General features: G+C 39.0%; 2 protein-coding genes across 2 annotated transcripts; both read right to left on the reverse strand.

The window, feature by feature from the left end:
• Nucleotides 1-35,166: 35,166 nt before the first annotated feature.
• LOC134363757 (zinc finger protein 420-like) lies at nt 35,167-36,978 on the reverse strand (the record flags this gene model as incomplete). Its single annotated transcript, XM_063079305.1, is given in 2 exon segments — nt 35,167-35,813; nt 35,898-36,978. Coding segments are annotated over 2 exon segments (1,728 nt in total), but the record flags the coding sequence as incomplete, so codon positions are not given.
• Nucleotides 36,979-72,596: 35,618 nt separating this feature from the next.
• On the reverse strand, nt 72,597-101,430 carry LOC134363811 (zinc finger protein 717-like). The gene is made up of 4 exons (XM_063079496.1): nt 101,356-101,430; nt 77,104-77,230; nt 76,766-76,858; nt 72,597-75,056 (listed from the first exon to the last, which is right to left on the reverse strand). The coding sequence occupies exons 1-4, from the start codon at nt 101,380-101,382 to the stop codon at nt 73,363-73,365; spliced, it is 1,941 nt and encodes a 646-aa protein (XP_062935566.1). The 5' UTR covers nt 101,383-101,430; the 3' UTR covers nt 72,597-73,362.
• Between the last annotated feature and the right edge of the window lie 42,749 nt (nt 101,431-144,179).

Here is a 144,179-nt window from a genome sequence, read left to right on the forward strand (position 1 = left end):
ATGCTTACCACAGCCTATACTCCTGTGTGGCCATATGGAAGGAGAGAGGATACATAACTACTCAGGGAGGGCCCATACTTCTTGAGGCTGCACAACTCCCAAAGGCAGTTGGGGTACAAACAGCAGAGGACATCAAACCTCCAATGACCCCATAGCCCAGGGAAACAAACTGGCAGATCTAACTGCAAAATAGGCTGCTCAATCACCAGGCCCCCACTCTTCCTCTCCTGCTCAGGTCCTTCTCATGGCCCCTATGCCCTTACCCCAATACAAACCTCATAAAAATACACCTCCCCAAACCGTCCATGGAACTTCACCTCTCTTGGACCCGACTTCTCTAGCACTTGCTCACTTTTGAGCTGCCCCCTGCAAACCCACTGGCCTCAGCTCCTTCGAACTTATGTACAGTAGACCCTTCACTCTCACACCTCTCTCTTCCAGCTCATCACCTTTAGGCCAGTATCTCCCTACTCTTTTGCTCATTGGGGATCTTCTTTGGGAACAGGACAACCTTCTATTACCTCATCCTTTCCCCACCACCCCCTCAAATTTTAAACTGAGCCCAGGACAGCAAGTGTATATTAAAACCCGAATCACAAAGCCCCTCTCACCATGCTGAGAAGGGCCTTATACAGTAATTCTCACCACCCTCAAGGCAGTAAAGGTACTAGGAAAGGCCCTTTGGTATCACTTATCCTTGGTAAAACTAGCACCTAAGACTTTAACCCAAAGAATCTGTTAATGCCAAGCCAGAGGGGTCCCTCTACTTAACCCCAACCCAACATCTCCTTGCACTTTGTCCATTTTAGGACCCACAAAACTGAAAATCTCCAGGACCTCTGCTCTTCCCCCAATATCAGATGAAGGACAATATTTCCCCCAGCGATTATCCTCTCACTCCTGCAGGCCTGCTTCATGTCCTTCACACAGGAAGGGCTCCAAGACTGGTCCTGACCCACCACCTCCAGTGTTGAAGCCATCCTTGAGAGGGTAACTTAACTAGCCTGGCAAGGTGCCCTCTGTGATTACACCTCCAATGAGGTTACCCTCGACTCCTTTATCCTACTATGCACCTGCTCAACCTCTCAGCCCCTGAACACTTGCCTTTTCTCTTCATCTTGTTTCTTTTCCTAACAGAGACATATGCCACACCCTGTTCACAATCTATAACCAAGGTCTTGGTGGATGGAATGACACTTTCCAAACTTCTGGGTCTGCCACCCAGAATCTTCAGGGGAACCCTACAGGACACATTCACATCCCTGGCATATGTTCCCACAGCATGCTATGACTAGACAATTGCCACATCATGGTCTTACGGGTGTAAAAACTACTGGATAGCTCTTGCCAAAGGGGATTCTACTGGAGTCCAGTGCCCTCCCCAACAGAAACATTTCTGCTTTATCCAAATCACTACCCTAGGCTATAGTGATGGGGGGACTTCAGGACACAACCAGTCAGACCCCTGACCATGATGGGACTTGTCCTTCTTCTTGGTCCCTGCCTCTTTTGGTGTTTCTCTAATTTCTTACAGGAATGTATGCAGGCTTTCACTAACCAGAAGGTCACCAAATTGTTCCTGGGAGGAGGATATCAGCCCCTGGGAATCGTCGACCCTTCCACAGAGGAATACAGCCTCCCCACATGAAACCAACACCCTGCCACCTAATTGTTTTACCTGCCAACATAAATCTTTTATTTTTTTCATATCTTCACCAATCTCCAGCAGGAAGTAGCTTCAGAAGAATGAAACCTTCGCCCCATCACCCCCTCCCTATACTTAAAAGGTGGGAAAGAAAGGTTATGAACATAACTGGCACCATTTTAGGCAAGTCCAAGCACAAAATGGCTGCAACCCCCCTTTCCCTTTATGAGAAGCCTTGTGACTTCTGTGAAATAGAAACCTTTTTGCTTCCACATGGGTACAATTTTCCACCCCGGTTGTATCAGTCAGGCGGAGCTTCTGCATTAACATAGTGCCCCTCCTTGATTGTATCAGCCAGCCCTTGGTGCTCTACAACCTGTATAAGCTCTCTCACCCCGACACCCAAGGCTGTTCTCCATTTTGAGGGCAGCTATGACTGTTGCTCTCCATTTTGAGTGCAGCTCAGCAGATTCTTTTCCTTTAATAAAGCTTGATTGGTACCCGGCATTTTGGCTCACTTTCTTTCAGAGAGAGAGAGTTTGAGGGCAGGCAGTGGTGGGGATGAAGGACTGCTCAGGATCTGGGAGGAAGTGTGAGATGAGCTGCTGCTGCCCATCACTTCCCATGTTTCAAGAGAAAGTCCTTTGTCAGAGTCTCAGACCCCATTCTGGGGGAGTGGGGGAGAGAGAGAGAGAGAGAATGAGAGAGAGAGAGAGAGAGACAGAGAGAGACAGAGAGAGACACAGAGAGAGAGAGAGAAAGAGAACGCCTCACCAGGTTCTTGGCTGGGGTGGCTTGAAGCCAAACTACCCACCCCACTGTTGGGCACCAATAAATGTTAGGTTTAACAAGATGGAGAAAAGAGAGAGAAACCCAAATTAGGAGCCATTTCAGCCAAAAGATTTATTCCAGTGGAGGGGAGACTGAACCAGGTCAGTTCCCCCAAACCAAGGAAAGCATGGGGTTTATAAGTCCTTTAGGGAGGGTTCTGACAGAGTAATGGACAATTTTGAAATGAGTGGTATGCAAGGTGACACAGCCCCTGTGGCCCAATGACATCTGGTTGGTTAGGGCATGTGCTCTTGATTAGCCACTATCTCAGTCCAGAGCATTCCAGCCCAAAGCCTGCTAAAGGCAGCCCACAAGATGTTCCTTTGATGATAAAGTTCATAGTCATGTTTACCCCTTCCTAGGAGAGGAACCACAGGCCCTGGAGCAGAAATAGGAAAGAGTGATGAGGAGAAGGGGAAAGTTACTTAACCTGGCTGTGAGCCTAGAGGGGATGGTGGGGGCCACAGCATAATGGTGGCTAGAGGGGCATAAGGTGGGTATAGAGGGATTGTGGGGAATGTAGGGGGATGGTAGGGCCTAGAAAAGATGGGTGGCCTAGGGGGATGGAGTTGGGTTATGTGGGGTGATGATGGTTGTGGGGGATGGAGGTGGGTTATGGGGTGTGAAGTATACTAACATTTATGAAGCAAATGTATTTCACAGGGCCTAGTCTCCAAAGCCCTGTAGTCTCAGGTTTAGCCTAACCTTTTAAAATTTCATATAGAGATGTTAACCTTCCAAAAGACAGGAAACTTTCCCCAGGCTAAAGTCTCTGATATAGATAAAGAATTGTAACACAGCAAAGTTGCTGGCTCAAGTACAGACAAGTTACTTGATTATTATGTAAACATACTAAGGAAACTGCTGTAGGGAAAAATGTTCGCTAAGATCAAGCTTTTGTTGGTGGATCAACTTAACCTTTTGTAAACTGCGTTATGGAATGTCACTTTGTTATTTCACTGATGTTACCAGCTTCTATTGTTAAACTATACTTAGCCATAACTCCACTTATGTTCCATCTCTGTAACTTCCTGGTCTGGAGAATAAATATGGGGAGAGAACCCCAGTTCATGGTTTATTTCCCAAAGGAGGAATGCCTCTCTCTTGAGGTTTCTGGGAAGTTAGCCCCTTCAGGGTGTCTCACTGCTCAGAATAAGTGAGCTTTGAGTAACCCTTTTTGCATCTCCATCATCATGTGTGAGGCAAAGCAACAATGGGGGTGATGATGGTTATAGGGGTATGGAGGTTGGTTATGGGGGTGATGATGATTATAGGGGATGCTGGGGGTACACAGGGATGGGGTGGAGTGAGCCTCACTATTTCTCTCAGGACTGTCTCCATTCACCTTCTCTTCCAGCTGTAATTCCTGAGTCCTCTATGTGTTTCAAAGAGCAAAGAAAATGAATATGTCTCTGGTAAGCTATTTATTGTATTTTAGGAGCTTCACGAAGGTTCATTAAAACAGTGAAATAAAAACAAACAAAACTCAGCATCAGAGAAATATATACATAAACAAGAAAAAGTTGGCATGTTGATACAGGCATGTTATAATACCTTACAGCCATCTAAGTTGAGTGCAAGTTGGTCTTTCTGATACCATGGCAAAAAGACACATTGCTACATGCTTCCAATTGACCCTAAGAGGTCAATGTGCTAAATTATCATGAGATATGAAGTGTTGTGAGAAATGCCCTCACCTGTCCAAGGCCAAAGGATGGACACGGAGACACAGGGTACAGCAATTATGGCCTTGAAAGTTTTGGGTGTCTGATGGGCAGGCACACAGTAAAAGGCTGTAGCAATTTATTCTCTAGTGCCCAAGTCCCTGCCCCCCACCTCCTCATTAGTCAGGGTGTACAATCTTCCTGGATGATGTCTAAATTTACCCCGATTTACTACCCGCTTGTAAAAAATTTCTTTTTCTGCATGCTCAGAACAAGTCCATGAAAAAGGCCTCCTGAAACCCTGTGAAAGGAGAAACACTAGGGAATAAAGAGAACAATAAAGGGATATTAACTCATTGCCATTTCAAGGAGAACTTTATCCATCTGAAGTGAATGTTTAAGGGCTAGTAACTCATTACCATCTCAAGGAGAACTTTATCTATTCAGACACCCCAGAAATGGGCTTGACCAGTCAGAGAACTTTTGGGATGGGCCTGAATTATTCCTGAAAATGAATCACTTAGATTGTTTTATCACAAGTGTGAAGCAGTCTTTATTGGTCACATAGATGATGGCATGGACAGTGTTTCACTACCAACCTGGAAGTAAACACTCAGCATTTTGTAGTGGTCATGGTTACCTAATGCTAAAGCACAAATCGGGTATTAAGAGGTTTTTCTGGAATTACTGAGATAGTGTGGTCCCAGCCAGCCTTTGAAAGTCCCCACTTCCCCTCCCACAACCAGGCACACCTCACCAGCACCTTGGGGCCTACCTGGGGACCTGGAGCATGGAGAAGAGGACTGGAACCCCCCTCCCACAACCAGGCACACCTCACCAGTGCCTTGGGGCCTGCCTGGGGTCCCCGGGTATGAAGCCAAGGACCAGACACTCTCCACAACTAGGCACACTGCCAGCACCAAGGAGCATGCCAAAATCATCTCCTCAATGTGGGTTGCCCATCACAGCCACCATGATAACCATGGATGACACAAAGGTGGCTAGATGCCACAACCACCACGCAGATGGTCGTCCAGCCACTGAAGTGTGTTGACACAAGAAGAGTTAGCAGCAGAGATAAAGAAAGGAGGAGGATGTCTCTCTCCACAGAGCCCATTTCAGAGTGATGGAAGAGGCATCTGCTCTATGATTGTATTGGGGACCTGATCATGCCTCTCAGTGTTGGACAGATCACTTAGGCAGCAAATCAACAGAGTAACCATTATTATTTCAGAGGGAGAGAAGAAATATAGGGTAATTAGAGGTGGGAAGGGGAGGGAAAGAGGGATGGGAAGGGATTGGACAAGGGGCATAAAGAATAATTACAATTTGTAACTATATACAAGTAATATTGATTTGATCAACATATCTCAATGAGCAACATATCTCAATGTTGAACCACCAAAATATGTATAAACAATTTTGATTCAATAAAAATTATAAATCTAAAAAAAAAAAGAAAGAAAGTCCCCACTTGATGCATGGATACAAGCTGGGATGTGTGGAGGACAGAATCTACTGCAGGTTTTTAGATAACTCTCCATACCTTTCTCTCAGCTGTTCTGTATGTGTGGGTTGTAACAGACAGTGCAAAGTTATACTTTCTGATGGATATTTTCATTCTCATTTGAACTTTGCCCTCCTCAATGGAATCTTAGTTCACTTCTTCAAAAGTTTACCAACAACTAAATTATCACCCAAAGGCTTATGTGCATTACCTTCCTTGAATCTTCTGCTCTATTTGAAACTACTATTCACGATTTTCCCCTGGAAATTGTTCTCTGTTAGTTTAATCTTGCTGATGGTTTCTTCTCCTTATCTCCTGAATTCTACTTTATTTTTCTTCTTAACACATCTCATCCACGTGTTCCCTCCTGTTCCCCATTTGTTCCACTCTGAAGTTCTCCTTGATTGATTTGACTTTCTGTGCTTTGACTCTCATAAGTATCTCTCCAGCTTTCAGTTCTTTCCCAGCCTTTACAACATACGTTCAGTTCGATGTTTAATGCTTCTTTGTATCTCTCCAAAAGCCATCTTATGTTCCACAAACCCAAAATGAAACCACACTGTTCATTCTTTCCCCATAATAAGGGTACTTCTAAAAGTTTAGGGAAAGATTTCTATTATCTTCTACTTATATTTTTCCATGAACTTTTAAAAATATGCTCATATATGGTATTACTACCAAGTAGTCTTGGCCCAAACAACCAAAAGGGGATCGTAGTGGATTGAATTATGCCCCCCCAAAACTCATTGAAGCCTGAATTGTGTCCCCCTTGTTTTATGTATTAGAAGTTTACTCCCCACTGTGACTGTTAAGAGGGTGGGAAATCCTATTATGGTAATTGAAAGGTGGAGCCTTGAAGAGGTGATTGGATTGTAGGAATGTGCAGTACGGAATGTATAAAAAATGGTGATTAGGGGTGTGGTTCTGAGGGATTTAAAAGAAGAGGAGAATCTGTCTCTCTGTCTCTCTTTGCTTCTCCTTGCCATGTGATCTGCTTGTACCCACCAGCTGCCTGCCACTTTCCACCATGAGTAGGAGCCTGAGGCCCATGCCAGAAGCAGCTGTCCCAGAATCATAAGCCAAATAGACTTCTTTTCTTTATAAATTACCCTGTCTCAAGTATTTCTGTTATAGCAACACAAAATGGACTAATAAAGAAAATTGGTACCAGAGAAGTGGGCTGTTCCTTATAATAAATACTTGAAAATGTGGAAGCAGCTTTGGAACTGGGTGTTAGGCAAAGGTTGGAGGAGTTTGGAGGACTCAGAAGAAGACAAAAGACAAGGGAAAGTTTTGAATGTCTTACAGATTGGTTACATGGTGGTAAAAATATGGATTGTAAAGACCATTCTAAGTTGGTTTCAGGTAGAAATAAGGAGTATTTCAGAAACTTGAGCAAAGATCACGCTTGCTGTGAACTAGTAAGGAGCTTGGCTGCATTGTGTCCATGTCTTAAGAATTTGTGGAAGGTGGGACTTAAAAGTTGTGAACCAGAATGTTTGGCAGAAGAAATTTCCAAGCATCAAAGCATTCAGGAAGCTGCATGGCTACTTGCAACAGCCCATGCTGAGTTATGGTGGCAAAGGCATGATGTAAAGCCAGAATTTAAAAGGGAAGCAGAGTGTAAAGATTTGGAAAATTTGCAGCCTGGAGAAGTGGTAGAGAAGCAGCAAGCATTTTGGAAGAAAAATTCAATGGTGTTAAGAAGATTAACACAAAAGTACGGGATTATCAAGAGAAGGGGAAATGGGCCCTGAAGGCATTGCAGAAGGCTCTGGGGCCAACCCTTCCACTATGGCCCAGAGGCCTAGAGAGACAAAATTGTCTTGGGGAAAAGGCCCGAGGTTCCCTCCACGGGCTTGCTGCTCAGGACCACCTTGGGAAGCTGCTTCTAGTGCCAGTACCCCAGCTTCTTTGGCTGCTCCAGCTGTGGCCAAATTGGCCCCAGGTGTGGCTAGACCCACAATTTTGGTGAATACAAGCTGGAAGCATTGGTGGCATCCATGCAGTGTTAGGTTTGCAGGCTCACAGAATTCTAGAGCGGTGGAAGCTTGGGAGCCTCCATCTTGATTTCAAAGGATGTATGGAAAAGCCTGGGGGCCCAGGAAGAGATCTGTCATAAGGGCAGGGTCATGGCAGACAGCCTTTGCTGAAGCAATGCCAAGTGGAAAAATGGAGCCAGAGTTGCAGCAGAGAAACTCCAACAGCACCATGCCTAGCAGAGCTGTGAGAGCAGGACTGCCATGGAGACCCCATATCTGTGGAGCTACCAGAGTGGAACACCAGCTGGGGAGAGGTGAAGTGTGGCCTGCAACCAGGAAAGTCATAGGAGCAGAGCTGCCCAAGGACTTGGGGACCCAACCCCCACACCAGCATGCAGAGGTCAAACGTGGAATCAAGGTACATGATTCACCAGGTTTGAGATTTAATGCCTGCCCTGCTGGATTTCAGACTTGTTTGGGACCTGTTACACCTTTCTTTTGGACTATTTATCCCTTTTGGAATGGGAGTGTGTACCCTATGTCTGTCCCACCATTGTATCTTGGAAGTAGACAACTTGTTTTGAATTTCACAGATGGGACTTTGAACTTTGGACTTTTGAATTGAAACAAGACTTTGGGGGATAAAATGAATTTATTTGTATGTGAAAAGAACAAGAGTTTTAGGGGGCCAGGGGTGGAATGCAGTGGATTGAATTATGTCCCCAAGAACTCATTGAAGCTTGAATTGTGTCCCCCATGTTTAATGTATTAGAAATTTAGCCCCCACTGTGACTGTTAAGAGGGTGAGAGATCCTATTATGGTAATTGAAATATGGAGCCTTGAAGAGGTGATTGGATTGTAGGACTGTGCAGTACGCAGTGGATTAAAAATGGTGATTAGGGGCATGATTCTGAGGAATTTAAAAGAAGAGAGAATCTGTCTCTCTCTCTTTGCTTCCTCTCACCATGTGATCTGCTTGTACCCACCGGCTCCCTGCCACTTTCTGCCATGAGTAGAAGCAGCCTGAGGACCGTGCCAGATGCAGCTGTCCCAGAATCATAAGCCAAACTGACCTCTTTCCTTTAAAAATTGCCCAGTCTCAGGTATCACTGTTACAGCAACACAAAACGGACCAATGAAGGGATTTTTCCTGATCCCCTCCCTCTCTCTCATTCCTAATGTCTGGTGTCATGTCCTGCTATTTTTGTTTCTAAATTTTTATTCTAATGCCTACCTGCAGTTGGGGCTCAAAGTCAGACACAGTAACTTTCTTTTTACATTGGAAATGTCGCTCTTGGCAAAACCTGAAGGGTGTGTTTGCTCAGTGATGGTTTGGTCCCTCCTGAGCTGTGCTACTGGCCAGCAGCTGTGGTGACAGTCATAGGAGTCACTGCATGTTAGTGCATGAAGGGGTGCATTGATACCCTGTCAAGCCTGAGAGGATCTCTCCACAGTGCTCTCTAAACACACTTTCATTTTTAAAATCTCCCCTCATTGATTATTTCCAGATCTTGAGCTCTCTAAAGCTGAGTCTATTGCTACACTTGGCATCAAGAGATATGCTTGTGCTCCATCTATTCTGAGGTCTTTCTGCTTTTGTTAGTGTTACCCATTTTGCCACAATTGGCTGAAAACCTATGTTTGCTTCTTTTTGAGATCAGTTTTTGGCGCTGAAGTCAACTTAGAATACACAGTGCTTTAAAATGCCTAATTGTATACACCCTTATCCTTTTTTAATTGCAACAGTTTTTGGAAATTAATCTGGCTATAAAACCATAAACTCTGCAGAAAAATAACAATAATCCTATCTTACATTATTTGAAATAGGAACATCAGACTTCATCACTCTTTTCAAAACCAATATAAGGTAAATAAAACATAGTACAGTGCATACATATAAGTAACAGAATTATGTTACGATATAAGAAACTTAAAACAGTCTCCTGATCTCAAGAAAATCACTTTTGTTTCTTTCACATTGTTTCAACCACACCACAGTTCATTCAGTTGACTTTTACTGTGCTTTTCAAAACTTCTACATGTGGTTATAAACTTCTGTTTGTTGTATTTGGCATGGACGTGAAGAGGGTCTCTCCTGCTCTCCAACTGGTTAAAGAGGTTGACTGACATGTGCTTAGATGTATCAGCCTTTGCTTTGTAAAAATCACAAAAAAATTGACAAGCCACAAAAAGAAAAAAGAAAAGAAAAAGAAAAAAGTTAAAAGAGAAAGAAATCAACCACAGTGTTTAGGCTTTTGAAGAATTTTTAAATTTCATCAGGTTTCTAAAAATCAGCATTTGGGTTGAGCTAAACTGGTGCTGCCTGGATTACAGATAAAGCTGTAGGCACTTTGTGTTTTGACTGAGGCTGGTTCATTCAAGGTGGATTCACTAACATGTTCTGTGGTTTGTGGTGACTCTTGCTACACCTTGTGTCTCCAACAGGATAATCCCAGCTTTCATCCAAATATGACTGTATCCAAGAAGGCCAGTCCCAACAGGAAGGAATGTTTAAACCTATGTTTGCATCACATTTACTGATGTTCTCTTGGCCAAAGTAAGCTCAATGGCAAAGCCCAAGATATTGACAGAGGGGATCATGTAAGGCTTTTCATTTGGAACAATTGCTGGAAGAGTGTACTACAAGAAATATACACTGTTTGTGTGTTTTCCTATATAATTTTGGGTGAAAAATGTTGAATTGCAAATTGCATATATTCCAGGAAATTTAGGTCTATAGAAGCTAGAGGTTTTGTAGAGAAAACACTCATATGGAATCCTGTGTCCTATCCCCCTATTAATAGGAAAATAGGTCATACAGCCCACATGCATTTTTATAACATTAACTTTAATGAAGACATAATATTTCTTTCTCCAGTTTAAATTGTTTAATTATTCCTTTAGAGAACAGAAACTGTTGCTAAATCAGCAGGAAATGTATGTTTTTATTAACACAAAAATAAGTTATGTCTAGTCTGTACCAATAACTCACTCGTGGGTTCATCTTCAGTAGGTTCTTTCTAGCCCTTTCTTGAACAGCAGACTTTTCTTCCATAGGGAGGCATTTAAAAATTTTATTTATTTTTATTTTATTTATTTATTTATTTATTTTTATTTCTTTGTCTTTTCTACAAGTAGCATGTTTTGATCAGGAGAATCTAGGACCAATGCCAGTTCCTTCATGACTCCACTTCTTCTGCCTTTTCTCTCACTTATGTTTTCAGAGTCTTCCATGTGTGTCCAAGAGCAACAGGAAATAAATAAATTTCAATGAGTTATTTGTTTAATTATTCTTACTTTGTTTTGCTTACATTGTATTTTATGAGCTTTATGGGGTCAATAAATTAAATAGAAAAGGAGAAATAAGTAAAACTCAGTTTCAGAGAAATTTACATGGATAAGATAGAGTTGGCACGCATGTAGAGGCAGGTTGTGAGACCTAGAGTCATGTAAGTTGAGTACAAATTTATCTCTGGTCTTTCTGATGTCCTCACCAAAAGACACACATAATTATTACATGATTAGGATGGAGTCTGGCAAGACCGCATGCTCAATTCTCATAGGACATAAAGGTTTGCTGACACCAAACTCTGGAACACGGTCTTCATTGATCATATAGATGATGGTAGTGGAAAACTTTTCACTACCAGCCTGGAAATAAACATTTTCAATGTAAGGAACTGGAAACAGCTCCCTAGTACTAAGGCAAATCTCACCTTAAAGTTTTTCTGGAGATGTTAGAATAGTGTGTTCCCAGGTAGCTTTTGAAATGCTGTACTTGATTCCAACATAAAACCTGGAATGTTTGGAGGACTGAGTCAACCACAGGTCTTTAAGTAACTCTCCGTGCATTTCTCCATCTCATCTCTACATGCAGGTTGTGCAGCAGACTGTTCAAAGTGATATTTTCTCGCAAATAGTCCTAGAGCTCATTTAAATTTTAACCCACTCCATGTAATCTTAGTTCAGTTTTTCAAAAGTTCACTAATAACCTAAACAATATTAAATCTAAATATTATTTTCTAGTCTTTGCCTAACGTGAATCTTTTGCCATGTTTGAAAATACTGTCTGTGATCTGTTCCTGGAAATTCTCTCTTTGTTTATGTCATTGTCTCTCTGATGATTTTTTGTTTGTTTGTTTCCCTGAATTCTTGTTTTCTCTTTTGCTTCTTATCATAGCTCAACTAAGAGCTCCATCCTGGGCCAGATCTTTTCACTTTCCAATTCTCCTTGGCTGATGTGGTCCTCCCTGGTTTGCACTTCTATTTGTCTACATCTTGCACATCTTCTCTAGTCTTTAGGCCTTAGGTTTAACTCTCTGTTGGATGATTCTTTGTAGCTATCCAAAAGACATCTGAAGCTCAACAAATCAAAAAGTCAGAAAGGAAAACCACATTCTTTCTTCACTTACTTATGCTATCACTGTCATTAAGCCAGTGACTCCAACTCAGTTGGAGAGAGTAAACAAAACCAATGCCATTTTGTGCCCAACTTGCCCTGTTGACTGCTCAACCTCATTTCTTCACTTCACAGATCAGTCACACCTTAACCTTAGGGCTAATATAATGGGATCATAGGTTTCAGGGACTGAGTAATTTATTGCAGCAGGTGGCATCAGTGATCTGAGCATAGACATCACAAGACACCCCCAGACCTCATGCCTCATGCATTACAAGACCCCTTGTGAATGGTATCATTCACCTTATTTTTCTTATGTCTCTTTGTAGTTATTCCTAGTAACAGGGACTTTTGCTATATAAACATTGTGTAGCCTGCAGAGTAGAGAGAGCTTTTCTGATATCTAATTCTTCACTGCATCCAGCTTCCTTGTCTGTAAGTCACCCCAATTAATAAATATATCTGATTACCAAATGGACCTGCCTGCTTTCTTCTTCAGTTTCAAAGTACATTCTCAACTTGGAGGGCACAATATTTTAACCCCCTTCCCAAACACTCACCAAAAGGAGTTATTCTTCTGAATTCCTTTTTATTTTACTTGGTCAGTTCTAATCTTATGTAGTGTCAAGTCCTGAATTTTGTCTGTTCTTTTCATTTTATTTTAATGTCTTTATTCTACTGTTTAAGATACAGTGCAAGTATTAACAGAGGAAATTTGATGCTCATGAACAAATACCAAAGCCATGTCTGCAATCTTTCTTTGCCCAAAACTCTTCCATTGGTATTGCTTAATTTATTTTCCCCCCTCTTTAGGACAAATCAATTGCCTCCTTTTGAGATAATCAGTAGCAGTCTCATGCACTTAGTACAAGCAGGAAGGGCTTCTGGTATGTTAAAAGGGGACTTTTTACATTACTGCCAAAGCCTAATAAATTTTATTAAAAGAAACATTAAGTTAGACAGGACGTCCTTTCACAGTGAATTCTCAGGAGACAAAGATAAAAAAATTCATGACTTACAACCTGTGGACATTACTTATTGAAAATAACATCAAATAAATAATTCCCTACATCCGTATTGGAGGGGATTTTTTCAGGTATTGATAACTATTTTTGGAGCAGTTAAAATTTAAGGCATTGACTCATGGACTCATATTTCTTATTTTATAAAGGCAAAAATTCACCTGAGTGAACTCCTTCCATCACTGGAGATATTCTGACAAAGAAAACTCAGGAACAAAATCTTTCTTTTAACCAGAGCAAGCAGACAAAATCCGGGTATACTTCTTATCCCCAAATTCCCAACCATGTCTCTTTAAGAACTTAGTTTTAACACATCCTTACATTTACTTTATAATTGCTATTCTTGTACTTTTGGAAACTTTATGTCTTCTAGACCTTTTGTTCCTTGTAAATGTCAACCCTTGTAATTTTTAGAATTTTGTTGTTAACTTGGGAATATTTGTACTCCTAGGTCTTTGATAGACTGTAGGACTTATTACCTTGATAAAACTCTGAAAAGACCCTCATGTAGTTTTCTATCCTCAGTATTTTTGCCCAATCTTTGACATGGCAAGACAATACATTTGTCAGACTAACTCAGTGTGCAGCTGAGGGAGGCAATTTGACTGACTGCTGGATATGTCACATTATTCCTTGGTCTTTTTACGACTAATATATGCCACTAGTGATTCCTGCCGCTAATTTTGCAGATGTTCCTGATGTTACCACTTATCAGGAATAACCCTAACCAGCGTTGACTTTCCGGTCCCAAATATTTAGTCACCTCAGTGCTTCTACTTCAGGCTTCAATCTATTTCAAACCATAAACATTGTTCTTTCAGGCCTGACTTTTAAACCAATCTTCACATCTGGGCCGCCCAATCTTATTCTCATTAGAAAAATGTATTAAGAAAGTGAACAATACTTATTATCCCCACTAATTCATTCTGTAGGTTACTATGAAAATGGATTTGGAAAGCATGTAAAGGAATTCTGTAGGTTACTATGAAAATGGATTTGGCGGGCCGACCCCGTGGCGCACTCGGGAGAGTGCGGTGCTGGGAGCGCAGCAGCGCTCCCGCCGTGGGTTCGGATCCTATATAGGGATGGCCGGTGTGCTCACTGGCGGGGCGTGGTGCGGCCGGTCACGAAAAAAGACCAAAAAAAAAAAAAATAGAAAATGGATTTGGAAAGCACCTAAAGGATAAGACTCATGGTTTAATTTAGTATGATCAAACTTTCCCTGAACGAAATTTTAAGAAAACATCAACTAAGGAACTATATGTACCCCTTCAGAACACATTTTCGTATGTTGCATTGGTGAAAATTTCCTGATTTGAAGTTGGGCTTATCTATGCCTTAATAGCTGGCAAAGGGAAGGGTATGCCTATTAGGACATTTCACATCCTTTTAATTCTTACATAAAACTACTACAGGTCTACCTTTTTCTCATTATCTACTAAAGACTAAAAGGGCTATGTTGGCAAGATATAATGATCAGGTTGTTCAAAGTCTATTGGGACTCAATACGTAGTACAGAAGTGTATGTCAACAGAGATATAACCTGAAACCCATATGCTATCATTAGCCAAATAGCTGAAGACACTGTCAAAGCATTGCTGCTCAACAAAAATCTCTTAATTGTCACAAGTTGCACCTGATTAATAAAAGTGGATTATATTATTTATTAGCTAAACAAGTCCTGGTTCCTTTATAGATTTTCTAAATTGTCTTTTAAAATGAATATTTTTCTATAGTTCATCTCCCTCCTCTCATATTGTCACAAAGGCAGAGAAAGAAGACCAGACAGCATTTGTGTATTCTTCCCAGATATCTCCTTAGAAACACTCCTGAGATATCGAGGATCTTTCAAGTTTCTGTGTTATTGCAGGCAGTATTGTTGACAGGTATTCTCCACCACATGATCCATGTTAACACTAAGAATTGAAAATCAACAGGTTAGAGGCAAAAGAAAGCATCTAATCAGGAACGGGGATTACAACCCAGGTAGCACTGGGGCACTGCATCATTTGAGAGGTGCAAGGGGGCTTACATTTATGAAAATTTATTAAGAGTACAGTTGTTTGTCAGATTATTTCACTGGTTAATTAAAGAAAGAAGTCTTTTTTATAGGAAAAACTTTATTTTTTTTCAAAAATGGTAATTAGATAACCCTGAACAAATAGAGGATCTATCAGGACCAGAATCTACTGCAATATAAGAAAGTACACATTATTCTAAGGTATATCCAGGATTACTTACTGTAGGATACAGTAGCAGACGACATTGTAAATAGGGGATACCACACTGTGTTCATTTAAATACCATATCATTTCTCTCCTTCATAGGATGAACAACATTATGTTTTCAATTAACTTCAAAATATCAGAGGCCCCAAATATATTGAGTTAATATATGTAAAGAGCTTAGTATGATGATAATTGTTTCAGCACCACTCTGACTGTAGTACAGAAGAGGTATAACACAATGTCCTATTCCCCTTATGGACTTGATGGCAGCAGCTTCCCAGCTGCATCCCCAAAGTTTAAACATGCAATTACTCAAGCAATTCAATCCAGTAATTTTACATTTTTTTTCCTATTTGATATGGAGTAACATATCATCCCATATGGATACTAAGCCAGTTGAAAATTTCCATTTGTGTACTAGTTTGCAATCTTCACTTTACTAAGCTTTCCACCCTAATATTTTAAGAGCATTTGTTAAATTTCAACCAAAATGGTCACAGTCATATGATCTAATAGTATAGCCAGTATCCACCAATCTAATAACAAATGTTTAACTTCTGAATTCTACTTACAAAGAGAGAAGTCTTTAATCATTAGCAAAATGGGGCAATTGTCTTCACATGCAAGGGAAAGCTATACACAGTATAGCTTTAAAACTAGTATCTTTAAAACTAGGTCATTTTCCTTGTATTGTACATTGTGGGGATACAGACAATAGTGAAGCAACTTGATTTCTCTTAACTTTTTGTGGGTCTCAAGGTTCATAAATAATTCCACTGAAGTCAGCATCTCCAAATGGACTCCCTCATGTCACAACTGGAATATTGCTAGGCTGTCATCTACATGCCTTTTTCTTCAGTTTCCAGTGAGATTTTTCTCACTGCCCTTCAGCCCCTCTCCAGGTGTCCTGATGTACTTCCAGTTTGCACTAAAGGTCTCTTTTGAGGCCCAGCTTCTGCTCAGTCTCACAGCTAATGCTTCATGTTGTAGTTATTTATTACTGCAGCATCCTATTTCCAGATACCAAATTTTCTTCCAGTTACATATTCTGCTTAAAAATTTACTCACAAGACATGGCAGTTCATGAGAAATTATTAACGTCTTTGGTTCTCTGACTTAGAAAGTCTTTTAGGCTGACTTATCTCCCACTTACACCAAGTAGGGTAGCAGCTGAGAAAGATCATGTCAAAGCACAACTGGGCTTGTGTCCAAGAAGGCTCACTGGTGATTTGTAGCAGGTGCAGCTGGTGACTCATTGGGCTGTCAATGATCATACATGCTCAGGGTCTTTCCATGTGGTTCTCTACCAAGGTAGTCATAGGGTAGTTCTTTTGGAGTGAGTGGGGTGAAGCTATGTTGAGAGCAAAAATGGCACGGGCTCTAGGCATACTTAAAAGAAACAGTTTTTTTTTTCTCATTTTTTTTCTCTTAGCATGCATTTTTCTGAGTTTCCTCTTTTCCCTTAGATACTTGCTATTTTGAACCCTGGTTAAGGAGCAAGATGACATTATTTACATAAATGTAAAGTTGTTTTCTGGTTAGCCTGGAGCTGCAAACTTGCCACCAGACATGTACTATCCAGACCCTGAGAAACCAAGGAAGACATCGATAAAACTGTGTTGTTCCTACCTTAAGCCAAATCAAGATCCTGCAGGACCCTAGGAAAGTGTCAAGGAGGAGAACAGAGGCTGGACAGAGACTTGGCAAAACCATGCACCAGGTTTCTTGCGTGGGGTCAGCACAACTCATGTCTCCCTCCCTCCTGCTTTTCATTTCCCACATTCCATTCCCTCAACCCTGTCTTTAAATACCCCTCATTAAATCAGAGTCTTTGAGATGGCTTCTGTCTGGCGATTCTCCTTCAGTTTTACCAGACACATGTGCTAACCTAACATCTCTCTTTAGGTTGCTGCTCTTCCTGAATAAAAGTTCACTTCCATTTTCACCACCATTTCACTTTTAGGTTCTTTGTTTTTGTTTGGGGGCAGGCAACGGACTTGGGTTTGGTAAAAGATGTTTGGGCAGCACCCGTTCAGTAGCTGAGTACCTCCCCATAATAGGTTTTGGTAAATCAAGCCAGGAGAAGTGTGTCCTGGGTGGTTTCAGTCCCCAACTTCTGTGGGAGTGAGTCTGGGTCCACCTGTGGGTATTAGCTGCCTGTGGTAGGTGAGCCCTGAGGCTCGGATTTTGGAAACTTTCCTTGATCTTCTAGCAGCAGAGTTATCTACTGATCTCCCACCCTTTGGTTGGTGATGGAAAGCTCAGTTGGCAAGTCCCACCAGTACTTCTCTTTCAACACTGTTTGCTAGTGAAAAGTAATGCTGAGGTGTGAGAAATGACTATTGTGCATTTTTTTATTATTAAAGGAACCATTTGGATGTGAGAAATTACACAGGGACTAACAACAAGATTTCTCCTTGAAGGAGTTTACTTTTGAGTTTTGTCTGTTTGGATTTGAGTAAGCTGTGCCTTTGGGCAGCAAAGACCTGATGACCAAAAAGAAAATTCTTTTTCTGAGTTTCTGTCAGCTAGAGAAATAGAAACCAGTATAATTGTCTAAGTCTCTGGGCAAAACTTGTCTACCTGTGTATAGAATACTGCAAATGTTAGGCAGAAATTCATTATTAGTGGAAATCCAGCCAAGATAAGAAACAAGAGAAACTCCTTATTAGAAAGAATTAAGGTTACTTTTAGATTTTGTTTTTCTTATACAATTCAGCCAGTCCTAGCTAAGTGTGATATTTGAGAATTTAATCCAAAACTCACTTGAAACTGAAAGATAAAAAATGGACAAAGAGTTCTGATTCAGCCTGCGATGGAAATTGCTATGCCTAAGGTCTGTTCCATGGCCTTTTTTGGATTACCTATAGGAGCAAATAAAGTTCAGTCATGTGAAAAGGTGCCATTTTGTCTGAAGTATGATTTGGATTCAACTCTATGTTATGAACTAGTGAGTTTGTACTATTTCATGACTGAAATGAAAGCATTAAGGTATTTTTGTGCATAAATATGTTTACATAAACACATATTTTCATGTATTTATGTTGTATGTTGTGTCTTGGAGTTTGAAGCAAGTTGCTCTGGTGCTAATGCTGGAAACTCCTTTTTCTCATTATTTGGGGTTTTAGCCATTTGTTTGTACCATCTGATGACTAAAATAGTTCTATGTAGTATTATTGTTCTGTTTTCTGTGGGTGTGTGTCATTTTCGTTTTTCTGTTTTGTTCTGTTTTTTGTCATTGTTTAAATTGCATGTTGAATTTTTAAAATGGCATAAACTTTCATAAATAAAATACGGATATATGGCAGACAGTTCAAAATTTCCTGCTTCCCAGGTTTTCATCAAAAATTGTAGTTATTAAAAGTTAAAAGTCTAATTAGAATGTATAGTTCTGTAGGGAAGTCTATAAAAAAATAAGATTTGGTTTTGATGAGAAAAGAATCAGCAAGTAGAAGATAGAGATGTGCAGAAAGCTATGGATATGAAGATGTAGTTCTGGTTAGGAAGAGAATACTTTCATTTGAGAACACATCTTTTGTAATGAGGCTTTGACCTTAAAATGACTGGTTGTTTAGGAAAGGAGAACTATAGGACAAAATAGAATGTCAAAAGCATGTTATGAAAATGTTTGAATAAGTCATAATGATGGTTTCAGCAGGATGAATTTGTGAAAGAATTTTGTGTGTGATAGACTTGGATACAATTAGCAGAGAATCTTTCTACAGCTTTCTAAAGATTGAACTTTGATATTTAAAGACAGCAATGTAGAATTAAAATTTCCCCCATATTAGAACATAGTTTTCTTGATGTAATGATCTGCTCTTAGTAAGACTTCAAGATCTGATTTTTCTCTTAAAGGCATCTACAGTAAAATTCATCTAAACCACAATAACAACTACTTTAAAACACAAATTTCAAATACTTTGAGGTCAGTTGACAAAATGAAAGATTTCCCAAACTCTAATAACAAATCTAATGGGTTAAAAAACTGCTAATTAAAATCAAAGGAAAAATTAATTACATGAAGTTAAATAATAAAGACAATTTTTTGGACCTTCCATTGTTGGTTCTTTACTCAAATGGTTTTTTTTTTTTTTAGATTTAAGTAAAATTTATCTCTTAAGTTATCCATAACTTTCATCAATTTGGTAAAATATATCTTCATGAAGAATTATGGAAACATTTGCTTTTTTTAAAAAAACCTATTTGATTACTGCAAAATCCAAAATTGTTTGTGAATATCTGTATAACTTTTATGCCAATATGTTTATTTACACAAATAAGTTTAATAAGTATTTACCCTCTATAACAAGATACAATTGGAAATATTGGGAATAAAACAGCATGGCTCTTCTCAGTTCTTGACCACACTTCCTGTTGCCCTAATTTGGCCTAACTGCTATTTCATCCCACCCTCCCCAAACACACCCTAACTTAGAAGATGACAAGCTGGGAATGAGCTTTTCCAGCACTGAAGGATCAATACAAAGAAAAGTAAGAATCCTTTTCAATCAGAAAAGTGGTCGTTAATACCTCATGAGGAATGGTATGACCAAAAAAGGGGGAAACAATATGTTGTCTACACACAAGCAGCTCTCTAAGAATATTCACAGCCTTGAAGTGGGGGCTCATGACTTGGATGAGACATCCTGTTCCTAAACAAATGATTCATATTCTTAAGTCATCAATGTACCAATTAATGTATACTTTGCTAACTCTGAGTAAGCTGCCTGTTGTCAATCAACTGTTAAGACAATAAATAAACAATTATTAAAGGTAATTTTTGAGCTTTGGTATCAGTGTAATGTTGCCTGGTACAATGAGTTTCTGAGCATTTCTTTCATTTTAATTTTTTTGAATATTTTGAGTAGTATTGGTGTTAATTCTTCTTGAAATATTGGGTAGAATTCTCCAGTGAAGTCCTCTAAACCTGAGATTTTCTTTGTGGGGAGGCTTCTAACTACTGGTTCATTCTCCATCCTCATTACAGTTCTGTTTATACTTCTTGTATCTTTAAGATTCAGAATGATAACTTATTCATTTCTAAGAATTTATCAGTTTTATCTAGGTTATTCAATTTTGGTTGAAGCACTCATATATTTTTATAATCATTTTTATTATTGTGGCATGATATGTAATGTCACCTCTTTCATTTACTATTTTACTATTTAAGTCTCTTTTCTTTCCTTTGTATGTTTACGTAGCTAAAAATTTGTCTATTTTATCGATTTTTTCTAAAATCAATTCAGCATTGTTGGGTTTTTTTTTTTTGCTTCCCCCCCCCCCCCGCATTGTCCTTATTTTATCTGTGTTCTATTCATTTTTCTGGTTGGGTTTTCACTAGTTTGTTCCCGTTTTTCTAGTTTTTTGAAGTCTAATTTAAAGTTGTTGATTTCAGGTCTTTCTTCTTTTTAATGTAAGTTTTGCTTTTATCACTGCTTTCACTGCATTCTTTGAATTTTGTCATGTTTTATTTTTATTTCCATCTGTTTTAAGTTTATTTTGTCCTTGAAAAGTGTGATTTTATTGTTTTCAGTTTAGTGGCATTATGTAGTATGCCCACTATTTCTGACTTATTTCACTAAGCATAATGTCCTTAAGTTAAATCTATATTGTAACAAATAGCATGATTTTTCTTTATTTTTGAGGCTGAATAATATTCCTTTGCTTGGATATACCACATGTTATCTACTCATCTGTGGGTGGATGTGTAGTTTGTTTCCATGTATTGGCCTTTGTAAATAATGCCTACAGCTCCCTGAGATCCTAATATTGATTCCTTTGGAGATATATCTAGAAGGAAAATTGCAAAACTATTTGGTACTTCTATTTCTAATTTTTGAGGTAACTCCATGCTGTTACTTATAGCATCATTATTAATAAACATTCAACGGTTTTCTTTTCTCTTGTTATCTGTTTATTTGATAATTGCGATCATACTAGATTTCAGGTAAAATCTCATTTTGTTTTTTATTTGCATTTTCTTAGCAATTAGTGATGTTGAGAACATTTTGAGATACCCATTTTGCTGGCTTTTCGTATATATTGGGATTTTTCTTTTCTCTCTCTCTCTTTTTTTTTTTTAAGAAATGTCTGTTCTCAAAAATCAAGTCAAATTGGGTTATTTGTTCTTTGCTTTTAGGGTTTTGTTTAGTTTTGTTTTTGCTGTTGACCTTTAAAACTTTTTTGTTGCTGTTTTTATATTTTTTGACATTATTCTTTCATCAAATACACAATTTGTAAACATTTTCTACCCATTCCATATTATTGTCATTTCACAATGCTGATTATTTCTCTTACTGTCAAGATATTTTATGATTTCTGTTCTGATATCACCTTTTTTATTTAACAGTTTGAGTGTGTTTTTACATTTCTACGTATTTGTGGATTTTTGAGCTTTTCTTCTACTATTGATTTTTATTTTTAATGTATTGTGATTGGGAAAGTTTTTTCTATGATTTTGATATTTTTTAATTTAAGGATTGCTCTCTGTCCTAACATGTGGTTTATCTTAAAGAATATTCTATGAGCACTTGAGAAAATTGTGTTCTACTGTTGTTGTATGTGTTCTGAATGTCTGTTAGAGTCCAAATGACTCAATATCATTGTTCAAACCCTTTATTTACTTATTGTGTTTTGTCTGATTGTTCTATTTATTATTGTATGTGGGTTATTAAAATCTACTACTATTTCAATTGGTATCTTTTTTAAAAGAATCTTTCATGTTTGGTGCACATGTATTTCTGGTGAGTTGAGCCTTTGATCTTTACATAATCTCATTTTTTTAGGGAGTCCTCAGCAAATCCACAATTCCATTGACTTTGCTATAAACCAGGCTCTGAGCCTTTATGCTCTCACCACTTGTTTCACCCTCCCAGCATTTTGATATGTTGACCATCCCTGAAGTTTCCTGAACCCAATCCTTCGGGATACTTAGGGTGGTTTCATTACAATGTCATGATTAATTACATCATTGTCCATTGGTGATATAATTCAACCTTCAGCCTTACAGGGGGTGGCTACTCAGGTTTCAGGCTTCTATTATATCTTGTCAAGTTCCAAAAGCAGGAGTGGTCTCAGCAATATATGGTTTCACCCTCTCGGTCATATTGCATAATTGAGCTGAAAGACAATATCATCTTTTCCTCTGAATCTCTTTCAGGACGTTGAGGTAATACTGAATTTCTCCCATTACATATTTTATTTATCTATTCTTTTACTTTCAGCTACTATTTCTTCTTTTCTTCATTTATACCCAAGCTCATTTAACATTGGATGGAGCAATCATTTTGTCCACTGTGCTGTCCACATTGCAGGCAGCGTTTTTGTCTTACAAATACCCAACCCCTCCACCAGTCCATTTCCATTCATACAGGATAGGTTTACATAGGTACTGATTCAGCGGGCTGTTTTACCACCTGACAATAGAGCTGCATTTTCTGTCAACTCCAGTTTTATCAGCAGTCTCAGAATACAACCTGTTTTATCATGCCCTTAGGAATTATGAGACAAAGATTTAAAGATGAAATAAGTTTCTTGCTTTGAAATAATTTCTAATTCCAGCACTTGAAGTTGTAACCCTGGTTCTGTGACCACTGTATCAAGTAGGAACTGGAAAGCTAAACTAATATGGGGTAGAAATCAAACATTATACCAGCACCCTTCCTCACCCTCTCATCTCCATAGCCACTTTAAAAAACTGGAGAAATGGGACTCCATTTGTCAAGTGGAAAATTTAGATACTCACTGTGAGGGTGTGTAAGCCAGCACTTTCATAACTATATTCCCCCTCCACAATTTTTTTTTACACTTTGTAGAAGACTTTGGGTTCTGAGTGAGAATTAGACTCAAAAATCTCTGGCTCCTTTGTCAATATTTATCATCATTAATCTTCCTGACTATAGCCTTAGTTAATTTCAGTGTAGATTTCTCATTATGATCTTTGCTTTCTTTTTCTTTCAAATTTCTCCAACTGGGGTAAACGGAGTGGGCTTGTTTGAGGGACTGTAATTTTGGTAGAAAAAGAGGGTGTCCCTTTTGCCTGCCCTATCTTTGATATGGTGGTATCAAGATTTTTTTATTAACCACAACAATGTCCATTTTATAGACTTTATTTCTTAATTATCATCTAAAGATTTCCACCTTCCTGGGATGACTCCCCTTTGGTTTTCATCTTAGTTTCACATCTCTCAGTGATTTCTAAATATATCTTATGAGTATTTGTTAATAACTATCTAAAATTTTACTCCTTCCTGGGATGAATACTTAGACTCCTCTACCTTTCCTTATTCTCTTAATTAATTTAATGTTTTTATTGGCTTCAATAACTCCCATGAGGGAAAACTGAGACATTAAAGTCAGTATGGCTTCCAGGACTGCTACTGAAGTTTGGAGTAGTACATTGCATTGGGTGACTATGCAAAAGGGGCCCTATTGACTACAGCGTTTATTACATCTGGATAATGGTTGTGTCAGGCAGGCTAAGGCACACTACCAGAGCGCTCCGGCATATTTCAAAGTGATTTGATTTTTCTCCTTCCCCTGCTAGAAACAGGAGATCGGCTTTCTTCAGTATGTATGGTGGGATCCCGGTCGAGCTCTTGGAGGTAAATTTCACAATATTGTGGTGGCCTGCCTATGACTGGGTCCCCCTGAAGTTTTTAACTCTCAGAGTTGTCCACACAGAGCCTTCAGGAATTGGTCAGTCTCAATTTCACAGTCAGGCTTTCCTTCCCCTGCACTTGTTCCCATGGTGGTTTCCCGGGTGAGTCTCTGCTCCTGTGAGCCATGGATGCCTACATTCTACTGTCTGTTTCTCTAATCTTGAGTTTTCCCTGTTTCACCTCCTCTCATGAATTGAAGTAGAGATTGTGATTTTAAAATTTCTTTAGCCTTTTATTTTTTGTTTAAAAAGAGAAATTATTTTCACCCTCCTTAGAAGTGGAACTAGAAATGTGGTTGGTGCTTTTAAAAGTATCTTCTTGATCCCCATGTTAATAATCAAATATTTGTTCTTCACAGCATTGTAAATCTAATGAATTATATTAGTATCATTCTTATATTGAGATTTTTTTAATTCATAAAACGAACTCAAAAAATTCCTTGTCAGTCTTTATGATCTCTCTCTCCTTGCTATCAGTAAATATTAGCTTCTCTTACAGCCAGATAGGAAGAATAATTTCTAGTGCTCTGTAGTACTGTTAAGTGACTAATAATTAACAATAATTTATATTTTCAAATAGCTGGAAGAGAGGAGTTTGAACATTCTTAACAGAAAGAAATAATAAATGTTCGAGGTGATGGGTGTACCAACTACCCTGATTTGATCCTAACACATTGTGTGTGAGTACATGTATCAAAATATCATGCCATATAACATAGGTATGTACAATTATTACTGGTCAATTAAGAAAAGAAGAATAAAATATTAGTTTTTTTCTTTCAGATTCTTTACTTGCTCTTTTTCTTTTCTCAATCTCTTAGGTTCTCTTAAATCCATTTTATTCACTTGGATTACTTCAAGTACCACTGAAATTTGGGTACTTTCCAAATTTTCCATCTTTAGCTTAGATTTCTGTAAACTGTTTAATCATATATCTATTGCCAGCTGGACATCCTGCAGGTTGGATCACAGAAACATCAAGTATGATGTGTCCAAGTCTGTGCCAATTTTGCCCATCATATTCTTTTTTCATTTTACAAATCTCACTTTACAAGTACCCATGTAGTTGTGATCATGCACACAGCCTGGAAATAAAACTTCTCTCTTTACATTCTGCTCACCAAATTAGTACCACATTCTGTTCTTTTTTTCTTTTCATCTTTTTAAAGAATTTCCTTTCTGTTGTGTATGGTTGATGCTCTGTGTCCTGTTGTAGGTGCTCATCTGTCACTCTGTCTTCGTCCCCTCTGACTTACACTTCCCATTCTCATTCTGTGGGAAGAATGTTAAAATTCAAGCTGGTCATGTAGCTTATCTGCTTTTGCATAACCTCATTATTCACATTCTGTTGCTTGAAAAGTGGCAGTGTTTTCAACCTGGGATGACCACAAGCAATTATTTTGCATGTAGAAAAAAATTTCCAGATATTTATGTAAATTCTTTTAATTTATAAGTAATTAAAAATCAACAATATGTTCATGAAATTCTTTGTTGTTTGAACTAAGTCAAACATTTTTATGCAGAACCACTACATAATTAGTTTTTTCAACACTGTGTTTATCTCTTATCGTGGACAAGGACCACACACCTACACACGATGCTGAGTGCAGTTTCATTAATGCAAGTTGTATTCTTTGTGCTCTTTTCACTGAACTTTTGATGTTGGCCCATAATCTTGAGAACACATTGTTCATGTGGGAGAATTTAACATCTTTGGCACTGCAGGGAATTGCAAACTGAATACAAAATAATGCTATATTATTTTGTTCTTTCTTACCTGAGTCTACATTGAAATTCTGTCTAAATTAATTCATCTAACACATTATGCCCTATATGAATTTATATTTATGTTTTCATACCAGATTGTAAGCTCCTTGGAGGAGCAGAGTTTTATTAATACTTTCATCATTGGCAATTAGGATGATTCTAGATTTATAAGGTAAGTTTTGTGAGAACATTTTTGGTAATTAAAAAATTTTTACAGTGGCTGGATATTTATTCTGTGATTTTTCTGGATCACACCATATGGTTTATAAAGAAGCTGCACTTTACATAAGATACATTTAAGACTCATGCACACGCAAAAATGTGAACATTCATATTCCTGTTCTGTGACTGATTGGTGACATTATTTAGAAAGAAATGTGCTGTTACAGGTATTGGTGTCATTTCAGAACATGACTGTGGACCTCACCTGAGAAAACCGCCAAGAGCTGGATTATGCTAAGAGAACCCTGCACAGGGATAGATGCTGGAGACCTGCGCATGTAGTTGGGTGAATGAAGCTCCTTAGTAAATCCCAGCAGCCACATTTTTTTCTCCATTAGTAATTAAAGGAACCATTTATAAAGTTTAACACTATACAGAAAGATTCTATTTCATGAAAAATACGATAGTCACCCCTCTCTTCCAAAAGGTTCAAATTGGCTGCTTCATTCTACAGCTTCTGAAGCTGAGATCTTGTCACACTCACAAGGATCTGACTTAGTAGTTTTACAGAATTCTACATTATTTTTTTTTTATTAACAATGCACTGCTTTAGCAAACCTGAGGTGATCTTCAAGTTGAAGTAAAGAGCAGACCAATGGATGGCTAAAGAATGTCCAAACCAGAGCCTCCCAGGACAGTCACCACACACTGGGCAGGGAAGCTGAGAATTGTAAAGCCCAGAGGATGCTGGTCATAGTCAGCTTTTAACCTAGTTTTTCATTAAATATTCTCAGTTGCTCTCTTTTCCTCCATTTGCATGCACATTTTTTTTCAGCCTAAGTTCATATTCTGTCCCTTGTTAAAAAAAATTAAAAAGTCCTAAGGCTGGGTAACAAATTAAGAAACAAAATCCATTTCTAATTGTTCTGGAGGCTAAGCCTAACATCACTGGGGTGCATCTGCTGAGGGCCTTCTTCCTTTGGGGGCTTTCTGCAGAGTCCAAGAGTGATGCAGGTGATCACATGGCGAAAGTGGCAAAACTATGTCCACATGGTTTTTCTCTCTTTTTATAAAGCCATTTGTTTACTTACTGATAACCCATAAAGCATTAACTCATTACTCCATGAATCAGTTAATCCACTTGTGGTGTCATAGCCCTCCCTATCTAACTATGCTGCAAAGTTCCCATTTTTCAAAAAACCATAGTTGAAATTTTCCACCTTCTTAACATTGATACAATGGGGATCAAGCTTCAATCTGAGTTCTGGGGGAACATTCAAACTATACCAATATATTAATTTATACATTCTGCTGTGAACAGACTGCCCAAGTCCAGACACTTCTGAGGAGCTCACCATATTCTTGTTCCTGTGATTGCTTATTGGACAAGTGCACTTTTTCATTTTTAAAATTTTGTTGTGACTCATTTTGCATACACTCTGTGGAGGTGGGTTACTCCTATTTGTATTTCAGTCCTAAATTGTCTAAACCTATCAGGCCCACCACTTACCTTTTCTTTTCTTTTCACTTAAATATTTGCAGATACTTTTGCATACATGTGATGTCTAATGTTATATTAGTTTTCCTTTTCTTTTAATATATTGTGTAGTAAATCTTTTCTTTTTCATTATCACTTTTACATTAATTCTTAGTTTTACTTAAAAATCAATGTCAACTTCCTTTCCACATCCAAAAATGCCTACTAGAATCTGATTGGATTTACATTCAGCTTAACTCTTAGTGGGCATCCACTGCATTGATTGTGTGGGCCATTCCTAGGACATGAGGTTACAAATGCAGTGATGGGGGTACAGTGTGATGTTTCCATGTGTATATGTTGTTGAATGAGCAAATCAGACTCATTAATATATCTGTCACCTCAAATACTTACCATTTTGAGGTAAAATAAACTTTATATAACCACTGTGAAATATTCAACACATTAATTTTTGTGAAGTATATTAACTATGCTGTGCGATACATCACCAGAAGTATTTCATCCTGCTGAACTGAAACTTTGTACCCTTTGGCCACCTGGTTCCCTTTTCTCATCAACTTCCATCCTGCCCCTCAGCCTCTGGTTTCCTTCATACTATATGAACTCCTATTGTGATTTATCTTCCTTTGAAAACTATCTATCAAGAATTATTGGAGATTTTTTACAGGGTTTTTCTGTTATTGAATGGTCTGAATCCCTAATATATTTTGAATATTATGCCCTTATCAAAAGTATGGTTTGCAAATAGTTTCTCTGAAAGCCACACGTTCTGATAGTTTTATTTCCCCCACACAGGAACTTCTCTGATGTATGCAATCTCATTGGTCTATTTTTGCTTTAATTGTCTGTGCTTTTGGAGTAATATCTAAAAATCATTGCTCAGATCAATATCATGAACCACTACCACTAGTGTTTCTTCCAGTAGTTTTCAAATTTTAGAATTTTAGAACCTCATGGTTTAGTCCTTAATTTATTTTGAATTGCTCTTGAACAATGGTTGAGATCAGGGTCTTATTCTTTTTTCTCCATGAGGACAGGTAGTTATCACAACATCATTTACTAAACAGCCTGTGCTTTCCCCTTGGTGTGTTCTTGTCACTTTTGTTAACAATCAGTTGGCTGTAGATGTGTGGGTATATCTATAGGCTAGTTGTCCTATTTCATTGGCTTATGTGTCAGTTTTTATGCCAGTAACATGCAGTTTTCATTACTAAAATCTGTAATATATTTTGAAATCAGGTAGCAGGATGACTCTACCTTATTTTTGTCCAAGTTGACTCTGCTGTCTGTGGTCTTTTTTGATTCTACACATATTTTAAATTTTAATTTGTAATTGTGTAAAGAATAACATTGCAATTTTGGTTGACATTGCATTGAATATGTAGATTGCTTTGGGTGGTATAAACAATTTAATAATACTGCATACTCCAATTCATGAACATAGGATATCTTTCCATTATTTGTGCCATTTTAAATTTTTTCATCAATGCTTTATTTTCAGTGTATACAATGTTCACATCCTTCAGCAAATTCACTGCTAAATTTCTTATATGCTACTGTAATTGGGATTGTCTTATTAATTTCTGCTTCAGATAGTTTTTAGTGTATAAACATGATACTGGGTTTTCTATGTTCATTTTCTGTTCTGAAACAACTAAATTTGTCTTTGAGTTCTAAAAGCTTTTTTGTTTGTTGGTTTGTTTTTTGGTGAAGTCCTTAGATTTTTCTGTGTGGAAGATCATGAATTTTTCTTTTTGTATTTGTTTGCCTTTCATTTCTTTTACTTGCCCAATATCTCTGGTTAGAAATTTCTTCCCCAACTGTATTGGCTGGAAAAGTTTTAACTTTTCACCATTGAGGATGGTCCTGCCTTTGGGCTTGTCATATATGTCATTTATTGTTAATGTATATGTTTCTTCTATTAACCTAAGAAAATTGCAGAGAAAAATATCTTTGAATATGTTTCTTTGTGAATATACATAATATATATATTAGGGAAAACAAGGAATGTTTTATTATCTTCCAATATGTTTCTTTGTGTGTTTGTATATAGACATATACATACATATATAGACATAAATATTAGGGAGAAAAAGGAATGTTTGAAGAATGACCCATTGCACATTTCTGGGGTCCAACTTGGCAACATCCATTTTGAGTAGTTGAGAGAGGGGATGGGAGCTGAAAGTAGATGAGAAAACTTAACTGTATATGAGGGTACACAAATACAGTCTGTACAGGCAGTGGAACAGGAATTAGTGAAGAAATGAGCACATCCAGGTAATTTTCTCTGAGGCACGGAGGAAACTGGGAGGTGAAGTTTATTTGCAAATTGCAGCTGCTCAGTGAAGGTGGGGCTGGGGGCAGGTGGATCTTATCTGACCTCACCTGCCCTCACCTGCTCATCTGCCACTTTTCCTACATTGAAACTGGTGGAGGCAAATATGAAGGCCTTGAAGATGCAGCTGTGCTCCCTGTGTGGGACAGGGGACTGTCCACCATCACTGAGTGTCTCTTACTTCACAGCCAGGAGGTAGCAACCATGGAGTAAGATGTATAGTTATAGAAGAGAGGGCAGAATGAAAATAAGGTGCTTACCCCTTACCACCAGGCCACAGGCAGCTATTCCAAGAGAATGAGGAGGCCAACGAGCTTCTGGAAAGTACCATCCAACACCACCAATAGCTGCAGCAGAAGCAGCAAAGGTGGGTCTAGAGCCCCTGTTGCACCAAACAAAGGTGGTGGAGTAGGTTTCAAATTTGCCGATATGCATTAACCCATTTAAAGCCAATGACTGAAGTCAAGGTGTGCATCGCCTGGGTCCAAACACATTGACTTAAGAACAATGTTCTCTTGACAGGCTCGCACACCAGGTAAGCCAGCATGTGGTGGGGTTGAAGAGAGAGGCACACCCAGGCTTCTAGACTAGCAAGCATGGTTTCCATAGAAGAATGGAAGAATACAGCATGGTGGAAAATTTTACAGCTGGTATGAGACCTAAAGCAACAAACCTAAATCATTTTTCTAACTATGATATGTGGTTAACTACACCTGTGTTATAGATAAAATGTTCACACACTATCAAAATAATTTTACATCCAGTGGAAATTAGAGAAGGCACTGAATAAGGTATAGACATCACATGTAAAAACACCAATTTAACTAATCTCATATTAGAAGAAATTTATACGATCAAACTGAAAAGCTTCTGTACAGAAAATAAAACAAATATCAAAGTGAGGAGATAACCTACAGATTCAAAGAAAATATTTGCAAGCCATACATCTCACATGGGCTAAATCTAAACCATATTCAGAACTCAAAATACTCAATAAAAATAAATAAATAAATAACCCTCCTCAAAAAGTGAACAAAAACCTGAATAAACATTTCTCCAAAGAAGACTTGAAATGACCAACAGATACATGAAAATAATGTCATCATTAATCTGCAGGGAAATGCAATTGAAAACTACAATGAGATCACATCAGGCCTGTTAGAACACATATTATCAAAAAGATAAAAGATAGCAAGTGTTTATGAAGGTGTTAATACTCAAGGTGGGAAAGTAAACTAGAATACCAGTTTGGAAAGCAGAATAAAGTTGTCAAAAAGAGTTAAAAATAAAAACACCAAATAATCCAGACATCCCACTTCTGGGTATATGTCCAAAGGTACTGACATCAGTATGAGGAAGAGATGTCAGTGCTCCCATGTTTACTGCACCATTATTCACAACAGTCAAGATATCAAAACTACAGAAGCACTCATCAATGAATAAACGGATAAAATAAACATTTACATATAAAAGAAATTTCTCCTCAGATGTTAAAAAAGGAAACAAATTGTCAATTGTGGCAACATAGATGAATCTAGAGTACAATGTGTTAAGTAAAATAAGCGATGTACACAAAGACAAATACCACTTAATTTTACTTATATGTGGGCTATTAAAAAGTCAAACTAACAGAAATAGAAAGAAGAATGAAGTTTATCAAAGCCGAGAGTTAGGTTGGGGTAAAAGGTCAATGGGATTGTGTTGGTCCAGGAGGAGGAATAAGTTCTGGTGACCTACTGCACAACATGGTGAATATAGTTAATAAAAATGTATATTTCAAGGTTGCTGACAGTGGATTTTAAATTTTCTCACCACAAAACAATAAGTGTGTTAGATAAGGAACATGTGAATTAGCCTGATTTAATCATTTCACCATGGATACATGTGTTGAAACATCAAATTGTACTTCATAAACATATACCACCATAATCTGTCAAGTAAAACAAACTTAAAAAATCTTGTCTTGTCCAATAGTATTAAAAAAAAGACAAAGAAAAAACGATCCTATATATTGAGCACAAGAGAAACACATTAAATTTAAAGATATCAACAAGTTGAAAGTTAATGGGCAGGAAAAGATTTACGATGTAAACAGAACCATAACACAGATACACTGGCTGGCCATACTAATATCAAACAAACAAAAAAATTAAATTAAAAATGTTACTAGGAATAAAGAGGGTCATTTACAACAAAAGTGTCAGCCAGGAGGACACCACAGCAATTATAGATATACATACGCCAAACATCAAATAAAAATAGAGAAGAAATTAAGGGTGAAATAGACTGTTCCAGGTAAGTATTCAGAGAAATCAAGTGCAACATTCGATAATCAATAGAACTAGGCAAAAGACTGACAAGGGTATAGAAGTATTGGAAAACATTATAAATCAACTTGAACTTACAGATATGTATAGACACAACACCCAACAACAGAATACACAAAATACCTAATCTATTCAAGCCCATGGAACATACTCCAGAGAAGACCATTTGCGAGGCCATAAAATATCTTCAATAAATTTGAGGACTGAACTCAAACAATGTTAGTTCTCCGACCACAATAGATTTAAAGAGAAAATTATTAACTGAATATTTCAATAGTTCACAATTATGTGGAAATTAAACATTGAACTCCCAATCTCCCAGTGAGCCATAAAAGTCACTAAAAGTTGAAATATTTTGAGATTGAAAACAGCAACACATCATACCAAAAGTAAAAAAGGGCTTCGAGTAAAATTTATATTTGTAAATATACATGTTTTAGAAAGATTTGAAATCAAACCTTCCAACTAAAAGCCTAAAGGTGGAAAATTAAACCTTCCCAAACAAAAAAATTATAAAAATTAGAGTGCAAAATGAGAAATAAATAATGGTGCTATAATCTCTGTCCACTGTTGCCAGAGATTTGGTGACAGAAGTGTGGCAAATGGAAGCGACCTCCCTTCCCAAAAGGACTGCATAACCCCTGCCTCCAACCACACCCCTCAGGTTCTATGATGGACTTTTTGTCTTACTCGCTAATAACCATCATTTGGGTCTTGGTCTCACCCACACAAAGGGCTCTGAGGACCAACAGGGAGTCACTACAGAATCTAGAAGGCTTCTTAGGTGAAAAAAGGCTCTGGGGCCATCTCTAGGTCTGGAGGCCTATACACAAGCAGAGCCAAGCAGAAGGCAATACACAAGTGGAGCCAGGATTTACCTGTAAGTGGCAAGATACAAAATAGCTCTCCATCACTGCAAATAGAAACACAAGAGGTCTCTCAGGTACAGGGCATGTAGCACACTCATACCTGTGATTTTGCCTCATTTAAATATATGAAGAATAGGAATAAAGGATAAGTATTCCTTTCAGACACTGCTGTTCACTGAGTAGAATTAAAAAGCTCGTTTACAGCTGTTTAAATGAGTTCAGACATGTTGTTTACAATTACGTGACTGACTTGTGCATTCCCATTCAAATATTTCTATTCAACCCACTGACTGGCTGTGCATTAGCTTCAAACATTAGACAAAATTACCTCTACTTAGTTTTGTAATACTGGTCATACAAATCTACCTAAAGTAGGAGAGTAAGAAAAAATTTATGTAGTGCAGTACTTTAGACTTAATACATTTAATAAAATATACAGAAGATACAATGGCAGTTAATGTCAAAAATCCTGAAGCAAGTCAGATCAAACTATTTATTATACTGTGTATGTATTAGCTACCCACAGTTACACTGGTTTTCATTAAGATAAATTTTTTCAAAAGAACATTTTTATTCATAAATGTTACATATGTGAGGAGGCTTTTTTGTGCACTGTAGGCTGTTTGGCAACATGTCTTCCCACTCAATGGAGTAGCACCTCCTAACCTTCAGTTATGACAACCAAAAATGTCTTCAGACAAAGCCAAGTGCCCACTGGCAGGCAGTGTCACCAATCATATTTGAATATTGGGAACACTCAAAATGTTACAGATATTTTTAATACTTCATGTATCATTTGTTTGAAAATTTACATTTATTACAGATTGATAGTTTTCTCTTCATTTCAAATCCTGACAAAGTGTTGAAAGTTTTCTTGAAAACTTTGACACATTAAAGAGATTTAGAAAGATATTTAACTTTATTTTCACTGTTCAATGAGAGACCCCGATACAGACTCCACATTTATTGCATTGTTTCTCCCCATAATTTGATTTTCGCATAAACTGATTTGGGTATAAAAGGTGAAAACACAGGATTCTCTTCCCATTTACAGCAACTGGTAATGTCTCTCAGAAAGTTTATAAAGTCACTTAGTTGGAGTGGGCTGGTTGTGTTGTAATGCAAACAGAGCACACATACAATGGCTCAACAAGGAAATAATTTCTTATATAATGTGTAAAGAAAGATTTGGGGATAGTGGTGTGACTATCGCTGGTTTCTTTAATTCCTTCTAATTTAAATTAGGGTGGATTTCTCCCACCTATGGCCTCCAACTACACCCCAGAGTCATCTTCATTCAGTCCCAGAGAAAATGAGAAATCAGGAACAATGGCATGTAATTTTTTTTATTGTGGTACCTGAACTGGAAATAATGTTCATCACATTCCTACATTCCCCCAAACAGAGTTAAATTACATGGTCATCAACCCAATCATAGAATGCTTAGGTTGCAGGCTATGCATACGAGAGAAAAGAGTGGTTTTAATTAAAAAACACAGCTTAATCCATCCAAAATTTCTCCCCTGTGTAAATTCTCTACTGCTTGCTATGATGTGATTCCTTTTTATTTTTATTTATTTATTTTATGGTGAGTGGCTGTTATAGGGATCCTTCGTGTTATGAGCATGATGCTATAAGCAACAAAGCTCTAAACATAGCCAGCCTTGAGACTTTGGACAAAAGATGTTTTCATACTCATTACAGTCCTCCTTACATAGCTGGTGATTCAACCAACTACTTATCAAAAATCCTCAGAAATAAATAAAAACATTAAATAAATGAAACAATTCTACAACTGAAAAACAACACAGAATAACAACTATTTACATAGTATTCACATTTTCCCCAGAATTATAAGTAATCTACAAAAGGTATAAAGTACACAGCAGGAAGTGAATTCTTAGTACACAAACACTACACCATTTATAGAAGGGACTAGAGCATCAGCAAATTTTTACATCAATCGGGGATCCTCAAGACAACCTCCAATATGTGAGGAAAATTTTATATAGGTCTTCTTGATGTAAGTTCTCTGATGTCTTGAGGTATGACTTCTGTCAAAATCTTTTCCCATACAAATTACATTTACTGAGATTTTCCTTTGTGTGAATTCTTTCCTTTCTGTGGAGGAGTTCTAGTAAAAGGTTTGTCATATGACATTCATAAGTTTTTTACTGTGTGACTATCCTGATGTCTTCTAAGCTGTGACTCTGTAAAAAAACTTTTCCACATTCATTACATTCACAGGGCTTCTCACCTGTGTGAACTGTCTGATGCCTGCTGAGGTATGACTTTCGGTTAAAAGCTTTTCCACAGACTTTACATTCATGTGGTTTCTCACCTGTGTGAAACCTCTGATGAATGCTCATGTCTGACTTTCAGTTAAAAGCTTTTCCACGTTCTTTACATTCATATGGTTTCTCACCTGTGTGTATTCTCTGATGCATGCTGAGATGTGACTTTTGGTTAAAAGCTTTTCCACATTCTTTACATTCATATGGTTTCTCACCTGTGTGAATTCTCTGATGTTGGCTGAGGGTTAACCTTTGGTAAAAAGTTTTTCCACATTCTTTGCATTCATATGGTTTCTCACCTGTGTGAATTCTCTGATGCAAGCTGAAGGATGCCTTTTGTTTAAAAGCTTTTCCACATTCTTTACATTGATATGGTTTCTCACCTGTGTGAATTCTCTGATGTATATTGAGGGTTGACTTTAGGTTAAAATCTTCTCCACACTCTTTACATTGATATGGTTTCTCACCTGTGTGAATTCTCTGATGCCTGCTGAGGTGTGACATTTGGTAAAAAGCTTTTCCACATTCTTTACATTCATATGATTTCTCACCTGTGTGAATTCTCTGATGCCTGCTGAGGGTTGACTTTTGGTGAAAAGCTTTTCCACATTCCTTACCTTAATATGGTTTCTCACCTGTGTGAATTCTCTGATGCACATCGAGGGCTGACTTCTTGCTAAAAGCTTTTACACATTCTTTACATTCATATGGTTTCCCACCTGTGTGAATTCTCTGATGTCTGCTGAGGTGTGACTTTTTGTTAAAACCTTTTCCACAGTCCTTACATTTAAATAGTGTCTCACCTTTGTGAATTCTCTGATTCCTTTTGAGGGCCCACTTTCGAATAAAAGCTTTCCCACATTCTTTATATTCATATGGGTACTCACCTGTGTGAATTGTCTGATGTCTCTTCTGGTTTGACTTTTGGTTAAAACCTTTCCCACATTCCTTATAAATTCTCTTATGCTTGCTAAAGTTTGATTTCTGGTGAAATGTTTTTCCACATGTGTTATAGTCAAAGGGTTTCTCAACAATGTGAATTCTCTCATGTTTCTTGAGTTTTGACTTACTGGAGAAAATTTGACTTTCTTCACATTCATATGGATTCTCACTCACGTGAATTCTCTGACATACAGTAAGGGTAGAGTTATGGTAGAAAGATTCTTTACATCCATTACATTCACATGATTTTTCACTTGTGTGAATTTCCTGATGACAGTTGAGAAATGAATTCTCATGAAAGTTTTGGCCACGCTTAATAAATCCATAGAACATTTCCTCTATGGGAATTCTGCGATGCATAGTAAAGTCTGACTTCTGACAGAAAAATTTCTCCTGTTCATTACATGGATAAAACTGCTTCCCTGTAGATGTTCCCTGATATGAGATAAGGTATGATTTCTTAATAAAAGATGTCTGACAATCACTATAATTATCACGTTTCTCTCCTGTGTGTATAATCTGATGTTGAGTAAGTTTAGCCTTTTTATACATTTTCCCACATACATCACATTGAAAAGTTTTCTTCCCTACCTGAGTTATCTCTTGGGCAATGACAGCTGACTTATCACTGCCTTTACAATATTTGCTACATTTACAGGTGGCCTCACCTGTATGAATGTTCTTACATGTAATTATTGGCACTGTGTTGGAGGATTTTCCTTTTCTACTATACTCAAAAGGTTCCTCAGTTGGAATCTTAGGATGCTGACTAAGATGCTCATGATGTCTCTGTGATTTCTTGGATATATTATGCTCATCAGTTTTCTCTCCAGCATGCATGGTATCAGTCTCTGGAGGAAGTGCATTCTGACATATGTTAAACTCCTCACGCCCCACTCCTGAATCGTTTCCATTATTTAGAAGCAGATTTAAAATATGCTTTCAACTGAAATTAAGTGATTTTCCTAACTCCGCTCTCTCCTTAGATGATTGGTGGCCACTGATGATTACACCTTGCCACAAGTATCTGCCATGACTTTCCTTGCTTCTCTCAATTAGGTCACTGACTATCAGGACATCTGAAATGACAAAACAAAAACCAACCAACCAATAAAAAACCAACCCCCCCCCCATATCCATGAACCACACATAAGCATATTTTACTGCACGGTCATGTAAAGGTAGAGAAGTTTCTCCCAATCCTGATGATAAATTATTTTATAAAAATCAATAATTGGTATTGGTTTCACGAGTACATGGGTTTTCTTCATACTGACATAGTGTTCTGTTGTATTAATATACTAACATTATGTCACATTTTTCTTTGCTTCTTTACTCACTTTTTTCTTTTAAAAATTATGATGTAATATTTGATAATTTTTACCTTCTTCCTGACTATAGATTTCAAATAATTGCTTATCACATTCCATTTATTTACAATTTTTACTCTGTTTTATTTTTGTAATACTGGTTATGTCCTGCAGCTCTTTTTCTCATTCTTCTGCTTTGAATATGGCCAGGTTTTCCTTCATTGGCTACATTCAGGTGCAGAGTGATCCAATTTTTCATCACATATGGAGGAAAATGACTTAGGTTAAGAATTTTGCATTAATGTCCCTATACTTTTTACTCTTCCCTAGGAAATGGCTATAGGCATGTGGAAGTTTTTCAAATACTAAAATCTCCTTTTTTCCACCCTAAACAGAGCTTCCCACAAACTACCCATTTAATGTAAAATCCTGTACTTCTCAAAACTATTACTATACAGAACACTTGAGTCCACCCCTCCAGACAACCCTTTCCTGATGGTCTATAATATTTCATTCTGTAACCAAGGCTGTGCCCACCATCCTTGAGAAAGTTGTTTTTCATTCCTTCTAAAATCAACTTGTATTACCTCCCCAAACTCTGGAACACACTCTCACTTGATAATTCATTGCTCATGAAAGCTGTAGTTATTATGCACTGGAGTTTTGGATGGCTCCTACTCTCATAAAAAATAGAGTCTCCTGTACATTTCTAATTATCTTTGTTGTTCAAGAATGATTTCTACAAAGAGAAGAGGAAAATACTAACTTCAAATTCCACTTCCAAACAGCAATCTTAGGTCCTCTTTTTGAAATCCTTGGTTCACTTGACCTTGACACCATGAGTCTGTTGGTTCTTCTCTAAAGTCCAGAACTCTCCTTTTCCATGCCACTATGCTAGGTCTGCCTTAGCTACATAATTTCTGATGTGGTAGTTCAGAAGGCTCATACCTGGACCTCTTATTTTCTTATCAACTTTCTATGTGATACTCTGCACTAACTTGGGATTCTGCCAAGAATCACCACCAGAAAAAAGGCCCTCATCACATGCAGCCCCTAGACCTTGGAATGCTCAGCTCTAGAACAGAACAGTAAGAGATAGAGTTTGTTTCTTCATAAATTACCCAGTTTCAGATATTCTATTTTAAGTAACACAAAAGGACAGAATCAGAGAAACAATGTCCATGAGAGCAGAGGACACGACGGAAACTGAGAACATTGAAAAATGAATACAAAAGATAAATGTCAAAGAAGAGAAACATACAAAGTATACTTTAGGAAAATACATTTTAAAAACCCGGGAAAATAAAATATGGAAATATATATCTGTGAGTCTATCTAAGAGATTATATAATACATGGGTCAGATGCAAGAAGATGAGCCAGCCTCAGTTCGGTCAGCTGCGGAAGAATTGCCTGAACCAGCTGAACACAGCCAAGGTCTGCTGGGTTTTACTTTTCCTGGCCTCTGCCCAGGAAGTGCTTTCTAACCTGGAAGGCTCTGGTTTGGGTTTTCTTCTATCATCCATGGCTCTGCTCCTTTCTCCAACTTGAGTATCACCTCAGGTTTACTAATGCAGTGCCCTGTTAATGGGAAGTAACATAGGACTTTATAAAACTGCAAAGCAGATCCTTGGAAGAAGGATAAGAGCTCGACTCCAGAAATTATGCAATAAATTGGCCAATTTGAATCTCATGTTAGATAGGAATGACATGTTTTTCATGAAATGTAATCTTACCAAATATCATAAAACCCTATAAACCATTCCTATTATTATAAACAAACCCAAAAAACAAAATGTTTCTCCTGAATGTTACTGGAGAGTTCCACTCACCCAATGACACCAGGCTGCTGTAGGTCTCCAGCATCACATCCCTGTACATGGTCCTCTGAGCATCATTCAATTCCTGCCTCTCTTCCCATGTGAAGTCCACAGCAACATCCTCAAATGATACCAACTCCTGTAATGGCACAATGATCTCAACTCAAGCCACCAGCCCTGAGTCACAAAATAGGAATCTCAAAGTTCACACTTCTGTGAATGTGAGTGTCTTATGTGTTAATGAGGTGCTGCTTTTCTGTACTCCATATAGTGGAGAGAAAAAACCCAGCACGAATATCCTGTCACTGTAATAATATATTAATTACTAAAAATATGATTACAAAGTTTATCTGATAGCTAAGAAACATCATTGTTGATAGTGATAAAAGTATGAATAAAACACTGATTCTCCAAGAAGTTTATAATCAGGTATGAAGACATAAGTATAACCTGAACCAGTGTGTTTGTAAACAAATTTAGATACAAGTTCAGTAAAGAATGGGGTAAGAAACACAAAATATAATTCTACATTGTATTGTTTGCACTTCACTGAAATGCCAAAGATGTTAAAGTTCTTCCATGTGAACCACATGTTCTCATGAGTATGAGGCAACAGCAAAACTTCAGTCACAAGAGCAAAGGAAGACACCCCACATTAATGGAACCACACATGGCACCATGTCTAGATGAATGCTCATGAGCAGTAATAAAAGATACACACACTACTAAAGAAACACATTATGGAATGACTCTGCATTTAAATATTTGTCTATTTCAAACAGTAAAACATTATATGCAGTTGCTGTCTCTTTAATTAGTTATAAACTGAAAGCATACACAAAGGCACTCCAAAATTTACTTTGCACATGTTAAAGGATTGCTTGTGTCTGCATGAGAGTGAACACTGCCACTTTCTAAACACAGGGTGTAAATAATGTGGTTTTGTAACTACAAATCAGTTACATACTAGATTCACAATTTAAGTCATCCACCAGAAGGAGGATAGAAAAAGCTTTTGAGAGAATCAGAGAAAACAGGGTGATGGGAGAAAACGGGGCGATGGAAGACCAGCTGCATTAGAACATAGAGCAAGTCTGTTAGCTAGTTCACTTGGGAGGGCATGCATCTGGTAACAGTAAAGTCACAGGTTCAGATCCCTGTATGAGTCACCTGCTAGAAGAAAAAATAAAGAGTACTAAACACACAGAACAGGAAAGTAATATAGAAACAAAAGTAGGAAGACACTGTGGTACTAAGTTCCTGTTCAGAAAATAAAATAGTGTCTTACTCTTAGGTTCTCTACATCATTACAGCTAGTTAAGTACTGGTACAGTAAAGTGTAGTTTGAAGAATGACAGAAAAATAAAATGGGCAGAAATAAAACAGACTTGAATACATTATACTTGAAATATCTGTGGGAATGTCCAAATAGCAATTGGATACATGCTTACAGAGTTCAAGAGAGATATCTAAGTTGAAGATAAAGATTTGGAAATGTATTAGTCCATTTCTGTTGCTTATAACAAAATACCTGGAATTGGATGATTTGTAAGAAAATGAAATTTACTGCTTGCAGATTCAAAAGCTGCAGAGTCAAAAGTACAGAGAAGTCAGCTGATGAAGGCCTTGGTGGAGATGACAGTGACCCAGGAGTCTTACATGGCAGAACGTGGCAGAGCAGAGAGAGGTCAACTTCTCATGTGTTCTTTTAAAGCCCTTAGAACCACATCCCTGCCCACCATTATTAACCCATTAATTATGGCATGGTGCTACAATCTAATCACATTGTTAAGGCCCCATCTTTCAATTACCATAATAGGATTTCCCACCATCTTAACACTGTCACAGTGGGGGTCAAGTTTTGGCGGGACATTCAGTCCAAGGCTGGGAAATATCAAAATTTCAATATTACTTGAAGCCATCAGAATGAATGAGGAAACCTAAGAGATTCCAAGTGAAAACAAAACAAAACAAAACAAAACAAGAACAAGGACAGAGTCTGCAGAAGCACTTTATCTTTAAACATAAGATAGAGGAAAATAAATAGAATGTGAAAAACAAAAAGAAATTTTCTAGATCTATTGTACAATTAAAGGAAAGCTCAGTATTAAGAAGCCTACTAATATAATTCATCATGTATATATATATGATATATGAAACAGACCAAGTGCAGAAATACATATATATATCTCTCCTTGGTCTGTTTGGAAATCCAACATATTCATAGTTCTATGAATGAGGATCCTTTAAATAATTATATAGACTTTAGAAAGATACATGGGGGGCAGGGAACTAGCCAGGATAGGGATCAAACTGTGGTCCTTGATAGTACTGGTACCAATCTCTCACCAACTTGGCAGACTGAACACAGCTGAGAAAAAAATCTCTGGGTTTGAGGATAGATCAAATAAATTAAGAACTGAGAAGCATATACACACAAGAAAAACACAAAAAAGAACAGAACTTAATATATCTGAAGAATGTTAGACTGTCAAAAGTTGTAACACAATGTAATGAGAAAACTAGCAGAAGGAGAGAGATGGAGAAAAAAATAGAATACTTAAAACAATAATGTCTGAGAACTTCCACAAGTTGATATCAGGCATCAAACCAAAGATCAAGGTAGTTCAGATAACATAAAGCCAGATAAATGTCAAAAATCTACATCTAACCATACAGTTTTCAAACTTCAGAAATTCAAAAAGAATGAAAAATCTGAGTGAAGCCAGAGGGAGGAAAAAATATCTTAAAAGAAACAAGATAAGAATTACACCCAATATCTCCCGAGAATCCATGTAAGGCCAGAGTACAGTGAAATATTCAAATGATTGTTTAAAGAAACCTACAACCTAGAGTCCTGTGCACTATGAAATCAACCTGTAAAAAAGAAGAAAAAATAAAGACTTTCTCAGGCAAACAAAAATTGAGAGAGTTTGTTGCCAGTACACCTTTATTGAAAGCAATGTGGGGGAAAAAAAAAAGAAAAAGAAAAACTTACAGAGAAGAAAAAAGACAGGTTAGAATCTGAATATACATAAACAGAAGTAAAGAAACAAGTGAAGGTTCAATGAAAAGCTTTTTTAATTAAGTTTTTTTTATTGCAACATAGATGATTGTACATATCTTTTTTTTCTCCTTAATTTTATTTTGTCGATATACAATGTGGTTGATTATTGTGACCCATTACCAAAACCTCCCTCCCTCCACCCTCTCCCCCTCCCTCCCAACAATGTCCTTTCTGTTTGCTTGTCGTATCAACTTCACGGAATTATAGTTGTTATGTCTCCTCCCCCCGGTTTGTGTGTGTGTGTGTGTGTGTGTGAATTTATTTATTTATTTTTAGCTCCCACCGATAAGTGAGAACATGTGGTATTTCTCTTTCTGTGCCTGACTCATTTCACTTAATATAATTCTCTCAAGGTCCATCCATGTTGTTGCAAATGGCAGTATTTCATTGGTTTTTACAGCTGAGTAGTATTCCATTGTGTAGATATACCACAGTTTCCATATCCACTCATCCGATGATGGACATTTGGGCCGGTTCCAACTCTTGGCTATTGTAAAGATTGCTGCGATGAACATTGGGGAACAGGTATAACTTCGACTTGATGATTTCCATTCCTCTGGGTATATTCCCAGCAGTGGGATAGCTGGGTCGTATGGCAGATCTATCTGCAATTGTTTGAGGAACCTCCATACCATTTTCCATAGAGGCTGCACCATTTTGCAGTCCCACCAACAATGTATGAGAGTTCCTTTTTCTCCACAACCTTGCCAGCATTTATCGTTCAGAGTCTTTTGGATTTTAGCCATCCTAACTGGGGTGAGATGGTATCTCAGTGTGGTTTTGATTTGCATTTCCCGGATGCTGAGTGATGTTGAGCATTTTTTCATATGTCTGTTGGCCATTTGTATATCTTCCTTAGAGAAACACCTACTTAGCTCTTTTGCCCATTTTTTAATTGGGTTGCTTGTATTTTCTTGTAAAGTTGTTTGAGTTCCTTGTATATTCTGGATATTAATCCTTTGTCAGATGTATATTTTGCAAATATTTTCTCCCACACTGTTGGTTGTGTTTTAAGTCTATTAATTGTTTCTTTCCCTGTGCAGAAGCTTTTTAGTTTGATATAATCCCATTTGTTTATTTTTCCTTTGGTTGCCCATGCTTTTGGGGTCGTATTCATGAAGTCTCTGTCCAGTCCTATTTCCTGAAGTGTCTCTCCTATGTTTTCTTTAAGAAGTTTTATTGTTTCAGGGTTTATATTTAATTCTTTAATCCATTTTGAGTTGACTTTAGTGTATGGTGAAAGGTGTGGGTCTAGTTTCATTCTCCTGCAGATTGATATCCAGTTTTCCCAGCACCATTTGTTGAAGAGACAGTCTCTTCCCCAGTGTATAGGCTCAGTGCCTTTGTCAAAGATCAGATGGCTGTAGGTGTGTGGGTTGATTTCTGGATTCTCTATTCTATTCCATTGATCAGTGTGTTTGTTTTCAAGTTAGTACCATACTGTTTTGGTTATTATAGCTTTGTAGTATAGTTTAAAGTCAGGTAGTGTTAAGCCTCCAGCTATATTTTTTTTGCTCAGCGTTACTTTGGCTATGCGTGGTCTTTTGTTATTCCATATAAATGTCTGGATAGTTCTTTCCATTTCTGAGAAAAATGTCATTGGAATTTTGATGGGGATTGCTTGAATTTGTATATCACTTTGGGTAGTATGGATATTTTCACTATGTTGATTCTTCCAATCCAAGAGAATGGGATATCTTTCCATCTTCTTGTATCCTCTCTAATTTCTCTCAGTAGTGGTTTGTAGTTCTCATTACAGAGATTTTTCACATCCTTGGTTAACTCAATTCCTAAGTATTTTATTTTTTGGTGGCTATTGTAAATGGGCAGGCATTCTTGATTTCTCATTCTGCATATTCCCTAGATTTCTGTGAGAATAGAAATGCTACTGATTTTTTGTGTGTCGATTTTGTATTCCGGTACTTTGCTGAAATCTTTTATCAACTCCACGAGTGTTTTTTTTAGAGGCTTTAGGCCATTAGATATATAGGATCATGTCATCTGCAAACAGGGACAATTTGACTTCATCTTTTCCAATCTGGATGCCCTTTATTTCCTTCTCTTCTCTGATTGCTCTAGCCAGTACTTCCAACACTATGTTGAATAGCAGTGGTGAGAGTGGGCATCCTTGTCTACTTCCTGTTCTTAAGGGAATTGCTTTCAACTTTACCCCATTCAGGATGTTATTGGCAGTGGGTTTATCATATTAGGCTTTAATTATGTTGAGATACTTTTGATCTATATGTAACTTACAGAGGGTCTTTGTCATGAATGAATGTTGAATTTTATCAAATGTTTTTTCAGCATCTATAGAGATGATCATATGGTCCTTGTGTTTGATTTTATTGATATGGTGTATCACATTTATTGATCTCTGTATGTTGAACCAACCTTGCATCCCTGGGATGAATCCCACTTGATCGTGGTGAATAATTTTACGTATGTGTTGCTGTATTCTGTTTGCTAGTATTTTAGTGAGGATTTTTGCATCTATATTCATCAAGGATAATGGCCTGTAGTTTTCTTTTTTGGTTATATCTTGACCTGGTTTTGGTATCAGGATGATGTACGCTTCATAGAATGAGTTTGGGAGATTTGCGTCTGTTTCAATCTTTTGGAATAGTCTGTAAAGAATTGGTGTCAGTTCCTCTTTGAATGTTTGGTAACGTTCTGCTGTGAATCCTTCTGGTCCTGGGCTTTTCTTTGTTGGGAGCCTTCTGATAACAGCTTCAATCTCCTTCATTGTTTTTGGTCTGTTCAGATTTTCTACGTCTTCATGGCTCAGTTTTGGGAGCTTGTGTGTGTCCAGAAATTTATCCATTTCCTCCAGATTTTTAAATTTGTTGGTATATAGTTGTTTATAGTAGTCTTGAATGATTCCTTGTACTTCAGATGAATCAGTTGTAATATCCCCTTTTTCATTTCTAATTTTTGTTATTTGAATCTTCTCTCTTCTTTTTTTCGTTAGGCATGCTAATGCTTTGTTAATTTTATTTATCTTTTCAAAAAACCAACTTTTTGATTTGTTGATCTTTTGTATTGTTTTTTGGGCTTCAATTTCATTAAGTTCTGCTCTGATCTTAACGATTTCTTTCCATCTACTAAATTTAGGTTTGGATTGTTCTTGTGTTTCTAGTTCTTTAAGGTGAAGTATTAGGTTGTTCACTTGCCATCTTTCCATTCTTCTGAAGTGAGCATTTAATGCGATAAATTTTCCCCTTAGTACTGCTTTTACAGTATCCCACAGGTTTTGGAATGATGTATTATTATTTTCATTAGTTTCAATAAATTTTTTGATTTCCTGCTTGATTTCTTCTTGGACTCATATGTCATTAAGTAGAATGCTGTTTAATTTCCATGTATTTGTATAGTTTTCAGGATTTCATTTGTTATTAATTTCTAATTTTAATCCATTGTGGTCTGAGAAAATACATGGAATAGATCCAATTTTTTAAAATTTGTTGAGACTTGATTTGTGACCTAATATTTGATCTATCCTGGAGAACAATCCATGTGCTGATGAGAAGAATGAATATTCTGAGGTTGTTGGATGGAATGTTCTGTAGATATCTGCCAAGTCCAATTTGTCTAGAGTGTTGTTTAGATCTTGTGTTTCTCTGCTGATTCTTTGCCTAGATGATCTGTCCAATATTGACAGTGGGGTGTTCAGGTCCCCTCCTACTATGGTAGTAGTGTCTATTTCCTTCTTTAGGTCTAATAGAGTTTGTTTTATAAATCTGGTGGCTCCAACAATGGGTGCATATATATTTATAATTGTTATGTATTCTTGATGGATCAATCCTTTTATCATTACATAGTGTCCCTCATTGTCTCTTTTTATGGTTTTAAGTTTTAAGTCTATTTTATCAGATATAAGAATAGCTACTCCAGCTCGTTTTTCTTTTCTGTTTGCATGGTAAATCTTTTTCTATCCTTTCACTCTTAGGCTATTTGAGTCTTTATGGGTGAGGTGGGTCTCTTGTAGGTAGCATATAGTTGGGTCCTCTTTTTTAATTGAGTCAGCCTGTCTGTGTCTTTTGACTGGGGGAATTTAAGCCTTTTACATTAAGAGTTGTTATTGAAAAGTGTTGTTTTATTCCTAGCATTTTATTCATTATTGTTTGGTTGTCTTAGGTGTCTTTTGTTCCTTGCTTTCTGATTTACTGTTTGTTTTCTGTATTTGTTGGTTCCTTGGGTTGTAGATAGCCTTTTTGCTTTCTCTTCATGAATGCCATTTTTATTATCCTAGTGCGTTTTGATTTTCCTTGGGTTTTTATGGCAGTGGTAGTTATTTTTCAGGAACCAAACCCAGTACTCCCTTGAGAATTTCTTGTAAGTGTGGTTGTGTGGTGGTGAACTCACATAGTTTTTGTTTGTCTGAGAAATATACTATTTGCCCTTCATTTCAGAAGGATAGCCTTGCAGGGTAGAGTATTCTTGGCTGGCAATCTCTGTCTTTTATTATTTTGAATATATCAACCCATTCCTTTCTGGGTTTTAGGGTTTGTGATGAAAAGTCTGATGTTATTCTGATTGGGGCTCCCTTATAGGTGATTTGATGCTTCTCTCTTGCAGCTTTTAAGATTCTCTCTTTGTCTTTGAGTTTTGCCAATTTGACTATAACATGTATTCGAGAGGACCTTTTTGGGTTGAATACGTTCGGAGATCATTGAGCTTCCTGGATCTGAAGATCTGTGATTTTTCCTATGCCTGGGAAGTTTTCTGCCACTATTTTGTTGAACATGTTTTCAATGCAATCTCCTTTTTCCTCCCCTTCTGGAATACCCATGAGTTATGCTGGGGACCGTCTATTCCACCATTTCTTTTATTTCTTCCTTACTCTATTCAGACGGACCCACTGTTTTGGATCCTATGTGTTTCCTCTTCTTTGTTTATAATCAATGGATGGTTTCTGAGGCTAGGAAGTCCAAAGTCCATCTGGTGGTGGCAACAGTGACCCAGGAGTCTCACATTGCCAGATGGTGGAAGCAGAGAGAGCAGAAAAAGAAAATTTTCTATTCTTTTGATGTAAATGTTTATTGCAGTAAACTTCCTTGTTATTACTGCTTTTTCTGTGTGTCTCAAGTTTGGTATGATGTGTCTTTATTTCATTAGTGTCAAGAAATTTTTTGATTCCTTGTTTAATATCTTCTTGGACCCATGGGTCATTCAGGAGCATGCTAATTAATTTCTTTGTTTTTGTATAGTTTCCAGAGTTTCATTTTTTATTGATTTCTAGTTTTAATCCATTGTGGTCTGAAAAGATACTTCAATTTTTAAAATTTGTTGAGACCTGATTTGTGACCTAACATGTGGTCTATCCTGGAGAATGTTCCATGTGCAGGTGATAATAATGTATATTCTGTAGTTGTTGCATGAAGTGTTCTGTAGATATCTGCCAAGTTCAGTTGGTCTAAAGTGTTGTTTAATTCCTGTGTCTCTCTGTTGATTTGTTGCCTAAGTGATCTGTCTAATGCTGAGAGAGGTTTGCTCAGATCCCTAACTATTATTTTATTGTGATCTATCTCATTCTTTAGGTCTACTAGTGTTTGCTTTATATGTCTGGTTGCTCCAGTGTTGGGTGGATATATATATCTTATGTTCTCTTGCTGAATAGATCCCTTTATCTTTATAATGGCCTTCCTAGTCTTTTTTTAATGGTTTTTGGTTTAAGGTCTATTTTTTCTGATATAAGAATAGCTACTTATGCTCATTTTTGGCTTCCATTTGCACGGTATACCTTTTTTCCATCCCTTCACTATTGGTCGATGTGCATCTTTACTGGTGAGTTAAGCCTCTTGAAGACAGCATATAGTTGAGTCTAGCTTTTTAGTTCAATCAATCAGTCTGTGTCTTTTGAGTGAGGAATTTAACCCATTTATATTTAGGGTTGTTATCAAGAGGAACTGTCTTACTCCTGTAACTCAATTGCTTTACCTATGGTTGATTTAAATATCTTTTGTTTCTTTCTTACCCTTTTCTTGTTTGTCTTCAGTTTTCATTGGTTTTTTTGATGTGGGATGGTACAGTTTCTCTCTCTTTATCATTTGCATATCTGCTCTACCAGTGTGGTTTGTTCTTCCTAGTGTATTCATGATGGTGATTAACATTTTTTGTCTTTCAGAAGCAGGTTTTCCTTAAGGATTTCTTACAGATCTTTTCATGTCATGGTGAAATTCCACAGAATTTGTTTTTCTGGGAAATACACTATTTCCCCTTCATTTCTGAAGAATACCCTAAAATATTCTATATTGGCTGTGTTTTGTTTGTTTGCTTGTTTGTTTTTAATATTTTGAGTATATCATCCCAATCTCTTCTGGCCTGTAGAGTTTCTGTTGAGAAGTCTGCTGTTAGTGTGATGGGGATTCCCTTACAAGTGACTTGACACATTTCTCCTTCTGTTTAGGATTTTCTTTTTCTTTGACTTTTGACAGTTTGACTAAAATGTGTCTCAGAGAGGAACATTTTGGGTTGAATCTAGGGACCTTTGAGCCTCTTGAATATGGAAGTCGATATCTCTACCAATACCTGGGGAGTTTTCTGGTATTATTTCATTGAATATGTTTTCAATGAATTTTCCTTTCTTTTCACCCTCCAGAACACCCACGATATAAATGTTTGTGCACTTAAGGTGGTCTGCTAGCTCTTAAATTGTTTTCAATGTTTTAAATTCTTTTTTCTTTTCTTTTTGCCTGCCTGTGTTATTACAAACAGCCCATCTTCAAGGTCAGAAGTTCTCTCTTCTGCTTCTGCAAGCCTGCTGGTTAAACTCTCAGTTGCGTTTTTTATTTTGTTGAATGAATTCTTCAGCTCGGCAAGCTCTGCTACATTCTTTTTCAGAACATTGATTTCCTTGTACATTTCTTCTTTCACGTACTGTATACTTTTGCTCACTTCATTGTGTTATCTAGCTGAGTTTTCTTGTATCTCATTTAGTTTCCTTTGAATTATCAATCGAAATTCCTTGTCAGCCATTTCAAAGGCTTCTTGTTCTATAGGACCTAGAGCTTGAGAGTTATTACCCTTCGGTGGTGTACTTTCTTGATTTTTCATATTTCTGGTGTCTTTCCTTTGATGTTTAGTCATTGTGGCAAGGGATTTCATGGTCCACTGGTTCAACACTATTGTCTGGCTAAGATCTTGCTGGGGCTACCAATTTGGCACAGGTGCCTCAGTGCCTGCTCGGTTTTATGCTGGTGCCTCAGGCACATGGTCACCATACATTTTGAGCCTCTATGGGGGGTGCCTCTCTGGTTGGCACACAGTCAGCTAGGCAGGGGATAGGGTCTGGCAGCTGCAAGGACTACCTGCACGGCCACACAATGGCACCATGGGGGTATAAAAATATTTAAATGACATACCCAGAATAGTTAAATCCATAGAGATAAAATATAAATTAGTTCTTCACAAAATTGGGGTCAGGAAGAATTGGAAGTAAATGCTAATTGGTATGGGGTTTTGATTTGGAGGTGATAAAATATTTGGAACTAGATATAGTTAATGGTATTTCAATCTTGTACACATATTAAATGGCATTGAATAGTATACTTAAAAGGTTACTTTTATGATATGTGAATTAAATCTCAATAAAGCATATATATATATATATATACAAATACACACATATATAAATAGTCATTTACAATTTTGAAAAAATACATAAATTAAACAGAATAATCAATTCAGTAGACACAGTTGAGGAAAGCAACTTGTAATGAAAGATAGATCTAAAGAAAATTATACAAAATACACAATAGAGAAATAAAAAGAATAAAAATGTGAGAGAAAGTTTATGAGAAAAGGAGACTAAAAAGACAAGTTTCAACATAATGGTAAGAATTACAAAATAATAAGAAAAAGAGAGTGTAGAATAGATAAAATTTTTAAAGATTGCATTTTTGTAATGTAAATTTATTTCAAAAGACAACATTGTGCCTAATTTTCACTCGTATAATCCATCAACTTTTTTTCATCAATTTTTACTTATTCAACTGTAGGTTGCTTCTGATCTAATGTTCTTTGCAATTATTGCACATTTACATATACCGTATGTAGCATCATTTTATATTTACTTATACCCAAAGTATCATCAAATATTTATATTCATTCAGTAAAATAGAAGTACTTTCTGCTCGACATTAATGATTTTGTTTATGGACAAATATCTGTCTTCTCTTTCAGTTTCATACTAGCTGTTTTGGTTCCATTTGTGACCCTTAATAAGACATCAGTTTGCTTGTCATCCAAAAGGGTGGAACATACAATGTTTTGAATTAGCTCTTGTGTAGGTGGGTTTCACAAAATTTTATTCTCTCAGCAATTGTTCTGGTTCATCCTTTTATTATCTACTTCAGGTTTGCCACGGCTCTAGGCCCAGGTTCTTGTGAGGGTGTGAAGGTACTTTTAAGGGTGAATCTCAGCATTCCTGATTACATAGTGTAAAAGCCAGGGAACACTGAGGGTCTATTTCATATTTATCTGCTGGACCAGAGTTCTGCACATATGCTCAGAAACTTCACATCAACTGTCTCCTGGTTGCCAAAATGTGTTATTCCTTTCAGAACTGTTTCTTCAAAAGACACAGTGAATGTGTTGACTCAAAGTGCCAGAATAAAACCCATTCCACTCAGAGTCATATTGTGTCATTTATTTTATCACCTAAAAATTGATTCTGGGTGCTAGGGAAAGAAGCCCCCCCCCATTAACTATTAGATTTTCTTGGTTTTAGGATACAGATATGTTTCTATTTCTCTCCTCTATCTTGAATGACAGTAAAGAGATTTTCAACTAACACAGGTTTGATCTTAAGTATTTTTTCAATAAAAATGGCAGCTTTAAGAATAGCCACTTCTTCATGCCCTCTCAATCATTAAGTAAATCTCCATTTTTGTGACCATCTATCAGTGTAGTCAACTAAAATGTAATCACATATCCACAAATTAAATATATTTTAAAATCTCTTTAGTAAAAAGTAATTGCCATTTAAAAAATTCATCCCTGTGTTACATGGCAATCTAGAATTGCAACAAGTAAAGGAACAAAAATTTCAGAACACACATGATGTTAATCTCTAGACTATGAAAAACACTGCCCTTCTAATCTTCCCCCCTTTGATTGCTCAGCTGAATGTGAACTTTTATGAAAACAACATTTAGCTGACTCCCCTCTGGTACTTGGAGATAATCACCTGGTTTCCTTTCTGTCCTGCTGGCCCACATGACAACCACCTCAGCATTCTCACATCAAGTCACCAGGCACAGCCATCCCTGGTGACCAAAGAACAGAACTCTGTATGTGATGAGCACATTTTATTTCTTTATCAACTGTAATAAAAAGTAATCACTACTATGTTTTTCTCTCTAGAAAAAATAGGAGTGTCTTCAAAAAAGTCTTCCTTGAATGTATATATTTTTTTTCCTGAATAACATCATGCACAATTTTACCTTAAAGTCTGTCACAATCCAAATGAATTGAACACTGATACAGTACTAAATGGGTTTTTGAACATTCCTGAGCATTTCAACCTCTGCTTTAAACCCACGTAAAAAACAAAACAAAACAAAACAAGAAACAAGCAAAACAGTCCATCAAAAACATTCTTTCTCTCTTCCATTAAGGAGCCAGCATAAATGGTTTTTAAAAATCAACATATATTTGATTAATATATATTACCTCAATTTAATCCAAGGTAGCACACTGTAGAATTTCAGTAAATATTAAGTAATTGAGGTTGTAAACAACTTCGATTTTATTTATGTCAAGACAAGACTTGGTATAAACCACATTCACAAGAATCTTCATAACATGGAAGATATTTTCAGGCATGGGCAAATTTTACCATGGGAAAATTGGACATTGTGATTTTCACTTCCACCTTGTATATAGAAAACAAAAAGACTGTTCTAACAACAATGAAAAAAACAAATACCCAGATAAAGCACAAGTCAAATGTTTTGGACACATCAGAATGCAAAGGACGTCAGGAAACACAGAAGCCTAAAATCTCAGGAGGAGCAGACCCTTCTAAGAAGAAACTAGATTAAAAAAAAAAAAAACAGACTCACACATTGCAGAGAATGTGCAGATATACGGGCCGAGCCCGTGGCGCACTCGGGAGAATGTGCAGATATGGAGTTAAAGAAACAGGAAAAAGAAAACAGCCAAAAATTCATGAATTTTTGGAGGCCAATTTTATCCTGATGTGCCGGTTATGATATCTGGGGACCATGGACATAATGGAAAGGAAGTTTGCATTCATTTACCAGATGCTAGAAAGAAAGCTGAAGGGTGAACAGAAAAGGTGGAGACTGTCAGCAATACAGGAAAGCAGGGGGGACTGAGATATGCGGGTCAGATATGACCCATTACTCCCTGCCTAGACCTATATCCCTCACAATACAGGAGCCTTAAGCCCAGGAGTGAGGGGCAAGCAAAGACCTGCTGCACCTGGAAAAGGGTAGCTGGAAAAGAAGCAAAGCCCTGTACCACCAATGGGAGGGCAAGAAACCATCCTGGGACCAGGATCCATTACTAAATGCATGGAGAGTTCTGCTGCCCCTGGGGTGTAGAGAATAGGACAGGAACCTTCAGAACAGGTAGAGTTTGGGCACAAAGAGCATTTACAAGAACACAGATGGACCAGGACACCTGAGAATTCCCCTGCCCCTCACCTGGAGCCTAGAACCAAGTCAGCAGTAACACCATCCATCCCTGGGGAGGGGCAGGAGCATCAAGAAGATCCCATCTGAGGCCCAAATATCCAGCAAGAGCTGAATGCTGGACATGGAGTCCTACATCTGAGGAAGACTTTCCCACAGCCCCACTTCTGTCCTACACTTGAGGCAACGGCAGCCTGATGTGGAGGAAGTAAAAGCCTGTGTTCAATGAAAGTCAGGATAACAGCCACAAATCCCCAAGTCAGCTTTTCTCTTGTCTTGATTTTATCAACTCTTCACAATAATGGTCTCACAGTGTAAGAGGTATGCCCATTTCTAGGGATAATTACTATTTACCTCAGTTTATTTGTTCCCCACATGATATTCAGCATTAAACAAAAAGTTTATACATGCAAAAAAGGAAAAAACAAAAGAAAAAGAACCCACACAAAAGACAAAAAAATTAATAGAACCAGACAAAGAGATGGCCCAGACAGATCTTGAAAAACTAAGGTAAGGACATTAGAATCATTTTGAGTAATATGGTGAAAAATCTAGAAAATAAGGTAGCCAACATCTTCAAGCTCATGCACATTTTCAGCAGAGGGATGAAAGGGACCCTCTGTGTCAGGCAGTCACCAGTCACTGGTGCACAACCACTCATTTTCTCACATGCAAGGCCCGGTGCTTCTGGCCATAGCTCCTTAAGGAACCAAAAATATTCCTCAAGATGGGAATGTGCACAGATGTGATGCCAGGCCTCCTACTGTCTTCATTTTCCTGCCTAATTCCAATGTTTCTGACATACAAATAATTCTTGCTTTTTTGTTCATGATCTAAAGGGGGATGAAATGTCTCATTTAGGGATTGAGTAGAAGAAATGTCAGCAACAACAATCATGTCACTTTCTCAAAGGTGGGAGGCAACCTAGGACCTCCAAGGGTGAAATGACCCAAAGAAAGTAGCAGATGCTGCAGGGAAGTCACGTCAGTGAGGACAAGAAGATGCTGCTTTGTCAGTGTGGGGACATCAGTGATCTTTGCCAGAGCAGGCCCAATGGAGTGAAGGAGGTGACAGACTACAGTAGACCAAGGAACACATGGGGGTGAAGAAGAAACAGCCACTCTGAGGAGCTCTTTTGACAAGTTTTGGGAATAGAATAAACTAAAATGAAGGACTGGGAAATATATTTATCTGTTTCTGACATGACAACAGGTATAACATCCACCTTCCTTTGGCATCTACGTTCACGCACAGATTGAACTCATTTCTGTGTAGAGCAAAAATATTCACCGCCTCCTCTAACACAGAGGCCAGTGATGTAAGAAGAGAAACAACTCTCACATGTATGCATCAAACACCACATGCTGGGAATTTTATGTAAACATCTCATTATGTCTTCACAACTTTGTAAAGTACAAGTACTCACTTCTAATTTAGAAATGAGGAACATGAGAGTCCAAGAGCTAAATGTGCTGTTCACCATTAACAATTACAAATGCAAAGATCCTACAGGCTCAGACACAGACATTGAGGTTAGTGTTTCTCCCCTGGGAAGTTGGGGAGCAAGTCTTACACAGGAATGTAAAGAAAAAAAACAACACAACATTCCCTATGCTGAGAAAAAACAAAACAAAACAAAAAACCAACCCAGCAGTAGATAGTTATATGCTATTTAAATAGATTTAAAATGAGGCATAACAGAGAGCTGCCTCCCAGGACCTCAGAAATAAGATTGACCTCAGAATGAAATTCGCAAATGAATCAGGAGCAAATTTGTTGTAATGTGGAAAAGTCACTCCCAGGTCAGCAAGATTATACTTTCATAGGATTCAAGGGAAGCATTGAATACTCAAATTGGGCAGTCTCATAGTAAAATTTCACATTGCCTGTACCCACAAATATCAGAGGAGAAGATGGCCTGACTTACTAAGATTGCCCTCAGCTACCATGACAGGTAAAGGTGGAAGAGGCAATGTCCTGGCTACTAAACATGTTATTTTTGCAACTCAGTGTTTTTACCATTGCATGCACAGTCAATTCTGAGGAAGCTGAGAAATTTTCTAAATTATTTTTGAAACTTTAATTTATCAATATACAATGTAGTTTATTTTCATGTCCCTTGACTAATTCCTCCTTTCCCCCCTCTTCTGCACCCTCCAGAAGCATCATATATGTTCACTTAGCAAGTTCAAGAAATTATTGTGATTATTGTCTCTTCTTCTCCCCCCACATTTGTTTGTATATTTATTTATTTATTTTTATTAGCTTCCACAAATTAGTGAGAACATGGGGTATTACTTTTTCTGTGCCTGGCTTATTTCTCTTAATAAAATTTTCTTCTAATTCCATCCATGTTGCTGTGAATAGTAGTATTTCATTCTTTTTTTACAGCAGAGTAATATTCCATTGGGTAGATATACCATATTTTCCTTATCCACTCATGTGATAGTGGGCACTTAGTCTGCTTCCAACTCTTGGTCATTATAAATAGTGCAGCAAAAAAACATGGGAGTACAGGTATCCGTTTGGCATGATGATTTCCATTCCTCTGGGTATATTCCCAGCAGTGGAATAGCTGGGTCATATAGTAGAACTATCTGTAATTGTTTCAAGAACCTCCATGACATTTTCTGTAAAGTCTGCACCATTTTGCAGTCCCACCAACAGTGTAGGACTTTTTCTCTGCATCCTCACTAGCATTCATTATTCTGAGTCTTTTGGGTATTAGCCATCCTATCTGGAGTGAGATGTTATCTCAAAGTAGCTCTGATTTGCATTTGCCAAATGAGGAGTGATGTTGAGCATTTTTTCCTATGTCTGTTAGCCATTCATATATCTTCTTTTGAGAAATGCCTATTCAGCTCCTTTGCCCACTTTTTAATTGGGTTACTTGGCTTTTTTGCTGTTAAGTTGTTTGAGTTCTTTTATATTCTGGATATTAATCCTTTGTCAGATATATATTTTGCAAATATTTTCTCCCACTCTGATGGTTGCCTTTTTGCTCTGTTAATTGTTTCTTTTGCTGTGCAGAAGTTTTTTAGTTTTATATAATCCTATTTGTTTATTTTTTCTTTGGTTGCCTGTGTTTTGGGGTTTGTATTCATAGTCTATGACCAGTACTACTTCCTGAATTATTTCCCCTGTTTTCTTTTAGGAGTTTTATTGTTTCAGAATGAATACTTAATTTTTCAACCCATTTTGAGTTGATTTTGGTATATGGTGAGAGGTATGGGTCTAGTTTTATTCTTTTACATTTGGATGTCCAATTTTCCCAGCCCCATTTACTGAAGGGGCAGTCTCTTCCCCCATGTGCACTTTTGGTGGCTTTGTTGAAGAATAAATGGCTAAGCTGTATCGGTTGATATCTGGGTTTTATATTCTGTTCCATTAGTCAGTCTGTCTGTTTTTATGCCAGTATCATGCTGTTTTGGTTACTATAGCTTTCTGGTATAGTTTAAAGTCAGGTAGTGTTATGCTTACAGCCTTTTTTTTTTTTGCTCAGGATTGCTTTGGCTATTTGAGGTCTTTTGATATTCTATATGAATGTTAGAATTGTCTTTTCCATTTCCGAGAAGAATGTCATTGGATTTTTGATGGTGATTGCATTGAATCTGTAGATAACTTTGGATAGTGTGGACATTTCACAATGTTGATTCTTCCAGTGCAAGAGGGTGGGATATCTTTCCATCTTCTTGTGTCTTCTTTGATTTCTCTCAACAGTGGTTTGTAGTTCTCTTCATAGAGATTTTTCACATCCTTGGTTAACTTTATTACTAGGAATTTTATTTTTTTGGTGACTATTATAAATGGTTTAATTTTCTTGATTTCTTTTTCTGCTAGTTCATTGTTGGAGTATAAAAAGGCCATTGATTTTTGCATGTTGGTTTTGTAACCTGCAACTTTGCTGTAATCATTTATCAAGTCTAGAAGGTTTTTATTTTTGTAGAGTCCTTAGGCTGTTCTATATGTAGGATCATATCATCTTCAAAGAGGGACAGTTTGACTTCATCTTTTCCAGTCTGGATGCCCTTTATTTCCTTGTCTTCCCTGATTGCTCTGGCTAGTATTAATTAATATTTGTTTGTCCTTGCTACAAGTAGCATGTTTTGATCAGAAGAATCTAGGACCAATGTCAGTTCTCTCATGACTCCAATTCTTTTGCCTTCTCTCTCACCTGTACTTTCAGAGACCTCTATGTGTGTCCAAGAGCAACAAATGAATAAATTTCAATGAGTTATTTGTCTAATTATTACCTATGTTTTTTGCATACATTGTATTTAATGAGCTTTTTGGGGTCAATAAAATCAAAAAGAAAAGTAGAAATAATTAAAAGTCTCAGAGAAATTTATGTGAATAAGATAATGTTGACATGCATGTATAGGCAGGTTATGAGACCTCACAGTCATGAAAGTTGAGTACAAATTTGTCTCTGGTCCTTCTGATGTCCTCACCAAATGACACACATAATTGTTACATGATTAGGTTGGAATCTAAGACCGCATGCTCAATTCTCATAGGACATCAAGACTTGCTGACACCAAAGTATGAAACACTGTCTTCATTGACCATATAGATGATGGTAATGAAAGCTTTTCACTACTAGTCTGGAAATAAACATTTTCAGTGTAGAAAAGTGGACACTGCTACCTAGTACTAAGGCAAAACTCACCTTAAAGTTTTTATGGGGATGTTAAAATAGTGTGGTCGCAGACAGCTTTTGGAAGGCTGTACTTGATTCAGAGATAAAACCTGGAATATTTGGAGGACTGAGTTAACCACAGGTCTTTAAGTAACTCTCCATGCATTTTTCTCATTTCATCTCTACATGCAGCTTGTGCAGCAGACTGTTCAAAGTTATATTTTCTGGCAAATATTCCCAGTGCTCTCTTAAATTTTAACCCATCCCTGAAGTTAAATTTTGACCATCCCTGAAGTTTCCTGAACCCAGTCCTTAGGGATACTTAGGGTGGTTTCATTACAATGTCATGATTAATTACATCATTGTCCACTGGTGACAGAATTCAACCTTCAGCCCTACAGGGGGTGGCTACTCAGGTTTCTGGCTTCTATTATATCTTGTCAGGTTCCAAAAGCAGGAGTGGTCTCAGCAATATATGGTTTTGCCCTCTCAGTCATTTTGTATAATTGAGCTGAAAGACAATATCATCTTTTCCTCTGAATCTCTTTCAGGATGTTGAGGTAATACTGAATTTGTCCCATTACATATTTTATTGATCTATTCTTTTGCTTTCAGCTGGTATTTCTCTTTTTCTTCATTTTTATACAAACTCATTTAACATTGGATGGGGCATTAGATTTGTCCACTGTGCTGTCCACATTCCAAGCAGTGGTTTTATTCTAGCAAATATCCACCCCTTCCACCAGTCTCTTTCCATTCATACAGGATAGGTTTACATAGGTACAGATTCATGGGGCTGTTTTACCACCTGGCAATAAAACTACATTTTCTGTTAACACCACTTTTATCAGTAGTTTCAGAATACAATCTGCTTTATCATGCCCTTAGGAATTATGACACAAAGATTTAAAGATAAAATAAGTTTCTTGCTTTGGAATAATTTCTGATTCCAGCACTAGCAGTTGTAACCCTGCTACTGTGACCACTGTATCAGGTAGGAACAACAAAGTTGAGCTAATGTGGGGAAGAAATCAAAGATTATACCAGCACCCTTCCTCACCCCCTCATCTCCAAATCTACTTAAAAAACCAGATAAATCTATTTAGTGGGACTCCCTTCATTAGTCAAATGTTGAGTGTGAGCACACACTGTAAGGGTGTGGAAGCCAGCACTCTCATCCTATATTCCCCCTCCACAACTTTTTTCTCACTTTGTAGAAAACTTTGGGTTCTGGGTGAGAATTAGACTCAAAAAACTCTGGTTCATTCATCAATCTTTATCATCATTAATCTGCCTGACTATTGCCTTTGTTAATTTCAGAGTAGATTTTTAATAATGAGCTTCACTTTTTTTTCTTTCAAATTTCTCCAACTTTGGTAAACAGAGTGGACTTGTCTGAGAAACTGTAATTCGGGTAGAAAAAAAGGGTGTCTCTTTTGCCTGCCCAATCCTTGATATGGTGGTATCAAGACTTTTTATTATTAAACACACCAATGTCCGTTTTATAGACCTTATTTCTTAATTATCAACTAAAGATTTCCAACCTCCTGGGATGAGTCTCATGACTCTCCCTTTTGGTTTTCATCTTAGTTTCATATTTCTCAGTGATTTCTAAATTTATCTTATGAGTATTTGTTAATAACTATTTAAAATTTTACTCCTTCCTGGGATGAATACTTACACTCTTCCCTCTACCTGTCCTTATTCTCTGGTTAATTAATTTAATGTTTTTACTAGCTCCTGTAACTCCCATGAAGGAAAACTGAGACATCACATCAAAGTCAGTATGGCTTCCAGGACTGTTACTGAATTTTGATGTAGTGCATTGCATTGGGTGACTATGTGAAAGGGGTTCTATTGACTACAGCGTTTATTACACCTGGATAAAGTTGTGACAAGCAGGCTAAGGCACACTACCAGAGCACTCCGGCATATTTCAAAGTGATTTGCTTTTTCTCCTTCCCCTGCTAGAAACACGAGGTCAGCTTTCTCCACACAGTAAACACTGTGGGAGCCTGGTCTAGCTCTTGGAGGTAAATTTCACAATATTGTGGTGGCCTGCCTACGACTGGGTCCCCCTGGAGTTTTTTACTCTCAGAATTGTCCACATGGAGCCTTCAGGAATTGGTCGGTCACAATTTCCCATCAGGTTTTCCTTCCCCTGCACTTGTTCCCATGGTGGTTTCCCGGGTGAGTCTCTGCTCCTGTGAGCCATGGAAGCCTACATTCTACTGTCTGTTTCTCTAATCTTGAGGGCAGCAGCTTTCCCTTTGTCATCTTCTCTCTTATGAATTGAAGAGGTTTTGATTTTTTAATTTCTTTAGCCTTTTATTTTTTGTTTAAAAAGAGAAATTACTTTCACCCTCCTTACATGTGGACCTAGAAATGTGGACGGTGCTTTTTAAAGTATCTTCTTGATCTCTACGTGAGTAATCAAATATTTATTCTTCACAGCACTGTAAACACAATAAGTTATAGTAGTAGCATCCTTATATTGAGCTTTTTAATATTCATAAAATGAACACAGAAAATTCTGTGTCAGTCTTTATGATCTCTCTCTCCTTGTCTATCAGTAAATATTAGTTTCTCTTATAACCAGATAGGAAGAATTATTTCTAGTGTTCTATAGACTGTTAGTTGACTAATAATTAACAATAATTTATCTAATATTTTCAAGTAGCTGGAAGAGAGGAGTTTGAATGTTCTTAACAAAGCAATAATGAATGTTTGAGGTGATGGATATACTAATTACCCTGATCTGATCCTTACACATTGTATGTGAGTATCTGTATCAAAATATCATGCCATATAACAAATATGTACAATTATTACTAGTCAATTTTTAAAAAAATAAAATAACTTTTTTTCTCAGATTCTTTACTTGCTCTTTCTCTTTTTTCAATCTTTTAGGCCTCTTAAAGCCATTTTATTCACTAGGATTCCTTCAAACACCACTGAAATCAGGCTACTTACCAAAGTTTTCATATTTAGCTCAGATTTCTGTAAACTGTTTAATTATATATCTGTTGCCAGCTTGACAACCGACATATTGGATCACAGACATATCAAGTATGATGTTTCCTAGTCTGTGCCAATTTTGCCCATTATATTCTTTTTTCATTTTATAAATTTCACTTTACAAGACCAGAATCTATGTAGCTATGATCACGTACATAGCCTGGAAATAAAACTTCTCTCCTTACATTCTGCTCACCAAATTAGTACCACACACTGTACTTCCTTTCTTTTCATCTCTCTTTAAAAGAATTTGCTTCCTATTCTGTGTGGTTGATGATCTGTGTCCTGCTGTAGGTGCTCACCTGGCTCCCTGTCTTCCTCCCTCTCACTTGCACTTCGCGTTCTCATTCTGGGGATGAGTGTGAAAATCCAAATCCGGTCATGCAGCTTAGCTGCTCTTACACAACTTCGTTATTCACGACCTGTGGTTTGACACGTGGCAGTGTCTTCAACCTGGGATGGCCACAAGCAATTATTTGGCATGTAGGAAAACATTTCCAGATGTTTATGTAAATTCATTTAGTTTATAAGTAATTAAAAATCAACAATATGCTCATGAGATGTTTTATTGTTTGAACTAAGTTAAATATTTTAATACAGAACCACTACATAATTAGTTTCTTCAACATTGTGTTTATCTCATATCATAGACCAGGACCACACACCTACACACGATGCTGTGTGTAGTTTCATTAATGCAGGTTGTATTCTTTGTGCACTTTTGACTGAACTTTTGATGTTGCCCCTTAATCTTGAGAGCACCTTGTTCACGTGGAAGAATTTAACATATTTGGCTTTGCAGTTAAGTGCAAACTGAACACAAAATAATACCTTATTATTTTGTTCTTTCTTACCTCAGTCTATGTTGAAATTTTATCTAAACTAGTTCATCTAACACATTATCCCCTGTGTGTATTTATACTTGTGTCTTCATACCTGATTGTAAACTCCTTGGAGGAGCAGACTTTTATTCATACTTTCATCATTAGCCACTAGGATGGTTCTAGATTTATAAGGTAAGCTTTGTGATAGCATTTTTGGTAATTAATAAATTATTACTGTGGCTGGATATTTATTCTGTGATTTTTCTGTCTTCCACATATGATCTACAAAGAAGCTGCACTTCATGTAAGTTAGACTTAAGACACAAGCACACACGAAAGACTTCCATATTCCTGTTTTGTGACCCGGGATTGGTGACTTGATTTATGAAGAAACGTGCTATTACAGGTATTGTTGTCATTTGAGAACATGGATGTGGACCTCACCTGAGCAGAGTGTCAAGACCTGGATTATGCTAAGAGAACCTTGTACAGGGATGAGATGCTGGAGAACTACAGCCTGTTGTTGAGTGAATGAAACTCGTTAGTAAATCCCAGCAGCCACATTTTTTTCCATTGGTAATTACACGAATCATTTATTATGTTAAATGCTATATAGAAAGATTCTATTTCATGAAAAATATGATAGTCACCCCCCTCTTACAAAAGTTTCAAATTGGCCTCTTCATTGCACAGTTTCTGAAACCGAGATCTTGTTACACTGACAAGGATCTGACTTAGTAGTTTTACAGAATTCTACACTGTTCTGGATTAACAGAGCACTGCTTTAGCAAACCTGAGGGGATCTTCAAGTTGGAGTAAGGAGCAGAGCAATGAATGGCTAAATAATGTCCACACCAGAGCCTCCCAGGACAGTCACCATACACTGGGCAGGGAAGCTGGGAACTATAAAGCCCAGAAGATGCTGGACATGTTCAGCTTTTAACCAATTTTTTCATCAGATCCTAGACCTGAGGACAGCTGGTCTGACTGCACCACACAAGCATCACGGAATCTCCAAGGCTGGATCTCATGTGTATACCTTCACCTTTTGTATTCCTGAATTTCCTCTTATGTTTACCCAAACTCTAATTCCTACCTTCCTCTTCTCAGACTGTATTTTAGCTATTCACTCTCAATTTTCTCAGTTGCTCTCTTTTCCTCCATTCACATGCACATTTTTTTCAGACTGTGTAAGTTCATACTCTGTCCCTTGTTATAAAAATTAGAAAGTCCTACAGCTGTGTAACTAATTAAGAAACAATATTGATTTTTAACAGTTCTGGAAGTTAAGTCTAATGTCATGGGGGTGCATCTGCTGAGGGGCTTCTTCCTTTGGGGACTTTCTGCAGAGTCCAGGAGTGATGCAGGGATCACATGGTGAAAGTGGCAAAACTGTGTCCACATGGTTTTTGTCTCTTTTTTAAAGGTCACTTGTCTACTTACTGATAACCCATAAAGCATTAACTCACCACTCCATGAATCAATTAATCCACTTGTGGTGGCATAGCCCTCACTAGCTAATTATGCTGCAAAGTTCCCGTTTTTCAAATACCATAGTTGAATTTTCCACCTTCTTAACATTATATATATAATGGGGATCAAGCTTCAATCTGAGTTCTGGGGGGATACACTATCGCAAGATATTAAGTTATACATTCTCCTGTGAACAGACTGTCCTCATGTCCTCATGTCCTCAAGTCCAGACCGACTGGACACTTCTGAAGAGCTCACTACATTCCTCTGTGATTGCTTATTGGATAAGTGCACTTTTTCATTTTTTAAATTTTGTTGTAATTCATTGTGCTTACACTCTGTGGAGGTGGGTCACTCCTATTTGTATTTAAGTCCTAAATTATATAAATTCATCAGGCCCACATCTTACCTTTTTTTCTTTTTCTTCACTGAAGTATTTGCAGATACTTTTGCATACATGGGATGTCTTATGTTACACTAGCCTTCCATTCCTTTTAATATATTGTGCAGTGTCTTCTTTTTCATTATCACTTTCACATTGATTCTTAATTTTATTTAAAAATCAATGTCAGCTTCCTTTCCACATCCACAAATGCCTACCAGAATCTGATTGGATTCACATCCAGCTTAACTCTTAGTGGGCATCCACTGCACCGATTGTGTGGGCCATTCCAAGGACTCGAGGTTACAAATGCAGTGATGGGGGTACAGTGTGATGTTTCCTTACGTGTATACATTGTGGAGTGAGCAAATCAGGCCCACTAATATATCTATCACCTGATATATGATATATACTTATCATTTTGAGGTAAGACATTTAAAATAAACTTTATAAAACAACTTTGAAATATTCAACACGTTAATTTTTGTGAAGTATATTCACTATGCTGTGTGGTGCATCACCAGAAGTATTTCATCCTGTCGAACTGAAACTTTGCACCATTTGGCCATCTCATTCCTTTTTCCCATCAACTTCCATTCCCCCCTTTGCTTCTGGTATTCTTCATTCTATTCCATACTCCTATTGTGATTTGATTATCTGCTTTTGAAAAATATCTATTAAAGACTATTGGCCATTTTTACTAAGGATTTCCTGTTATTGAGTCTTTTGAATCCCTTATATATTTTTGATATTTTGCCCTTAACAAATGCATGATTTTCAAATAGTTTCTCTGAATCTGTGGGTTGTCTCTTTTGTTTGTTTGTCTGCTCTGGTACGCAGAAAATTCTCAGATGTATGCAATCTCACTGTTCTACTTTTATTTTAGTTGTCTCTGCTTTTGGAGTGATATCTAAAAAATCATTGCTCAGACCAGTATCATAGACCACTCCCATTAGTTTTTCTTCTAGTAGTTTTCAAATTTTAGAAAATCATGTTTAAGTCCTTACTTTGAGTTGATTCTTGTACAAAGGTTGAGATAAGGGTCTTATTCTTTTCTTAACATTTGGACTGGGAGTTATCACAACATCAATTACTAAACAGACTGGCATTTCCTCTTTGTGTTCTTGGCACTTTTGCTAACAATCAGTTGGTTGTAGATGTGTGGGTATATCTATGGGCTATTTTATCCTAATTCATTGGTCGCTGTGTCACTTTTCTGCCTGTAACATGCTCTTTTGATTACTAAACTCTGCAGTATAATTTGAAGTTAGATGGTGTGATTCCTCTAGTTTTTGGCTCAAGATGATTCTCTGCTGTCTGTGGTCTTTTGTAATCCTATACATATCTGAAATTTTAGTTTATACTTGTGTAAAGAATAACCTTAAAACTTTGATTGGCATTGCATTGATTTGGTAGAGTGTTCCAGGTAGTATTAACCATTTAATAAAATTGAATATTCCAATAAATGAACATGGGATATATTTCCACTATTTGTGTCATATTTCATTTTTTCATCAATGCTTTACTATGTTCACTGCACACATTGTCCAAATCCTTCATTAAATTCACTCTTAATTTTCGTATATGCTACTCTAATTGGGATTGTTTTATTCATTTCTTCTTCAGATAGTTGTTAGTGTGTAAACACGATACTGGTTTTACTATGTTGGTTTTGTATTCTTCAACTACACTAAATTTGCTTTCGAGTTCTAAGAGGTTTTTTTGTTTGTTTGTTTGTAATTTGGTGGAGCCATTAGATTTTTCAATGTGAAAGACCATGAGTTTTTCTTTTTCTATTTGTTTTCCTTCCATTTCTTTTTCTTGCCCAATATCTCCTGTTAGAAATATCTTCTCCAAATTTACTGGCTGGAAAGTTTTTATATTTTCACTGCTTAAGATGGTCCTAGCTTTGGGCTTTTCCTCTATGGCATTTATTCAGTTAACATACATTTCCTCTGTTAACTGAGAAAAAATACAGTGTCAAGATGTTTTAAATACATTTGAGCAGCAAGGAGGGCAGAAAAAGTTGCTTTTGTGCCTGGGGTACCTAGGTGTCATGTTTAAATTAACCTGTTTTGTATGTATTGGTTGTCAGAGCACTGGGCAAACATCATTTTGTCAGTAGTTGAATGTCTGCAGAGCTTTAATAGATAACAAGTACATAGTTTAAAAAGAAAGAAATAAAAAGATGCCAACTTTGTGAATGTTCTAGGTTGCATGATGGTTTTAAGCCATGAAACTACAGTAAAAGACATTCACTTACATAGATCAAATGACAATGGAGAATTAGGTGAGGCTTATGGTAGCCATGTGGCTTGCTCTCTTATTTTATGCAACTGAGTCTCAATTTCCTCAGTGTTTATTCAGGTACATCATGCAGTATTAGCAATAATAAAGACATCATCTTCCTTAGTTAATACATAATCAAGAACAATTCTATTATCTGAGACTACCCTGGCTAGAAATGTTAATATGCTGTTGTGCAGCAACAACAGCCTTTGCAGTGGAGACTGCAAACATTCCTAGGGTAGCAGATGAGATTTCTTTTCATTTCGTCATTAGTGGATACAGCATACTTTGTTCAAGAGATCTGCCAAAGGGAAAAAACCCAGAATTCCATAATTAACCAGGTAAATCATGCTTGACCCTTTGATGTAGTGGGAGGGGACTAGTGCAATGATTATTCTTATGATCTGTTTTACAGCTATTGTGTATTGATAATAGAGGAGGCAAATATCCCAATCCGCATTGGCCTCCTATTGTCCAGCTGTCTAAACACCTGGAAGCCCAAATTGAGGCATTTCACCTATAGAAATGAATGTACTTGGTACAAGCACAGGTGATTCTTTCATCCTTGAATTACTGTGTGTAAAGGAATTATACCAGGAGTAAGTAGTAAGTTAAATTGCTACATATTGCTAATGATTCCTTCTTTTGGGATTGGTTTCTATAACATTACATATATACATATAAAATATGTTATATTATATGTATAATACATATTATATTATATATAACATATATATAAAAGCAGCTGCTCAGTGGAGATGAGGCCAGGGCAGGAGGGTAGATCTTATCTGAGCTCACCTGCTCATCTGGCCTTTTCTCTACATTGAAGTTGGTGGAGAGAAACCTGAAGGCTTTGAAGATGCAGCTGTGCTTCCTGTGTGGGACAGGAGACTGCCCACCATCACTGAGGGGCTCTTACTTCACATCCAGGAGGCAGCAACCATGCAGTAAGATGCGTAGTTTGAGATGGAGAGGGCAGAATGAGGAAGAGGTGCTTACCACTTACCACCATCCCACAGGCAGCTATTGGAAGAGAACAAGAAGGCCAAGGAGCTTCTGGAGGCTGCCATCCAGCACCACCAGTATTGGTGGGCATAGAGCACCTGTCACACCCAACAAATGTAGTCTCCTGTCCTCTTCACCTTCTTTCTGTGTCTGTCCACTACCTCTTGTCTCTCCTCCACCGGTCCCGTTTCTTCCCCCATTGCACCTTCCTATGCCACCCCTTTCATCCAGTTGAAGGAAGACCTGAAAAGTGTGGTGTGCAGGATCCTCCTCAAGTCCTGAATATTCATGAAGAGGTTGATCCAAGGTGGAAAGTCCTCAGATTCAGTGGAAGGGAGCAAACACAGCACATAAGTGTGGCAAAGGCACAAAGGCACAGTGTTGTTTGGGTGGAGTTTGGTATGAGCAAGTAGATCATGGGGATGTCCTAGTCCAGATGTGACCTCCCAAAGACAAGTCCCAAGTTCCTAGAAGTCCTTGAGGAAATTGAGCCACAGCTGCTCACTGAGCATGACCCAATGACCTTCCAGGCCAGAGGACACACCCCACCATGACCTTATCTGAGAGGACTGTGGGAAATGAAGACATTATTCTGGTGAAACCCACTTCAGCTGAGCCTGTGTTGAGGGAGGCATGGGGGTTGGCCCAGCACCCCCAGTCCCTGATTCTTCATAAAGCCTTTGCCTCACTCTGCCTTCAGCCTGGGCCAGACTTTTCCTAAGTTCTGGGTCTCTGGAATGCTGACATAAGAACAGATAGGTTTTTGGAGCTCCCAAGGTAGAGGAACAAGGACTGAGACCCTCTCCACCTGGGTCTGGAGGATCTGGGACCCACCAGACTCTCACAATTTTAAAAAAAGTCAGTGCTGTGGGATGCAAAGCCAGTCAGTTCCATGTTATAATTCCCACTGGTTTATTGAAGAAAAGGAAATGTAACTTGAAGCTGTGTGTAGTTTGTCCTCTTACAGACATAAGACATATAACTGACTTTTTGACAGGAACACATCTAATATATTCAGTGTGAAGAAAGTCAACATTGTCTTAAATTGTGTATACCTCATGCAGTTTCAAATTCACTGATATGCATTAACCATTTAAGGTCAATGACTGAAGTCAAGGTGTGCATCTCCTGGGTCCAAACAGATTGATTTAAGGACAAAGAGACCCCTTCTCTTGACAGGCTCCCATGCCAAGTAAACCAGTAACATGGTGGGGTTGAAGAGAGAGGCTCACCCAGGCTTCCTGACTGGTGAGCATGGTTTCCACAGAAGAATGGAGAATTATGGCATAGTGGAAGTTTTACAGCCAGTCTGAGGCCTCAAGCAACAAACTTAAATCTCAACCTCTCAGTTTTCTAACTATGATTTAGTGTTAACTACACCTGCATTATAGATGAAATGTTGACACACAATCAAAATAATTTTACATCCAATGGAAATTAGAGAAGACACTGAATAAAGTACAGACATCACATGTAAAAAGTTCAACTTAGCTAATATCATGGTTAGAAGAAATTATACCATAAAACTGAAAAGTTTTGGCACAGAAAATAAAACAAATATCAAAGTGAGGAGACAACCTACAGATTCAGAGAAAATATTTGCAAGCCATACATCTCACATGGCCTAAATCTAAACCATATTCAGAACTCAAAATACTCAATAAGAATAAATAAACAATCCTACTCAAAAAGTGAACAAAAACCTGAATAGACATTTCTCAAAGGAAGACCTGAAATGGCAAACAGATGTATGAAAACACGGTCAACATCACTAATCTACAGGGAAATGCAACTTAAAACTATGAGATCATGTCAGACCTGTTAGAACAGGTATTATCAAAAAGATAAAAGTATTCATGAAGGTGTGAATATGCAAGGTATATTAGAATACCAATTTGTCAAGTAGCATAAAGTAGTCACAAAGCTAAAAATAAAACTACCAAATGATCCAGCAATCCCACTTCTGGGTATATGTCCAAAGGAACTGACATCAGCATTAGAAAGAGATGTCAGCACTCCCATGTTTATGGCAACATTATTCAAAACAGTCAAGATATTTAAACTACAGAAGCACTCAGTGATGAATGAATGGATAAAATAAATGTTTACATATAAAGTTCTACTCAGACATTAAAAGGGAAACAAATTGTCAATTGTGGCAACATAGAATAATCTAGAATACATTGTGTTAAATAAAATAAGCCAGGTACAGAAAGACAAATACCACTTAATTTTACTTATATGTGGAGTATTAAAAAGTCAAAATAATACAAACAGAGAGAAGAATGAAGTTTACCAAAACTGAGGGTTAGGATGAGGTAAAATATCAGTGGGGATATGTTGGTCCAAGAGTATGAAGTTTCACTTCAGCAGGAGGAATAAGTTCTGGTGATCTATTGGACAGCATGGTGAATAGAGTTAATACTAATGTATATTTCAAAGTTGCTACCAAAGTGGATTTCTAATGTTCTCAAAACAAAGAAAAATTGTCAGGTAATGAATATGTGAATCAGCCTAATTTAATAATTTCACAATGTACACATGTTGAAACATCAAATTGTACCTCGTAAGCATACCATTATAATCTGTCAAGTAAAACAAAATAAAAAAAATTTTAAAAGACTTGTCCAATAGTATTAAAAATAAGAAAAAAAGCTATATATTGAGCACAAGAGAAACACACTAACTTCAAAGATATGAACAGGTTTAAAATTAATGGGCAGGGAAAGATATACAATGTAAACATAACCATAACACACACACAAGCTCACCATATTAATACCAAAAAAAAAATAAAATAAAAAAAATTGTTACTAGGAATAAAAAGGGTCATTTATGATAAAAGTGTCAGCCAGGAAGACACCATAACAAGTATAGGTATACATGCACCAAACAAGTCCAAGTTCAAACAAAAATAATTAGAGTAGAAATTAAGGGTGAAACAGACTGTTCTATGTAAATATTCAGATATGTCAAGCTCAACATTCCATAATTGATTGAACAACTAGGCAAAAGACTGACAGGGGTATAGAAGTCTTGGACATTATAAATCAACTTCAACTTACAGATATGTATATATAGACACAACACCCAACAAGAGAATACCCAATCTATTAAAGCTCTAGGAACATATTCCAGAAAAGACCATTTGCAATGCCATAAAATATCTTCAATAACTTCGAGGATTGAAATTATACAATGTATGTTCTCTGACCACAATAGACTTAAACAGAAAGTTATTAACTTAATGATACTTTAGTAGTTCACAATTACATGAAAGTTAAACAACAAACTCCCAAACTGCCAATGAGCCATAAAAATGACACTAAAATTTGAAAAATATTGAGATTGAAAACAGTAATACAACATGTTAAAAGTATAAAAGGGCTTATAGTAAAATTTATATTTGTAAATGTATACATTTTAGAAAGGAAAGATCTGAAATCAATAACCTAACCTTCCAACTAAAAATCTAGATAAAGGAGGAAAATTAAACCTCCCAAAACAAAGAAAAAAGATGAATTAAAAATGAGAAATAAATGATGGTGCTGTACTCTCTGCCCACTGTTACCAGAGATTTGGGGACAGAATGGTGGCAGATGGAAATGACCTCCTTGCCCAAAAGGATCCCAGAGACCCTGCCTCCAGCCACACCCATCAGGTTCTATGCTGGACACCATTTTGTCTTACTTGCTCATACCCCTCTCTGGGGCCTGGGTCTACCCCACCCCAAGGGCTCTGAGGGAAGACAGGGAGTCACCACAGACTTGAGAAAACTCCTTAGGTGAAAACAGGCTCTGAGACCATCTCTAGGTCTGGAGGCTTATACACAAGCACAGTGATGCACAGGGAAATACACAAGTGGAGTCAGGATTTACCTCTTAGTGGCAAGATTCAAAATATCCCTCCATCACTGCAAATAGAAATACAAAAGATTTCTTAGCTATAGGGCATGTGACACACTCATACCTATGATTTGGCACCATTTAAAAATATAAGGAATAGGTATAAAAGATAAGTATCCCTTCCAGACACTGCTTTTCACTGAGTAAAATAAGAAAACCACTATCATTTACAGCTGTTTAAATAAGTTCAAACTAGTTGCTTACAATTAAGTGCCTGTGAATTTGTGCATTCACATAGAAATGTTTCTATTCAACCCATAGACTCACTCTGCATTTGCTTCAAACATCAGAAAAAATTACCTCTACTTAGATAGTTTTGTAATACTGATCATACAAATTTACGTAAAATAGGAGAGTAGGAAAAAATCTGGGCTGGCTTGTGGCTCACTTGGGAGAGTGTGGTATTGATAACACCAAGACCATGGATTCAGATCCCTATATAGGGATGGCCGGTTAGCTCAGTTGGGAGAGCATGGTGCTGACAACACCAAATAAAGGGTTAAGATCAACTTACTTGTCATCTTTTATAAAAAAAAAAATCTATGTAGTGCAGTACTTTAGACTTAATATATTTACCAAAATATACAGAAGTTATAGTGGCAGTTAATGTCAAAAATCCTGAAGTAAGTCAAACCAAACTATTTATTATACTAAGCGTACATATTCCCCATGCAAGGTTATGCTGGGTTCCATTAAGAAGTTTTAACAAAGAACATTTTTATGCCTAAATGTTGCATGTGAGGTGACTTTCTTTTGCATTGTAGGCTGTTTACCAACATGTGTCTTCTTCCCACTCAATGGCGTAGCACCTCCCAACCTTCAGTTATGACAACCAAAAATGTCTTCAGACAAAGACAAATGTCCCCTGGCAGGCAGTGTCACCAGTCATATTTAAATATTGGTAACATTCAAAATGTTAACAATACTTTTAATACTCCATGGATCGTTTCTATTTGAAAATTTACATTTATTACATAGTTTTCTCTTCATTCCTAATTGATATAAAAAGTGTTGAAAGTTTTCTTAAAAGCTTTGACACATAAAAGAGTTTTAGAAAGATCTTTAACTTTATTTTCACTGTTTAATGAGCTGTCTGTCCCGATAAGAAATCTCACATTTATTGCCTTCTTTCTCCCCATTATTTGCTTTTCTCACAAACTGATTTGGGTATAAATGGTGACAACATAGGATTCTCTTCCCATATACAAGGACTGGTAACTTCTCTCAGAAAGTTTGTAAAATCATTTAGCTGGAGTGCACTGCTTGTGTTGTAATGGAAATAGCCAGCACATATAAAATGGCTCAACAAGGAAATAATTTCTTACATAATGCATAAATGGGGGTTTGGGGATAGTGGTGAGAATATTTCTGGTTTCTTGAATTTCTTCTATTTTAAATTAGGGTGGATTTCCTTCACCTGTGGACCCCAACTCCCCCCAAGTGTCATCTTCATTCAGTTGAAGAGAACACGAGAAATCAGGAACGACTGCATGGAAATTTTTTTATTTTGTTCCCTGAACTGGAAGTAATGTTCACCACTTATATCTACATTCCCCTGAACAGTTAAATTCCATGGTCATCCACCCAATCATGGAATGCTCAGATTGCAGGCAATGCAAACAAGAGAAAAGAGTGGTTTTCTTTTAAAAAGAAACAGTCTAACCCATATAGAAATTCTCCCCTCTTTAAATTCTCTAATGTCTGCTATGATGTGATTCCTTTTTATTTTTATTTATTTATTTTTTGTGCATGGCCAGTATGGAGATCATTTGTGTTATGAGCACCAATGTTATAAGCAAAAATGCTCTAACTATAGCCAGCCTAGAGACTTTGTAGAAAAGATGTTTTCATACTCATTACATGTTGGGTCCGCCACCGGCCGACCCAAACAGCCCTAGCCTCGTTCCTTTTGGTGGGCGAGTGAATGGCCCGGATTACTCTTTCCCTCCTGTCCTCGTTGGAAGGAGATGGGGGAAGAGAGCCATGAAGAGAGGTGAGCACACCACCAGCCCCAACCAGTCCGGTTTAAAGGACACTCAGACACGACGGGGGTTCTGTCAAGCAGTTCCGTTTATTATCACACAAGCACTTGCTTTTATAGGCAGATGGGGAGGGGCGGTTTTAACATAATCCTATCAGCTTAAAGGTCAAGAGCATGCATCCTGTCTCAATGCCTAGCTATTGCAATCACGCAGTGTTCACGAGCGCGGTGGCCAATAAGGGCTAAGGCAAGGTTCCCGCAGACACTCCCACCCTACTTCCTCCTGTTGCCATCTTAGGCTGCCATGTTAATCCACTTGTAATTTCACTTAAGGTGGCGTTAGTTTTTAAGGCCTGACAATTACAGTCCTCCTTCCATATCCGAGGGTTACAAATCTGGTGATTCAAGAAACTACTTATCAAAAATCTTCAAAAGTAAATAAAAATAATAAATGAAACTACAACTGAAAAACAATACACTATAACAATTTACACAGCATTCCCATTTTTTCCAGTATTAAAAGTAATCTACACAAGATGTAAAGTACACAGCAGGAAGTGAATTGGTAATACACAAACACTACACCATTTATAGAAGGGACTTGAGCATCAGCAAATTTTTATATCTATAGGGGATCCTCAAGACATTCTTCAATACCTGAGAACAATTGTGTATTTATAGGTCTTCTTCTTGATGTAAGTTCTTTGATGTCGTGAGGTATGACTTCTGGCAAAATCTTTTCCCACACAAATTATATTCACTGAGATTTTCCTTTGTGTGAATTCTTTTGTCTGTTAGGGGGAATTCCAGTGCAAGACCTGTCACATTAAACTCATCAGGAGTTTTTTCCTGTGTTAGTATCCTGATGTCTTCTCAACTGTGACTTTGTAAAAAAAACTTTTTCCACATTCATTACATTCACATGGCTTCTCACCTGTGTGTATTCTCTGATGCATGCTGAGGTTTGACTTTTGGTTAAAAGCTTTTCCACATTCTTTACATTCATATGGTTTCTCACCTCTGTGAATTCTCTGATGCCTGCTGAGGTGTGACTTTTGGTTAAAAGCTTTTCCACATTCTTTACATTCATATCGTTTCTCACCTCTGTGAATTCTCTGATGCCTGCTGAGGTTTGACTTTCGGTTAAAAGCTTTTCCACATTCTTTACATTCGTATGGTTTCTCATCTGTGTGTATTCTCTGATGCATGCTAAGGTTTGACTTTTGGTTAAATGCTTTTCCACATTCTTTACATTCATATGGTTTCTCATCTGTGTGAATGCTCTGATGCATGCTGAGGTTTGACTTTTGGTTAAAAGCTTTTCCACATTCTTTACATTCATATGGTTTCTCACCTGTGTGGGTTCTCTTATGCTTGCTGAGGTGTGACTTTAACTTAAAAGCTTTTCCACATTCTTTACATTCATATGGTTTCTCACCTGTGTGAATTCTCTGATGCATGCTGAGGTGTGACTTTCGCTTAAAAGCTTTTCCACATTCTTTACATTCATATGGTTTCTCACCTGTGTGAATTCTCTGATGCTTGCGGAGGTGTGACTTTAACTTAAAAGCTTTCCCACATTCTTTACATTCAGATGGTTTCTCACATGTGTGAATTCTTTGATGCCTGCTGAGTTTGGACTTTTGCTTAAAAGCTTTTCCACATTCTTTACAGTCATAATGTGTTTTCCCTGTGTGAGTACTCTGATGCATCCTGAAAGATGATTTCTTGTTAAATATTTTTCTACATCCATTACATTTGTAGGGCTTATCACCTGGGAGAGCTCTCTGATGCATGCTGAAGACTGACATTTGGTTAAAATCTTTTGAACTTTCCTTACATTCATATGTTGTTTTACTTTTGTGACTTCTCTGATGCATGTTGAGGGTTGACTTTTGGTTAAAAGCTTTCCCTGCAGATGTTCCCTGATATGAGATAAGGTATGATTGCTTAATAAAAGATTTCTGACATTCACTGTATTTATCATGTTTCTCTCTTGTGTATATAATCTGATGTTGAGTAAGTTTAGCCTTTTTATACATTTTCGCACATACATCACCTTGAAAAGTTTTCTTCCCTACCTGAGTTATCTCTGGGGCAAAGACAGATGACTTATTACAGGCTTTCCAATATTCACTATATTTACAAGTGGTCTCACCCATATAAATTATCTTATATACAAATATTATTGGCACTGAGTTGCAGGACTGTCCTTTGTCACTATATTCAAAAAGTTGCCCAGCTGGAATCTTAGGATCCTGACTAAGATGCTCATGATAACTCTGTGATTTCTCAGATATATTATGCTCATCAGGTTTCTTTCCAGCACACATGGCATCAGTCTCTGGAAGAAGTGAATTCTGATATTCATTAGACTCCTCATGCCCCACTCCAGAATAGTTTTCATTATTTCTAACCAGATTTAAAATATGCATTGAATATGCATTCTCCTTAGTTGATTGGTTGCCATTGATGATTACACCTTGCCACAAGTATCTACCATGACTTTCTTGACTCCTTTCAATTAGGTCATTGACTATCTGGACATCTGAAATGACAAAAAAACCCCACATCCATGAACCACACATAAGCATATGTTATCACATGCTTGTGTAAAGTGAGAGAAGTTTCTAACAACCCAAGTAATAAAAGATTTTATAAAAACCAATAATGGGTATTGGTTTCAGGAGTATATGGGTTCTGACAATATTATGTTGTATTAATATATTTTCTAACATTATATGACATTCTTCTTTGCTTCTTTATTCACTTTTTGTTTTTAAATCATGATGAAATATCTGATAATTTTTACCTTTTCCCTAATTGCATATTTCAAATAATTGCTTATCACCTTCCATTTGTTTTTAACTCTACTCTACTTTTTACTTTTATTTTTACAGTTTTGACTCTATTTTGTTTTTATCACAATAGTGATTATCTCCTGCAGCTCTTTTTCTCATTCTTCTGCTTTGAATATGGCCAGGTTTTCCTTCATTGGCTACTTCCAGGTGCAGAATGATCCAATTTTTCATCCATATGGAGGAAAATGACTTAGGTTAAGAACTTTGCATTAGTGTTTCTATACTTTTCACTCTTCCTTAGGAAATGGAAATAGGCATGTGGAAGTTTTCCAAATAATAAAATCTACTTTTACCTACTCTAAACAGAGCCTCCCACAAATTACTCATTTAACCTGACTTACTGTGCTTCAAAAAACCATTACTCTACAGGAAACTTTAGTCCATCCCTACGGACACCCTGCTGGTCTAAAATACTTGGTTCCACAACCAAGGCTTTGGCCACCATCTTTGAAAAAGGTACTTTTGACTCCATAAAAAATCAAGTGGTCTTATATTCCCAAACTCTGGAAAACACACTCCCACTTGATAATTCATTGCTCATGAAAGCTTTAGTATTATGCACTGGTGTTTTGGATGGCTAGTGCACTCATAAAAAATAGAGTCTCCTGTACATTTCTAAGTTTCTTTGTTGTTTTAGAATGATTTCTACAAAAAGAGGAGGAAAATACTAACTTCAAATTCCACTTCCAAAAAGCAATCTCAGTCCCTCAACTTGAAACCCATGGTTGACTTGACCTTGATACCATGAGTTTCCTGGTTCTTCTATAAAATTCAGAACTCTCCTTTTCCATGCCCTATGCTCAGTCTGCCTCAGCTCCATAATTTCTGATGTGGTGGTATAAAAGGCTCATAACTGGACCCCTTTTCTTATTTTCTTATCAACTTCCTATGTGATATCCTGCACTACTTTGGGATTCTGCCAAGGATCCCCACCAAAAACAAGGCCCTTACCACATGCAGTCCCCAGACCTTGGAATGCTCAGCTGCCAGAACAGAACAGTAAGAGATAGAGTTTGTATCTTCATAAATTACCTAGTTACAGATATTCTGTTTTAAGTAACACAAAAGAACAGAGTCTGAAAAACCATGTCCATGACAGTGCAGGACATGAGGGCAACTGAAACTATTGAAAAAGTCAATGGCAAAAATAAATGTCAAAGAAGAGAAATGTGGAGATATTTTAGGAAAATACATTGTTGAAAAACAGTAAAATAAAATATGGAGATATATATGTACGAATCCATCTGACAGATTATATAATACCTGTGTTTGATGCAAGGTGAGAAGCCAGCATCAGCTCATGGACCTGTGGAAAAATTGCTAGAAAAAGCTGAACACAGCCAAGATCTGCTGGGTTTTACTCTTCCTGGAGTCTGCCCATGATGTGCTTACTAACCTGGGAGGCTCTGGTCTGGGTGTTCTTTTATTATCCAAGGCTCTGCTCCTTTCTCCAACTTGAGGCTCACCTCAGGTTTACTAATCCAGTACCCTGTTAATGGGAAGTAATATAGGACTTTATAAAATTGCAAAGCCTAATCCTTGGAAGAATGACAAGACCTCAGCTCCAGAAATTATACAATAAAGAGACCAATTTGAAACTTCTGTTAAATAGGGATGACATATTTTTCATGAAATGTAATTTTACCAAATATTATAAAAACCCTATAAACCATTCCTATTTTTATAAAAAAAACAAAATATTTCTATTGAAAGTTACTGAAGAGTTGCACTCACCCAATGACACCAGGCTGCTGTAGGTCTCCAGCATGACATCCATGTACAAAGTCCTCTGAGCATCATTCAGGTCCCTCCACTCCTCCCAGGTGAAGTCCACAGCCACATCCTCAAATGACACCAACTCCTGTAATGGCACATTGATCTCAATTTGAGCCACTGGCCCTGGGTCACAAAAAAGGAATCTCAGAGTTCACACTTCTGTGAGGATGAGTGTCTTATGTGTTAGATAAGGTGCTGCTTTTCTATACTCCATAAAGTGGAGAGAAAAAAAACCAAACAAGAATATCCTGTCACTTTAATAACATATTAATGACTAAAAATATGAATACAAAGCTTACCATATAGCTGTGAACAATTCTTCTTGCTAGTTATAAAAGTATGAATAAAATGCTGCTTCTCCAAGAAGTTTATAATCAGGTTTGAAAACATAAGTATACCTGAACCATTGTGTCAGATTAACAAATTTTGAGAGAAGTTCAATAGAGAATGGAGAAAGAAAGACAAAATATATTTCTATGCTGCATTCTGTTTGCACTCCACTGAAATACCAAAGATGTTAAGCTTTTCCATTTGAACCACATGTTCTCATGACTAGGAGGCAACAGTAAAACTGCAGTCACAAGAACAAAGGAAGACACCCCACATTAATGAAACTACACATGGCACCATGTCTAAGTGAATGCCCATGGGTGGTGATAACAGATACACTATTAAAGAAACACAATATGGAGTGCTTCTGCATTTACATATTTTTCTATTACAAAAAGTGAAACATTATATGTAACTGCTGCTTTTAAATTACTTGTAAACTGGAGCTTAGGTCCCCATAGAAGCCGAAGGCGCAGCCTGGACTGTAGTTTCCTGGGAGAGAGGAGAGCTGGAGCAGGAGCGGAATGGAGCGCAGTCCTGCAAGCATTAGCTTCAGCATCCAGCCCGGGGTTGCAGGTGTGTGGGAGGACAGACCAAATAGGAGCTGCCTCCAGCTGAAAGCATTTTGCGATGAAAGAAAATTGGCTCCACTTTTAAACCATGAATTAGAATTCTGCAGAGAAGAGTCTCCACGGCGCTGGCCCACGGTAGCGCAGCCGCTCTGAGCTGACCCAGCCTCCGGACGGGCGGTAAGATTTCATCTGGGGATCCGGCAACTCCCTGGGAGGCAGACGCAGGCAGACCGGCGGGTCCGGGGAACCGAGCAGCGGTTTGCGGCCGGCAGTTCTCGCTGGTCCGTGAAAGAGGTCGGCGGCCCCAGCGGGCACCAGAGTGGAGGTCAAGACGGCGGAAGAGGAGAGCTGCCTGCCGCTTTTCTGCCAGGAGTAGAAGCAGCCTGAGGCCCGCACCAGATGCAGCTGTAGCAGAATCGGCGCAAAGGAATGGTTTTGAAAGGGTGTCTTTACCCTGCCGAGAACTGGGAATCTTCCCCCAACCCGCGCATGACCCACCAGTGCGCTGCAGCCCGCGTCGCGTCGCAGCCGCAGCCGCAGAGGTGGAAACATGGAGGCCTGAGCTGGTGTGTGTTACCCCGGGCTGCAGTGGTGACCACGGCTTCTGACCCCAGCCCCCACCCACCCGTCCCTGGAGCTGGAAGCGAATCAACCTGCGGCCAAGACAGGGAGACGTCCAGTGGGAGAGGCAGAAGTTCCACGGAGACCACACGCCCTGCAGGGCCGCCACTGTGTGATTCAACAGGTAGGCTTTGCTGCCGCCACCCAGCTTCATTCCCAGCCCAGCCCAGTGCACACAGAGCGGAGAGACGTCCAGCAGGGGAGGCGGGAACTCCACAGAGTCCACGCTGCTGCTGCGCAATCCAGCAGCAGGTAGGCTTCACCACCGCCACCGAGCTCCATCCCAAGCCCGGCCTAGCGTGCACAGAGCAGGGAGACATCCTGCAGGGGAAGGGGAAGCTCTGCAGAGACCACACACTCTGCGGTGCCTCAGCGCATCCCAGCAGCCAGACCAGAGTGAGCGGAACAGGGAGTCACCGAGGTAGCGATACCAAATTGGCAACCACAGCAACATCTTAGTCAGTCAATAGTGTCAAACCTGTGGACTGTGAAACCCCCTGCCACAATGAATAAACACCAAAGAAAAGATACCAGAAATACGAAAAATCAAGAAAGTACACCACCAAAAGATAATAAAGCTCAAGCTCTAGATCCTATAGAACAAGAAGCCCTTGAAATGACTGGCAAGGAATTTCGAGTGATAATTCTAAGGAAACTGAATGAGATAAAAGAAAACTCAGCTAGACATCATGATGAAATGAGGAAAAGTATACAGGACCTGAAAGAGGAAATGTACAAGGAAATCAATGCCCTGAAAAAAAATGTAGCAGAATTTGCCGAACTGAAGAAGTTATTCAGCGAAATAAAAAACACAACGGAGAGCTTAACGAACAGGCTTGTGGAAGTTGAAGAGAGAACCTCTGAACTTGAAGATGGGCTGTTTGAAATAACACAAGCAGACAAAAAAAAAAAAAAAAAAAAGGCATTGAAGAAATTTGAGAGCGATATCAGATAACCTTAAGCGCTCAAATATCCAAGTCATGAGTATGCCAGAAGGGGAGGAAAACGGAGATTGCATTGAAAACACATTCAACAAAATAGTGGCAGAAAACTTCCCAGGTATAGGAAAAATCACAGATCTTCAGATCCAGGAAGCTCAACGATCTCCAAATGTATTTAACCCAAAAATAAAGGTCTTCTCCAAGACATGTTATAGTCAAATTGGCAAAACTCAGAGACAAAGAGAGAATCTTAAAAGCTGCAAGAGAGAAGCGTCAAATCACCTATAAGGGAGCCCCAATCAGGCTAACATCAAACTTTTTATCACAAACCCTAAAAGCCAGAAAGGAATGGGAAGATATATTCAAAATACTAAACGACAGAGGTTGTCCGCCAAGAATACTCTACCCTGCAAGACTATCCTTCCGAAATGAAGGGCAAATAGTATATTTCTCAGATAAACAAAAACTGCGGGAGTTCACCACCACACGACCACCCTTACAAGAAATTCTCAAGGGAGTACTGGGTTTGGTTCCTGAAAAATAACTACCACTACCATAAAAACCCAAGAAATATCTAAAGCCACTAGTATAATAAACATGTCATAAATGAAGAGAAAACAAAGAAAAAGGCTATCTACAACCTAAGGAACCAACAAACATAGAACACAAACAGTAAATCAGAAAGCAAGGAACAAAAGACACCTAAGACAACCAAACAACAATCAAAAATATGCTAGGAATAAATCAACACTTTTCAATAACAACTCTTAATGCAAAAGGCTTAAATTCCCCAATCAAAAGACACAGACTGGCTGACTGGATTAAAAAGGAGGACCCAACTATATGTTGCCTTCAAGAGACCCACCTCACCCATAAAGACTCACATAGACTAAGAGTGAAAGGATGGAAAAAGATTTACCATGCAAACAGAAAAGAAAAACGAGCTGGACTAGCTATTCTTATATCTGACAAAGTAGACTTTAAACTAAAAACCATAATAAGAGACAACGAGGGACACTACATAATGATAAAAGGACTGATCCATCAAGAAGACATAACAATCATAAATATGTATTCACCCAATGTTGGAGCAGCCAGATTTATAAAACAAACTCTATTAGACCTAAAGAAGGAAATAGACACTAATACCGTAATAGCAGGGGACCTGAACACTCCACTGTCAATATTGGACAGATCATCTAGGCAAAGAATAAGCAGAGAAACAAAAGATCTAAACAATACTCTAGACCAATTGGAATTGGCAGATATCTACAGAACATTCTACCCAACAACCTCAGCAAATGGATCATTCTCCAGGATAAATCACATGTTAGGTCACAAATCAAGTCTCAACAAATTCAAAAAAATTGGAATTATCCCATGTATTTTCTCAGACCATAAGGATTAAAACTAGAAATCAATGACAAACAAAATTCTGGAAACTATACAAACAAATGGAAATTAAACAGCATTCTACTTAATGACATATGGGTCCAAGAAGAAATCAAGCAGGAAACCAAAAAATTTATTGAAACTAATGAAAATAATGATACATCATACCAAAACCTGTGGGATACTGCAAAAGCAGTATTAAGGGGGAAATTTATTGCATTAAATGCTCACCTCAGAAGAATGGAAAGATGGCAAGTGAACAACCTAATACTTCACCTTAAAGAACTAGAAAAACAAGAACAATCCAAACCTAAAGTTAGCAGACAGAAAGAAATCATTAAGATCAGAGCAGAACTGAATGAAATTGAAACCCAAAAAACAATACAAAAGATCAATGAATCAAAAAGTTGGTTTTTGGAAAAGATAAATAAAATTGACAAACCATTAGCATGGCTAACAAAAAAAAAGAAGAGAGAAGACTCAAATAACAAAAATTAGAAATGAAAAAGGTGATATTACAACTGATTCATCTGAAATACAAGGAATCATTCGAGACTACTATAAACAACTATACGCCAGCAAGTTTGAAAATCTGGAGGAAATGGATAAATTTCTGGACACACACAAGCTCCCAAAACTGAGCCATGAAGATATAGAAAATCTGAAGAGACCAATAACAATAAAGGAGATTGAAGCTGTTATCAGAAGGCTCCCAACAAAGAAAAGCCCAGGACCAGATGGATTCACAGCAGAATTTTACCAAACATTCAAAGAGGAATTGACATCAATTCTTTACAAATGATTCTAAAAGATTGAAACAGACGCAAGTCTCCCAAACTCTTTCTATGAAGCAAATATCATCCTGATACCAAAACCAGGTAAAGATATAACCAAAAAAGAAAACTACAGGCTATTATCCTTGATGAATATAGATGCAAAAATCCTCACTAAAATACTAGCAAACAGAATACAGCAACACATACGTAAAATCATTCACCACGATCAAGTGGGATTCATCCCAGGGATGCAAGGTTGGTTCAACATATGCAAATCAATAAATGTGATACACCATATTAATAAAATCAAACACAAGGACCATATGATCATCTCTATAGATGCTGAAAAAGCATTTGATAAAATTCAACACTCATTCTTGACAAAGACCCTCTATAAGTTAGGTATAGACGGAAAGTATCTCAACATAATTAAAGCCATATATGATAAACCCACAGCCAATATCATCCAGAATGGGGAAAAGCTGAAAGCTTTTCCTTTAAGAACAGGAACTAGACAAGGATGCCCACTCTCACCACTCCTATTCAACATAGTGTTGGAAGTACTAGCCAGAGCAATCAGAGAAGAGAAGGAAATAAAGGGCATCCAGATTGGAAAAGATGAAGTCAAACTGTCCCTGTTTGCAGATGACATGATCCTATATATTGAACAGCCTAAAACCTGTACAAAAAAACTCTTGGAGGTGATAAATGACTTCAGCACAGTAGCAGGATACAAAATGAACACACAAAAAATCAGTAGCATTTCTATTCTCCAATAGTGAACATGCAAAAAGAGAAATCAAGAAAGCCTGCCCATTTACAATAGCCACCAAAAAAATAAAATACTTAGGAATTGAGTTAACCAAGGATGTGAAAAATCTCTATAATGAGAACTACAAACCACTGCTGAGAGAAATTAGAGAGGATACAAGAAGATGGAAAGATATCCCATGCTCTTGGATTGGAAGAATCAACATAGTGAAAATGTCCATACTACCCAAAGTAATATACAAATTTAATGCAATACTCATCAAAATTCCAATGACATTTTTCTCAGAAATCGAAAGAACTATGCAGACATTTATATGGAATAACAAAAGACCATGCATAGCGAAAGCGACGCTGAGCAAAAGAAATAAAGCTGGAGGCATAACACTACCTGACTTTAAGCTAAACTACAAAGTTATAATAACCAAAATAGTATGGTACTGGCATAAAAACAGACACACTGACCAATGGAATAGAATAGAGAATCCAGAAATTAACCCACACACCTACAGCCATCTGATCTTTGACAAAGGCACCAAGCCTATACACTGGGGAAGAGACTGGCTCTTTAGCAAATTGTGCTGGGAGAACTGGATATCAATATGCAGGAGAATGAAACTAGACCCATACCTTTCACCATACACTAAAGTCAACTCAAAATGGATTAAAGAACTAAATATAAATCCTGAATCAATAAAACTTCTTAAAGAAAACATAGGAGAGACACTTCAGGAAATAGGACTGGACAGAGACTTCATGAATACAACCCCAAAAGCATGGGCAACTAAAGGAAAAATAAACAAATGGGATTATATCAAACTAAGGAGCTTCTGCACGGCAAAAGAAACAATTAACAGAGTTAAAAGACAACCAACAGAGTGGGAGAAAATATTTGCAAAATATACATCTGACAAAGGATTAATATCCAGAATATACAAGGAACTCAAACAACTTTACAAGAAAAAAACAAGCAACCCAATTAAAAAATGGGCAAAAGAGCTAAGTAGGCATTTCTCTGAGGAAGATATAAAAATGGCCAACAGACATATGAAAAAATGCTCAACATCACTCAGCATCCGGGAAATGCAAATCAAAACCACACTGAGATACCATCTCACCCCAGTTAGGATGGCTAAAATCCAAAAGACTCTGAACGATAAATGCTGGCGAGGTTGCAGAGAAAAAGGAACTCTCATACATTGTTGGTGGGACTGCAAAATGGTGCAGCCTCTATGGAAAATGGTATGGAGGTTCCTCAAACAATTGCAGATAGATCTGCCATACGACCCAGCTATCCCACTGCTGGGAATATACCCAGAGGAATGGAAATCATCAAGTCGAAGGTATACCTGTTCCCCAATGTTCATCACAGCAATCTTTACAATAGCCAAGAGTTGGAACCAGCCGAAATGTCCATCATCAGATGAGTGGATACGGAAAATGTGGTACATCTACACAATGGAATACTACTCAGCTATAAAAACGAATGAAATACTGCCATTTGCATCAACATGGATGGACCTTGAGAGAATTATATTAAGTGAAACAAGTCAGGCACAGAAAGAGAAATACCACATGTTCTCACTTATTGGTGGGAGCTAAAAATTAACATATAAATTCACACACACACACACACACACACACAAAAACCAGGGTGGGGGGGAAGAAGATATAACAACCACAATTCCTTGAAGTTGATATGACAAGCAAACAGAGGGGACATTGGTGGGGGGGATGGGGGGAGGGAGGAGGGAGGGAAGTCTTGGTAATGGGCCACAATAATCAACCACATTGTATATCAACAAAATAAAATTAAGAAAAAAAATCAAAAAAATAAAAAATATATAAATAAATTACTTGTAAACTGAAAGCATATACAAAGGCACTCCAAAATTTCCTTCCCCCATGCCAAAGGATTGCTTGTTTCTACATGAGTGAACACTGCCACTATCTAAACACAGAGTATAAAAAATGTGGTTTTGTAAATATAAATCAGTTACATACTAGATTTACAATTTAATAGTCATCCACAAGAAGAATGGAAAAAGCTTTAGAGAGAATCAGAGCAGAAGAAAACAGGGTGTTTGAAGACCAGCTGCATTAGAACATGGAGCAAGGCTGGTTAGCTAGTTCACTTGGGAGAGCATACTTCTGTTAAAACTAAGGTCACAGGGTCAGATTCCCATACAGGCCAACCAATAGAAAATCAATCAATCAATCAATAACAGAGCAGTAAGCATACAGAAGAAGAAAGTGATGTAGAAACAAAAAGCAGGAAGACGCTGTGGTACCAAATTCCTGTGTAGAAAATAAAAGTGTTTTACTATCAGGCTTTCTACATAATTACAGCTAATTAGGTACTGGCACAGTAAAGTGTAGCTTTTAGAATGACAGAAAAATATAATGGGCAGAAATAAAATAGACTTGAATATATTACACTTGAAATATCTGTGTGAATGTCCAAATGGCAACTGGATACATGATCCAGAGTTCAAGAGACATCTAAGCTGAAGATAAAGATCTGGAAATGCATCAGTCCATTTCTGTTGTTTGTAACAAAATACCTGGAACGGGGTGATTTGTTAGAAAATGAAATTTACTGCTTGCAGATTCAAAAGCTGGGGAGTCAAAAGTCCAGAGAACACATCTGGTGGAGACCTTGGTGGAGATGACAGTGACCCAGGGGTCTCACATGGCACAAAACAGTAGGGCAGAGAGAGGACAATCTTTCATGTTTTCTTTTAAAGCCCTCAGAACCACATCCCTGCCCACCATTATTAACCCATTCATAATGGTATGGTCCTACAGTCTAATCACATCATTAAGGTCCCATCTTTCAACTACCAAATTAGGATTACCCACCATCCTAACACTGTCACAGAGGGGGTCAAGTTTGGGGACATTCAGTCCAAGGCATGGAAATATCAAAATTTCAATGTTAGGTGAAGCCATCAGAACGAATGAGCAAACCTAAGAGATTCCAAGTAAAAACAAAACAAAACAAAACAAAAGAACAAGAACAGAGTCAGCAGAAGCACTTTATCTTTAAACATAAGACAGAGGAAAAGAAATACAATGTGAAGAACAAAAAGAAGTTTTCTAAATTTATTCCACAATTAAAGGAAAGCTCAGTATTAAAAAGTCTACCAATATATTATATGAATACATAATTCATTATATATATATATGTGTGTGTATATATATACGTGTGTGCATTTGATCTGTTTGGAAATCCAGCATATTTGAAGTCCTATGAGTGAAAATCCTTTAAATAATTATATAGATGTTAGAAAAATACACAGGAGGCAGGCCAGTATAGGGATCAATCTGTGGTCCTTGATAGTATTGGCATCACACTCTCACCAAGTGAACATAGCTGACCGAACATAGTGGAGAAAAAAAACCTCTCAGTTTGAGGATAGATCAAAGAAATTAAAAACTGAATTGCATACACACACAGGAAAAAGAAAAAAGGAACAGGACACAATATCTGAAGAGTGTTTGACAATGTCAAAAGTTGTAATATAAAGTAATGAGAAAACCAGCAGAAGAGAGATGGAGGAAAAAAACAGAAGAAACACTTAAAAGAATAATGTCTGAGAACTTCCACATATTAATATCAGGCACCAAACCAAAGATCAAGGAAGTTAAGATAACACAGAACCTGATAAATGCCAAAAATCTACATCTAGGCATGTAGTTTTTAAACTTCAGAAAATCAAAAATAATAAAAACTCTGAAGCCAGAGGGAGGAAAATATATCTTACCTAAAAAGAAACAAGGTAAGAATTACACCCAACATTTCCTGAGAATCCATGTAAGTAAGGAGGGAGTACAGTGAAATATCCGAACAGTTGATTAAAGAACCCTACCACACAGAGTCCTGTCCACTATGAAATCAACCTGTAAAAAAGAAAAAAATAAAGACTTTCTCAGAGAAACAAAAATTGAGAGAATTTGTTGCCACTACACCTGTATTCGAAGCAATGTGAAAGAAAAAAAAGAATAAAAAAGATAGGTTAGAATCGATATACAGAAAGAGAACTAAAGAAATAAATGAAGGTTCAATAAAAAGTTTTTTTTTAATTAAGGTTTTTCATTGCAACACAGTTGATTGTACATATCTTTGAGGTAAAGAATTGGATGTCATATGTGCAATATGTGAAGTTCAAATTAGGATAATTAGTATATTCTTCAATATACAGTGTAATAGATTTTTGTGACCCTTTAAAAATACCTCCCTTCCACTATCCCCCTGAGCATTTCCTCCCTCTAGTAACCTCAGTTCTGTTTTCTACTCTTGAAGTTCAAAGCAATATTATGATTGTTGTATATTTCTTTTATTTAATTTTTAAGTTATTTATTTTCTTAGCTGTCATATATAAGTGAGAACATGCAAAATTTTTCTTTCTGTACCTGGCTTATTTTACTTAACATAATTTTCCTAAGTTCATCCACGTTGCTGTGAATGGCAATATCTCATGCTTTTTAAAGACAGAGTAGTATTCCATTGTATAAATATATCACATTTTCCTTATCCAGTCATCTGATAATGGACATTTAGGTTGATTCCAAGTCTTGCCTACTGTAAATAGAGCTGCAATAAACATGAGAGTACAGGTGTCCCTTCTGCATGATTATTTCCAATCCTTTGAATGTATACCCAGCAGTGGGATTGCTGGTCATATGGCAGTTCTATCTGTAGTTGCTTGAGGAACCTCCACATGGTTTTCGATAATGCATGCACCAATTTACAGTCCCACCAACAGTAAAGGAGGGTTCCTCTTTCTCTGCATTCTCACCAGCATTTGTTATTCTCTGCCTTTTTGATAGTAGCCAGTCTAACTGGAATGATACGATATTTCAATGTGGCTTTGATTTACACTTCCTGGATGCTGAGTGATGTTGAGCATTTTCTCCTGTATATGTTGACCATTTGTATATCTTCCTTTTGGAAATGCATTCAGCTCCTTTGCCCATTTAAAAAATCAGACTATTTGTTATTCTACTTTTAAGTTGTTTGAGTTACTTGTATATTCTGCATATTAATCCTTCATCAGATGCATAGTTTACAAATAATTTCTCCCACTCTGTAGGTTGCTCTTTTCCTCTGTTGTTTCTTGTGATGTGCAGCAGCTTTTCAATTTGATATAATTTGGGTTTTTTTCTTTTGTTGCCTATGCTGTGGGGTTCATATTAATAAAGTCTGTGCCCAATCCTACTTCCAGAAGTGTTTCCCCTATAATTTCTTTTAGGAATTTTAAAGTTTCAGGTCTTATATTTAAGATTTTAATCCATTTCTTCCAATCCAAGAGCATGAAATATCTTTCCACTTTTTGTTGTCTTCTTTAATTTCTTTCAACAGTGATTTGTAGATTCCATTGTAGAGATCTTTCACATGCTTTGTTGTCTTTATTCCAAGATATTTTATTTTGGGGGTGACTATTGTAAATGGAATATAGCTTTGTTGGTTTTTCTTTCTGCTAGTTCAAAAACACTAGTGATTTTTGCATACTGATATATCCTACTGCTTTACTGAAATTATTTACTGGCTCTAAGGGTTTTTTTTGGAGACTTTTTAGGCTTTTCTGTATATAGGATCATTATGTCTGCAAACCGGGATAATTTGACTTTCTCTTTTCTGTTTGGGATGCCCTTGCTTTCATTCTCTTGCCTGATTCCTCTGGCTAGTACTTCCTATACTATATTAAATAACATCTCAGGGTAGATATCTTTGTCTTGTTCCCATTCTTAAAGAAAAGCTTTCAACTTCTCCCCATTCAGAATGACAATGACATTACATTTGCCATATATGGCTTTTATCATGTTGAGATACTTCCCTTCTATACCTAATTTGCTGACACTCTTTACATGAAGTGATGTCGAATTTTCTCAAATGCTTCTTCACTGTCTGTTGAGATGATATGGTTTTTCTCCTTGATTCTGTTGATGGAGTGTGTCACATTTATTGATTTGCATATGTTGAATGATTCTTGCACCCCTGGGATGAATCCTACTTGATCGTGATGTATAATTTTTTGTATGTGTTGCTGTATTCTATTTGCAAATATTTTATTGATGATTCTCCTGTCTATATTCATCAAAAATATTGGCCTATAGTTTTCTTTTTTGGTGGTGACTTTATCTGCTTTTGGGATCAGGGTGATGTTTGCCTTATAGAATGAGTTTGGGAGAATGACCTCTTTCAATTTTTTGGAATAGTTTCAAGAGAATTGATATTAATTCCTCCTTAAAGGTTTGGTAGAATTCAGCAGTAAAGCCATCTGGTCCTGGCATTTTCTTTGTTGGAAGATCACTAATTATTGCTTCAATCTCATTGCTTGGTATTGGTCTGATCAAATTTTCTACATCTTCCTGATTCAGTCTTTGTAGTTTGTATGTGTCCAGAAATTTCTCTATTTCCTCCAGGTTTTCAAATTAATTTTTGTATCATTGTTCACAATAGCATCCAATGATTCTTTGTGTTTCTGCGGTATAGGTTTTGATGTCTTCTTTTTCATTTCTGATTATTATTTGTCTTCTCTCTATTTTGTTAGCCTACCTAAAGGTGTGTCTATTTGATTATCTTCTCGAAAAAACCTTTTCCTTTCATTGATCGTTTGTATCATTTGGGGGGTTCTATTTCATTTGCTATTGATCTGATCTTAATGATTTCTATCTACTACTTTTGTTGTTGGACTGTTTTTGTTTTTCTAATTCTTTCAGGTGTAGTGTTCAATTATTTATTTACAGCCCTTATATTCTTCCAATATAAGCATTTATCACAATCAATTTCCCTCATTACTGCTTTTGCAGTATCCCACACGTTTTGGTATGATTTGTCTTTGTTTTCATTAAAGAAATTTTCTGAATTCCTGTTTAATTTCTTCTTGGACCCATAGGTCATACAGGAGATTGTTGTTTACTTTTCATGTATTTGTAAACTTTCCAGAGTTTTCTTTGTTATTGATTTCTAGTTTAAATCCATGGTTGTCAAAAAATATAAATGAAATAATTTTATAAAAATTTCTTGAGACTTGATTTGTGACCTAACATGTGACTTATCCTGGAGCATGTTCCTTGTGCTGATGAGAAAAGTATATGTGCTGTGGTTGTTGGATGAAATGTTCTGCAGATGTCTGCCAAGTCCAATTGGTCTAAAGTGCAGTTTAAATCATGTGTTTCTGTTGATTTTGCACCTAGATGATCTGTCCAATGGTAAGAGAGAGGAACTCAGGTTCCCAACTATTATAATATTACAGTCCATCTCTTTCTTTATGTCTAATAGCATTTGCCTTAGTTATCTGGATACTCCAATGTTGGGTGGATATATACTTATGATTAGTACGTCTTCTTACTGGATAGATCCCTTCATCATTAATCCAATCAGTAATCCAATCAGTCAGTCTGTGTCTTTGGAGTGGGGTATTTAATCCATTTACATTAAGAGTTACTATTTAAATATGTTTACTTACTCCTGTCATTTTGGTTTTTGTTTGGATATTTTAAATACCTTTTGTTCCTTTATTTCCATTTTATAGTTTGTCTTCTGTGTTTGTTTTTTGAGGTAGTTAGATGAAGTTTTTTTCTCTTTAACATTAGCATTTTTTGTTCTATTAATGGATTTTCTTTTATATTCATGGTAATGATTATTGTTCAGATATGAGATGCAGTATGCCTTTCAGAATATCTTGTAGGGCTGATTATGTGGTGGTGAACCACTATAGTATTTGTTTTTGTGGAAAATATACTTTTTCTCCCTCATTTCCAAAGGATAGACTTGCTGGGTATAGCAGTCTTTGATGGCAAATTTTGTCTTTTAGTATTTTGAATATATCACCCTATGAAAAATCTGTTGTTAGAACTTGATGTTTTTGCCTTATTGCTTTTAAGATTCTCTCTGTCTTTGAGCTTTTCCAATTTCATTGTAATGTACCTTACAGAGGACCTTTTTGGATTGAAATGGTTCTGGGATCTTTGGGCCTACCTCACCTGAAAATCCATTCTCTCCCTATATTTGGGAAGTTTTCTGCTTTTACTTACTTGAATATATTTTCAATGCCTTTTCCTTTTTCCTCCCCTTCTAGAACACCCATCATTCAGATGTTTGTGTGGCTTCAGGTTCTCCGCTGGTTCTCTTTGACTTTCTTCTTTATTTTAATTCTTTTTTACTTTCTTTTTGCTTGGTCCACTTGTGTTATTTTTAAAATGCTGTCTTTAAGATCATGAATTCATTCTTCTGCTCATTCTAGCATGCTGTTAAAACTCTTAGTTGTGTTTCAGATTTCATTAATGACATTTCCAGTTCCATGAGTTCTGCTACATTCTTTTTTTAGGGTAATAGTCTCTTTGTACATTTCCTCCTTCAGATTCTGGATATTTTCTCATTTTGTTATGCTTTCTGAGTCATCTTCTATCTCACTGAGTTCCCTTGGGATTGTTACTTGAAATTTCTTTTCAGTTATTTCAAGGACTTTTTGCTCTATATGGTCTGGTACATGAAAATTATTATATTCCTTTGGTAGTGTCACAAGTTTTATTTTTCACATTTCTAGTATATCTACACTGGCCTCTAGTCACCTGGTAGAGCAGTTATTTTTCCTAATACTTCAGAGTGGGCTTTGAGGTGAGGGAGTCCTTTTGTTGATGTGTTTTATACTGACTACTGAATGGGTGTTTTAGTACTGGTTTCAGGTAGATGGAGTAGTGTAGTCTCCGTATAGGTACTTTGGCAAAATTCAGTGTTGGAATTATACTTGGGTAAGAACAATAAAAAAAAATTAAAAATCTCAAGAGAAAAATTTAAAATATTTTGAAGTAAAGAAAAGAAAAAGTGCAACTTATCTAAATTTGTGGGAATGGAGAAATAGGAATCTTTTCAAAAAATTTACACTATTGAATGCATATATTTTTTAAAAAGAAACACCTAATAAGGTAAGTTTGTATCTTTGGAAACTACAAGGACAGAGAGAAAATTAAATTAAAAGGAAGAAGAAAAAATAAAAATTAGAGCAAAAATAAAATTAAGAAAGGAAACTGAGAGAAAATTGTCAACAAAAAGTTGATTCCTCAGAAAGACCAATGAAATTGATAAACCTACAGCTAAGCGAACTAAAAAGATAATGACACAGAACAGAAAGTACTAATATCAGAAATGAAAGAGGAAATCACTGTGGACATTAAAAAATAAATAGTATGTACAATGTAGGACACAAATTTGATAAATAACCTAGATGAAATGGACCAATTCCTTCAAAGACACAATTTCCCAAAACTAACAAACACTAATAGGCAGTATTAGAATATGACTATATCTATTATAAAGATTGAGTAAAAAAAAAAAAGAAATCTTCCAAACAGAAAGCACCTGGGCCCAATGTGTTTACTGGGGAATTTATCCAAACATTTATTTATTTTTATTTTTATTTTTTAAAGATGGCCAGTAAGGGGATCTTAACCCTTAACTTGGTGTTGTCAGCACCACACTCTCCCAAGTAAGCCATGGGCCAGCCCCATCCAAACATTTAAAAGGAAGAAATTACACCAACTCTTTACCATCTATTTCAGAGAATAAATGATAAGATACAACACAACACTTTCTACAAGGACAATACTAACTCAATACCCAAACCAAAGATATTACAGTAGAAAAGTAGAAACCATTATCTCACATGAACATACAAGTATCTTCAAGAAAATATTCAAAAACCTAATCAAACAATGTTTAAAGAGAATCATGCACCACAACCAAGTGATGTTTATCCCAACCAGGCAAGGCTTGTTCAATACTTTAACATCAATTAATTTAATCCTTCATATCAAAACACTAAAAACAATTAGAAGGTCATATCAACAGATTCAGAAAAAGCCTTGAATTGTATTGACAAAATACAGCACCCATTCATCATAAAAACTCTCCTTCACAACTTGATCAAGACTATCTACAGGAAACTATAGTTAACATTATTGTTCATGGTGAAAAACTCACAGCTTTTCCAGAAAATCAGGAACAAGGCAAGAACATGCCCTCTCAAAACACCTTTCAACATTGCTCTAAAAGTACTTCACGTTGCAATAACAGAAGTGAATGAAATAAAAGTATACAGACTGGGAAAAATAAATCAATAAAATTGTCTTTGGTTGCAGGTGATATGAGTATCTGTGTAAAAATTTCTAGTAAATAAGTGAAAAAAACTCCTAGAATTAATAAGTGATTGCAGCAAGATTGCAGGATACAAGGTTAATAAAAATTTTATCACGTTTCAACATACCAGCAGTGACCAAGTAGAATCTTAAATAAAAAACGTTATACTATTTGTCAGCACCTCCAAAAATACAATAGTTACAAATCATCTGTCATAAGAAATTAATATCAAGAATACACAAAGAAAAAATGTTCCACAGCTACACAACAACAAAACAAATAACCTGCTTAAAAAACAAGGAAAGAAGGTGGCTTACTGGTTAGCTCTCTTGGTTAGAGAACAGAATTTTAATACCAAGTTCAAAGGTTTAGTTCCCCATACCAGGAAGCCACCCCAACACCATACCCCAACAAAAAAATAGCAAAGAAATTGAATAGACATTCTCCAAAGATGATATATCAGTGTCTAACAAACACATGACAAGATGCTTAACATCTTTAAACATTAGAAAATGCAAAACCACAATGAAATATTGCTTTGCACTCTATAGAGAACAGGTTTCAGTGAAACTGGAACTTTAGTATGCGGTGGGTGGCAATATAAAATGGTGCAGCCCCTGTACCATTTAAAAAAAAATACACTGGCTTCTCAAAAAATTAAAAATGGTATTACCATGTGAGTCAGAAGTCCAAGTTCAACGTATATATCCAAAATAATTAATAGCTGAATCTCTAAAAGATATTTCCACACCAGTGTTCATAGCAGCATTAGTCACATAGTGAAGGGTTGCAAGCATTCAAAATGTCTGTCCAAGAATGAATGGATAAATTGTGGCATGTACACAGAAAGGAATATTATTCAGCCATAAAAAGAAATGAAATCTTGACATGTGCTATAAAAAGGAACAGTGAGGACACTATGCAAAGTTAAATAAAGCACTCACAAAATCACAAGTATTGTATGGTCCCACTGATATGAGTCAAATTCTGAGAAACAAAACTAGAATATCAGGTGCCAGAAGCTACAAGGAGGGGAAAATTGAGGGTTGTCATTTAATGGATATAGAGCTTCAATATTCCAAAATAAAAAAAGTTCTGGACATCTCCTGCACAGCACTGTAAATATACATAATGCTACTTAAAGGTAAAAAAATATTCAAATGCTAAATTTTGTTATGTGTATTTTTCTTTATCGAAACTAAAATTAAGATAAATATTTTAAAAACCAATAGATGGAATAACTAAAATATTTTAAAATATTCGATTAACAAAAAAATTTATAGGAAAGAAAAAGCACAGGATTAAAATGTAGATGAGACAACAACAACAAAGAAAAACAGCAAAATGGCAGACCTAAATCTGTAGATTAAATGGAATTAGTCTAAATATCCTACTTAAGGCAAAAACTATCAGATTGGATAGAAAAGTTAAGACCCAATAATATGCACTTTAAATACAAAGACATGAACAGACTGAAAGTTGAAAAACAAAATTAAATTAAAAATACTATGCAAACACTAATTATGAAAAGCTTAAGTGGAAATATTAACACTAGCAAAAAGAAGCTTCACCACAAAATATATTACCAGAAATAAATGGAGCACTGAAGGATGTGCGCCACAATATTGCCTGTGATAGTATGGAAAATGGAAAGGTTATCTCAACCTCTCAGTGGTCTGCTGAAGGAGACTTCTGTGAACAATGGGAAAAGTGCTAGCTGGTCTCCTCTGTCACTGAGAAAATATGAGAAGAAAGATAAATTAAAGAAGGTTGGGTGGACAGATCACTAAGACGGTTAGAGTATGGTTTTGATAACACCAAGGTTAAGGGTTTGGATCCCCACATAGGCCATCCATCAGGAAATAAACAAGTAACAATAAAACAAAGAAAGATGCTCAATTTAAACCAAAAATTAAAGAAAATGTAAAGGAGCCCAAACTTGCTGAATTTAAAACTACTTTTCAATCCAAGTTTTTTCCAACAAAATATTTTCTAAGACACAAACTACTTTGTTTCAAGAATTACAGTGTTTTGTTAAAAAAAAATATTTCCAGTATTCTAAGTACCATAGGGTATGGTACACAGACAGTGCCTGATACACAACAAACCTTCTTAAGAAATAGCTGCCTCGAAGAGAAAGCGAGAACAGAGAAAAAAGGGCCTTAACACAGAGGTAGCACTGTTATAATGGATTGTAGTATAATGGAAGCCCATACTTTTTAAAGATGTACAAGGGTAATTTCTTGTATCAAAAGGGCAGAATTAGAAAACAATTTTTAAAAGGTTCATTGGATTATCAACTATTATACCCTAAAAATAGGCAAAGAAATTGGTCAACTGCAAACAAGCATTTAAGAAAAATGGATTTTGACAGAGAATAGTGAGAGCCCAGAGGGCACAGTGTAGAAGCAGGAGGCATCGTTTCCAGAGACAAACAAGGGCCCTAATCAAAGAACTAAACCAGGTGCCCAAAGGGCATAACTGCTTAGACCAGTGCCTGCAGGGTGCCACCCCTTACCACCCACACTGTCTGAAGGGAAGTGCCCAAATGTTTATGCTATTCTCCTCACTGTGAGCTGGCCACATGTTGAGAAGACGAAGATAACAGGTCACTGGACATGATTTACTTGGGTTTTCAGTCAACTGTATAACAGTAGAAGATTTCTAGGGCTCCTGAGAGGGGCAAAGCACATTTTGCATGTGGTAGAAACTTGTGGCCAGAGAGCAAACTGTGGTCCATTAAAGACTGCTGCAAAGTCTTACTAGTCCTCTTACTGAGAAGTGGAATCTAATTGTCTTCCTCTTGAATCAGGTCTGCTCTTAGTGATGTGCTTGACTAAGAAAATGTGTTAGGAGACATGCTTTGGTATCTGAGTAGCGATAACCAGATGCCTCACAGCCACTGCCTTGGCCTCTTGGACAATTGCACTGGGAGAAGCCAGACAAACCTGACTATCCTGAGACTGCCAGACTCAGAGGAAGCCCACCTGGCCACAAAGAGAGGGCCGGATGTCTGCCCAATGTCCCCAGCCAGTAGTGTTCTTCCATGTGAGACCAGACACATCATGCAGCAGCCAACCCAAACTGCCCTTTTAGTCTTACCCACAACATTCCAACATGGAGTAAGGAAGAAATTCTTACTCCAAGCAACTAGGTTTTGTGTCACTTTGTTACACAGCTGATTATTGGAACACCAAACAAGTCATTAGAGACCATAGACAGTACTCTGATATGCAACAGTAAGCATGTAGGCTCACATTGAACATTAGGTCCAAAATAAAGCCACCATTTCACATCTTATATTACATCTCAAACTCTAACTGAGAATGTCAACTTTCAGTTAACTACTTTGTCACTTTTCTTTCTTAATCAACTGTTAGCTATGGTTCTAGTTTATAAACATACTGATAACTAATGCACACACCCATTTTCCTCATTCATTTCTAAGTGATTACCTGAAATAGGAGAAAATGAAGTACAATATGAAAGAAAGTTTAAAACCATGATGTCTTCTTGAAGTAGAAACAGAAAACTGTACAGTAAGAAAAACTACACGTGGAGTCACTGACATAAATTTACAGAAGCAAAATGTACAAATTATGAAAATCTGCAATTTCTGTTTTTATTCTTTGCATGCCTTTTTATTGGCTCTTCATGAATGTCCCACTAACTTCTGAAGGCTTTCTAACCTCCGACTCTTAAGGATGTCACCACAGGTGCTTGTTAGAAGCACATGTCACAAGGGAGTGAACCTTATCACCCAGGAAACATGCCCTTCAGTATTTTACAAGAATATTTCCAATGGAACAAAGTTATTGTCTTTATAACTACCACCACCTCCTCCCCCTATATAGGCAGTGTATACAGAAATCAGAAAAAATGAAAAGAATAAGCAAACAAAAGTAGCAAAATTGACACCATAAAGGAATAGACACGAGGAATAAGGAAGAGTCCAGGAAACATCCCATTTCACTGGCTTGGGTCACTGCATGGATTGTAGTGATATCATATGTAAGAGAAAAGTAGACATCATTTTCATTTTGGATTCATTACCTTAAGGTACCTTTTGAATAGGTACAAAAAGCAGTCAACAGCAAGTTGAACCTATGACCCAAGAAAAGAGAAGTAGAAAGGGAAGAAACTAAAGAGAACCAAGAGTGCAAACTACAGAGGACTGAATCAGTCAAGAAGAGCACAATGAGAAGAACAGCACCCACAATGAAGCCCTGTGATGAGCAATGTTTAGAAGAATTCAGAAGAGAAAAAACCACCAGTAATGGCATGAGAGAAACTAACACAGAAGAATTTCCATGAGAAGATCACGAACGGCAGTGTCAAATGTGGCAGAAGATTCAAGCTAGAAAAAGACTACAGAATCGGCACTGGATTTCACTGTAATTTAAGTGATAACTCCGTGTTTTATCCATGAATCAAGTACAGTCTTCCAAATCTGTACACAAACCACAGGACTTGTAAGTGAAGCCATCTTGAACCAACAGCCTCAATCACAGCACCAGGTCACAAAAGCTGCATTTGACATCCAGGCAATGCTAGCATGAAAACTGCCCAGCTGAGTACACTCAATGTGTCAATCCATAAAACTTCAGGGAAATAAAATGGCCAGATATTTTAAACCATTGCATTTTGATTTGTTCTCACACAGCAAATGCTAAATAATACATGTAAGTCCCCAGAACTCAGTATATTTAAACAAAATTATGAAGGTGAGAAAGTCTTAAATTACACGAAACCTTATAGTCTGCTTATTCAGCAATGTGTGCCTTGGCACTCACTAACCATTTCCACTGTGGAAAGCTATGTGTTTATTTCCAGGTTGGCAGTCAAAAACATTCTAATAGAGATGGAATTTCAGAATTTAGTGCCAGGGCCAGCCTGAGACTCACTTGGGAGAGGGTGGTGCTGATAACACCAAGCAAGGCAAAGGGTTTGGATCCCCATATAGGGATGGTCGGTTAGCTCACCTGGGAAAGTGTGGTGCTGACAATACCAATTCAAGGGTTAAGATCCCCTTACCAGTCATCTTTTTAAAAACAACAACAACAAAATAATTTAGTGCCAATAAATCCTTACATCCCATGAGAATTTGGCATATTTTCTTCTCAGGTTCCATCCCAATCATGTAAAAAAAAAAAGTGTCTGCCTTTTTGACATGACATCAGAAAGACCAGAGACAAATTTTTAGTCAGCTTAGATACTCTGAAATATTATATCTTGCTATATATATCTACATGCAAACTTGACCTTATGTATGTACATTTCCTTCAAGCTGAGGTTTACTCATTTCTACTTTTCCATTTTAATTCATGCTCCCGGTAATACCCAGGTAATACAGTGAAAAAAATGAGGAATAAATAAAGAAAAAAATCTCCAGTCATTTTTCAATCTTTTCTTGCTCTTGGAAATGAATAGCACCCCCTGCAGCTTATCTGGGAGAGGAGGGAATGGAGCGGATTAAGGAGAGAACTGTTATGGCTTGACCCTGGATTCTCCTGCCCAAAACTCTATATATTAGCTGGAAAAGACAAGCAAACAAAAAGCCACCCAGTGAGACAACAATCCTTTATGGTCAATAAGTTGTAACAAAGACTCATTAAACGTGCATCTTGCAAGTACATTAATTGGTACACATTAAACACAGAATTTATTTTTGAGTTAATGAAAACATACATTACCTACTGATTTAGCAAGAATCATCATTACCTACAATAAAACTTCATCATTTAGGGCTGAACCCATGGCTCACTTGGGAGAGTGTGGCACTGGGAGCGCAGTGGCGCTGGGAGCGCTGAGGCCACAGGTTTGGATCCTATATAGGGATGGCTGGGGCACTCACTGGCTGAGCAAGGTGCGAGTGACACCATGCCAAGGGTTGCGATCCCCTTACCGGTCACAAAAAAAACTTCATCATTTAAACCAAAGAAAAACACATTGTGTCATTACTAAAACTAATGCTATAGAAATATAGTTAGGTTATATTAACTATTTTCATATTAATGTAATGACTCCACACATGACTACAGATAAGTGTTTCTACTACAACACATCTTATTTATATGTACCTAAATATCTCTTTAGTACACATCTTGCAACTCGACATCTTTTGCCCATGACTATATAGGTAAAAAAAGTACATTATGGGGCTGGCCCATGGCCCACTTGGGAGAGTGTGGTGCTGACACCAAGGCCAAGGGTTCGGATCCCTATATTGGAATGGCCGGTTAGTTCTCTTGGTAGAGTGCGGTGCTGACAACACCAAGTCAAGGGTTAAGATCCCCTTACTGGTCATCTTTAAAAAAATAAAATAAAATAAAATGCCCATTATGTATGTTTCTTTTGGTACCCTATTCCAGTAACGTTACCCAGTGATAGATCTCCCTGCACCCAAACCCTCATGTAGTATGCTCTGACAATGAACTGGGCTTTGCTACATGACTTGATTTTGCTAACAGCATATTAACAAATGTCATGCAAACATAAGTTTGACAAGTACTGGCCACTGCTGATTGCCTTCTTAAACACAATCATAATGTGAAGAAGCCTGGGGCTACACTTTTGGAGACACAGGGCCCAGCCAAGAGTCAGCACAAACCACAGGATATGTGAGTGAAGCCATCTTGAACCAACCAGCCTCAGTCAAGGCACCACATGACTAAAGCTGAACTGCCCAGGTAAACACACCCAAAATGTGGATTCATGGAACTTCAACATAATAAAATGGCTAGGTGCTTAAAACCATTTGGGTTTTGATTTGTTCCTTATGTGGCAAATGCTAAATGATACACTTAAGCCCCCATAACTCAATGTTTTGAACAAAATTATGTGGGGGGGGGGACCTTGAATTACATGTCAAATACAGTCAATACACCTTCATAACCACAGGGACGAGTTTGGAAAATTACAATGAATGTCAATTAAGAGGACTTCATTGAGGTTCCTGGCACTAAGGCAGGCTAGGTGAACCAATAAAAGCAATTGTTTGAACATCAGTAAACTATGGTGCAAGATTTTCTGTTTTGTTTTGTTTTGTTTTTTTAATATCATGTAGGAGTTGTTTACTTTAAAAACATAAACAGTGTCTGTTTCTTATAAGTCAGTAGTGAACTGTACCAGCATACTTTCAAAAGCTCATGGAAAAATATAATTAAAAGAAAATAGGGATCTCTCCATGAAGTGTCTGAAGCACACTAGTATTCTAATTTTCCCATTTGAGTAATGTAAAATTGACTTCTATATATATATATCAGCAAAATTTGTGATTTTCAGGAATAGAATACTGACATTAAAGGAAGTACTTGTTATTTACTCTTTGTGGTGACATGATCCACAGAAAGCACAGGAGATCAAAAAAGGATAGGGACGTTTAAGGCAATGTATGTTAAAGCCATACATTGTGCAAAGTTTGCTTTAGCATTATTCTTCTAAGATAGAAACAACTGGCAAAATATTCCTGAACTACCAGAAAGAAACTATGAAGATATAAAACCATGAGCATATCTCTAAATGCCAAAATTGGTGATAGGCTGGGTCTGAGGGAGCTCAGACACTAGGAACAATGAGGGAAGATTGAAGGAATGGGCGAGTGTTCAGAGAGCACTGCAGACAGATCCTCTCAGCGGTGACAGGTTATTCCTGCACCCCACAGAACACCTTCAAACCCTCTTCAGTGACTAACATCTCCTAGGTCCTTCCCTGTTCTTCTCAAATTCACTATCCCTTTTGAAAGTTGGCCCAAACTTTCCAATATCACCCAGTCTCAGGTAGCTCCTGAATGAGGTATTATTGGCTAAATCTTGTGCACTGTACGCACTGGACTAACTGCGTGGGCTGCGAAAGCTGCCCCTTTCTGGGACTCCTTGCCTCTGTCTGACGCAGTCCTGAGAGGGTTCAGGCCACAGTGATGTTCTCCCAGGTGGGATTCCTATTCATATTCATTGGGCGCCCGCCTTCAAACTCTGTCACAGCTCCTGTACCCCAAGGAAAATCAGAATGTCATCCCACGCCCCAATGTCCTTCCTAGAAGTCACTGTCCCTGAAAACTTGGTCTTCTATCAACTTCTGTAAACTCAGACAGGAGTGCTGGGCAGACCACACTGTGCAAAAAATTGACCTCAAGGAGAGACACCGAGACACCCACGACCACAGCAGCCACAGAGGAACAGTCTGCACACACCTCACAATCCCACAGTCACCTCTGGGTTCTGGGGCATCACACTAATGTCTACACGCTCACGTTACAGATGGTGAAGGGAACGTCCCATAGGTCGGTACCAGGGTCCTGATGGCGGAGCTGGAACGTGACCTCCCCACACCTCCCAGGTTCACTGTCTTCACACAACCCCACCCACATTCCCGTCGGTACCTAGGACCTGAGCCCCCGTCCAGGGACATCTGGAACCGGGTTCTGCATACCCGGCAGCGCGCGCCCGCCTTCCAGCAGCGCAGTCCTCTGACGAAACCATCTGGAACCGTCTGTAAGGCGCAGCCCGGGCGACCCTTCACCGGCCCGGGCCAGGTCCGTGCTCGCGCCGCACGTCAGGCCCCGCCCGCCCGGGGCCCGCGGCGCTTCTGCCCCCAAGTGCCGGGACACCGTCCCGCTCCCCAGGACCCCCGAGGCCCGCGGGGTCCTCTTTCCCCATCGCACCCACCTTCACGGACGCACAATCCAACCCCATGGTCTAAGGAGCAGTTTGGGGACAGCGGAAGTGCCCGGAATCTCCAGAGAAAAGATGGCGGTGTGGGCGGAGCTGCACATGCTCAGAACATACGCAGAAAAGCCCTTCCCGTAGTCCTGCGCAGGTGTCCTCATTGCAGGGCGAAACTACATTTCGCAGATGGCAGAGCGAGTGGAGCAGCACATGCGTAGAAAGAACTTGGAACGGCCGTTTTGTACTCCTGTGCTGGTGACGTCATTGGAGGGCGAGACTACATTTCCCACAAGCCACTGGGGTCATCCTTTAGGTACCAAAGGAGAACGTTTTGTTTATTATCTCAGCAGGGGATCCTGTCAGCAGGAGACCTGGACCTGACGGATGAAGACTGGTCTCTTTCCACGTTATTACGAGGTAGAATTCTGATTCTTTATTAAATCTCAGTTTGACAATGTGGGGCATTGTGAGAATAACGGGGAAATTCGAATGTGGGCCAATTACAGCATGATGTTAATAAGTAATTTCACTTTTTTTAGTTGTCTTGCTATTCTGGAACCCACGTTTATTTTTGCAGATGCATTTTAGAGGATGAAAAAATCATGTATCTATTTTCCTTTAAGTGGTTAAACAAATGAGAATTAACATGGTAGCTCCCTTCCAAGCCATTACAAAATGTTTGTTCTCATCCAGTATACTCACAGCTGGCCATGTCTCAGCCCTGTGACAAGTCAGCTCACATCAAGACCTCTTGGAGCCTTGGTACCCTCTATGACATGAGGTCAGTGACTCTGTTCCCATGGAGGAGGTTAGGCATCCAAGCTGCCCTGAGTGTGTGACCCCACCTTGTCCCACCCCAGAGAGGGGAGGCCTGCTGTGTGGGGATGGTCCAGGCAGACATGCTGGAGAAGCTGCTGGAGCGCAAAGTGTGGCACCTGGGCAGTGACCTCTCCAACTCTCCCATTTTTCTGTGCTCCTGCTGAGCCCTCACCTCCACCCAACAGGTTCTGGAACTGCTGCTGGAATGGTGAGCACCGCTCCTCTATGAGACAGATGTGACCCAGCTCCAGCTAGCTGTGGCTTAAGAATGTCACTGCTCCTGAACTGTTTGCAGCTCTGAAAAGTGGGTGCCAAAAGGACCAGACCAAGAGGATCATTGCAGGGATCAGATGGAATGAGCCATGGAAAGTGCCTATCCAGTGTCTGCCCCTGTGGAAAGAACTGGAAGGGTGGCTCATGTTAATTACTTCCCTCTCCCCATGAAGCAGCCCTTGCCTCAGCTCTCACCAGCCCCTGGGTTTGCTTAGCACTGTTTTTAAATTGGTAAGAGAGGTACAGATTCCATCTAGAGTTCCCTGGGGCAGGCAGAGGGTCCCAGGTGCACTCAGGTATATGGAAAGGTGCTCACTGGGGTTTATTCATTCAACAAACATATAGTAAAGTGCCTGCCATGTGGTCACTTTTGTAGGCACTTAGCATAATCTATCAAACAGAGCAGATCAAATTCCTGTCATCTTGGGCTTCCCCTGTAGTTGGGAGTCAGCCAGTCCCAGTAGAAGTCATGCAGGTCTTATCCAGATCACAGATGTGCCGCCCTACTGTAGATTTGGATGCAGCCACCCCTGTTGTGACGGGGATGGCAGACCTCAGTGATACCAAATTCAGGTCCACCTGCCCAATCTCTGGAGGAGAAAACCCTCATAAGTCAAATAGTTGGCATTAGAAAAGCAGATGTATTCAGCTGAAGGAGATGATAGGCTATCCCATCTGAAAGATTTAGATTTACTGAGGGGCTCCTAAATGAGGGCTTGAGGAATGCAACTTGGGAGGTGAGAAGCAGGAGAGAAGAGTACCTGAGCTATGAGGGGTCCATGTGTATGAGTCAGGAGGTCTCACCAAGGCTTCTTCTGGTTCTGTTCTCACCTTCACTGTTATCTTGGGGCCCTGCAAGATTCTGATTTGCTCCAGTGTAGAATTGTCTTTTCTGTAGTCTTTTGCATAGTTTCACTTCACAGAGTTCTGGTTGACTTAGCTGGTGCCCAAGGTCAGCTTCCAGTCATTTGGCATTGATCATTTCTCAAAACTCTCCAAGTGTCAAAGAGAGAACTGTTAGCTTTGCAACATAGTGATTAGCTCCTCAGCCTTGTTCTCTTTAACAAGCAAGATAAGAAAGTCAGGGGATGGGAAGAAAGAGTGGAGAGAGAAAGGAAAAAACTGTCCTTTTAAAAAATCCCCTGCCCCCTGCAGCCCAGGGGGCTTTAGTTCCCAACATGGCTTCAGTCCTTCTCGCTCCAACACCAGGACCAGCTGGAAATGTGAGTGGACTCTGGGTCATGAGGGAGGGTCCTGTCAGTACCCTGGCCCCACACACCTTGTCATTCCCACTGGAGGGCCAAGGTCTGGGGCTCCCCCTGCAGGAGGGAAAGAGTCACAAAGCTAAGGACCAGGTCACAGGCACCCTGGGGAGGAGAGCCGGGCCCTGCCAGTATCAATCCCCACTCATGACTTGATGTGGGGCCGAGGACATGGTGAGCCTCCTCCTCTCACATCAGCCATGCACCTCAGTCCTTTGTGCCCAGCTGCATTTGGGGCTGGGGTGGCTGCAGCCACCAGTCCTGAGAATCTCCTCAGTGGGAAGATGAGAATCTACATAATAGGGAGCACATTGGTGCATCAACTGCACGTGGAGATGCCTCTGAGTCCCTGTGAAGAGTGGACACGGATGGACTGTGCTTGTTTTCTTTCTCAGAGAGCAACAAGTCACCTACTGTGTGCAGCCAGTGAAGGAACAGAGCAGGTACCGGCCCTCCCTGCCCAGGAGACAGACAGGAGTGTGGCAGGCTTCCCTGATGATGGGGAGAGGTGGCCACTGATGGAACGCTCTCTCAATGGAGGTTATCTGCCAGCCCCTGGCAGGTGGCCAGCCCTGCCACTGCCAGGACAGCCCGCGGGCTAGGGTGGGTGCTGGCCTGTGGATGCGTGGGGCAGGCACAGCCCCCACAAGGGGTGTCATGTGGGGCTGTGGGGAAGGGGAACCCAGGCCTTTGACTGTGCCACCCACCCACCTCCTGCAGGACCAACTCTTTGTCTTGGGTGCCAGCTGGACCAGGACCTGGAAAGTAACTCTCTGCCTCCAGCTCTCCTGCCTCCAGAGACAGGTGACCTACTCCAGCTCACCATGCCCGATGTGATCCTGCAGCACCGTGCCCACCTGCTCCTTGCCTTGCTGCAGCCCCGGGGAACACGGAGGCAGAGCCAGATGGGCAGGAGGGCTGGGGAAGGTGCATGTGAGCATGTGATGAGGTGACAGGGCTGGGCCACACAGAGGAGCCTCTAGAAGCAGGCAGACTGGACCCTGTGGGCTCAGATGTCCTGCCCTTCACCTGAGGGGACACTGGGAAGGTCTGAAAACACAGGTCTTGACACCACTACCTGGCTTCTGGTCCCTGGCAGGCTTGCTGCAGGTCACATGGACCAACACGCTCCCACCTGGGCACCTCCCAGTGGATCCAGAGTCCCCATCCTTGCTGGGCCTCGCCCAAGAACAGGGAATCAGGAATTGTCCATGGGTGGCCAGGACCCCATCAGATGCTCAGCAGAGGAGCCATTCCTGGGGATGCTGAGGGCATGAGGACCACCAGGGAGCAGATCTTAGGTCACACAGGTGAGGACCAGCTTTATTCTGGGGGTTTCTGAAGCAGGGAGGCTGCCTTCTGGCTGCTTCTTTTAGGGGGCCCCATTCTCTGGCAGGTGCTAAAGGGACATGGTGCCACAGGAACTCACAGCCAGCACTGCCCCAATCCCTGCCAGGTCTGTGGGCACCAACCAGGGCCTCCTGTGCCAGGACCGGTGCCCTGGGGTGCCGACATGGGACACACCATGGGCCCAGCCCTCTGTCGCTTCTGGATGGCACCAACTCAGCAGGGAAGGGGGTGCCGAGCTGGGGTCCTGCAGTCCACTGCTGACCCCGAGCATCTGAGCCCAGTGCAGGAAGGTGGCAGGAAGTGACCCAGAGGGGCTGAGGCCTCAGGAGCGCTGTGGGAAGCCCCTTCCCACGCCATGTCTCCTGGAGGGACAGTCGGGAGGGTGACTCTGCCCTCCTTCTGCTGGGGACAGAGGCTGCTGCCAGCAGGGGCCCGGGTGGCCTCAGGCGTGTCACGGGTGGGGCGCCTGCCTCCCGGGCTGTGCACCAGCTGCTGCCACCTGCTGGGCACCGACACTGCTGCTCCTGCGTGGCCTCCAGGCGGTTGCGTGGCCTGCACAGCACTGTGGGAGGACGTGGAGGTGTTCGGGGCATGTCACGTCAATGCTCAGGCCACCTTTTCAGTGCCACCGACCTCGTCCTGCCCTAGAGCAGCCAAGAAGCACTTTCTCCTCCTGCAGGTGGTGATGGGCCAGCAGAAGGGGCAGAAGGTGGTGGCATGGAAGGACACCCAGCTGCCACAGCTCCTGTTTCCTGCTTGGTGGCGCTGCCGTGGGCGTCGCTGCTTCTGAGCACCTGATAGAGCTCAGCAGCCCCCAGGCCTCTGAGTGCAGAAACCGTCTCTCACGCGGGGCACCGGGACATGCTCCCGAGCTCTGACACCATGGCCCGAAGGCCTCTCTTTTCCTGACGACCTTGGCATGACAGTCTGGTGAGCAGCCACAACTGCCACCCCACCCCATCAGCAGGGCTCCGTGGGGACAGAATGGTCATCGTCCATGTCCAGGGGTCCCAGATGTCATTCAGTCAAGTGACAAGTACATGGGGAGTTGAACACGTCCTCTGCCACAGAGTCCCTGTGGAGTGACAGGAGGCTATGGCAGGAGTGGCAGGAGTCACCTCCCTGCAGTCCACTCGCGCTGATGCTCCAGGTGACATGCTGAGAGGCTCTGGAAGGATGCAAATAGGGCCACCTGAGACCCCAGCACTGGTGGAGCTGATAGATGATGCTGCCCCTTGAGGGACCCCAGCTGAACCCCACCCAAAGTGATGACCACAGCATAACAAGCGAACAACATGGCTTTGGGATAGCTCGCGACAGCAGCGATGACTCGTATGGGCAGTGGCCCCCTCTTGCATCACCTGGGGTTTGGCTTCTGGCTGAGCCGGGGGCTCTAATGCATTGTCACCATCATCCTGCTCCCTAACTTGCATACCTCCTTCCCTTTGTCACTGACACCAGTGATCTCAGCTCTGCCCAGTGGATGGCAGGCTGCAGGCTCCGCCATGATGGCCGCCCCATCTCCTTGCACCTCCCTCCCCCGGGCCCATCCCCCAAACCCCACAAATGGCACAAACACAGGAGCCCATGAAGGCAGCCCGGGGAGAGTGCAGCCCTGCCTGCCCTGCACACGTGGGTGGGGAGGAGGTGACGGTCCCAGGGCGTCTGAGGCAGGGGCAGGTGGTGACACGGAGGGTGAAGAGGAGCCATCAGGGACAAGGGGCGCACAAGGTAAAGAGGTGGGTGACTGCAGCCATCTGTGCCCCTCATGGCAGCCAGCACCCTGCAGGCATCGCAAGCGCTGCCTTCCCATGGGACAACGCTGCGGCCACGCTGAGTAGGTTCTCTCGGCCTGATGACCATTCCTGATGGGAACAGCAGCCTCCTCCACGGACAGCCGGGCCGCCTCTGCCAGGAAGGCCTCCAGTTCCTTCAGCCCCAGGGCAGCTGGTGCTGAGCGCTGCGGGATCTGTGGGGACAGCCCGGGAGGAGCGGCCCTGGCTGTGCCTCTCCAGCAGCGATGGCGTCTCTGTGGCCGTGTTCTCTGGGGCTCACCCCGAGCTCTGGATGTGCCTGTGACCAGCTCCGGGTGGCGTCGGGCGTCTGTGGACCGCTTTCTGTGGCTGTGTCTCTCATCCCACAGCCTTGGGTGAGCAGCCGCTGTCCCCTGCGCCCGGGCCTGTGCCCAGCCCTTCCCACTGTGCCTCGGCACCGTCCACCTGCCGAGACTGAGGCGGTGATGAGCCATCCCCTCCCCAAACCCCAGGGGCTGGGGCTGGGGGTGGGACAAGGCTGGGCTGAGGAAGGGACACGAAGACCAGAGCGGGGTCCTGGGCACGGTGGGGTGTGGAGGGGGTGATGAAACCTGGAGGGGATGATGGCTGCATCAAGTGTTGGTGGCTTCTGGAGGGGACAGTAGGAACTTAGGGGGATGGGTCAGTGACATTACCTGTATCCACAGGTCAGAGCTGTGGAAGGGGTGACTCAGGCTGTCCTTCCGATGAATGCTTTGTCAGAAGACGGTGCACTGCTAGAAGCCCAGGTGTGTGCTATGAAAGCTGGTTCCAGAAGCTTCACAAATAGTGTGGTCAAGTCCAAGTTGGCAAAGGAGATGGGGTTGTGCAGTGAGGCCCCATTCCAGCTCTACCATGAAGGAGCCTGTTAGTAGTTTATATGAAACTCAGTTTACCCATCTGTAACATGAGCAGATTAGGAATACTAGGAAATGCCCCAAATTTCCAGAGAAGTGACTGTGCAGTGCGTGCAGACTGAGAGTTGCCGTGTGACACCTGTGTCTGTGGGTGTTGGTTTCTCTCCAGCAGTGAAGTTTCTGTTTTCCTCCTCTAGTTTATAGCATGCTTAGCACTCCTGATCTGACATTTCAAAAATGTATGAAGGCCTTGTTTCCAGGCACAGTGTGTTCTATGAAAGAGACTGGGGTCCTGGATGACAGTCCCATTTGCTTTGGAACAGAGTCATTCTTACACAGTGTGAAGGGGGACCCCGTGGGTAGGAATTCCGCCTGAGAGAACATCTCTCTGAGCTGAGCCCTCTCACCAGCCCTCAGAGCAGATGAAGAACTGCAGGAAGGTGAAGATCTTATCTTCTTATGGCCCAAGTAATGACTGAACCTACTGACTAGAGTGACAGCCTTCTCCAGAAGCTGCTAGAGACTGGGTCATATTGGAACATTTTGACCAACTTTTAAAAGGGAGATGTGAGGTGGTTGAGGGATAGACAAGGGCCTAGAAAATGTGAGTCACTGGAGGGGTCTTCAGGGTGTGGTCTGGGATGGAGGAATGACATGTCACAGCTGAGAGGATGTGACTACATGTTGCACTTCTCTCTCTGTAATGGAGATGCAAAAATGATTTCTGAAAGCAAACTCCTCTGTTAAAAGAGAAACTGGATACAGCTCTGATTCAAAGTTAGCTTCTGTTTTTATTATAAAGACATTTCACCAGAAAAATCAGTTGATTCAATCATTTCAAAAGGACACAAAGACATGGGCAATGTGACAAAAGTTATGTATTGCTAGGTATAGCTTAAACAATAGAAACTAGTAACATCATTTATATTAACAACATGACATTCCAAAGTACAATTTGTGAAAAGCTAAGTTGATCAAACTGTGATCATTATGTAATCTAAAATTATCTAAACTTCTCCTTAAATGATTTAAGCAAAAGTTACATGCTTATGACTAAATCCAAGTATAACGGTCTCTAACGTTTCCACCAACAATCAGCTTGCCTTTAGCAAACATTTTTTCACATTTTTCTCTACAGCAATTCTTTCAACATCTTTTAACAATAATCAGTATGTTAAATAATCAAAGTACATAATCCCATCCCTAAACAGTGATTAGGGTTGATTACATGGACTGTTGCCCACTAGCTGTGGGCTTTTGTTTCCTAGCCAAGGACTTTTGTCCCACACATACATTAACCAAAAACCATATACAAAAAATCAAATGAGAATCAAGGTTTTTAAACCGCTACAACTACATTGCTCCCTAGCACACTACAATTACTTTACTCTATCTTCTTTTTTTCCCAAATTGGTGGTCTCTCAAACCTGGTCTGGCACCACATTTTATATCTAGAGATGTGCTGATGCTTCCTCTTTCCTGGTAGTTCTTCCTGGTGGTTCAGAAAGGGTTTGCCAAGGTCTTTCTGCTGTGTAGGAAACATAAATAAATAAATAGTTGGAAGAGTGAGTTGCCCAGGGTCACATGATTTGTAGATGTCAGGCATCCTGACTTTTTGACTAGTATTATCTGCTTTTACACAATTAAGTCAAAACTCATGTTTGTTTTTGAGATCAATTTGAGAAACTGCAGTCAACTTAGAACAAAAGTTGCTTTACAAAACTTTGCCTTGAATGTTACAATTTTTCCCCAGTGCATTCTACGGAATGTATGAGCTCATGGGGTTAATAATACAAGTTTTTTCTCACTTAATGTCAGTAATCTGTTCTTGAAAAACATAAATTCTACAGTAAATTTAGAAGCTAATTTCTGACACTCCAGCAGGAGCCATGGAGGCCCCAGCCCTGGCTAGTCCTGGCTGTCCAGAGAGGGTTGAGAGCTCCCGGGCCCACATGCCCCAAGCCAGCTGAGCCAGCGGTGCTGGAACAGGCAGAAACCATGGTACCCCCAGCCCAAAAATCGGCAGTCCTGGCCAGACATCAGGCTGAAACATTTGTACCATGATACCCCCCTGCCACAATGACTAAACACCAAAGGAAAGATACCAGAAATATGAAAAATCAAGAAAATACATCACTACCAAAGGAAAATAGTAACTCTCAAGCTCTAGATCCTACACAACAGGAAGTCCTTGAAATGACTGACAAGGAATTTCAAGCAACAATTCTAAGGAAACTAAATGAGATACAAGAAAACTCAATTAGACAACACAATGAAATTAGAAAAGGTATACAAGACCTGAAAGAAGAAATGTACAAAGAAATCAATGCCTTGATAAAGAATGTAGCAGAGCTTGTGGAGCTGAAGGATTCATTCAATGAAATAAAGAACACATCAGAGAGTCTAACAAGCAGGCTAGAACAAGCAGAAGAGAAAATTTCTGACATCAAAGATGAGCTGTTTGAATTAACACTGGCAGACCAAAAAAAAAAAAAAAAAGAAAAAAGAATTTTAAAAATTGAAGAAAATCTAAGAGACATAACAGACCACCTTAAGTGCTCAAATATCTGATTTGTGGGTATTCCAAAAGGGGAGGAAAAAGGAAAGGCATTGAAAACATATTCAATAAAATAATAGCAGAAAAATTTCCATGTATAGGGAAATTCACAGATCTTCAGATTCAGGAGACCCAAAGATCCCCAAAGATATTCAACCCAAAATGGTCCTCTCCAAGACATGTTATAGTCACACTGGAAAAACTCAAAGACAAAGAGAGAATATTAAAAGCTGCAAGAGAGAAGCATCAAGTCACCTATAAAGCAACCCAAATCAGACTAACATCAGACATTTCATCAGAAACCCTTAAAGCCAGAAAAGAATGGTATGATATATTCAAAATACTAAAGGACAAAAATTGCCAGCCAAGAATACTTTACCCAGCAAGGCTATCCTTCAGAAATGAAGGACAAACAGTATATTTCTCAGACAAACAAAAACTGTGGGAGTTCACTACCACACGACCTGCCTTCCAAGAAATTCTCAAGGGAGCACTGGATTTGGTACCTGAAAAACAACCATCACTGCCATGAATGCTCAACTAAGAACAAAACCCACCAGTAAAACAAAAATGCTAACAATAAAGAGAAAAAATATTTTATCTACCACCCCAAGAAACCAACAAACACAGAAGACACACGGAAAATCAGAAAGAAAGGAAAAAGAGATAGTTAAGAAATCTAAACAAAAATCAATAAAATGCTAGGAGTAAATCAATACCTTTCAATAATAACTCTAAATGTAAAAGTATTAAATACCCCACTCAAAAGACACAAATGGACTGACTGGATTAAAAAGATGGACCCAACAATATGCTGCCTTCAGGAGACTCACCTCACCTGTAAGGACACACATATACTATGAGTGAAAGGATGGAAAAAGATATGCCATGCAAATAGAAATGAAAAACAAGCTAGGCTAGCTATTCTTATATCAGATAAAACACACTTTAAACCAAAAACCGTAAAAAGAGATAAAGAAGGCCACTATATAATGATAAAAGGATTTATCCATCAAGAAGACATAACAATTATAAATATATACACACCCAATGTCAGAGTAGGCATATTTATAAAGCAAACACTATTAGACATGAAGAATGAGACAGACACTAATACCACAATAGCAGGGGACCTGAACACCCCACTCTCAACATTGGATAGATCACCTAGGCAAAAAATCAATAGAGAAACCCAATGTCTAAACAAAACTTTAGACCAATTGGACTTGGCAGATATCTACAAAAAATTCCACCCAACAACCTCAGAATATTCATTCTTCTCATCAGCACATGGAACATTCTCCAGGATAGACCACACATTACATCACAATTCAAGTCCCAACAAAGTCAAAAAAATTGGAATTATTCCATGTATTTTTTCAGATCACAATGTATTAAAATCAGAAATCAATAACAAATGAAACTCTGTAACCTATACAAACACATGGAAATTAAACAACATTCTACTTAATGACATATGGGTTCAAGAAGAAATTAAACAGGAAATCGAAAAATTTCTTCAGACTGATGAAAATAATGACACATCATACCAAAACCTGTGGAATACTGCAAAAGTAGTACTATGGGGGAAATTTATCATATTAAATGCTTACTTCAGAAGAATGGAAAGATGGCAAGTAAACAACCTAACACTTCACCTTAAAGATCTTGAAAAACAAGAAAAATCCAAACCCAAATTTAGTAAATGGAAAGAAATAATTAAGATGAGAGCAGAACTAAATGAAATAGAAACCCCCAAAATGATACAAATACCAATGAAACAAGAATTTGGGTTTTTGAAAAGATAAATAAAATTGACAAAACTTTAGCAAGGCTAACTAATAAAAGAGAGAAGACCCAAGTAACAAAAATTACAAATGAAAAAGGTGATATTACAATTGATACCTGAGAAATGAAAGGAATCATTAGAGACTACTATAAACAACTATATGCCAACAAATTTGAAAATCTGGAGGAATTGGATAAGTTTCTGGACACACACAAACTACCAAAACTGAGGCAAGAAGATATAGAAAATCTGAGCAGACCAATAACAATAAAAGAGATTGAAGGTGTTATCAGAAGGCTCCCAACAAAGAAAAGCCCAGGACCAGATGGCTTCACTGCTGAGTACTACCAAACCTTCAAAGAGGAATTGATGTGAATTCTCTACAAACTATTCCAAAAGATTGAAACAGAGGCCATTTTCCCAAACTCAGTCTATGAGGCAAACATCACCCTGAAACCAAAACCAGACAAAGATACATCAAAAATAGAAAACTACAGGCCAATATCCTTGATGAATATAGATGCAAAAATCCTCAATAAAATACTAGCTAACAGAATACAGGAACACGTACACAAAATTATAGACCATGATCAAGTGGGATTCACCCCAGAGGTACAAGGTTGGTGCAGCACATACAAATCAATAAATGTGATACATCACATCGATAAAATCAAAGACAAAAACAATATGATCATCTCTATAGATGGTGAAAAAGCATTTGACAAAATTCAACATTCATGATAAAGACTCTCTACAATTTAGGTATCAATGGAAACTATCTCAATACAATTAAAGCCATACATGATAATCCCACTGCCAATATCATCCTTAAGAATGGGAACTAGACAAGGATGCCCACTATCACCACTCTTATTCAACACAGTGTTGGAAGTACTAGCCAGAGTGATCAGAGAGGAGAAAGGAAATAAAGGGCATCCAGAGTGGAATGATGAAGTCAAACTGTCCCTGGTTGAGGATGATATGAACCTACATACTGAACAGCCTAAGGCCTCTACAAAAAAAAACTCAGTGTTTATAAATGATCTCAGCAAAGTTGCAGGATACAAAATCAATGCACAGAAATGTATAGCATTTCTATACTCCAACAGTGAACATGCAGAAAAAGAAATCAAGAAAGCTTGCTCATTTACAATAGTCACCAAAAAAATAAAATACCTGGTAATAAAGTTCACTAGTGATGTAAAAAATCTCAACAAAGAGGACTACAAACCACTGTTCAGAGAAATTAAAGAGGACACAAGAAGAAGGAAATGCTCTAGAATTGGAAGAATTAACATTGTGAAAATGTCCATATTACTCAATGTGATCCATGGATTCAACGCAATCCCCATCAAAATTCCAATGACGTTTTTCTATGAACTGGAAAAATCTATCACGACATTTATATGGAATAACAAAAGATTATGAATACCCAATGCAATCCTGAGCAAAAAAAATAATAAAGCTGGAGGCATAACACTACCTGACTTTAAACTCTGCTACAAAGCTACAATCACTAAAACAGCATGGTACTAGCACAAGAACAGACACACAGATCAATAGAATAGTATAGAGAACCCAGAAATCAACCCATACACCTACAGCCATCTGATCTTTGACAAAGGCACCAAGTTTACACACTGAGGATGAGACTGCCTCTTCAGCAAATGGTGCTTGGAAAACTGGATATTTATATGTAGAAGAATGAAACTAAACCCATACCTCTCACCATATACCAAAATCAACTCAAAATTGATCATAGAATTACATATACATCATGAAATAATAAAACTAATTAAAGAAAATATAGGGGAAATACTACAGGAAGTAGGAGGGGGTACAAACTTCATGAATATGACCCCAAAGGATGGGCAACCAAAGAAAAAGTAAACAAATGGGATTATATCAAACTAAAAAGTTTCTGCACAGCAAAAGAAACAATCAACTGAGTGAAAGGACAACCAACAGAATGAGAGAAAATATTTGTAAAATATACATCTGACAAAGGACTAATATCCAGAATATGTAAGGAACTCAAACAACTTGATAGCAAAAAACGAAATAACCCAATTAAAATATGGGCAAACGAGCTGAATAGGCATTTCTCAAAGGAAGATACATGAATGGTCAACAGACATAAAAAAATGCTCAACATCACTCACCATTCGGGAAATGCAAATCAAAACCACTTTGAGATACCATTTCACTCCAGTTAGGATGACTAATATCCTATATGCCCAGAAGAGGGATTGCTGGGTCATATGGAAGATCTCTCTGTAGTTGTTTGAGAAACTTCCATTCTGTTTTCCTTAGTGGTTATACAAATTTACAGTCTTACCAACAGTGTAGGAGTGTTCCCTTCTCTCCACACCCTCTCCAGCATTTGTTATTCACTGTCTTTTTGATTATAGCCAGTCTAACTGGGGTGAGGTGGTATCTCAATGTAGTTTTTATTTGCATTTCCTGATGACTAACCATGAGCATTTTTTCATGTACCTGTTGGCCATTTGTATCTCTTCATTTGAAAAATGTCTATTCAGCTCTTTTGCCAATTTTTGAATTGGAACATTTGGTGTTTTTAATATATAATTGCTTGAGTCCCTTGTATATTATGGATAAAACAATTACAGATAGATCTTCCATATGATCCAGCAATGCCACTTTTGGGTATGTACACAGAGGAATGGAAGTCATCATGTTGAAGGAATACCTGCACTCCCATGTTGATCACAGCTCTGTTTACAATAGCCAAGACATGGAACCAACCTAAAGGTCCATCGATGGATGATTGGATAGGGAAACTGGTATATATACACCATGGAATTCTACTCTGCCATAAGAAAGAATGAAATTCTCCCATTTGCAACAACATGGATGCACCTGGAGAAACATTGAGTGAAATAAGCAAAGCACAGAGGGATAAATACCACATATACTCACTCATATGTGGGAGCTAAGAGAGAAAGAATGAAGGAAATAAAGACCACATAGTGCATTGGACTTGTAGAAGGAGAGAATGTTCCTTGGCCTACAAAATGGAATGGGGCAGGAAAGGGGGAGGGAGAGGGAGGTTGGGAATAATTGGGTGGGGGACACGGGGTAGAAATGCAATTTGTGGTAATGGGTATGGTACCAGTATGAATCTGGCCCTCACATCATGGGCACAATGAGAGACAATCAGCTTTGTATCTCATTAAAATTCATTAACAATAAAAAAAATCCAAAAAATTGAGAATGAAAAATGCTGGTGAGGTGGTGGAGTAAAAGGAACCCTCATACATTGTTGGTGGGACTGCAAAATGGTGCAGTCTTTACGGAAAATGGTATGGAGGTTCCTCAAACAATTACAGATAGATCTACCATATGATCCAACTATTCCACTGCTGGGAATATACCCAGAGGAATGGAAATCATCAAGCTGAGGGGATACCTGTACTCCCATGTTTATTGCAGTACTATTTACAATAGCAAAGAGTTGGAACAAGCCCAAATGTCCATCATCAGATGATTGGATAAGGAAACTGTGGTTTATCTACACAATAGAATACTACTCTGCTATAAAAAAGAGTGAAATACTACCATTCAAAACAACATGGATGGACTTAGAGGAAATTATATTAAATGAAACAAGTCATGGACAGAAAGAGAAATACCACGTGTTCTCACTTATTTGTGGGAGCTATAAATAAATAAATAAATAAACAAACAAATTAAGGATGTTGAGGGCAAGAAGACACACCAATCACAATAATTCATTGAACTTGCTAAGACAAGTGAACAGATACGATGTTGTTGGAGGGGAAGGGGGGGAAAGAGGAATTTGTAAAAGGACAGAAAAATCAACTACAATGTATATTGAGAAGTTAAAAATTCTCAAAAATAATTTATTAATTAAATAAAATTATAATTTATACAAAAAAGCTTATTTCCACTGTTTAAAATGAGAAAATTAGACTGAATCACATTGTTACTCCTACTTACTTCCTTAAAATATAAATAAAATAATTCCATGCTTACATATATTTAAGAGACCTATAATGTACATTTAAAGCATTGTCTTAATGATCTCAAGACAGTTTTTTCTATGACTCACATGAACTGCTTTAGTGCCAGCACATCACTGACGTCCATCTTGTCAACATTTACCATGTTTATGAAAACCTCTATGTGTGTATGTGTGATTGTGAAGCTCTATTGGTTGTAATTGGCATGCAGTTAATTCTTTCCTCCTACTCACCAATATATTAAAAACATTGAATTCTGGGTAATTAGAGCTAATAGCATTTGATGTATATCAAATCAATGAAAACTTCCTGGTTTTAAACAAAACCATTTTATTTGTTCATGATTCTATGAGTTAGCCTTTCAGGCAGGGTTCAGCTGGGCACTACCTATGCTGGTGTCACCTGGGAGCACAAATGAGGCTGTAGTCTTCTGGTGCCATGACTAGGAGGACTTCACTCACATGTAGAGTGGTTTGTGCTGGCTCTTGGCTGGGCCCTGTGAGTCCAACAGGCAAGTACCAAACTTCTTCCCAAGATGACACTATTCCAAGAAGGGAAACTCTGTTTGGGCAAATACTTTTCAAAACTATGTTTGTGTTTCATTTACTGGTGTCCCATTGACCAAAGTAAGTGCAGTGGCAAAGCCCATGGTCATTTGGGGAGGGAAATTCATGAAGACATGGACACAGGAAAGTGTGTCATTGGGAACCACTACTGGAAAAGTGTGCTACAATAGATATATATTATGTACATTGTTTCTATACATCATTGACCAAAAATGTTAGGTTTCAAGATGTATACATTTGTGAAGTTTAGGTACATAAAGGCAAAAGATGTTCTTCACCTATTTCTTGCTTATAGGAAGTTGGGGATCTGAAGTCCTTTTTCTCATTATTTTTCCTGGCTCTGGCCTTTTGCTACAAGAAATGATTTAGTGTAATCATTTCTTCATAAAGCATGGGCTTTCTGTGTACTAAAATCCATTAGATGAAACCTACCCCCAGACACTCTGAGACAAAACCTTTGTTCTCTGGTCTCCCCTTCTCTCCAAGGCTGCAATGAAATAATGTCCTCAGAAGCTCTATTTTTTACCAATCACTGTCTCTCATTCACACCCTAAGGTCCCGAGAACACTAAAAATATTTTTGATGTTTTATATTTTTTTGCAAAACACTGAGTTCAATTCTTGCCACAAAGCCATTTCTTACTTTGAAAACTTTTCTGGGGGGAAGAGGGGGAACTGGTGTTGAAAAATAGTTTTATTTCAAACTCAGCAAGTCCTAGTCCATTTTTTTTTGTTTTGTTCTGTTTTTTGTTTGTGTGTATATTTTGTTTTGTTTCATTTTTTTGTGGCTGGCCAGTGCAGGGATCAAACCTTGAACCTTGATGTCAGCACCATGCTCTAACCAACTGAGCTAACAAGCAGCCTCCGGGCTCATTTATATTTTCTCTAAATTCTGTTCAAAAATTGAATATTCTTTTAGTTCATCTCTCTCTTCTCATATTTTTTAATGTCAGAAAGGGCAGGTCAGGTAGCAAATCCCACACATTCTTCCCAGAGGTGTCCTCTAGCAAACACCTGATTATGAGATACCCCATCAATCTTCCACGCTGTCGGAAGCAACAGTGAGGCTCACAATCCTCCAGTACCTGATCCACATGCATTTTTCTCATTTCTGATGCCATTTACCTCACCATCTCTCAAGCTTCACCAAGAGTCTTGGTGCCTTTCTAGCTGACACATTCTCCTCGAGGCCCAGCTTCTGCTCGGTCTCACAGACAAGCCACATGTTTCAGCTTTTTATCAACACAGCACCCAATTTCCACACACCAAATTCTGTTTCAGTTATTTATTCTTCTTAAAAGTTAATGCCCAAACCTTGGCAGCTTAAAACAATGTACTATTATTTCTGCTTCTTTGGCTTACGTAGTCTGTCTGGCAGGCTTGTCTCCTACACAGGTTCAGTGAGGTCACAGCTGGGGTGGATCATGTGGAAGCACAGCTGGGCTGCTGTCCACCAAGATGCACTGGTGGCTGCTGTGGGTGCAGCTGGAGACTTGTGGGGATGTCAGTGAGCACATCTGCTCGTGGTCTCTCCATGTGCTTCTCCAACAGGGTGGTCTCAGGATTGCTGGATTTCTTACAAGATGTTTTCCAAAATTAACATTCCTAGAGACACAAGTGAAGTGGAAGGAGCTGTTGCAGCCTTGCCTCTGAAGTCTTAAAATGAGTTTTGCTATGTTCTTTTGGCCAAAGAAGTCGGTATGGCTAGACAAGTTTCAAGAGGAATTAACTTCTATCAACTCTCACCATGTGTTGGAGATGCAAAGATTACTCAGAGCCCAAATTTTAAGAGCAATGGGAAGTTCAAAGGGACTGCATTGAGAAAACTCCCTCAAGAAGGGAGAAACAAGGTGCAGCACTGAGTCGGTATTTTCTTCAGCTTTTATTGTAAAGACAAGGAAATACAAAACAAGAAACAACTTAATCATTTATGAAAGGGATGAAAAGAAATCGGCCAAGGGGCAATCTCTGGAAAACATCTTGAGAAACAAAGGAAAAGGAGTGAAGCTGGATAAGAAATGACCTTAATGTTCTTATCTAATCTAGCATAAGCTATTTGCTGTTTCCAGCACGTGCTGTTTTCAGCACTTAGCTCCTTTATAAGTGCATCTAGGACTTTTGCCCTTGGTGCACTCCCTGTTCTTTGTCAAGCCTATGTGCTCCCACAAATTTCTGCCATGGAAGTGAAAGTAGGAAAGAAGTAACAGCCACCTTTAATTTGCCAGAAATACTATCATTACAATATTTTTGTTACAAAAACACTTCAATTTATTTTGTGAGTACTACTTTTACTCACAGTTTTTATGGAGGTTTGTCTTTGAATGATTAAATTTTTGAGGGTTTTCTGTATATCTTTGTGTTGTTGGCTTCTAATCTAATTCCCTCGTGGTCAGAGAACATATTTTATAAGATTTCATTCTTGAGACATGTTTTATAGCTCAGTGTATGCTCTGTTTTGGTGATGGCTCTGCATTGTGCCTTATAAATACCAAGTAGGTAAAGACTTTGAAATTTAGACCTGTATTTTCTCTGATTTTTTTATCTAATGGTTTCATCAGGTACTGAGAGGAGTATTAATTCTCCAACTCTGCTTGTGGATTCACCAATTTTGTGCTTTAGTTCGGCTTTTTATTGCTGTTGCTGTTTTTTCAGGTACAGTCATGTCCCCCATAATGAAATTTTGGTCAAAAACAGACCATGTAGTCAGAGCAGTACTCTATACTATATAGCTTAGGTGTGCAGTAGTCTGCACCATCCAGGTTTGTGTAAGTAAACTCTGCGATGATGACACAACAAAGAAATTGCCTAATGACACACTTCACTGATTGTATTTCAGTCATTAAGCAACACATGACTGTACTTTGAGGCTCTGTGTTTAATCACAACCACATTGATAATTGCTGTCTCATCCTCACATATGATCTTTGTATGGTTATGAAATTTCTATCTTTATTTCTGGTAATATATATTGTCCTGAAGTCTTGTTTGGCGAGTATTATTTTCACCACTTAAGCTTTTATAGTTAGTGTCTTTGTAGGATATCTTTATTTTATTTTATTTTACATTTAAAAATTTTATTTTACACAAAATTGAGCTCATAGAGAATTTACAATTGAACATATCCCAATGTCATTAAATATTATTCAAACACATAATTTTTAAAAGTTTTATTTGGAAATTATTTCAAATTTATAAAATATTTACAGAAACAGTACAAAGAACATTGATATACCCTTTACCGGGTTGTTAATGGTGACCAGTTGTTACTATTTTACCGTTCGCTTTATCAGTTGTGCCTGCTGACTTTCTCTCATGCACACAGTGTTTTTCCTGAACCATCTGAGGGTAACTTACACACATCATGGCCTCTTAGCCCTAAATACTGAGGAGTGACTTTCCTAAGAACAGGGACAGTCTCTTATACAGCCACAGTTCAGTTTTCTCATTGACCCAGTCGTGTCGTCAGAGCATCGTTCTCCTCCAGTACAGGACCCAGTCTCGGGTTTGCTTGTCATTTCTCTTTTGCTTCTTTAATATGAAACATTTCCACAATCTTTCTCTGTCTTTTACAACATTGATGGGTCTGAAGAATACAGTCCCTCTTTTTTTAATAAGACAGTTCTTGTTTTGTGTTAACCTGATGTTTCCTCATTAGATTGAGGCGATGCTTTCTTACCAAGAAAGCTTCGTGGGTGACAGTTTCCTTATTGTCTTCCAAAGAGACTGAAAATTTGTCTGCTTTTGTTTCCTTGTCATTATGCTGTTTTGTTTTGTACTTGTGGCAAGATTTAGTTTTTTTCTCTTTCTCGTTTGCATTTTTGTTCTACTATTGGGTTTCGTTCTTTCTTGTGTATTCATGGTAGTGATTATCATTTTTCAGATTCCACAGGCAGGACTCCCTTAAGAATTTCTTGCAGGGCTGGCTGTGTGTGGTGAATTTTGTATCTAAAGTTGTCTGTGTGGATAGCATATCGTTTGGTCTTACTTTCCTATGACAGTCTCTGCCTTAAGTAAAATATTTAGTTTAATTTTATTTGAACTAAGTATTAATAAGGTTGGATTTTTGTTTGCCATTTTCTATTTGTCTCATTTTCCTTTTGGTCCTTTGTTGTTCCTTTTCTAACTTATTTTCTGTTAATCAATTTTAAAAATATTTCATTTTGTTTCTTTTATTGACTTTTATAAATAATTTTTAAAACTAATTAAAATAATTTAAAATTTTGGTAAAAAACACATAAAATAAAATTTAGCATCTTAACCATTTCCTTACCTTTAAGTAGTGTTAATTATATTCACACTATTATGCTGCAGATATTCAGAACTTTTTTGGGGTGGATGGTGGGTGGCTGGCATGGGGATCTGAACCTTCAACGTTACTGTTATAACAACATACTTAGCCAGCTGAGCTAACTGCCCAGATCTCATAACTATTTTGTCTTGGAAAACTAAAACTATGCACCCATTAAATGACAACTTAATGTTGTCAATTTCAATTTTTTCCCTTCTAGCATTTGGCACCCACCATTCTACATTTTGTTTATTAAAATTTGACTTATGTCAGTGAGATCACAGAACATTTGTCATTTTCTGAGTTGCTTATTTTAGTTTGTTACTAAACCCAAGTCTGGCTGCCTGCTGCTAAACAGAAACAACATGCTCAAAAGTAAAATGTTGGTGAAAAGGGAAGTCAGCTTTATTCTGGAACACCAGTAGCCTGAGGAGATGGTCGGCTAACCCATCTCAAAGGCTCAGATTCACCAAAGGGGTTTTAAGAAGGGGGTGGGGGGAGTGAAATGTCAGAAGTTTTAGTAGAGAGCCAGATTCCCCCTTCACAGTCCAGTGAGCTGTTCCTGTGTTTCCTTGTTGGTACTTCTGGTCAGCTTTTTCTCAGAACTCTGCAAATCTGAAACAAGAAATGTTAGTTTTTCAAGGCACTTACATTTTGGGTGCTAATGTAAATAATGTTGTTTTTCACTTCAAAATTAACTTGGTCATCACTGCTATATAAAAAGTGATTGCCTTTTGTGTGTGTGTGTGTGCTTTTTTTGTGTGTGTGACCGGTAAGGGGAGCACAACCCTTGGCTTGGTGCCATCCACACTGTGCTCAGCCAGTGAGCGCACTGGCCATCCCTATATAGGATCCGAACCCACAGCGGGAGCGCTGCTGTGCTCCCAGTGCTGCACTCTCCTGAGTGAGCCACGGGGTTGGCCCATGATTGCCTTTTGTATATTAACTTTGTATTCTGTGATCTTGCTATAATCAATTATTAGTTTCAAGTGGGTTTTTTGCTTGTTTCATTTTTTTCTACATAGGGTATCATGTCACTTTGAAAGAAGATAATTTTAATTAATTCCTCCCAATACTTATACCTTTAATTTTATTTTCTTGTGCTATCACACAAGCCAGTGCTTCCAGTGTGATGTTGAAAGGAGTGGTGAGAAGAAATACATTCTTGTATTTCTCCTGATTTTGTGGGGAAATTTTTAGTTTCTCACCATGAAGGATATAGTCGTACTTTCAGGTAGATAGGCCTTATAAAGTTGGAGAACTTTCCATCTATCCCTAGTTTGCTGAGCATTTTTAATCATGTTGGGTGCTATATTTTGTCAGATGCTTTTGTGCTTCTATTGATTTTTTTTGTAGTCTTTTGATGTGACAGATTACATTAATTGATGTTCAAATGTTAAGTCAGTTTTGCATGCTTGTTATAAATCATACTTTGGTAGTTTTCATATTTTTTATATATTGTTAGATAAGGTTTTCTAATATTTTTTTTGAGGATTTCTGCATGTGTGTCCATGAGGGATAATGATCTATAGTTTTCTATACTTCTAATACCTTCATCTGGTTTTGGTATGAAGGTAATGCTGTTCTTATAGAATGAGAATTAGGAAGTAGTCCATGTGGTAGGAAATTGGTATAATTGTTTTTAGAAGATTTGGTTGAATTCACCAGTGAACAAGCCTGGGCTGGGTGCTTTGTGTTTGAAGTTATTAATTATTTACTCAATTTCATTAACAGGTATATGCCTATTTAGATTGTGTACTTTTTTGGTGTGAATTTTTGTAAATTGTGTCTTTACAGGAATTTGTCCATTTCATCCAATTTATCAAATGGGTGCACAGACACTTGTTCATAGTATTTCTCTTTTTATTATAATTTGGATGTCCACAGGATATGTAGTGATATCTCCTCTTTCATTTCTCATATTAGTAATTTCTGTCTTCTGTCTTTTTTGCTTATTTAACTAGGCTATAGGTTCATCAGTTGTATTGGTCTGTTTAAAGCACCAGCCTTTTTGCTGTTGTTGATTTTCTCTGTTTTTTTTTTCTGTTTTCAATTTCATTGATTCCTTCTATAATTCTCATTACATTTTTTCTTCTGCTCTATTTCTGAAGGTGAATGCTTAAATTATTGATTTGACTTTTTTCTAATATATGCATTCAATTTCATATGTTTCCTTCAAAGCACTGTTTGCTGTATTCTACAAATTTTTGTCAGTTCTGTTTGCATTTTCATTTAGTTAAAATATTTTAAAATTTGTCTTTAGATTTCTTCTTTGATCCATGTATTATTTAAAATATGTTGTTTACTCCCACTCTAATTGGGGATCTTCTAGTTATCATTCTGTGTGGTAGCACACATTGTGGTATCAGAGTACACATTTTAAATTGATTGTGGTCTGAGAGCATGCATTGTATGACTTCTATTATTTCAACTTCCTAATGTGTGTTTTATGGCCTGGAATCTTTGTTGCTTAGGCAATGGGGTGCTTAGCAGCTTATTACTGGAGTAGGTGATGCCAGGTGGTGTTCCTGGGGTTGCATGTGGAAATGTGAGCTCCTGGGAGATGTGCTAGTGTGCTCAGTGCTTCTTCAGCTGAAGTGGGCAACACTGGACAAGGTGGCTGGGGTTGCCATTGAAATTTTGTGTTCTGGGAGAGGTGCTGTGGCAATTGGCTGATTGTCAGCTAAAGTGGGTGGGATCTATGGGGTAATGGGTGGAACTGAAGACCTCTGGAAAGGCACTGGGGCAGTCTTCAGCTCTTTAGCTAGAGTGACCAATCTTAGTGAAGGTTGCTGGGGCTGCAGCTGGGACCTGAGACTCTCTGAAGAGGCATTGGGGTGTTCTGAAGCTGCTCAGTTGGACTGAATGACCCAGAGTGGGCTTGCTGGTGCTGTATCCAGGATCTGTGCCCCTAAGAGAAGTGCTGGGATGTTTTAAAGTTCCTCAGCTTAAATGTGCAACACTCAAGGAATTGCTGGGGTCACAGCCAGAACTTCGCTTTTGTTTTTGTTTTTAAAAGGTGACTGGTAAGGGGATCTTATCCCTTGAATTGGTGTTGTCAGCACCATGCTCTCCAGGTAAGCTAACTGGCCATCCCTATATTGGGATCTGAACCCTTGGCCTTGGTGTTATCAGCACCACATTCTCTCATGTGAGCCATGGGCCAACCCTCACAGCCAGGACTTTGGATTTTGAGAGAGACAATCAGGCACTCAGCAGCTCCTCAGCTGAAGTGGGCACACTGGGTAGGGTCACTAGGAATTCACGTGGGACCCTACACATTCAGGAGAGAATCTGAGGTGTTTTTCAGCTTCTCAGCTGGGATTGGCAGCCCTGAGGGGGTCTCTGGGGCCACAGCTGGATTTTCAGCCTCCAGAGAGACACCCTGCAACTTCTCAGCTGGAGTGAACCACCCTCAGCAAGGTTGCTGGGGTTGGACACTTTTCCTTCTGTACTGACGTCTCAAGTTTTGAACCACAGCGGGTCGTTTTTAGTATTTTCCTTAATTCTGATATTTTCTCCTAAACACTCTATTCAACATATGATTATCTATTCGTTCTTTTGAACTGTCTTTGTGTCAAAGGTAAGAGCTTGTTGCCCCTAGTCAGCCATCTGGAACCCTGTTACAGTATTTTTTATTTATAGTATTTCCTTCTGGTTCTTTTGAAAAACTTCTATGCGCTGACACTGCACATTTGTTGTTGAATGTTGTCTACTTCATTCGCTTAAGTTCTTAGCTTATTAATCAGTGTTTCTGAAAATTTTTTTTGATAATTCCAAAATCAGAGCAATGTCTAGTTTTTATTCTTGCTCAGTCACTTTGAGTCATGTTGCTTTCATTTTTGTTTCATTTTTGTTTTGCTTTGTTTTTGTCTTTCAGAACATCCAGTAATTTTTTTCTTTATAGCCAGACATGATGGAGTAGGTAAAAGGAAGTGCTGGAAATATGAATTCAGTAATGTGTTGGTAAGATGTGTAGAAGGGGAAGCTGTCTTATTCTGCTTATGCTGCTTAACAAAATACCTTAGATTGTGTAATGTGTAAGCAACAGATATATACTGCTCCCAGTTCTAGAGGCTGGAAAGTCTAAGATCAAGGTTCCAGGAGATTTAGTATCTGGTGATGACCTATTTCTTACAGATTGCACCTGTCATATGTCCTCATATGGTGAGAGGGATAATGAAGGTTTTCCTGGCCTTTTTACAAGGACACTAACCTCTCTCATGACTTAATCACCTTTCAAAGGCATCACTTCTTAGTTCTAGTGCATTGGGGATTAGCTTTCAATGTGTAAATCTTGAGGGGACACAAACATTCAGATCATAGCAGAAATGATTAGTTCTATGATTAAGACTCTATCTCTTAATGTCTCTTTTGACTGTGAAGTTCACAAGTGTTTCTCAATTTATTATTTTTTCTTTTTCCCTTAGATGAGACAGGGCGGCTGGAGCAAGCTGACATTGGATAGTTCTCTTCTTCCATGTAGAATCCTAGAGTGGGTTTGAGTTGGGTATTTTCCTTCACCCAAGTCAGTTAGGCTCTGATAATGGTACAGCAGGTTAGGCTCTGGTTAAGTAGTTTCTCGTGAGGCTGTGTCTTATTAAGAAGAACTGAGTGGTTTCAAAAGGATTTTCTTTTCCCCCTATCACAGGTGGAAACAAGAGAGAGTTTTCTTTACTCTTTTCTGCAGGAACCGTGTTGAGCTCTTGGAGGTAAATTTCACAATGGGGGACCACCTACAACTGGGCTGCCCTGGAGTTTTTAACTCTCAGTATTGTCCACACTGAGCCTCCAGCAACTTATCAGTCACACTTTAGGTTTTCCGGCACAGGCACAGCTTCCAGCAACTTATCAGTCACACTTTAGGTTTTCCGGCACAGGCACAGCTTCCCAAAGTGGTTTCCGCTAGTCAGTCTCTGCTCCTGTAAGCCAGGACTCTGTACTTGCCTGTCTGCCTCTCTAATCTTGGGGTCTGCAGCTTACCTTGTAACCTCTTCTCTCTTAGTGATCCAAGAAGAGTTGTTGATTTTTCAGCCTCTTTAACTTTTAAGTTGTTGTTAGGATGAGGTGTGACTTTCTAGCTTTTTTTGTGACACAATTAAAAACCTGTAATGTATTTCTAAAAACTCTAGATGTCTATATTGGTTATCAGAGGATTTTTTTCTATAACACGATGGATATGATAAATTGCATTGGTAGACTTCTTAAAACTGAGCTTTCTTTATTTGTGAAATAAACTCAGAAGAATTTTTTCAGGCTTTACTGTCATTTATTTTCCTCTGTTTTTAAACTTTAGTGTTTCTGCAGACTGCACACTTGTTTTTTTGTTGTGTCCCCCTCCCCAAATATATTAAGTTCATTTACTCTCATGGCTTCAGGTAGTATCAAAATTCTGATACTTCACAGATTTGTATCTTCAGCTTACATCTCTCTCTTGAACTCTGGAATCATAATCTATTTAACATTTGGACATTTCCACAGATATTTCAAACAAAATATGTCCACATGTCAAGTCTGTATTACTTCTGCCCATTATATTCTTCTTTTATTTTTTCAATTTTTCTTTACTGCACCAGTACCTAACTAGCTGCATTCAGGTAAACAGCCTGTGGGTAAAACTCCATTTTTACTCTCTGCACAATAAATTGGTTTTGTTGTGCAAAATTGGCACAACCACATTTTTTCTTGCTTATTCTTTTTCTTTTGTCTTTTATAGGATTACTTCCCTCTTCTGTGTGCTTACTGCTCTGTGTCCTTCTGTAGGAGTTTGTCTGTCACTCTGTTTTCTTCCTCTCCAATTCTCTCTCCAGCCCTTCTGCATTCTCCTAGTAAATGACTGAAAATACAGACCTGCTCATGTAAATTACCTGTTTTTTTAAGACCTAATTTTTTATATTTTGTGGATTTTGAAGTTGCAGTGTTCACCCTAGGGTAGGCACAATCAATCTTTTGGTGTGTAGGAAGGAAGTTTTGCAATGCCTGAATAAATGCTTTTAATTTATATGAAAATAAAAATCACCAATAAGTGCATAAAATATTTTGTTGTTTGAGCTAGGTAAAATATTTAAATACATAATTACTTTGTAATCAGTTACTTCAATATTGTATTTATATCTTATCACCACCCCAAATCATTTACCTAGACATGGTGCCATGTGTGCTTCCATTAACATGGGGGAAGATTTTCTTTTTGCTCTTGTGACTGGACATTTGCTGTTACTTCATTTTCATGAGAAAATGTGTTCACATGGAAAAGCCAAACATCTCTGGCATTTCAGCAAACTGCAAACTGAATACAAAATAGAACCATATTTTCTACATCTTTTTTATTCCAGTGTACATTGAACCTGTGTCCGAATTAGTTCATCTACCACATTATTTCTCCTATGTATTTCTACTTATGTCTGCATATCAAATTATAAGCTTCTTGAAAAAACAAAATTTTATTCATACTCACCCCTAGCAAGAAGAATGGTTCTAGATCTACAGTGTAAGCTTTGTAACAGAAATTTTAGTAACTAATAAGTTATTCCAGTCCACGGAGACTTCTACTGTGATTTTTTCCCCCTCCACTCATGTGGATGACAAGGAAGGAGCATCTTAGGTAAGATCCATGTAAGACACACGCACACAGAGAAGTGTGAACTTTCAGGTTTCTGTTTTGTGACCCAGGGCTGGTGGCTCAATTTGAGAAGAAATGTGGAATTACATGGACTGGTATCATTTGTCATGGTTGTGGAATTTCTCTGGGAGGAGTAACAGGACCTGTACACTGCTTAGAGGACCCTGTACAGGGACATAGTGCTGGAGGCCTCCAGTAGCCTGGTGTCGTTGGGTGAGTAATTGGGTGAGTTACTTTCCAGTAACTCCTGGGAGCAACACTTTCTTTGTTAGTAAACAAATAAGCCATTTTAAGTTACAATTAATGCTATTTAATTATAATTCCATTTCATGGAGAATGTGAGTGTCATGGAGTGTAGAAGAATCCCCAAACCAGAACCTTCCTGGTAAATTAGTGCATACATGGCAGGGAGGCTGGAAAGTGTAAATCCCAATGGATATTTGCCATGTTCAGCTGTTTACACTATTTTCTCCAGCTCCCAGATCTGAGAACAGCTTGTTTGCATGCATCAAACACATACATTGTATAATCTCTGAGGAAGGCTCTCACATGTATACCTTCACCTCCTCTTTTGCTGAATACATTTTTATATATACTTAAAATCAAATCCCTACATTTCTCCTTTGACATTTATTTTTGCTATTCACTCTCTCAATATTCTCACTTGCCCTGTGTCCTCCATTCTCGGGGCCATAGTTTCTCAGACTATCCATTTGTTTTCCATTGCTTAAAATAGAACACCTGATGCTGATGCTTACTAATTTATAAGGAACCAAAATGTATTTCTTACAGGTCTGGAGATTGAGAAGACCAAGGTCAAAGAGATGCATCTGGCGAGGGCCTTCTACCTGGTGGGGACTCTTGGCAGAGACCAGAGGTGGTACCGGGTTTCACATAGCAGGAGTGGCATGTCCACATGGTTTCTTCATCTCTGTATACAGCCTCCAGCCTACTTACAACCCATTAAATCATTAAGCTATTAATCCATTAATGGATCGATCCATCATGAGGGTTTAGCCCTCCCTATCCATCACCTCCCCAAAGCCCTACTTTTCAAATACCATAGCTGGATATCCCACCCTCTTAACAGTTACAATGGGGATCAATATTCAGTATGAGTTTTGGAGGAACATTCAAAGCATAGCACAGACTTTTATTCATACATTCATTCTTTTAACACGTCTTTATCATGCAGGTTATAAGCACTTGTGATTTTTTACTCGTTCTTATAACAGAAATAATCTAAATAATGTACCTTTTTCATAGACTTTACATTCTGACCAGAGAAACAAGAAAATATTTTAACTGATTGTATTGAATTCATATGGAGTATTTAACCAAAGTGAGAAGAGAGAAAAATGGGAATTAGAAATTAGGAAGAATTTTTACAGAAGGCAGTTTTAGAAAGATTATTGTGTTTACTTTGGTGTAGCTTCAGTTCAAATGAACTACTTTTCAATTTTGACATATAATACATATATGAATATAAAATATAGATTTGAGAACGAACATCACTGTTGCCGATACAAATTTGGAAATCAGTGGCCTAAAGCTGGTACCTAATGTCATACTTACAGAAGTGGTCAGCTAGGGGTTGACAGAAAAGTGAAATAAAAGGCCCAGGAGTGAAACGTGTGTACCACCATATCAGAAATCACGCAGCTGAGGAAGTCCCAGCACAGGAGTGAGAAGGCGGTGGTCCTGGACTTAGGAGGAGAAACAGGATTCTGAATCCCAAGACCAAGTGAACCAAGGTTTTCATGTTGAAATGCTCAGATTTCTGTTTGAGAGTTGTATTCCATTTCTGTTGCTCATAACAAAATACTTGGAACTGGGGGATTTGTAAGAAAATGAAATATTTTTGCTTACAGTTTCAGAGGTTGGAAATTCCAAAGTCCAAGGAATACATCTGGTGAGGGTCTCCTTTGGTGGTGGATTTACAGCAATGCAGGGGTCTCACATGGCAAAGAATGTTGGAGCAGAGAGAGAGACACACTATCATGTGCCCTCCTTTTAAAGTCTCAGAACCATGCCCCTGTACACCATTATTAATCCACTCACTATGGCATGGTCCTACAATCTAATCACCTCTCCAAGGACCCACCTTTCAACTACCATAAAAGGATTTCCGACCTTGAAGAGATATTGTGGTAATTAAGATTCTAATATATGAACTTTGTGGGACACAATTCAGTCAATCCACAGCACTCCTCACCTGACCCCCCCAAAGTTCATTTCTTTCACATGGGTAAGTACATTCATTCCATTCCCAAAGTCTTAACTTGTTTCAACTCAAAAGTCCAAAGATCAAAGTCCCATTTGTGAAGTCAAACAAGTTATCTACTTCCAAGATACAATGGTGGGACAATCATAGGTTACCTATTTCCATTCAGAAAGGGATAAATAGGACATAAGAAAAGGGTGACAAGTCCCAAATAAGTCTGAAGCCAAGCAGGACAGGAATCGAATATCAAAGCTGGTGAATCATGAACCTCGACTCCATGTTCCATTTCCTCTTCATGCTGGTGTGGAGGTTGGTTCCCCAAGGACTGGGGCAGCTCCACCCCTATTGCTTTCCCAGCCAGAGGCCATGCTTCATCTCTCCCAGGCTGGCCTTTCACTTTGGTAGCTTCACAATTCTGGGGTCCCTGTGGCAGTCCTGATCCCACTGCTGCACTAGGCATGGCCTTTATAGGGATTTTCTGCTGCACCTCTGACCCCACATTTCCTCTCTGCATCATTCTAGTGAAAGATTTATGTGGTGACTCCTCCCCTCTGATAGATCTCTTCCATGGTCCCCCACTTTTCCATACATCCTTGAAAATTGGGGCAGAGGCTCCCAAGCATCCATAACTCTGGCATTCTGTGAGCCTGTAAATGTAACACCACGTGGATGCCACCAAGTCTTCTGGTTTGTACTTTCCAAAGCTGTGGGTCCAGCTACACCTTGCTCCAATTTAGCCATAGCTGGAACAGCCAAAGCAGCTGGGGTGCTGGTGCTGGAAGCAGCTTCCTATGGTGGCTCTGGGCAGCAAGCCCATGGAGGGTGCCTCAGTCCTGTTCCCCAAGAACATTTTGTCTCCCAAGATCTCTGAGCCTGTAATGGAAGAGTTAGCCCCAGAGGCTTCTGCAATGCCTTCATGGATTCCCCCCTTCTCTTGATAATTCCTCTCTTTTGTACTAATCTTAATAGCACCATTGCATTTTTCTCCTGAAAATGCTCGCTAATTCTCTACCACAGGGCCAGGCTGCAAATTTTCCAAACCTTTATGCTCAGCTTCCCTTTTAATTACACATTATGGCTTTACATCGTGCCTTTTCTGCCATAACTCAGCCTGAATGTTTTGCTGCTTAGAAATTTCTTCCACCAAATACTCTGGGTCAGCATCAGAAAATTCACACAGGAGGAAAGCCCCATAAATGTAATAAATGTGGAAAAACCTTTCATTGGATGTCACAGCTCAGGATTCATTAGAGAACTCTCCTAAAAGTAAACCCTTAGGAATGGATAGCTGTCCTTCGGTAACCACAGGGGATATGTTTCAAGACCCTCTGCGGATACCAAAATTTGTGGATCCTCAAGCCACTAATATAAAATGGTGTAGTATTTGTGTATAACCTATGCACTTCCTGCTTTATAATTTGCATCTTGCGTAAATTGCTTATAATTCTGAATATAACATAAATACTATGTAAATAGTTCTTATATTCTGTTGCTCTTTTTTAATATTACTTTATTGTTGTATTATTATTTTTCACTTTTCATTTTTGTCAAATATTTTTGACTCATGGTTGGTTAAATCCACACATGTGGAATCTGCAAACATGGAAGCATGACTGTAATAAATGCAGAAACATCAGAAGTCTCACCTCAATAGGCATCAGAGACTTTACACAGAGTAGAAAGTCTTTATGGCAGAGACTGGCTATGTGTTGTCCAAAAACCACTCTCTTTTCTCTTGTACACACAGGTAGCCTACCAGGTAACTGGGCTCTGTTCAGGGGAATATGAATACAAGTGGTGAGCATTACTTTAAGGCCTGGCACAAACATATGTCTATTGCCAGAGACCAGCTCCACAGGATTTGTTGGACCTGAATAGGTGGTGTGGATACGGTGAAAAAAGAAAGACACGGACCACAGATGTCTACTGCAAGTGTGGACACCAACCACAAGAATCTTGCTTTATTTATATTTTTTACTTAACCTTCTATGTAATGATTTATTTTTTAATTAAAAACATTTTTTATATCATATTCATAGAAAAGAAAGATTGAAATGTTCCAAACCATCCATACTTTCATAAGAACAAAAATGTTCCAAACTGCTCATGCTTTGAGGTGGCTATATGACCTTGTATAGTATGCTCCCACAAGGAACTGGACTTTTCCATTTGATTTGTTGGCCAAGAGAACATTAGAAAATGTGATGCAGACAGGTTTGAAAAGTATTGGCGACTGGTGCTTGTCTGTTGGACACATGGTCCATAGTGTGAAGAAGCCTGGGGCTAATCTGTTGAAGACACAGGGCCTAGTCAAGAGTCAGAACAAACCACAGGACATGTGAGTGAAGCCATCTTGAATCAACAAGTCTCAGTCAAGGCACCAGGTAAGGCTATTTGTAATCCAGGCAACACCAGCCCCAAAACTGCCCAGCTGAATGAATCATAAAATACATATCCATAGAAACTCAAGAAAAACATAATGGTTGGTTTTTATAAAGCAATTAAGTTTTGGATGTTTCTTACACAACAAATGCTAACTGATGATACGTCTAAGGCCCCAGACTCAATATTAACAAAATTATGTGGACAAGAAAGTTTTAAATTAAATAATAAATAAAATCAATAGAACTTCACAACATCATGCAGAAGTTTGAAAATCACAATGAATGTCAACTGGGCGGACTTCAGTGAGGTTGCTGGCACTAACAGAGGCCATGTGAATCATAAAAAGCAATTGTTTGCACATCAGTAAACTATGTTTTACTGACAAGAAAGTCTGTTTTAAAAACGTAAAATATAAAAAGGATCTGTTACACATAAATGAATATCATACTGTATTTTAATTACATTTTAAGACATTGGTTTAGAATAGAAGTTATATGCTGTCAAATTTTACTATTATAAGTAATGTGAAATAGGCTCCTATTATTTTCCTACAGAATTTATGATTTTCATTAACAGGTTACTGACATTAAGTGGGAAATACATTTGTTATTTATCCTTTGAGGTCACATAATCCACAGAAATAGTTGGGGATAAAAAGGATAGGAATGTTTAAGGTATGGTATTTCAAAGAAATGTTTGCTCTAAGCTGACTTCATGAACAAAAAAAAGTCTCAAAAGCAAATGAACTTTTTTGACTTAAGTATTCAAAATGGATAACACTAGCCAGTCAGATGGATAATATATAAACATCATGAGACACTGGGCCAGTCACATCTCAGATTCAGTATTTTTCATCTTCTTACTAAGGTAGAAATATTTTGGCAAGCCCAAAAGCTATCAGACTAGAGGGAGCTTTAGTTTATCTCTAGATGCCAAATTTGTTGAAAGATTAGGCTTAAGAGAGCTCAGGCTCAGGAAACAATCAATGAAAGGAGACTGAAGGGATGGGAGTGTGCTCAGACAGCACTGTAGACAGATCCTCTCAAGTATGATAGGTTATTCCTCCAACCCAGACCACACCTTCAAGCCGCCTCCAATAAGTAACATTTCCTAGGCCCTTGGCAATCTTCTTAGTTAAGTTCACCTTTCCCATTGTTTTGTGTATTTAATATAAAGACTCAAGATTCACATCATGATAAATGATAAATTTTATTAAGTATCCTTCTCTTGAAGACTTCAGCTTTTGCATTTCTTCTGTATTAACTTTGCCATCTTTTCCCATGTGCTTTTCAATTATTTTCCCCTCACCTTATCATACCTACAGTTACATTGACAGATCCACTCCTCACAGTATAGAAAATTTACTCCTACACAGATTCGGATGGTTATGTTTAAATTTTATTTTAATATGCCCTTTAATGTTATCAACATCTAGGAAATATCCATGGCCTTCCTTTGCCTCATCCCCAGGTATGCTGTTAGCTGTCCATACTTCTAGGCAGAGATGTGATTTTTAGTTTCCAGTTTTACGTGTTGATTTCTGGATGTGTTGCTTACCTCGCCCTTTTGAAAGATGGTGCAAACTTCCCACTATCACCCAGTTTCTGATAGCTATTAAATGAAGTGTTTTCAACTAGATCTCGTACACTGAAAGGAGTATTCACAGTAATGGCTTAGGCTGTGCAAAGCTAGGATCTCCATTTTTCATGACTGTTTTATCTCTGCTCTGAAGGCTACTGAGAGTTCAAGCCATAGGGGTATTATTTCAGGTGAAATTCCTATTCATAAGGTGCCTAAAAGAAAGTGAGCCAAGATGCTGGGTACCATTCAAGCTTTATTAAAGGAAAAGAATCTGCTGAGCTGTGCTCAAAGTGGCAGGCAGCCCAGGGCTGCCCTGAAAATGGAGGGCAGCCACTAACCTAGGGTGGTGGGAGCTTATATTGGTATGCTGGCAGCAAGAGCTGGGTGATGTAATTCTGGGGTGGGGATTGAGTTAGGTCATGGAATGGAGAGTTCTACACATGTGGAAATGCTGAAAGTTTCATTTTCTCTGAGACCATGAGGCTTCTTGTAAAAGAGAATGGGGGAGGGGAGGGGAGGGGAGGAGGTGGACAGCGCCATTTTGTACTTGGGCTTGTCTAAAATGGCACTAATTATGTTGCAGATCTATTGTTCCTGCCTTTTAAGTGTAGGAAAAAGGGGAAAGGGGCAGAGGTCTCATTCTCCTGAAGCTACTTCCTGCTGGAGATGGGCAAAGATATGGAAAAAATAAAAGATTTATGTTGGCAGGTAAAACAATTAGGTGGCAGAGTATTGGTTTCATGTGAGGAGGCTGTATTCCTCTGGGGAAGGGTTGCTGATTCTGAGGGGCTGATGTCCTCCTCGCAGGAATAATTTGGTGACCTTTTGGTTGGTGAAAGCCTGTATATGTTCCTGCAAGAAATAAGAGAAACACCAAAAGAGACAGGGACCAAAGGGTAGGATGAGTCCCAGCACAGTCAGGGGTCCTAGTAGGGGCATTAGCCAGGGTATCTAAGGGTTCAGTGAAATGGTTTAAGTTGTCTTGGATCGCCCCAGACTCATTTACATGATAACAGCATTCCTCCCCCAAGAAGAGGCAGGTGCCTTCCTTCTCAGCTCTAAGGAAGTAAAGGGCCCAAAGATTCTGTAAAGCAACTGTCACAAGTGAGGTGACCTGTCACTGGAGAGAGGAGATGCTGTCTATGCTTAGTTCTTCTGAGAGTTTTTGATAGAATCAAGAGGCAGTAGCAGGGCCTGCTATGCCGGGTCCAGTTGCAGGAAGGACCCCTGCCCCAAAAGAAAGGGTACAATTAGTGCCCTACAGGAGCAGGGGGCACTTCCTGAGGGAGGGCAAAGTTAGTCCCAGTCCCATCTCCATCTCTCCGTCTGTCTGTGATGTCAGGGAAGAGCCAAAAGAATATGCAAGAAATCGTGTTAGGGGGCAGGGAACACAATAAGATAGTTTTACAAAGGAAATGTATTCCGGTTTTAGGGCATGGGTGAGAAGGGGGTGAGTGGTAGCATTTGCTGTTAGTGAGGCAGAGTGTGGCAGGCCCCGCATAATGCTGACTGTCCCCACTGAGGTGGGATTAGAGGAAAGTGAAGAGATGTTTGTGGAAACATTACGGGCTGCATCGACAGAGAGGGTGGTGACCACAAAAAGTTTCTCTCACGAAGTGGGAGACAGATGAGTCACTCGGGGACCAGTCTGAGTCACTGAGGACTGCATCATTCCTGCAGACCTGGATGCTCCATGTTCCAGGTAAGGGGGAGCTTGAGATAGGAGGAAAAACACGGGAAGGATGTGAAGGGTTAGGAGCCAAAAGAATTTAAAGTGGACATTGTCACAATGACATTGCTAAGGAGCATCCTACCGCTAGGAGGTAAAGGAGGCCAGGAGAAATCTTCCTATGTTACACTCTTTTGGGGCAACACTGGCTAATCCTGTAGCAAGTACTAGAACAGGTAGTATAATAAAAGTTAGGGACATGGGGTGGCATATACTTGTCATGTCCCATGATGGCAAACCCATGATAGCAGGTTGGGACCAGTCTTAGAGCAGCTCCTGTGTGAAGGACGTGGAGGGGGCCTGTGAGAGTGAGAGGATGATTGCCGGGGGAAAGATCATCCTTCTTCTGGGATTGGGGGAAGAGCAGAGGTCCTGGAGATGTTCAGTTTTGTGGGTCCTAAAATGGATGAAGTGTAAGAAGATGTTGGGTTGGGGTTGAGCAGAGGGACCCCTCTGGCTTGGTGTTAACAGATTTTGGGGTAAAGTCTCAGGTTCTAGTTTTACCAAGGATAAGTGATACCCAGGGGGCCTTTGTTAGTACTTTTACTGCCATGAGGGTGGCAAGAGGTACTATATAAGGCCCTTCCCAGCATGGCGAGAGGAGCTTTGGAATTCGGGTTTTAATATACACTTGCTGTCCTGGGCTCAGTTTAAAGTCTGAGGGGGTGGTGGGGAAAGGATGAGGTAATAGAAGGTTGGCCTGTTCCCTAAGAAGATCCCTAATGAGCGAAAGAGTAGGGAGATAATGGTCTAAAGGCAATGAGCTGGATGGGAGAGGTGTGAGAGTGAAGGGCCTACCGTACATAAGTTTGAGGGGGCTGAGGCCTGTGGGATTGTGGTGGGCATCCTGTAGGTTAGTGACTGGTGGGGAGGCCAAAACGAGGGATGGTTTCTGAGGTGAGAGCATGTGTTACTGCTGTAGCATCCTCTGAAGTGCAGGGAAAAGTCTCAATCTGACCTGAAAATGTATGTACTAAGGTTAGAAGATAGCATGTCCTTTTGTGGGGAGGCATGTGAGTAAAGCCAATTTGCCAATCCTGGCCCGGAGTGTATCCTCTGGCCTGGTGGGTGGGAAAGGAGTGGAGCAACGAATGTGCAAAGGACAGTTTTGAGTGATTTGTTTTAGTAACTTGGCCATGTGGGGAGAGTAACATAACGGCTGAGGAAAACATAGTAGGAGTTCATAGCCTATATGAACTAAATTATGGAAATCTAAAAGGATTTGCTTAGCTTGTGTGGTAGGGAGGACGTAGAGAGGGTATACCTGTTGTCCTTTCTCTGTGCCCCAACTGTTGGAAGTGTTGTATTTCTTGGGGTGTATATTGGAGTAAGTGTATAGGGGCCATGAGAAAAAGCCGAGCCAGTGAGGAAGAATGGGGGCCTGGTGATTGAGCAGCCTGTTTTGCAGTTAGATCTGCCAGATGGCTTCCCTGGGCTATGAGGTCGTTGGAGGTTTGGTGTCCTCTGCAGTGTATAACCCCAACCTCCTTTGGGAGTTGTGCAGTCTCAATAGCTTGTGTTAGATTTACACTGGTATAACCTGCCCAGGGGGTGGGCATGGAGGTGGCGCTCCCATCTATGAACCACGTAATGAGATGCAGGGATATGTGTGGAAATGGATTGAGAAAGAGGTCTAAAGCATTCATGCAATTGGGTTCTAAGTGTCATGAGTGTTTTGGGATGAGAGTGGTTGGATTTAAAAGAGAGCGAGGTTTGACGGAGAACTGAGAATTCTTAATGAAAGAAAGGTGAATAAGTTGTAAGCGGGAAAGGGAGAGAATTGACTTGGCCTTATGGCTGAGAATGTCTTGACTCTTTGTTGTCCAAAAGTTAGTTTAGAGCTTTCTTGTGCTAAAAGGGCAGCTGCCACCAAAACTCCTAAACAGGCGGCCCATTCTAGAGCTGTGGTGTCTAGTTGTTTAGAGAGTTATGTAACCAGGGACAAAATATCTCCTGCCTTTTGTCCCAAAACCCTGACTTCCAATCCTTGGGTTTTGGTGACGTACAGAATAAAAGGATGAGATAGGTTTGGAAGAGATTGAGCTGGTGCTGCGAGGAGAGCAGCTTTTAATCACTGGAAGGGAGAATGAATGAGCTTTGTGGGATCTAAAGGAATGGCAGGACCCCCTTTGGCTGCCCCATAAAGTGGCTTTGCCAGCACACCAAAGTTAGGAGTCCATAGGCAAATATACCCCACAACCTCCAAGAAAGAAAGGATTTCACACTTTGTGGTAGGAGTAGGGAGTTCTGAAATTAAACTTTTGTGATCCACCGTTATTTCTCTTGTGTTGGGGGTGAGGTGGACTCCCAAATAGGCAACTGAAGGGGAAGAAATTTGGGCCTTGCTGGAGACACTCAATATCTCCTGGAGGCCAGGAAATTAAGGAGAGCAACAGTGTGGGCCTATGAATTCTCATAGGAGGGGCTACAAAGGAGGAGGTCATCCACATATTGTATTAAAGTGCTAGAGGTTAGGGGAGGTTCAGATAAGTCTTGAGCTAAGGCCTGGCCAAAAAAGTGGGGGCTATCCCAAAACCCCTGAGGTAGTACTGTCCAAGTAAGTTGTTCAGAACGGCGTGTGTCAGGATCACTCCTGTACTAAATGGTATGAGCCATTAGGCTTTATAACCAGAAGGATGGGTGTATTAAAAGGTGAGTAGGTAGGCAGTGAGACATGAGAAGAAAGGAGTTTGTGTATGACAAGTTTTAAGCCTATTAGGTGTTTGTTAGCAATGGGGTACTTTGGGACATTAGGGAACAAAGAGGGGTTCCACAATTTTACAAGGATAGGGGGAAGGTGCATAGCAATGGAGGGAAAAGAAGCATCCCATACTAGGGATTAACCTTGTTGGAGGGGGAGGCGAAGGGGGAAGCCTCAGGGGCCAGGTCTGGGTGAGGCCTGTAACAGGAGTATTGTAGCTGGAGTTAAAGTGTTTAGGGTAAGAATAGAATGTATTTGAAAGGAATGTCCCATTTTCAGTAGGGGGGTTGGGCATTGAGGCATTATTAAAAATTTGTGTGTAAATTGGGTGTAGTAAAGGGGTTGAGTGATCCTTGGCTGGTATTCTGATCCTGTGACCCCTACTACTGTGATAGAGGACAGCATTGTAGGTCCTGCATATTCAGGAAGGGTAAAGTAAGTGGCACCTGTATCGATGACAAAAGAGATTGGCTTACCTGCCTCAAGGCATGTTACCCTGAGCTCATGAATGGCTACCTCCGTGGGGGTCTCAGGCCCTGGGCATCATCAGTCCTCCTCCTGGGCAAAGCTGAGAAGCTCTGGTAGGGATGGTTGTAAAGCCTAAGGCTGTAGGCTGGGGACTGGACTATTCCCTCTCTGGTGAGTGGCACATTCAATCCCCCAGTGACCTGGCCATTTGCAATAAGGATGGGTTATGAGAGGCCTGTGCCAAGTCACCCAGTTGACTGCATTTGAAAAAGTTTCTGGGTGGGTTGCCTGTTAAGGAAGTCAGCTTTGGAGTATGTGAGCCATGGATGGCATTAGCCAGGAGCTGGTATTTGGCCTGATCTCTTTTGTAGTTTTTTGAATATCAGGGGCTGATTGGGTAATGAAATGAGAGTGTAAAAGGGCCATGCCTGCAGGGGAGTTTGAGTCTATATGTGTATTCATGTAAATCCTCAGAGAGGTGGGTTAGGAACTCGCTGGGATTTTCAGTGGATCTCTGTGTGATCTCTCTAAGCTTGTCATAATTGACTGAATTATGAGTAGCATTTTGGAGGCTGTGAAGTAGGTGTGTGATCATATTATCCCAGAGATCCCGATCCCTGTGGCTGGCCTGGTGGTCCCAAATTGTGTCCACACAAGGAACAGCAATGGCTCCCCCAGGCCACCTATTATTTTGAGGATGTATCTGAGCTGCCATCCAGACCTGCTCCCTGTACATGGACTCTGACAATTCCTTCTGCCCCAGCCACTTCATGGAAGGGTTATAAAAAGCCAGAGCTGAGGAGGGGTTGTTATCTGATGAAGGAGGAGAATGAGTGGCTGAGGATGAGCATCTCAAGGCCAGGTGTGGTGAGAGGGAAAGGTGGAGGGGCTGGTGAAGGATTTGGAGGGTACAGAGGTAGTCGAGGTGGCTCATATGGGTAGCAGAGTAGTCTGACAGATCAGAAGATTGACACAAGTCTGGAAGGGGAGGTTGAACATGAGCTAGGAGAATTTGAGACATAGGAGAGTTTTGACAGAGAGAAGCACACGTTCAGAGATAGGAGAAAGCCTGAACATAAAGGAATCTCTACAGCTTTTGCCATTCTGGTGAGTGTCTAAGTTGAGAGTTCCATCTTGTGGCCACTGGGATCCACTGTAACAAGACATTCAAGTTTTTTTTTTTTTTTGTCTTTTTTGTGACCGGCACTCAGCCAGTGAGTGCACCGGACATTCCTACATAGGATCCGAACCCGCGGCGGGAGCATCACTGCATTCCCAGCGCCGCACTCTCCCGAGTGCGCCACGGGGCTGGCCCTGACATTCAAGTTTTAATATCTCCCTGGAGGCCAAGAAATTGGCAAGGAGATGGCCCAGAGGTGTAGATCACAGAGTACAGTGGAATGTGGAGGTTTGGATTGTGGGGATCCCATGCAGAGGGTGAGAAAGGGAACAGGCAGTCCTGGTAGCAAAAGAATGCTGCCAAGGAGTATCCTCCTTGGTGTGCATCTTCTCTTTGAGTGAGAAGCTGCTGACCAGCTAGTGGAGATTCCTTCAATAGCTGGGGGCATGAGAAAAGTTCCTTTGGCCGGGCACCTGGGCTTTGAGAACGAGAGAGAGAGCGAGTCAGGGGAACCGGAGATGAGACAGGACTGACCCACTGACTCACCCTGAATTGAGGCCTGTGTTGGATGCATTGGTCTGAAACAGCAAAAGGAGAGAGAGTCCCAAATATACCCAGTTTCAGCAGATCTGGGAAGGGCAGTCAAGGACCAATCAACCAAGGTGGGGATCGTCCAACAATGTTGGCCAAAACCTTTCCCAGGTTTTGTCACCATAATGAAAGAAGGTGAGACAAGATGCTGGGTAACTTTCAAGCTTTATTAAAGGAAAAGAATCTGCTGAGCTGTGCTCAAAGTGGCAGGCAGCCCAGGGCTGCCCTGAAAATGGAGGGCAGCCACTAACCTAGGGTGGTGGGAGCTTATATTGGTATGTTGGCACCAGGAGCTGAGTGACATAATTCTGGGCAGGGATTGAGTTAGGTCATGGAATGGAGAGTTCTGCACATGTGGAAATGCTGAAAGTTTCATTTTCTCTGAACCCATGAGGCTTCTTGTAAAAGAGAATGGGGGAGGGGAGGGGAGGAGGTGGACAGTGCCATTTTGTACTTGGGCTTGTCTAAAATGGCCCTGCTTATGTTGCAGATCTATTAGTGCCTTCCTCCAAACTTTGTTACACCTTCTTTAAAGAAAACCAGACCCTCATTCAGTACTCCAATGTCCCTCTGAGATGTCAATGTCCCTGGAACTAGGTAGTGTATAAACTTCAGTAAACCAGGAGTGCTAGTCAGGCTGCACACAGTCCAGGAAGGACCAGAAACTTCACTTGCTGAAGAGACACCGAGACACCCCACAACACAACTGCCACAGAGTAACGCTCAGTCTGCACACATTTCTGTTATTTGTCTGGGAATCTGGAGGCATTTCACCAGTATCATTAACATGCTTGTATTAGGGCTGGCTAAAGTGATGTCCCATCGGTCAGCAACAGGCTCTGTCAGGGCAGGGCTGGAAGGCACACTCCCCACACACCTCCCACCTGCCGTCTGCAGGCCCTGCCCCCACTCCATCCCACCACCATCTTGGGCTCTACCACCCCTTTCCCTGGAGCCTATGGAATTGCTTCTGTACACCTGAAGCAGGGCACCTGGCCTTCTGCAGTGCAGTCTTCAGACAGAGCAACTGTTGAAAGCACAGCTCCACCCACCCCTTCCCAGCCCCCAATCTGCCAGGCCACTATCGCCCTCCAGACAGGGCCTGCGGCTCACACTGGTACATCAGGCCCCACCCACCTGATGTCCACCCATATTTCTGCTGCACCAACTGCTGGGACACCCACCTCCTCAGGGTCCCCGTGTTCCTGAGGTTCCTCTTTCATTCTCCTGTCCAGACCAAAGATGTAGGATTTAAACAGTAAACCTGAGAAGAAGCGTGGGGAGAGCCCTAGGCCTGCACCTCCCCAGCAGAAAATGGTGGGAGTGGGTGGAGCTGCACATGCACAGAATCCCGGAAGAGCACTTCTTATAGTTCTGTGCTGGTCACTTCATTGAAGGGAGACGCTGCATTTCCCGAAGGCCAGAGTACGTGGAGTGTCATGCACAGAGGAACCCAGAAAAGCCTTTTCTATTGTCCTGTACAGGTGATGTCATTTGATGTCCAGGTACATTTTGCACAAACCTCTGTGTTCCTCTCTTAGAAACTAATGGAGAAATATTTGTATATTTTCCCAACAGAGAGTCTATCTGTTTACTGGGAGACCAGAACCTGATAGATCAGGACTGGTCTCTTTCCATGTAATGGCAATGTGGAATTCTGATTTTTTTTTTTTATTAAATACTGGTTTGACAACCTGGGACATTGTTAGAATATAGGGATGTTTAAATGTGGACTCATTAGTGATATTAATAAGTAACTTTTAAAAAAGTTCTGATATAGTTATTAATGATATAGAACCGATGTCTATTTTATTATAGATGCATAATAAAGTGTAAAAAACTTATGCCTATATTTTACTTTAAATTTGTTAACAAGAAATTAATATATTAGCTCTCTTTCAACCTATTAAAAGATGTTTGTTCTCACCTACCAAACTAATTTCTAAGTCTTCTATGGATTATATTACACAGTTGGAAAAATTGTTTTAGTATATATTCTGAAATAAAATAGCAGGGCCATACGTTATGTGCCCTCCACAATCCTTGTGCCAATTTACACTTCCAGTGTCTGATAACTATCTATCCAGAAATTCTCAAGTTCCCTCCATCTATCAATCAGATCTTTATCTATGTATTATTTTATTTTTTATGAGAAGGACCTGAAATTTGCCTTTCCTTTTCTTGTTTCTGCCACAGACCGGGAAAGCAGTTCTGCACCAGAGTTTCTCAGGGTTCACGCTGCCACTGAAGTTCCTCTTTAAAAATGGAAATGCCTGATTTGAGTGATCAGTGTTGATGTGGCCTTGAGTGGTGGAATGGTGTGAAGTAAAAAGAAGGTGAAGTTTGTGTATGAGTGGATGTCAAGACACGATAGGCATGACTCTTACTCAAGTCTTACCTCTGTCTTTCTCTTTTCTAATGCACGCCCTCCCATGTTCAAAATCTGGTATCTTTTTTGATTCCACAGCTGCCTCCCAGGGACTCTATTCTGCAAATTTAGGGACTCAGTCTTGATTTCTCCACAGCTTTTTCTGAATCTCTAGCCTCACTTCTCAGACTCATGGATCCCAAACCTCTCTCTTAAACATCTATTGTTATGATCTGTGGTGAATCTTTTGAATACATGATGATAGGCAGGGGTTGTGTTGGAGTGAGCAAGACTGAAGTCATGTTGGGACCTAAAACTGCCTGAGCTGTGGGGTGCTCTGGGTGGTGGCAGATTTTTAAAAGGATAACATTTTTTTTGCTCTCCACTCTTTCTTATGATCCCCTGACTTTCTTATCTTGCTTGCTAAATAGGAAAACAAGGCTGAGAAGCTAAGTAGTGCTTTGCAAAGCTAGTAGTTCTTTGAGACTTGTAGACTTGAGAAATGATCAAGGCCAAGTGACTGACCCAGACAAAGTACACGGTTGCAAAACAAAATCTTGCAGTGTCCTGAGATAACAGCAAAGATGAGAACAGAAACCATATGAGGCTTTGGTGAGATCCATAGAAATTGACCCTCCCTGGTCACATCTCTTTCTCACTTGCTTTTCTCCTCCCACATTCCATTTCCTCAGCCTCTCATTTAAAACCCCTCAGTAAACCTAAGTCTTTGAGATGGCAAAGCCTACGTCTGCTTTTCTAACACCAACCATTTGACTTCTGAGTTTTGGGGTTTTTTCCCCTCCTTCTCAAGGGGGCAGGCAGCCAGACCTGAGCCTGGTAACAGTTTGGTGAAGGGAATAGGTGCTTGGAACTTTGCCCTCTAGGGTATGGATTATCATTTCTTCTCTTTGTTGGCCTCAGTCTTTTATCTATAAAAGGGGAGACAGTCATACACTTTTGAATGTGTACACCACACCCTGAGCCCACCTTTAACAGTATAAAGGCCAAAAAATTCAATCCTTTTTTTTTCTCCCTGTGAAGGTAAAGTTCTGAGTGCCAAGGACAAGAGGTTCAGGGAGGATATCTAGGGATTTCAAACACCATCCATGCATTGTAGTTTTCAGTATTCAACTTTACATTTCTTGTGTTAAAGTTATTTCTAAGATTTTCCTTTTTACTGTATTGTAATCAAAATGGGTTTCTTAATTTTACTTTTGGATTTTTTTATTGTGGACAGAAATATGATTGATTTTCACATATTAATCTTGCATTCTGCCATTTCAGAAGTTGTTTATTAGTTGTAATAGTTTTTAGTGAATTTCTTATATTTTTCTAAACATAAAATTATATCATTTATAAATGAAGATAATTGCAGTTCTTCCTTTACATTCTGGAAACCTTTTATTTATTTCTGTTGCCAAATTGTCCTGGCTAGTACCTTCAGTACAATGATGGATAAATGTGATAAATGTGGATAT

Source organism: Cynocephalus volans, chromosome 15 (assembly GCF_027409185.1).
Source record: "Cynocephalus volans isolate mCynVol1 chromosome 15, mCynVol1.pri, whole genome shotgun sequence".
NCBI lineage: Eukaryota > Metazoa > Chordata > Mammalia > Dermoptera > Cynocephalidae > Cynocephalus > Cynocephalus volans.

Coding starts and splice junctions, on each gene's coding strand:
- LOC134363811 (XM_063079496.1), bottom strand. CDS start 101,382: ATGGGGTTGGATTGTGCGTCCGTGAAG. Junction 77,231..101,355: donor TGGATTGTGCGTCCGTGAAG/GTGGGTGCGATG, acceptor GTGCCATTACAG/GAGTTGGTGTCATTTGAGGA. Junction 75,057..76,765: donor CCCAGACCAGAGCCTCCCAG/GTTAGTAAGCAC, acceptor TTGTCATTTCAG/ATGTCCAGATAGTCAATGAC.